The sequence below is a fragment of the Pithys albifrons genome, chromosome 20 (assembly GCF_047495875.1).
Source record: "Pithys albifrons albifrons isolate INPA30051 chromosome 20, PitAlb_v1, whole genome shotgun sequence".
NCBI classification, from domain to species: domain Eukaryota; kingdom Metazoa; phylum Chordata; class Aves; order Passeriformes; family Thamnophilidae; genus Pithys; species Pithys albifrons.
This window is the reverse complement of record NC_092477.1, coordinates 3,945,344-4,087,487: the sequence shown is the minus strand read 5'-3', so window position 1 is coordinate 4,087,487 and position 142,144 is coordinate 3,945,344. Positions and strand designations below refer to the sequence as shown.

At 53.2% G+C, this 142,144-nt stretch overlaps 3 protein-coding genes and 1 long non-coding RNA gene across 15 annotated transcripts in view; all 4 read right to left on the bottom strand.

Annotated features, from left to right (window-relative positions):
• LOC139680991 (histone-lysine N-methyltransferase EHMT1-like) overlaps positions 1–69,230 on the bottom strand; it is a 141,355-nt gene extending 72,125 nt beyond the window's left edge. For 2 of the 12 annotated variants that reach the window (XM_071574067.1, XM_071574069.1), the window contains exons 1-3: positions 41,044–41,209; positions 13,073–13,367; positions 2,734–2,821 (exon numbers count right to left, since the gene is read on the bottom strand). In XM_071574067.1, the coding sequence (XP_071430168.1) occupies positions 2,734–2,821; positions 13,073–13,135 (151 nt within the window). In that variant the 5' untranslated portion in view covers positions 13,136–13,367; positions 41,044–41,209. Of the gene's footprint in view, positions 1–1,899; positions 1,983–2,733; positions 2,822–3,445; positions 3,524–6,323; positions 6,342–9,381; positions 9,552–13,072; positions 13,368–18,980; positions 19,061–41,043; positions 41,210–69,176 lie in introns of those variants that run through there. The other 10 variants (XM_071574059.1, XM_071574058.1, XM_071574061.1 and 7 more) reach the window with 10 other exon arrangements.
• Positions 66,171–66,426, bottom strand: LOC139681315 (uncharacterized). The gene is made up of 3 exons (XR_011699506.1): positions 66,407–66,426; positions 66,269–66,314; positions 66,171–66,205 (listed from the first exon to the last, which is right to left on the bottom strand). It is a non-coding gene; the product is annotated as an uncharacterized lncRNA (long non-coding RNA).
• A 5,704-nt stretch (positions 69,231–74,934) lies between the features above and the next one.
• On the bottom strand, positions 74,935–118,033 carry ARRDC1 (arrestin domain containing 1). The gene is made up of 8 exons (XM_071574480.1): positions 117,834–118,033; positions 97,467–97,577; positions 82,827–82,877; positions 82,149–82,303; positions 81,495–81,677; positions 80,973–81,149; positions 80,393–80,804; positions 74,935–79,479 (listed from the first exon to the last, which is right to left on the bottom strand). The coding sequence occupies exons 1-8, from the start codon at positions 117,949–117,951 to the stop codon at positions 79,415–79,417; spliced, it is 1,272 nt and encodes a 423-aa protein (XP_071430581.1). The 5' UTR covers positions 117,952–118,033; the 3' UTR covers positions 74,935–79,414.
• Positions 118,034–135,341: 17,308 nt separating this feature from the next.
• Positions 135,342–141,408, bottom strand: LOC139681252 (glutamine synthetase). Its single transcript, XM_071574523.1, has 6 exons — positions 141,099–141,408; positions 140,420–140,581; positions 138,577–138,723; positions 137,611–137,738; positions 136,345–136,544; positions 135,342–136,096 (listed from the first exon to the last, which is right to left on the bottom strand). Exons 1-6 carry the CDS (start codon positions 141,262–141,264, stop codon positions 135,775–135,777), a joined length of 1,125 nt encoding a protein of 374 aa, XP_071430624.1. The 5' UTR covers positions 141,265–141,408; the 3' UTR covers positions 135,342–135,774.
• Between the last annotated feature and the right edge of the window lie 736 nt (positions 141,409–142,144).

Sequence of the window (142,144 nt, the reverse complement as noted above, 5' to 3'; positions counted from 1 at the left end):
TCACAGGCACGACTGCAGCAGTGCCAACTGCTGTGCTTGGGGGACAGAGCCCTGAATCTCAGTCAAGGCTTCAAGCTGCCTGAATTTCCTGGCTCATCCTGGACACAGGGAAAGTACAGGTTTGTAGGTAGAGATATAACTGGTAAAAGGCCATTCAGGGAGGGACAAGTGGAGTGGATGTGTGGGAATAAAGAAAGAGTTGAGAAAAAGGGTTTTAGAATTGCAGACAGGTTCTAAGGCCTGCTGGCAGGTGCAGGTTTAGTTCTGTGAGAAAGAGACCAATAACTAAGCAAACACAAAGGAGATAAGAAGGTTTCAAGTCTGTCTGCTCATGGGAAAGGAATCTTGAGAGATAACATGGTCATAGCAATGGTGAACATTTGTCTAGAAGTGTCATCCAATTAAAGCTGTGATGAGTTTTATAGACACTGTAATGCAACCTATAGGATGAAGCTGTGGGTGGGAAAAGGTAAGGGATCTATTCTGTAACTGGAATTTAGAGTTTTAGCTTTTACCTGTTCTTTTCTCTCTCCTTGGAGCATTTTTTAATAAACTGTCTTTGTGTGCCATCTGTAAGGTGTGGCCTGACTGATTTTCTCAGGCAGCCAAGATTTACTACCAACTCACACATTCCAACGTTTCCATGGATGTGCTAACCCAGTTCCAGTGGGGAGCTGACCCTGCACCCTTCTGAGCCAAGAGGGGGTGAAAAGAGGGGAAAACACAGCAACTCACACCAAGTCTTTAGCCCAAACAGCACCTCTGGACAGCCTTTGGGGCTGCACATTCAGGCCTCTGAAGGTTTTAGGTGCTGAGTTCAGTATTGAGGGTTACCTGCCAAGGGAATTACACAATCCAGAGCAGGTTCAGTTGTGTACTGCAGGTTGTGGCTCCCACCAAACACACCACAGCCTAACCCAGCCTGTGCCACATCCTAACCCAGCCTGTGCCACATCCTCCTTGCTAAAGGAAACTTCCAGCAAACTTAGAGAGGGAAAGCTGAGATTTTTTTGCAGTCTATGCATCCCAGCTCCATACACTGCCTGTCCCTGAGCCAGAAAATGGGCTCCAATAAAGGATTTCAAGCCGTCTTGCAAGTCTGCTGGAATGATTTCCTGTTCACACAACACTCAGAAACTGAAACTCTTTGCCAACACTAAACACTGTTATTAACAGGCTTTTGGGACATTAATTAATGCTATGTTGATGATGATCCTCTGACAAACCCAGCTGGGGAACGAAGGGCAGTGAGGAACAATGGGCCCAGCACAGGGACCACACACTGTGGCACACGTGGTGTGCTTGGGAAGGGAAGGACACGTTCTGAACATTCCAGAAGAAGGGACACTATGCAGATCACATTTTAGGACTTTCCTTCTTACAGAACCAGACAATGAGCTGGAGTGGTTGGAATCTGAGCACCTTGTGAAGCCTTGAGATTGTTTGTTCCTGCACTGGGAGGGATCTCAGCTTCCTTTTGACACATGGGATTTGCTTCAAGTCACAACCAGCCAAGACAGACGAGGTGCAGAAATATCTCTTTCCACCCTCCTTCTGGATTTTTTACCCACACCTTGACATTACTTTAAAATCAACCAAGAGCTGAACAAACAAGACTTATCATCCTGAGCCAAGCAGGGCAAGGGATCAAACTGAGTGTCTCCCAGAGCAACATGACCTCCCTCTGACACCTCAGATTTCATCCCTGCTCTGCCCAGAGCAGAGGTCCCTCCACCACCAGCACTGGCAGCAGGACTCACGTGCTCCCAGTTAATAACCAAGCACCTGACACAGCAATTCAGCAGTTTGCCTGTTCTGAGCTTTACTTTCTAACTAGAGCAGCTTGACAAAGTATTACGCTGGACAGAGGAGAAAGAAAAAAAGCAATGCTGTACTCACACACAACTGAGTTAAGTCCAAAATTTTGTTTCTAGATAAGAGCAGGGATTTTGATGGGGCCAGTTCAGTGTTTTCCTAATGCTCTGTTATGGAAAGGAGAACAAAAATACATCAAATCCCTGCAGAGCTGTGAGAAGTAACTAGTCAAGGAATAATAAAGACAGGAGGGAGCTGGGGGAAAGATAAAGAGTGGTGGGTTTTCTTCCCTAATCCCACTGACACATTTATTAAGCCCTTAGATTTGTGTGCATGTAACTCACAGATTTTGTAACTTTTATGTTACTTTTATGTAGCTTTCCTTCAGGAAAGACTTTGTCAAGTGAACATGTGCTGCACCCTGCACAGGGAAAGCAGCACAAGCCACACAGGAGCCTGGAAGAGCCTCCCAACACCACGAGCTGTGGGGTGTCCAACCCCACCAGCCATCCTGCATCCAGAACATCAGGGCCTGCTCCTCAGCAACAGAGAAACCCTCAGCAAAACAGAAAGCCAACTTTCCTGGAGGGAAGAAAAAGTCATCACGGAGAGAGATCAGAGTTCAGCTCAAACCAGTCACGCAGAGGAAGTTTAAAGTAACTCCTTTGCACCTCTCAGCCACACCAAAGCAGAAGTGAAAATTCCATCTCATTCTGTAGGGGAGTGTGAGGGATGGACTGAAGAGCAAATTTGCCTCTTCTGGGAAGAGCCCTGCTGAGAATAACCACAGCAGAAGGGGAGCCACTGATTGTGGGAGCCCACCGAGGTGCTGGGGGAGCACAGCACAGCTCCAAGCCCCCAGGTTTGTTCCCATCAGCTCAGGGGCAAGGGGTGGCCTCACCCCAGGCAGGTGCTCACCTTCCTCTTTGTTGTTGGTGATGTCTTTCAGCAGCTCAGTCTTCATGCAGGCGTCTTTCCTTGGCTCTCCCTTACTCAGCAGTGCTCGCTAAGGAGGGGCAGAAAACACAGAAACACCAGAGTTTAGCTCCATGGTCAGCCACACATTGCACTGAAAAGAAGAGACAATCATGGACACATCCTGTTTACATCACAGGCAAACCTCCCTCTGCAGAAGAAGGTTGCCAGGAAGCTGCCACCAAGGCACAGGTCACAGATAAAACACGGCAGGGCTGGCCCTGGTGACAGCCCGAGGAGCTGAGAGCTGTGCCCAGGGCTCAGACCTCCCAGCCCTCTGCTTGGGATGAGCCAGACAGACTTTCTGAGCACAACGTGCCTGGGAATCCAGCTGAGTCAGTGTGCATGAAAGGCATCTCCAGGAGGTGCCTCTTACTCCCCCAAAACTTCTTAGGCTTTGGTGGGAGAGGCAGATCTATCAGCCTTCTCATTATACCTCATTTATCAACATTTCCAGCCCATGAGCTTTTGGTTGGTTATTTTGTAATTCATTCAAATGTACATACAAAATGCAAACCATCAGTCAGCTCCAGCTAACTCCTCATTCATAACATCCATGTTTATTAAAGTTAATCAGCTCTATTTTTAATTCTATAGAAAGTCATTTTTCTTTTCCCCCCCTTTTTTTAATTTTTTATGTATAAAAAGGGAACACCTGCTCATCTCCTCTGCCTTTCACACGCCTGGATCACGTTGTTACATCAGGTTTGCAGCCTTAATACTTTTTATGTTGAAGTGGCAAGATTGAAAAAAAAGAAAAGCTACCAGGAAAAAAAGAGCAGGAAAAAGGTATTTAAAATAAAAAATAAAATAAAATAAAATAAAATAAAATGAAATGAAATGAAATGAAATAAAATAAAATAAAATAAAATAAAATGGAATGAAATAAAATGAAATAAAATAAAATAAAATAAAATAAAATAAAATAAAAAGAGAAGGGGTCTTTGCCACAGCCCTGTGTTTAAGGAGCTGGGCTGAAGGCAAAGATGGTGCCTGCCCTGCAGAGCTGCCACGTGACCGAGGTCGGGTGAAGGTTCAGCACACGCTGCCGGCACAAGAATAAGCCCAGGTCAAGCCAACCGTTGTAGGGCCAGCACAGGGAGCAGATGGTGCCTCAGCCATGCAAATCACAAGGTTTAAAGCGCACTGAGCAGTGATAAAGCAAGGAAAACAACCTGCCCATCTCCCACAAAGCAAGCCAGAGAGATAAGGCACACGAGATGCACCAGCTCCCAAACCCAGTGTACCAGCCCCAAACCCAGTGCACCAGCTCCAAACCCAGTGCACCAGCTCCCAAACCCAGTGTACCAGCTCCCTAACCCAGTGTACCAGCTCCCTAACCCAGTGCACCAGCTCCCAACCCAGTGTACCAGCTCCCTAACCCAGTGTACCAGCTCCCTAACCCAGTGTACCAGCTCCCTAACCCAGTGTACCAGCTCCCTAACCCAGTGCACCAGCTCCCAAACCCAGTGTACCAGCTCCCTAACCCAGTGTACCAGCTCCCAAACCCAGTGTACCAGCTCCCTAACCCAGTGCACCAGCTCCCAAACCCGGGGTACCAGCTCCCAAAACTGTTGTACCAGCTCCAAACCCAGTGTACCAGCTCCCTAACCCAGTGCACCAGCTCCCTAACCCGGTGAACCAGCTCCCAAACACAGCGAACCAGCTCCCAACCCAGTGTACCAGCTCCCTAACCCAGTGTACCAGCTCCCAACCCAGTGTACCAGCTCCCTAACCCAGTGTACCAGCTCCCTAACCCAGTGTACCAGCTCCCTAACCCAGGGTACCAGCTCCCTAACCCAGTGTACCAGCTCCCAAACCCAGTGTACCAGCTCCCTAACCCAGGGTACCAGCTCCCTAACCCGGTGTACCAGCTCCCAAATCCGGGGTACCAGCTCCCAAAACTGTTGTACCAGCTCCCAAAACTGGTGTACCAGCTCCCCAACCATTCCCAGCAGCAGCCAACCTGTCCCCACATGGGATTCTGTCCAGGAAGGACAGGGGAGATGGGCTTTGGTGCTGCTTTGCTGTCACCAGCCACCCTGACAGGTTTGTGCCCATGTGACCTCAGCAGCAATACCCGGTGCTGGCACGTCCAGCAGCTCCACCAGCCCCAAATCCCTGCAGGATCCCCCTGCCCTGCACCCAAAACCATCATCTGCAAAGCAACACACACTGAGGGGAAGGAGGGAGTGCCAGGGACACAGCTGGGCACAGATTCCTACCACCTGCCAGGCCTGGAGGTGAGGGCACTTCCAGGTGCCCAGCCACACCTCGGTGCTCTCAGCACCAGCTTCAGCTCCCAGCACAGCACCTTCAGATATGCAGTCACAGCCCCCAAAAAAACCAAGATGTGAGCATCTGAAACCTCAGCTCAGACAGCCTGAAGCACAACCTACCTCCAGCAGACACTGGCCAAGAGCTTCCATGGAGAAATGATCACAAAACACAGCCCAAAGTCTCAACACAGAGCAGCTTCTTTCTTTATTTATTTGCTAAGCCAATAATATATATCCTTGCTGCAAACATGAGACTGTACACCCTACCTCTCCTCTAGTCAGACCTCTTGTAAACTGGGAATAACTCCATTTTTCTCTTGGATTACCCTGCAGCAAGACCAGTGCAAGGAGAGCTCAGGGTGCTCGAGGACACCCCTGGCTCCCACCACGGGCACCAACAGCAAATAAAGAGCCTCAGTCAGTCCAACAGGGAGCAGATTGTTTTCCCAACCTTTGTTGCAACAAGGAAAGGTCTTGATATTCCTGCTATTACACTGATTGTTACAAGAAGCCCCAGGATTTCCAGTGGGTCATTCTTAGCCATCTGATTCTAAGTTTTTCTTTATTTTCTAAGCAATACCCCAGTCCTCACATCACCCACACTCTCCTTTCCATGACGCCTGAAGAAAAGCCACTGCAGGAACCTTGGGGTCAGTCAGACCTTGACCACCCTTCCCTCCTCACCACAATCACCAGGAGCTGGGGCTGCCTGGGCCCTGCCCAGCTCTCAGAGCAGAACTTCCATCTCCAAGAGAGAAAGCACCATTTGTTTGCTGTGAGAGCACAAAAGCCGAGTGCCAAGGCAAGGCTGACTGAGGTGGCACCTCACGGGCTCTCCTGGTTCCTGTCTCAGAGACACATCCCTCGCCACCAGCAGCAATGAGGTCACAACTTCCCAACAAAAACTCAGCATCAAGGTAGAAAATAAAATAATAATTTTTTTAAAAAGTCAACTGTGAATTTTGAAGCATTTTCATCAAAGGGAAGCTACAGGAAACCCCTGCAAATGGCTCGAAGCCTCTTCCCCCCAGGCCAGTGCTCTCCCCTCGTTGCTCCATCAGCACCCAGGGGCACCCACCGGGCACCCACCCACCCATTCATTCCCACCAGCCCACGACTCCACCCAGCCAACTTAGCACCAACTCCACGGCAAAGTGTCAATACCTCCATTTTTTTTGTGTGTATGTGTGTGCGTGTTGGGTTTTTTTGCCCTCCCCTCCCTTAAATCCAGAGCAAACTTCCCTTTCTGCTCACCCTCCCCATGCCCCATCCGTCCGCTCCCGATTGGCAGGGAAATCCTATACCCACCCTCCCCGCCGAGAAATGTCTGCTCTTGCAGCAGTCCCAACAAAGCCAACTGCCAAGCACACGCTGCTTCACAATAAAAGTCTCACTCGCTCCATTTATTTTTCTCCTCCTTTCCCCCTTTCCCGCAGCCCTCTGCCTCCATCCCCTCGCCGACCCCAGAGTGATTATTAACCATCCGTGCCTGGAGACCCTCCATAAAGAGCACACCCCACCAGCCACCAAGCGTTATTGCCCCCTCCCCTCCCCAACTCAACCCCTTTATTTTGGGTTTCGAGGGGAAGAAAAAATTAATGCATCTGAAGAAAGACTGATTGGGTCTTTGAAAGGGCTTTAAAAAGCCATGAGGAGCCAAGCAGAGGAGCAACTGCTGGTTTAGTTTTTTCCTCTCTGCCTCTGTTTACAAGAAAACAGCCTTCCTCTCCTCCATGAGGTCTTTGGAGGGGATGGAAGACAGGTCAGACCAGCCAAGGAAAGGCTCTGCGGCATTTCCAAACACATGATGACTTACAAGCTACAGTGGTGCCTTTAAACAAAAAAAAAAAAAAAAAAAAAAAAAAGCCCACCAAAAAAAAAAAAAAAAAGAAAAAAGGAAAAGAAGAGGAAAAAGAACAAAGCTGGGAAACACAGAAAGGGCTTTCTCAGCCTCCTCCATGGCGTTTGCATCAGCCATCCGGGTGCCCTTCGCAAAGGTCCAAACAGGTTTTATAGGCAAAGACAACACATGCACAGCAAAACTCCAACATATTGCAGCTTACCAAGCCCAGGGGACCAGAGTTACATCATGAGCCCGAGCCGTGTCCTCTCCCGGCAGCCCGGGGAGGAGCACAGGCTGAGGTGCCAAGATGTCTACCTTCACCAGGGTCTCTTTTTTTTTTTTTTTAATGTCTTAAAAATCAACGGTGTGGGAACCTGAGGCTTGGCAGCAGAGTTGCTGCGAGCACAGCCCTGCAGCCAAGGCAGGTCGACCTGGAAGAGGGCTGGGAGCAGGAGACCCCTCCAAGTGCCTGTTCCCATCTGGGGCAGCGGATGCACCAACACAGACCTGGTGGGACAGGCAGGACTGACCCTGCCTGGAAGGCTCCAGCAGGGAGGTGACACCAACCCCTCAAAGGTGACACCAACCCCTCCCAGGTGACACCAACCCCTCCGAGGTGACACCAACCCCTCCCAGGTGACACCAACCCCTCAAAGGTGACACCAACCCCTCCAAGGTGACACCAACCCCTCCCAGGTGACACCAACCCCTCCGAGGTGACACCAACCCCTCCCAGGTGACACCAACCCCTCTGAGGTGACACCACCGGGCCCTGCTCCCCACGCACAGTTCGGACACAGCTCCAGGGAAAGCTCCCACCCAGCACAGCAGAGACAAAGCTCTCAACAAATGATGCAACCCCAGCAGCAGATTCTTATTCACTCATTTTAACCTCCTTCTCCTGAAAAAAAAATCAAAATAAATAAAACTAATGCGACCCAAACCAGCCTGCTCATAATAACCTCTGCCTTAAAGAGCAGACAAACATTTTGTAGTTAATTATATAGGAAGCAATGATTAAGAGAATGCTTGTAGAGAGTGTTTCTTTTGTAGGCACGGGAAGGCTGCTTGTTTTGGATCTCAGCACTGCTCAGGTCCTGCTGTGCATGGGCAAGGCCTGGGATCACAACCCATGGGGACACTGACCACGGGCCTGTCATTAGAACCAACAGCAGCATTTGATCTGGAGAAGGAAGGAAACACAACCACCAGCATTCCAGGCCTACAAAGCAGGCACCAGTCTCAAAGCTCCTTTTCATTTTTCAGGTTAAGGCCACTTCCTTATAAGCCTCATGCAATCATGTGAACATGGAATTTTATCTGCAGCTCACAACAAGCACTGCCCTCCGCCTGAAGTCTGTCCCCAACCAAATCAAATTCTTTGCAATTCTTTTGTCTCCTGGACTCCTTTCATCCACACTCTTTCCCATAGAAAAGAAACATTTCTTTCTCAACCCCCATGTCCTCTCTCAACCCCCATGTCCTCTCTCCTATTCCAGCCACACACACACACGTCAACTCCAGAAAAGGGGAAGCGGAGACAGAGGCGCAAGTCCCTGCATGCAACAGCTGGGAACACGGAGACACGTGCATGAAACACAACAGGACTTAAAGGGAGTCCTGCTAAGACAAGGCATTCCACGATGGCGTGCAGGCTCCAGACAAGGGGGGTCTGCAGAGCCCGTGCCCTCCTGGAAAGGGGAGATCAGTTTACACTTCCTCGCTGCTTCCAGGCCGGGAAGCGCCGGTCCCATCTAGCTGCCTCCCAGTAGAGTTAAAGCCAGTGCAACTTGTGTGTGCAGGCAAGTGTAAATCCAGAGCAGACAAAGGCATCCCCTCCTTCCACGGGCTGAGGGGAGCAAGGAGTCCAGCTGCTCCTGCCTTCTCCTGGCACCCGGGAGGGGAGGGGGGGAGGAAAACCCTAAAATGGAAACCAACATTCATCACTATCTCTAGCAGAAGCAAACCAGCCACTTCAGCAACACCCAATCCCCAGGAAGGCTGAGCCAGGACAAAACCATAGCACCAAGAGGAGCCTGGAGCCAGCAGGTTCCAGCAGCCCAGAGCTGAGGAGCTGGAGGGCAGCTCTCCCCCATCCAAGGGGCTCCAGTACCTCTTCATCCTCCTCCACGCTCCTCTTCCTCCCACCCCCAAACCACCACAGCCAGCGGCGCAGCTCCTTCTCCCCCTGCCCATCCTGATGGCACCCCCAGAAAGGGCACATGGGGCAGCAGAGAGGAGGGAAAGCCCCCCATGGCCTTCCCATGGGCTCAAGAGGACCTGGCTGGGCTACCCAAACCACCTCCACCTGGGTCACCTCCAGCCGTCGAGCGGCCACAGCGCCTGCAAGCCAGGAAAGCACACAGAGGAGAAAGGGGGGAAAAGAAGACAAAATAATAATAAAAATAATCATCATCATCAAACTTGCACCCTCGGGCCTGCCCTCTAAGAACTACAGCAAAACCTCACCAAGGCCTTACTCTCCTGGAGGGCGAGAAAGCGACAGAGCGCTGCCCAGCGCCCGAAGTCCTGGAGGTGGGAGATCCTCACACCCTCTCCTCCTCCATGGCCTACGGGCTTCGTCCCCGGCGTGGGGCCTGGTTTTTCTGCTCTGTCATTAAGAGTGGAGCCTGGTCTTTTCCTTCAATCCCAAGAATTGCACGGAATTAGATCATCTTTCTGGCTCGCCTCCCCCTACAGGCAGCTCCCGAGCATGCTCAGCGCGGCCGCGCTGCCATTTCATAACCGCATTGTTTACGGACACACGGCCCTGCCATCTTTTGCCAGGGACACAGGGCCCCCAGCCCTGCCACCGACACCCCCCTGGGGCCAGGCAAGCTGCAAAGGCAGCCAAAGGAGCAGCCTGCGAGGGGTTATGGTGGTGGTTTGGTTGTTTTCCGGTTGGTTTTTGTTTCTATTTTTGCCTTTTTCCTCCTTGATTTAGGTCAAAATGCACCTGCTTTGGAGGGTGAGGTGAAGCCCTTTGGTGGGCTGGGGGGTTGTGGGGAGGAGAGGTCTGGCAGAGCTCGGTGTAAAATGCCAGCCATGATTTTTAGCTTCTTCGAATCACAACTGTGCTTCGATGTCACCTAAAAATATAATAGCCAGCCCAGTCTGCCATCCTCTGCCGAGCCTTCCTCTGTGAGAAAAGGCTGGGAAATATGGTATTTCCCTTAAATAAACAAGTTGGCTTAGTCCCAGCACATACAGTTTTCTCCTTTAAATGCAAACCAGAGTATTTTTGCAGGCACACAGGAAAATGAGGAGAGGAGGAGGGGAAATGTTCCTCATTTAACACCAAGAACTCCATGAAAAGCCTTGCGAGGTTGCTCAGAGCCCTCTCCCCGTCTGTGCTGATCATACTTTACAGGTGAAAGAAGCTCTGACTTATGACAGAGAGAAAATGCCAGAAGAGCTGGAGGTTTCCTCATCCTTGGAACAAGGACAAGTTGTGAAAAGCTTCCTTTGCAAGAGGCTCTGTGCTGCTCCAGCACAGTATGGCAGCGTTGCAGGGAGGACACTGGCACATCAGATCTTCTTAACCCCCACTGCCTCGATCCTTCTCCATGTCCTTCCCCCTCCTGATGGGGACTGAAGGAAAAGGATAAATAAATCACCTGGTTTGGGAGAAGCAAGCTGTCGTGTTGGAGGCCAGAGTGTTTTTTTAAAACCTTGCTCTACATTTTTTCTTTCTTTTTTTAAGGCTATTTTCCAATTAGCTCGTACAGTTTGAGAGCTTCGCTCCTGCTGCTTTCCTGACTACTGTAAATCCTGGCAGGCAGTGATGCCCCACTGCCCATCCTCCTCCTCTGCCCCCCTCCGGGACCAAGACCACCCTACAGCAAAGCCAGAAGGTTCTGTCCACCCAAGAGACCACGGAGCACAGGGAGGGACAGACCCCTCCAAACACAAGGGAACAAAAGGGTCTGCAAAGAAGGGTTGGCACCAAAACTCTGAATTCAGAAGACTCACAAATAACTGGCTGAAAATGCTGGTTAAGGACTGTAAATTCAGGATTCACTTCCAAATCCCTGACATTCCATGTCACTGCAGGAACATATGGTCCCCCAAGCCTCACAAGCAGGGAGCAGTGCCCCGAGCCTTTCGAGTGACCCAAACACATGGTCACCTTCCCACTGTGGCCATTCCTCAACCGCTCTCGGCCCCAGGAGCGGGAAGGTGAGAAGGAAAAACTTCAGGGAAAAGCAGCAAAAGGAAAACAAAGAGGAGCAGCAGGAATCAAGCCAGCCCTCCCCCAGACCAGCTGGCCACGAGAGTGAAGCTCCTTAAAACTCCTTGTTTACCTGAATAAAGCAACTCCCTGCCATGGCATGAGATGCACATGATCCTTCTTCCTTAGGGGATGGCACCACATGGGAGAGATCAGGGGAAAAGGGCTCCCATGCCAGCAAAAAGAGCCCTGGGACAACCAGCCCTGCCCAAGCCCCCAAATCATGGAGCTGCCTCTGCTCCCCTGCCCAGGGCTGGTTTCACAGGGGTTCAGTAGCAGGAATACACCCCATGGTAGCCACAGAGCCCAGCTCTGCCCAAAGCGCTCAAGGATGAGGGGAGAGCTCATGCTGGCACTGAAAAGCACATCAAATACACCAAACAGACCAAACCCAAGACCTGAAGGCCCCACCTTGGCCTCTTAACCCTTGCTGAGAGGCAGTGCCAAGCCCAGACCTCAGCTGCTCTCTTCCCTCCAAAGTAGGTCAGACTTTCCTGCAGCTCTGCAGACGCTTTCAAAGGGCCCCAACGGCAGGGACGGAGCGTTGGGCGCTGTCACATCACTGTCACCGTGTCACCACCACACAGCAGCACACCTTGCACACCTCAGCGGATTTTTGGTTGTCTCCTCAGCCTTCACGGAACGCAAAGCCCATTTTCTCCCTGGGTGGAGCTGCTCAGGCAGCAGCAGGTCAAGGCCTCTGCTCTTCACTGGTTAAAAGAAATCTCATCTCTCTCCTCGTCACTTCTGAGGCCTTTTCATTTCGCTCACATCTTCCAGATGATGAACTATGAGTGCATTTATAGTCCAGTGCAGATATGAGAGATATTCAGATTAGGTATCACAGATTGTCCTGTGAGCTCCCTAATCTTTTAAGTGCCATCTTCACATCTTGCTCCTTGACTGAAAACTCAATATTGTGGCAGCTCCGGGGCTCTCCCTGGGGCACAGCAAGCTCAGGACAGCGTTTTGCAGGGATGTCCAAACTCCCCACAGCTCTGGGACCTTCAGTGTCCATCCCAAATCCCACCGAGGTCGGTGGCAGCCAACAGAGCTGTCTGCAGGTAACACAAACCACACCAAAAAAAAAAAAACAACAAACAAACAAAAAAAAAAAAAAACCAACACCAAAAAAACCCAAAAAGCCCATGGCAGGGCCAGGGGGGCCTGAATTTTAGGCACTTTTAAAATATGTTGCAGACGTGGGCCTCCTGCCATGAAATCAATCACGGATGTTTCATTTTAACCAGCTGTTCCCTTGGATTGCTACAATGAAATTAAAAAAAAATAACAAAGAGGGGAGGAAGTCACCCCAAAATAAAGAGGCCTGTTTCTTGCTGGGAAAATATTGTTGCCTCTTGCATCCATGTGAAGAAAATGAGCCATAGGCAGAAGCTGTCAAAGGGGATCCAGCCATGTGGCCACAGGCCCTCTCCTCCCCTCTGGAAGTTCAGTCTTCAATCAGACACCCCAGGCTTTGTCCTTCTCCTTACAAGAGCTACACAAGCAGGGAGGGCTCCTGAGAGAATTTTCCAGAAACTTCACACTTAAAAAAAACTTTTAAAAGCACAAACCAACCCTAAAAACACACCAAAAAAAAAAAACCCAGCCCCAAAGAAGCCTCCCCACCCCAGAAGACAAACCAAAGGCCACCCCCAGATGGGAGGAAACAAAGCCCGAGGTTTCCCGGAGCGACGTCGGATGCTGAAGCCCCCACAGCCCATGGCACAGCACCTGGAATGCCCGTGCCAGCGGGAAGGAGCCCGGCTGGGCAGCAGGAGGGAGGAATATTGCAACAAATAAATAAATAAATAAAGCAGCCCAGCCATGATTCCCCAAACTCTGTTCCTCCTCTCCAAGGCTTGTCCTTCCCCGGCAGGACGCCAGCCTGTGTGCCAGGGCGCGGGCGCCGGGCGGACCCTGCGGTACCTGCGGGCAGCTGTTGTCTTCTTCTGGTGAAGACTCCAAGAGTTGAATATTCCAGATCCTCATGAGCAGTGATTCAGTTTCTGCTCATGTGATAAAGCTCCCTCTACAGAGTGAGCATGCCCAGAAGAGCCCATTTCACTGCTCCCTCCAAGCTGCAGCCATTTCACAGAGAACCTGCCGGCTCCAGGGCGTCCATTGGAGCGCGATTATCCCGGGCATCCCTGGGACGCACCGGCAGTGCAGATCATCTGTCAACTTTCTGACAGGGTGCCAGGCCTCAAAACTGATCACTTGCCTGAAAAAAAGAGAAAGCTTTTTAAACCATAGGGCGAGGTGTGCTGTCTCATGGCCTTCAAGAGTAGCACTTGTCTGTGGGAAAAGGAGAGGCAGGAGGGATGGAGAGGGATTCTCTGTGTGTTGGGGATGCTCCTGTGCTGATTCTGTCAGCACAAACAAAGCCCCCGACCTCGGAGCACTGGGGTGAAGGCACATGGGTTAAATTGCTGCTGTGAGAAGAGTCCAACTGCAAGTGCATTCAAGATCAGAACTGCTGAGCCAAAAGGGAGCTAATTTTCATTTTGGGGATTAATAAGACAACCTGACCTAGTATAGGTGACCTTAAAAGGGTATCACACAGTCATTGAAAAGGGGAAGGGGGGAATGGAATGAGTGGACATCCTCATGGATCCCTGAAGAAGGGACAGTGCACTACGAGGTGCAGGAGCTCTGAGCCCAGCCTATGTCAAACCCTACGATACAGCTGACCCAGCCAGCAAGATAAAAGAAGAAATTTTAGCTTCAAAATAAAAGTAGTTTGTCTCTGTTCCACTTAACAATTAAGCATAAACTCTTGGCAACCTCCATATCTGCTCAGGCTCCCAGTGAAACTGCCAGAGGAGCTCACAGGAACATCTGTAAGCAGAGATCGGCTGGAAGGGATTCAGGCAAGGCTGGCATTTATGGGAGGCAGGAGCAGGAGGCTGCAGGAGCTGGAGAACCTCCCCCCTGAGCAGGGGGAGGGCGACCAACAACCCGGGACAAGAGGCCAGGAGGAAAAGGAAGCTCTCAAATGGCCTGTGGCACCACCCGCCAGCTCTTGGCCAAAGGGAAAACAGTTTTCCCGAAGAGAAGAGCACAGAGGATCGTTCTCTTTAAGAGCCAGAGTTCTCTTTAAGAGGAGAAATCAAAATGAAGACGAGCAGAGTGTAATGTGGCACAGTGAGCTGGGGAGGGCAGGGAGCAGCCTGTGCTGTAGGGAGGGAAAAGGCCATTCAAATCCACAGGGAGGTTTGGAAGAGCCCAAGGATGATGTTTGCCCTGTCCCAGCACCCAACACAGGCAGGAGAGTTCAGGCCCTCAGCCATGGCCTGCTCTGCCAGGCTGGAAACATCCACGAGCCACGTTTCCTCCAGCCCAAGCAGCTATTTCCAGGCACATCTGCAGAGCTGCAATAATTAAAGCAGCAAAGAGCTGCTATGGATCTGTCTTGGCTACGAGGACGTTGTTCTTCTCTCCACACTCTGGAGAAGTTTCACTACTAAACAGTTAAAACACACAAGGCTAAATCGAGCTGACTGAAATTCATCAGGAAGGAGTATCTGAGGTGACAGGATAAAGCAAGGATCGCTCTTTCACCCACTGGGTTTTTGTTTGATGTGAATCTTGAGTTTTAATATACACAAAATTAGATTTTCCTGCCCTTTCTCTCAGTCACTGAGAGGTGTAGAGGTAACTCACTTAAGATAAATTCAAAAATCCCCAAACAAAAGCAACAACCTCTGACTACGTTGTATTATCCACAGCATCAAAAGATTACTGCAGTTCAAACCAAAGATGGCTTTAAAACAGTTGATGTGCTGCCCTTCCTTGCAGCATGAAATTACCAAGTTTTCATTAAACCCCCAGAAATAGAAACAAAGATATTAACAAAGGCAGTGTCAATGATTCACCACAGTCAACATTCCCTTTCAGAGATAAAATAAGGATGGAGAACAGCCCCAGCCTCCCTGCACAGGCAGAAGGGTAACACTCCAAACTGCAGATCCACACCAGACATGCTTTCACTGCTGGGGTTAAAGATACATTGAGAGCAGATGCTACAGAAGACACTTCCCACATCTCATGGCCATCCTTGAAACACCAAACACTGTTTAGAAACAAAAAGGAAAAAGCAAAGGGTATTGCAAATGCTTCACCAACCAACTTGAGCAAAATGATAGCTGGGCATTGTAGCAGCAGCTCTGCACAATCCCTGTCACAGGGATGGCTGGGGGGTCATCAGCAAGGCCTTTGGTTTCTGTCATCCCAAAGGAGAAGAAGCTTCCAGGGCACAGGACTCCTGTGCCCAAGCAGGGTCTGTCAGCTGTTTGAGAGGTGCCTCCTGCTCAGGACTGCCAGGACCCCCAGCTCCCCTCCTTTGCAGGCAGTCACAGCCCCATCTCCACACTGGCAGTGGCAGGGGTGTTGCTGAGGATGCAGGATGAGAACAAGCCCATGCCCCATGAAGCTGTGCCCTTTATTTCACCCAAGTGCAGTTTTCCCACCATGCCAGTACGAGCCAGCCCCACACCCCCTTTCCAAACATCCTTCCAGGGACCACAGATGACAAGGTATTTTCACTCCGTGGCTCTCTGGCCTCCTTTCTGACTCAAGACTCAAACATCCCTTGCAGAAATCCCCCATTTACAGGAAGGAGGCAGCAGCACAACAACTTCCTTTCACAAAGGACATCGGGTTCCTCGGGGCTTTTGCTTAGTGACACCATTATGTCCAGCATTTTCACAGCTCCCTTGCAGAGGAAGCACAAGTGGGAGGCAAGGGGAGATGTTTCTTGCTATAGGAAGAACAGCATTTAGCTCTGCAAAATACAGAGGGTTTTCCTTATTTCCAGCAGGCTTTTCTTCCTGACTGCTCAGTTGATCTGATGCTTCCTTCAAGACTCTTCAGAAGAGATTCCAAAAACACAACAAGCTGAAGGGAGTTTGGATATAAAATGAAAACTTCTGCTGGAATCTTGATTTAACTCTGCATTGTTATAAACCACTCTCCAGCTCCACTACAAGCTGTTCAAACGCTCCCTTCCCTCCTCAGCCATTATACACATTTCTCAGCCCCAATGTCCCAAGTCACACTGGTGGGCTCAGCATCCTCCAAGGGAGCCCCAGTGTCCACCTCCAGGCCCAGGTAATGGCCTTGAAAGAGCATTAATGCACCCTTCTGGAATCACAGCTTTCCCTGTCTCCCAAAACCTGTTTTCCCCCCACAAAGTTTTCAAGCCATTTTCCCTCCTCCCCTTTTCCCCAGCACAGCTGAAAACTGTTTTTACTTAATAGGAAATGTGAAATGTTCCCTGGGATGCTGCATTGAGTACATCACACACACACCAAGAAGAAAAGGAAAAAAAGGAGAAAAAAAGGAAGAAAGGAAAAGAAAAGAAAATCCACATCCTATTGGGCAGCAATTGAGATGGGAGCTCTCTGGGAGACGTTGCTATGTTTTGATAAGAATCTGTATTGAGTATTTCATTTACAGGGCAATCCTAGAAGTTTATTTAGCAGCATATTGGCCAGACAGCTGTAATTTAGAACATGCTGTATTCCTAACAGTTCCCAATTATAAATTCCTTCAGTTTTAACTTATAGCTCCTTCTATTTTGGAAACCTAAAACCACCATTTCTCAGCTATGGTGTAGCCAGAGCTTCTACTGCACAAACCCAGCCTTGCTGGAGAAGGGTCCTAAATCCAGCAGCCCACCCTGGCACGGAAGGATCCTCACTCCCACCACCCTCCCTGCTCTACAGACCAATGTTTCACTGCTTCCCTTGGGCACCCAGCCCCATGGCAGTGCCAAGGCACCCTGCTCACCCACAGTGCCCTGGGAAATGGCTGTGCACATTCCAGCTCCTCCTGCTGCCACCAGCGCCGGAGCGTGGGCATGGAGGTGCCAAGGAGCCTCATGTGCTCAGCCTGGCCCTGGTCTTTGACCTCACACCTATTTTTTTAAGGATTAAGGCACTGATGTGAAAATAAGCAAGTTGTTCACCGGAATCAGCGCTTCCCGATGCGTGTTCGTCTCTCCCCAGAGCAGGAGCTGCTATGGAATATCACCACTGATGCCTCCATGAGCAGTCCTGCTGACTTTATCCCATTTCCACAAGGAACAGAAGGAGCTGATGAACTCTCTGGAAACAAAGCTCCTGCCTCCATGCAAATATCAGTGGTAAAGAGGAGCGGAGAAACAGAGCATGATGTGTGTACGGAATTGGCTCTACAGAAGCTGCTTCTCAGCAACTGCCATAAGGTGGCAGTGGGTCTTTAAGGCTCCCTTACACCTTCACACAGCACAATAGGAAATTAGCACACCAGTGGGTTTCCAGCATCTTGAAACCGTTTAAGCCAAATTTCCTCATCAAGGGAGCCTGACCATGCTTGAAAACTTAGGGCTGAGATCACCTCAGCACCAGAGTCACACCAGGAGAAAAAGCCACCTGAAAACCCACAAACACAACCCCCATCTCAGCCAAAGAAAATCAAACCCTTTCCCCTCTTGGTGTACAATCACAATGCCGTTTGTTTTCCATAAATGCTTTCCTTTGTGCATTCATCCAGCCATAAATAACTCAGCGACCATTAAGGAGCAAGAGAAGTTCTGTCTGGCCAGCAGGATTTTATGCAGACACCATACAAGCAAACCCAGTAAGCAAACTGGTCACCAGTTCAGCACAGGGCTGACAAAAGCACCAAGGAAGCATTGGGTACACAAGGAAGATGGAACTAGGCAATAAACAGGCAAGTTACTTTAGGTAATGAAGTGACTCTTCATGCAGAATGGGACGCAGCAATAAAATCAAATCTTTGCCAGTCACCCCCTGAATTACACAGTGAAAAGCAGCCAGAGTTGCCCTGAAGGAAGAGTTGATCTACCTGAAAGACAGGCTGTGATCACAGAGATTTCTGTTCATAAATCAAACACAACAACCCTGGAACACCCAAGCATTCCCAAAGCCCCGGGAAGAGCAAACCCCTCTCCTTACCTTCCCCTCCAGCCAGGCCAACACGGGGCTGGGCCCCCCAAACACACCTGCCATGTGCTGGGGCTTGTGGCCAACGTGCCCCCTGCCCCACACCAAGGCAGAGCTGCCCTACACCTCACCAGCACCAACACCCAGAGCCAAGGTCAATGTGTTATTGGCACTTCCCCACACAGAGAGCTGGTACAACTGGAGTCCATCAGCTGGTGCAGCACAAACCTGCTGGTGCTTACACATTCCTTGTAAAAAGCTGGCAAAGTCCAGGTGAAATCCAAGAGCCCAAAAGAGCACAACTCAGAGTCCCCTGCCTTCCCCCAGACCCACTTGCCAACACATCAAACCCCTGCAAGAAGCACAGAAAATCGCTCAGCCAAAGGAATCAACACACACATTCCCTCCTCTCCTTTGCCAGTTTGGAGGCAACTGATGTGGCAAGGTTTGTTTGCCATGACTGGAATGCAAAATAAGCCTGAAAAAGGGAGTTTGAGCTTGACATTCTTTCGCCCTCCCACCATCCCAGACAGATCTAGATCCAAACTGCGGGGCAGGTCCGAGCCCTGCAAGGCCTCCAATTAATAACAATTAGCGCAGCCCATGACGGAGAGGGGCTCACATGGCTTCCCACGTGAAGGCACAGCCCTGCCTGCTGTCACCTCGTGTCACCACGCTGACATTGCCCAGGTCCCCTGTCTCCTGGCAGCCAGCAAAGGTCAGCCCTGCAGAGCCCTCCCCGCGGAGCCGCAGGGAGCGTTTGAAGCCACTCGTGTCAGTGGTTTGACTGCGCTGCTTTTGAATCCATTCCAACAGTTCTTGCTCCATCCGTGCCCTCGCTGCCCCAGCCTGGGGGCACAGCAAGGCACCAGCTGGATGTGCCCTACCTGCATCCCGGCTGCCTCCAGGTCCTGACTCCAGGCCTATCCCTGCTCCAGCCACAAATCCATCTCACTCCATGGGTGCAGCCTCCACCCCGGAGCATGCTCAGTGCGGGCTGATCTTCAGCCATTTCAGAGCTTTAATGAAATGTAAGCATAAGGAAGTGTCATTAGCAAGCAGAAAAAAAAACTTTAAAAAAAAAATACAAATGGTGCAGGATTCATCCCAATCCGGCCAACCTTCCTCTTCCCATCCCCTGTCAAGGAGGTGAAGCTCTGGCTGCCAGGATTGCAGGAGTTTTCAGGCTGCAAGCATCTCGCTTTAGAACAAAAGCAAGGCAAATCCTGGCTCAGGCAAGCCTTGTGCTAAAGGAGCCTTTTTCCCAGTGACACCCAAACCAGGCGATTTGTCACTCTGGGCCTTCCATAAATGACAATATTTCATGAAATGTCATTAATATAATTTTTTTTTAACCCCAACGGGCTTCAACCGAGGCTTTTAGCTGGCAATGCAAATAGGGCTTCCCAGCCATCTTAAAGCTAAACCTATCCCAGCCTACCCTGATCTCCTTGAAGGTTATTTTAACTCTATTTGCAAGAAGGTTAAACAGAAAGAGGGGGAAAGAGACTGCAGTGTAACACACTTCACACTATGTTTTCCCAAGGACCTGAATTTTAAGAGGTTTGTTTTTCACTCCTCAGCCCTGAAATTCCTCCATCAATACCTTGTAGGACTCCTCGATGCAGTAGGACTGTTTCACAGAAGAATTAAGAGGGTTTTCTCTAATCCTTTCCAGCTTTCCAAACAAAAGATGCAAAGACACACAACAGCCCTGTACACTGTGAGTGATCTGCACGTGGTGCTTGACCAGTCCTTAAAACTTTGTATTGCCCAAAATATCCTTTGCTTGTCCCCTACAGATCCCTCCCAGCACTCTGAACTGCTCCAGAAAACAAAGATAGTTGGTGAAGCAGTTCAGCTTCACCAGGGCAAAAACATGGTTATTTAATCCCAACAAAGTTGGAATGTATATATCCTGTTCCTCATGTTGGGCCCAGGCCAAAACCAACTCTGGATGTTCAAATCCGTGAATTGTGTGTGCTCTGCCGAGCGATTTCGCTTCCTGTGCCCTCCTCTGCCATGCACATGCAGTGTCTGCTCCAGGGCTGGAGCTTAAAACTTATTAAAAAACACAACAAGTTAATTTATCAACACAACCTTTCAGAAAAAAAAAAAAAAAGATTTAAAAAAAAATTAGGGTGGTAGATGAACCCCAAACCAACTTCTTTCCTGAACCAAACTCCCAAGGGAATCACAACAGGATGAGCCTGAAGCCAAGTTAAAGCCAAGATTTTCATCAGGCCCCAGCACATCTGTGCCAGATGTACAACCCAAACAACTCCTGACGTTGTTCTCTCGTCCCTGCCCTGATAAATTCAGCCCAGTCCTCACCACCAAGCCACAGCTTTTTAGCAAATGCTTTGGGAGTGTGTTCCCAGCTGCCCCTGGAGCTCCAGGCAGCCTGGCAGCCAAGCTCAAATATTTCTAGAGCACAACACATTTGGTAAAGTGACCCAGGATAAACCATATTAATTCAGCCCAGAGCTCCCCTCAGACCTCTCCTCCTGCTGAAGGATGGCACTGAAGGGGCTGGTTGGCCCCGGGCTGCCCCTTCCCGGGGACCTCCATCAGGATGAATTCCCTGCACGCCACGCTGGGCAATCCCAGCTCCCACCCAGCACTTTCATTAAGCACAGATTGATAAACCCTGCCAACAAATTCTATTCCCATCCTCTCCCCTCACCCTTAAATTGGAGGTAGTTTAAAAATAATATGCAGACCATCAAATCCCGAGGCCTGTCTGCTGAATGGAGTGGTGTTTGCAACTCGCACAGCTCAAGCATGTCAAATTTGTTTCCTTGGAAACAAAGGCCAATTTGCAAGCATTGCTTTCTTCCTTTTCTTGATTTTATGTAACCAAGACATCCATACCTGCAGCTCTTGCTGATACAAAGGAATTAAAGCAGATTCGCTTACCAAAAGGCTTCATAGGAGAATTATTAATGTGTTTCACTAATGAACCATTGGTTTGCTGCACTAAGGGAAAACCACAGTTCATCACTATTTAAAGACTCTGTTTTCCCTCTATGATACACACACTCAAGGCATGGCATTTATATTGTTTCCTTGTGGACAGGTAGAAAAAAAAACCAGCAAAGCCAGAGTGATTTGCTTACCCTGAGCTACACACAGTGGTTCCAGGAGCAACCTACGAGGGAAATCCTGTCCTGCTCCCACCACATCCCTCCCAAGGACACACCAGCACAGCTCAGATGCACCTGCTTCCAACACAGGCTTGAAGACTCAACACAAGCTTAACAAAACACAAAGTGGTGACATCTTGTAGGTGTGTTTTGCCAGTTTTAATCCCAACTTTTTCCCACCGAGGCACACGGGAGGGAAGATGAAGGTGGATTTCTGTGCAGCCATAACTCTTCTCCCAGACCTGCTCCCATCACATCCTCCCTCTGAAGGCAGTAAATCCCGTGGTGATGACACACAACCCCTCTGTGAGGGCAGGAGAGAGGAGGGAGTGCCACAGTGGCAGAGCTGAGTTATCCAGAGGCTCCTTTGCAAAGGGAATCGGTGACTCCCTCCTCCGGAGCCTCCGTCAGGAATTACGAGAGCTCAGCACCTTTCACAGACCTGTCAGATGCAGCATAAAACTGACACTCAGGAGAACAGCACAGCAAATTATGGCTCCTCAAACATGCCCTCAGCACAGAGGTCATTCCCAGGCTGAGAATGGGGTGTCATCCCTCCCTGAGAAGGGTCTCCAAGGGAGCAGAGCCCCAGACATCTCCTGGTCCTGGTTATAGAATCACAGAATCATAGAACTGATTGGGTTGGAAAAGACTTCCAAAATCACCAAGTCCACTGGATTAGAAAAACCCAAGGGAGATGCACAAACAGAAGGTGACAGGAGCAAGAAGAACTTCCTTCCTCCACATGCCCCATTGATTCCCTGCCCCTGGAGAATCCCAGGCATTGCTGGAGACAGTGTCCAGCACTAAACCTGCTGTGAACTTTGGATGCTTCACAGCTCAAAGTCAGGCCTTGCACTGTGTGTCCAACACACCAGATATTCTAAAGAGGTTCCAGGCCTGGCAGTGCCACTCTCCTGACAGAGCAGCCTTGCTCTCCTCTTCCACGTGCTCACAGTAGGACCAATCCCCTGGAGGGCAATCTGTGAACAAAAAGCACCAAAAAAACCCCAAAGCCTGCAAAAATCCAGCAGAACCCTCACAGGGTCTCACCCTTGAGCTTGAATTCTTTTTAGAATGTTGATTTTTCAACATGGCTGAGCAGCACTCAGCATCACTAGAGTTACAGAATCGACTGGGTTGGAAAAGACCTCTGAGATCATCAAGTCCAACCCTTGGTCCAACTCCAGTCCCTTTACCAGATCATGGCACTCAGTGCCACGGCCAAGCTCAGCTGAAAAACCTCCAGGGATGGGGAATCCACCCCCTCTCTGGGCAGCCCATTCCAATCCCTGAGCACTCTCTCTGCAAAGAATTTCTTTCTGCTCTCCAACTTCAATTTTCCCTGGCAGAGCTTGAGCCCATCGTGCCCCCTTGTCCTATTGCTGAGTGCCTGGGAGAAGAGACCAACCCCCACCTGGCCAGAACTTCCCTTCACGAGCTCAGAGTTCCATTCCTGCTGCTGTTAGGGAATCCTGGAAGCAAATCCCCCAGGCTACCAACAATGGGCACCCTTTGCCAAGTGTTGTAATTACTTCATTTTATTCTCACCAATTGTCTCAAGGAGTTTTGGAGACTTCTGAATGAGTTCTGGGAGAAGACCAAGGAAAATCATCTAGTTCTTCCTGGTAAAAAGCAGAGCATATATTGAAAAAAAGCATCTAAACATCACCAGGTTGCAAAGAACTAGGTAGACACATGGTGATTTTATTATATAAATAAAAATAATTAGGACTTATAAAGCAATTTATAAGGTGAGAATAGCAATTAGAGGTGAGAATAGTAGGCAATATTAATGTATCCACTTTTGGGAACATCAAGGCTTGGACAATTGACTGTCAAAACTTTCTGGAGTCTTCCTTCACAGATGTAGGAAGGAGAGGAACATGGTACAGGAGGACTAGATGTGAAATCATGTTCTCCTGCTGATAACCTTGGCTGGCCAAGCTGGGCCAGCAAGGAATGTCTTGGGACAGCCCATTAAGGATGAGTCAAATTTGAATTTCTGTGAAGTTTGAGCACTTCAACCTCCCTTGAAAAAAATCCCACCTCCATTGTTTGGAAACAACCAGAAAACCTCATGCACGTAAGAAACAAAACAGTGTTTTCTCCCTCTAATATTCCCTGTAACAAACATCTTTTTGGAGGGGAGGAGAGAGGATTTATGCAGAACAGTGACCCTGCAATCACTGAGGAGCCCTTTATGCCCCTTGCCAAGTATGAAGGAGGGCAGATGCCACATGGGTGAATCTGTGACACCAGGACACAGGCCAGACCCACAAGGGGAGTCAGACACGTGGGAATCCATCAACAGGAGCAATAAATTCAGAGAAGTTCCTTAGAAATGTTTAGTCAGATAACTGGGCTGCAAGTCAAAGCCCTGGGGCGAGGGCACGAGCTCCGTTACGGGATTTCAGTGCAGATGCATCGAACACCTGGCAAAGGCTGGGCTGGAAAGATTGGCTCAAACACAAGGAAACACCAAAATAGAGGGAGATGACACCACTTCCTAACAGATTTAACTATTGCAGGTATGGGAGGAACAACGAGCCAAGAGATGCTGTGAGCCACAAGGATGTCTGGAGACATCTGAACTCAGGTTTAACGCTGGGATGACAGACATGGGATTTATTGTATTGCCCAGGGCATTAAACCATCTCTGTGCTTGGGTTTCCAGAGCTACATTGCAAGGCCTTGCTGTATTCCAGAGGACAAACATGAGGACAGCACACAGAGCTCAAGGTTAAGGCTGCTGGGCTCATTCTGATGCCTCCCCACACCAACGCTCTGAAACAAAAAAATACATTTTAAATCAAGAGTCACGCACTGAATTTGGGTGGCCAGTTCAGACAGAGGTTTTCAAACCTATTTTTAGTTGGAAAGGACCCACAAGGCCCATCCAGTCCAACTCCTGGCCCTGCACAGACACCCAGCAATCCCACCCTGTCCCTCAGAGCATTGTCCAAACCCTCCTGGAGCTCTGGCAGCCTTGGGGCTGTGCCCACTGCCCTGGGGAGCCTGGTCAGTGCCCACCACCCTCTGGGAGAAGAGCCTTTCCCTGAGATCCAACCTGACCCTGCCCTGGCACAGCTCCAGCCATTCCCTGGGTGCTGTCCCTGCCCTGACACAGCTCCAGCCATTCCCTGGGTGCTGTCCCTGCCCTGGCACAGCTCCAGCCATTCCCTGGGTGCTGTCCCTGCCCTGGCACAGCTCCAGCCATTCCCTGGGTGCTGTCCCTGCCCTGGCACAGCTCCAGCCATTCCCTGGGTGCTGTCCCTGCCCCGGCACAGCTCCAGCCATTCCCTGGGTGCTGTCCCTGCCCTGGCACAGCTCCAGCCATTCCCCTGGGTGCTGTCCCTGGTCCCAGAGCAGAGCTCAGCGCCTGCCCCTCCACGTGCCCTCAGGAGGAGCTGTCAGTCAGACCAAGCTGTCAGTCAGACCAGGAGATCCCAGCTTTGGGATCACTGCCAGGATGGAAATGATCATCCAAACCCTCCTGGAGCTCTGTCAGCCTCGGGGCTGTGTCCACTGCCCTGGGGAGCCTGGTCAGTGCCCACCACCCTCTGGGGGAAGAGCCTTTCCCTGAGATCCAACCCTGGCACAGCTCCAGGCCATTTTTCTAGGAGAACATCTCTAGAGTACAGACACTCCAACAAGATGCAATTGGTCAGTACACTTGAAAATTAAGCACCGGATTTTTCATATCAAAAATCAAACCACTATTACAAAAATAATTTCCCCCAGTTCTCCCCACTTCCCACCCTTCTGTACAATATCCATTCCCTTACCTCAAAGGAGGCACAGAGCTTCATTTTGTTAACATTTAAACAGAGGGACTCAAAACACAGTGAAACACTGGGAAGAAAAAATAACCCAAACAAACCACAAAATGCTGCAATAACAACCAGCCCTCAGAGCCATGAGCCATAGAATGGGGAAAGATGACCCTTGCAGAACATCTGCCCAGCAGCCTCTCTCCTCCTCTGCCCACTCTTGGCCACAGCAACTGAAATCTCTTTGAGAAGCAAAGCAAAGGATTCTCCAGGATTTGACCAGGGAGAAGTTCTGCACACTGAAAAAAGAGCAATTGCATCATTTTTATCATAAAAGGAACAGGAAAAGGCTTCACCTTTTCAGTGCTCCAGATTCTCCCTCCTGGTGCCAATCTCCTGAATCTAAACATGCATCAAAAAGCATCCTGGACCTTTGGAAGCTTCTCCTCTGCTCTCATGCAGCCTCAGCCCAGAGGAAAAACAACCAGAGGTGGTTGGTTCTGGTTCAGGGATAATACCAAAAATAAAGTGAAATAAAAGTAGACAGGCAATAGGAAAAAAAAAAGAAATCCTGAGTATTTTTCTTCTGCAACAGGAAGCCAAATGCCAGCCTTGATCACTCCTGAGCTTCAGCTGAACAAACTCAAGCACTGTTGGAGTCAGCTTTGCCTGCCCCAGCAGTTTTGTGGGACATTTGCTTGGTACTGAAAGCTCTGGAGTTTCACATGAGGGTTATTAGCAGCTGGATCATCCCTGGCACTGTCCTCAACCCCATCCCTGGCACTCTCTCCCCAAACCCAGACCTGGAGCTTCAATCACAACTCCTGCTGCACGTGGGGAATGGAACTGCAGCTTTGTTCTCATGCACAAGCCAAGGAAAAACAGCCAGAGGGGCACAATGTGGCCCTCCAAAAAAGATTTCCAGGATTCCCTGCCAGGCAGCAGCTGAGGATGCACAGCCAGGCCCTGCCAGGGCAGGGAAGGTGCTGTAGAGCATCACCAGGGCACAGGCTGCAGGATGGTCCCTCCCAGATGGCTGAGTGGAGCCCAGAGCTCCTGCAGACCCAGCAAACACCACCCAGCTCCTTCAGTGCCTCCTCAGCACATCCAGCTCTTCCAGGCTGGGGGAGTTGCAGCTCTGGGAGAGCCCCTGGAGCTCCAGGCATGGTCAGGGGTTGGTCCTGAGCATCCTCCAGAACAGACCCCATCAGAACCTGCTGTAAAACAACGTGTCCTTTAGGCTGAGTGACACGGAGCTTCAAAGAAAAACCAGAGAGGAACTCAAAGCCTTTGGAATCTTCTCCCAGGATATGCACCCTGCCCTGTTCTTCTTCCACCCAAAGGGCACAGATCCCAAGCAAGGGCCTGAGGCTGCCAGACAGGGACCTTCCCAGCCAGCCCCGGGACACTGCCCTGCCTTCTCCTCCCCTGATCACGTGTGAGGGATCAGCAGACACCTGATACCAACACAAACGCTTCAAAGCCTTCAGCACAAGCAGACGATATTCCCATCCTAGCAGGAGAATTTCTCCATGGCTTTTTCCCCTCCTTTTTTCTTTTTTTTTATTTTTTCTTTTCTTCCATAGGAGAGGGAAACACCACTCAGACCACGATGATGACATCAGCCCAGGTGGATATAAAGGGAAGATCCCTCAGGCACTGCACCATCACTGTAGGATTTTGGATATTCCCCTTTCCTGATGTTGGTGTGAACATCTTCCAGGGTGGGTATTTCCCCTGTCCTGTGTGTGGGGTGAACTGTTCAACAAATATTAATGCAGCATAAATGTGAACCCAACCCAACAACAACAAAGAGAAACATCTCTTTGTAGTAAAAAATAAGAGTGAAATTGGTGGGTGAAACATCTGGTGGCACTGAGGCCTCCCCTCATACCCCACAGCCCACTGGGGACCTGGCTGTCCTCCTCTATAAAAACAGCTTTACTGCTTCAGCAAACCCCCCAAAGTCCATGGAGTCATTTAGGTTGGAAAAGCCCTCTGAGATCATCCACTCCCACCATCCCCAGGCACTGCCAAGGCCACCACTGACCCATGTCCCCAAGTGCCACATCTACATGGCTTTGAAACCCCTGCAGAGATTGGGACTCCCCCACTGCCCCGGGCAGCTGTGCCAGGGCTGGACAACCCTTTCACAAAGAAATTTTCCCTGATGCCCAACCTGAACCTCTGGCACAGCTTGAGGCCATTTCCTCTTGTTCTGACTCCCTTCTTCTATCAAGGAGTTGCAGAGAGCCAGAAGGTCCCCCCTGAGCCTCCTTTTCTCCAGGCTGAGCCTCCCCAGCTCCCTCCTCACCAGATTTCCCCTCCAAACTCTGCCCCTCTGCCTGCCCTCCCCAACGTGCCCCTTGGCTTTGCAGAGGATGTTTCCAGCAATGCCCTCCACTCCACTCTGCCCTCTCCTTTCACTTGCTTTCTTCCCTCATGAATCACTAACAGTTCCCATTTAGCACCATATAGTTATTCTTTACATTAAAATAATAAAGAAAATTGCATTGAAGCTTCAGGGTTTGGGTTGTTTGGGTTTTTTTTTAAAGGTGCCAAACTCTCCCACAGAAAAGTATGAACTTTATACTAAATAGGAAAAGAAGAAACTCAAACCTGGTTGAATTTTGAGATTCCACAGTGCCCTTTTGATGTCTGACAACAAAGAGGGGTGAGTGCTACAAACAGGTACTGATAAAACCATCCTGCTCTGTGCTTGTTTTGATACCACACAAAGCTGCTGAGCAATACAGAGAGCCCCAAACCCAAAGACTTGAGAAAACTGCTCATTCCAAACCTCAACCAACCAACAAGGCTCTGGGGTAGAGCTGCTTTTGCAACGTGTCCACATTCAAAGCTCACCTCACAAATCTGCCCACAGGGATGTTTTCTATGTCCCTGTAAAATATGTTTTATATATATATATATATATATATTATAAAGGTGTGCCAAGGCAAGGCAGAGTTCCCTGTTCCCTGTGCCACCCATCCAACACTGCCCTTCCTTGGCACAGCTGCATTAAAGCAGAAGAAAAAGGATCTGCCCTCCCATGAGACAGTGAACAGCTCTGGGGAAAAACAGAATAATAAAGAGATACTCAGCAAGCCATAGAGGGATTGCAATCCATGGCCTTCCCTGCTGGAAAAGGAGCTCTCCCACCACAGCCCCCAGCCCAGGGATAAACCAACCAGGAGACAAACCAGTGCCTGGGAAGTTCAGAGGTGTTTTGTCCCAGGAAATCCGCAGGAAACCCCAACAGAGAGAGAAGCATCAGCAGGAGAAACCTCTTAAGGCAAGTGTGGTGTGACACATCCCTCTGGCCACGCCAGATTCCATCCCTCAGATTCCAAGGAAGGATTTTGGAGGCCTACACTGGTGTATCCATGAGCTCCACCCTCAAAGGGAGCATCCTCCTCCTGGCATTCCATGCCTCTGGAATGCTGTGCCACTCCCAGAGCCTGGCACAGGGGAAAAAGTGGATCAAGGAGAGCAGAGACAGCTTTTAAGTGCTCCTGATCACTCCCTTGGAATAAAACACCAAAAAATTGCCATTAAAATGTGCAAACATTTCGCTTGGTGTTCCGACTGCCACATTTAATATTTCAAACAACATCCAGGCCAATATTGTTGCTTAATTTAACATAGCTGGATCCTGAATGCATTTCTAACAGATTAAACCACAGAAATATCCACATGTTTTAATGAGGAATTGGCACTACTCGGAGCCAAACACATTTGAGCAATATTTTTGGCCTACAAATTCTTTCCTAGGGAAAGGAAGCTCTCTGGTAACGGGGCTGCATTCCCTACATTCCAAGCTTTCTTGGATTTATGTGCAAACCGAAAACACGAAATATTTGGTGCCATTCTCATTCAAGCAACATCTGGACAATTTTCTTTGCCTCATCAAAGATCTCAGTCAGCTCAGGCCATGCTGCTCAGCAGAAAGGCTCCTTTCACATTTACAGGCTTCCCTCCCAGCCTGCAGTTTCTATGCCAACAAGCATTTGTAACTCTTTTAAAAGCACATTTGGAACTGGGGGGGAGATGGAAGATTGGAAATGTGATAAGGATTGGTTTGTTTAGGGAGGGGTTTGGTGGTGGTGTTGCCCCAAATCTAATTTTTTTAATTTTTTTTCTTTTTTTTTTTTGAGCCTTAGGAACCTCAAGAAGGCCCAAAAACCATCACTGCAGCTCTTCCACCTCTTCAAAATGCAGCAGTGACTTGGAAAGAGGAAACATTGTTCAGTCAACTTGATGTATAAAATACATAAGCACACACACCCTTGCATAAATACACATAAAGTTCAGCACAGGATCTCAAGATCTGAAGGGAAGTTCTGGCCAGGTGGGGGTTGGTCTCTTCTCCCAGGCACTCAGCAATAGGACCAGGGGGCATGATGGGCTCAAGCTCTGCCAGGGGAAACTGAAGTTGGAGAGCAGAAAAAATATATAAAATATATATGTATTTATATTACTCCAGTTCTCTTTCCAAACCAAAACTCAATAGCAAATGTCACAAATTTATGAGTTCATCTCCTCCTGCAGCATCCAGGCCTTGTGTGACTTCCCAAATCCCAAGGAAAAGCAAACACAGCCAGGCAGCCACGGCTCAGCCATCCCTCACAATCTGCAGTTTGATTTTTAACCAGAGCTCTGGAAGTTGCTCCTCCCCTCCCTCCCCACCCCCAGAGCTCACAGATGGCTCAGATTTTCTCTTTGCCACGTGTGCTGAGAGCTGTGACATTCCAGGTGCAAAGCACCCAGAGGCACAACACAACACCCAGAGCAAACAGAGCTACTGATCTCACAGAACGCAGGAGAAAAAGCTGAATTTTCCACACAGAGGGCACTGAGAACACTCCTCTTCCACCTGAAGTTCAGCACAGGATCTCAAGATCTGAAAGGAAGTTCTGGCCAGGTGGGGGTTGGTCTCTTCTCCCAGGCACTCAGCAATAGGACAAGGGGGCACGATGGGCTCAAGCTCTGCCAGGGGAAATTGAAGTTGGAGAGCAGGAAAAAATTCTTTGCAGAGAGAGTGCTCAGGGATTGGAATGGGCTGCCCAGAGAGGGGGTGGATTCCCCATCCCTGGAGGTTTCTAAACTGAGCTTGGCCGTGGCACTGAGTGCCATGATCTGGTAAAGGGACTGGAGTTGGCCCAAGGGTTGGACTTGATGATCTCGGAGGGCTTTTCCAACCCAATCCATTCTATGACTCTATAATTCTATGCCTTTGGAGCTGCCACCCCAGGATACCAATGGAGGTGCCCAAGGGAAGAACCAGCCAGACCAGGCCACTCCATGGACAGTGGGAACAAGTTGTTCCCACTACAAGGCAGGAGGGGGTTTCCTGAGGGAGCTGCTCAGGCAGAGGAGCATCAACCAGCACCTGCTCCTCAGCCTGGTCACCAGAGCATGGAGAGACAGGACAAGGGGAATGGCTTCCCACTGCCAGAGGGCAGGGCTAGGTGGGATACTGGGAAGGAATCCTTCCTGTGAGGGTGGGCAGGCCCTGGCACAGATTGGGCAGAGAAGCTGTAGCTGCCCCATCCCTGGAAGTGTCCAAGGCCAGGTTGGACAGGGCTTGGAGCACCCTGGGCTGGTGGAAGGTGTCCCTGCCCATGGCAGGGGGTGGACTGAATGAGCTTTAAGGTCTTTTCCAACACATCCTGGGATTCTGTGATTTTTCCACGAGCTCGAGAGGATGAAAGACCAGAACACAGAGTGAGTGATCCTGACATTCATTCACAGCCTCCTCATTTATGATGGAGGTCTATCAGTCCCTTCAATCCACCTCCTGTGCTGGGAGGGGAGAGGAAGGAAGGGCTGGTGATGCTGTGCAATGATCAATCCTGACCACAGGACCAAGAGAAAAATCATAGAATCATGAACCATTAAGGTTCAAACGACCTCTGAGATCATCAAATCCAACCACCACCATGTTCACCATTAAAACCATGTCCCCAAGTGCCACATCCACATGTTTTTTGAACACTTCCAGGGATGGTGACTCCACCACTGTGCTGGGCAGCCTGGGCCAGGGTTTAACACTCAAATATGATGAACTTCACTTCCTTCAGCTGGACAGGGCACACAGAGAATGGAAGGCTGGGTGCCTTTGGCCAAAGCAAAGGTCCCAGCTCTGCCAGGGACCAGTTCCCTCCCTCCCTGCACAGCCACAGATGATGCAGCCCATCACACAACTGGTTCCAGCAGCAGTCTGGCATCAGGATGAGATCCAGGAAGGGGAGAAACTCCCTCGTGGAGCAGGAGACAAAGAGCCAAGATTACCAGTACAGTGATGGTGAGCAGAAAAAAGTTACTAATTTTTGAAAGCTGCATTGTCTCCCGGGAGCAGTGACAGCCCCCAGGGGCAAACAGCTCCTGCTGCACAGAGCCACCAAAGAGCAGGAGCAAAGGCTGCCCCAACAACACTCCTGCCATTCCAAAGAGCCCTACAGGTCACTGCCTGGCACCTGGAATACCTGCAGCATGAGGAAGGTGCCTTGCAAAAACACAGCCATGAATACCCATTTTTCCAGTGCTGGCTGTGCCACAGGAAGGGGCAGCTCCTCCCCTTGCCCAGCTCTGGCCTCTGGTGTTCCCTGCCACGATTGCACAACTTTCCCATTTCAAAAGTCCTTCTGGCAGCCACGACAACAAGCACAGAGCTATTTTACACCCCAGTGAGTGACTGGTGAAGTCAGGCCTCCCTCCCCTCCTCGGGCACACGGAGCTGGCGCTGCCTACGGAGCAGAACTGCTGCACATCAGAGCACCTCCACCTCCCTCACTGAACTGTAGGGTGTGTGTTAGCTGGAAATGCAGCTCCCTCTGTGAGCTGGGAGACTCAGCCCGAAATACTGAAGTCAGCAGGAGCTTTTGACAGACAGGAGTTGGTGACATGGGTGTTCTCACCTGGGTAACTTCTCCCATGTCATGCACGAGCCAAGTGCACTGAGAGCAAGAAACAGCAACTCAGCAGCCACAGAATGAACCAAACTGGGCAGGTTTATGCTGCAGCCTAGGCCTAGGCCTTCCCAGGATGTCTGAATGGGAAGCAGGGAGAGATCTCTCCCATTAAAGGGAGGGAGAGTGATTTGAAATCGATGTTAGGCAAAATCAGAGTCAGTGGGGACTCGTGTTAATGAATTCCCCTGCTGGGTTTATGATGTTTAAAGGAAAACAAAAGATTGCTGTATGCAGAGCAGAGCAGGTGAGACCTGAGGATGGTTTTCTATTCCCTAAGCTCACCCTAACCAGAGCAGCCTCCCTCCCTCCCCTGTGCCCAGGGACATCGGGGCTGTCTCACCTGGGCACGGAGGTCTCCTGGAGCTGGGGGGTGTTGAGATACCCCTGTTGTTCTCCTGCTTGAGGTGGCAGCTCAAAACTCTGGCTGGAAATGCCACAGATGATCTCATGAGCTCCTCAGCTAATGGAAATACCCAGGGGCCACGGGTCCTTTGTGCCCAACCTTCTCCCAGTGGGTCCCTTATGGGATTACGGCGGCGGCCAAGGATGACAAATTACTACGAGCTGCACTAAGTGCTATGGAAAGATCATGAAAATGACTTAACTCCTGCCCTCCTCTCTCCCCTGATGGATTACACTCTTCTCCTTTGGAGCAATTTCACACAGGGGAAGAGGGAAACACAGGACAGATATGAGGAGTTTATTGCCATGTGGCTTCTCGTGTGGAAACACAGCAGGGAAACTGTCCCCGCGCTGCCAGATGAGGAGTGTGGCTCCTTCCTGGCCACATCCAGGTCTGGTGGCATCATCTCTTCCCTGAACACAGTGGAGAGGAGCTCAATCTCTGCTGTCCCTGTGCCTGGGAACCCACACCTGGATGGGCAACACTTCTGGGGACACAAATGTCTGGGCAACAAACCCCACTGGGTACACCAGATTTCTTCTTACCACACTCTGCCTTCTCCCTTCACTCACCCTCAGGGTAAACTCCACTGGAAGCACAACCATCCCCAGCTCCCAATGCCTGCTGGGATAAACCTGGAAAACAAAGCCCTGACACTGGCCTAGACCTGGGGCTGTGCCACTGCTGCCACATCAGCCCCACCAGACCAGCCCCAGCACGAAAAATAAACATGTTGGCTGAAAAAACACAAAACTCCTCCCTCAACCAAAGCCCTCATTTAGCTCTGAGACTCCTCACTGAATGTTGCATCCCTTTGAAGCCTTTTAAGGAAACATTCCAGCTTTTTCCCAAATTAATCAGGTATTTTTCCTTTAGCCAGACAGAGTTAAAAATAGCCAGGAGCCAGGTAGGTGTCAGGGAAAAGCTCCTGCAGGGAAAATCTTGTCCCATCACACCCGTGAGGAGGAAAGTCTTGTCCATGTCCAGTGTCCCTGCAAAGAAACACAAGAAGCCCAAGGACAACACTCCCAATTAAAGCCAGATCATTTCAGGGCTTCAGCTGCAGGCAGTTCATCCTGTTGGCAAAATCCACCTCAGACTTGCACTATCTGCCACAGCAGCCTTGACCCTGTTTTCAGATGCAGAAGCCAAAAAAGCCCCCTCATAATCCTACAGAGCACAGAGCAAACACCACCCTGGGACTGTGTGATACCACCCTATTAAACACAAACATGTTCCTACAGTAGCTCAATGATTTTAAACACTCCCCATCTTTTCATTTCAGGTTTTAAGCACTTTGCCTGGCAACTGTCTGAAGGGCAAACCATTATGGAAATAGGAAGACAATTAATTTTCCTTTATTCTGGAAGAGAGGATTATTGGAATAAATAAAATAATCAGCTTAAACAAGAGCACAATTCACAACTCATGGAAAACAGAGGACAGGTTTTTTTCATTTTGCTTTCCAAAGAAATGCTTTTCTTGGATGAAGTTTGCAAGGGAAGTGCAGAAGTTTTGGAGTTAACCTTGGGCTGTTAACTCACAGCTCTGCCTCCATGGCATCAGCAGGGGCAAGGCTGTCACTTCAGGCACTCTTGGAGCCACTTCATGCATTAATTTGATGTAGCAACTTAGAACAGCCCCCCCAAAAGACACAAAGGCCACTTCCCAATCTCGTTGTGACCAGAGGAAAATCTGAACTTCCAGCAGGAAAGGTGTCCTGGGAGAACAGAGCACTGACAACAGCAGGGCTCTGCTTTTTGGGGTCCTCTCCCCATGTAAGGCTCTGCCCTCAGTAAACCCACACTGAGACTGTGGAGATTAATGACATTTATCTGGATTCCAACTCTGCAGAGCCAGTTCCAAATCAAACAAAGCAAGGGGATATACCTGAAGGGAAGTTCTGGCCAGGTGGGGGGTGGTCTCTTCTCCCAGGCACTCAGCAATAGGACAAGGGGGCACAATGGGCTCAAGCTCTGCCAGGGGAAATTGAAGTTGGAGAGCAGGAAAAAATTCTTTGCAGAGTGCTCAGGCATTGGAATGGGCTGCCCAGAGAGGGGGTGGATTCCCCATCCCTGGAGGTTTTTAAACTGAGCTTGGCCGTGGCACTGAGTGCCATGATCTGGTAAAGGGACTGGAGTTGGACCAAGGGTTGGACTTGATGATCTCGGGGGTCTTTTCCAACCCAATCCATCTGTGATTCTGTGATATGTTAATGCTTGCTGATGGAGGCTGAGTGACTGTCTGATCAATGCCATTGTTGGACACCAGCCTTTGGCAGCAGATGCTCAGCAGCACAATTAACATGGTTCAAGGAGGTCTGACACCCTGGGACACACACGTGCTGCTACACACAGGAATTAAGTTAAAGGGAAGACATTTCACTCCCAAACCCCCGAGGGAGAAGTGAAAAAATGGAAGAGGAGAACTCTCAAGAGATGAAGTTGCTATTTACTGAGAAAAGTTTGGGATGTCTTGGTAAGAACTGCACAGTTATTTCTGGAGGACTCCTCTAATAAGCAGACTGAGTTACAAAAATAGGATGGAAACTGTGGTTCAAGGTTGCTACAGCCTGGAAAGACAGAGATAATTGATGGAGGCCCAGATTCCCAGGAACAGTAAGGGCTGTGGAAGTACTGAGAAATCAAACTGATGATCTGGAAAATAACACAAGATTAAGGATGATCAGGTTGGTGGGGGCTCCTGAAGGAGCAGAAGCAGGAGATAGTTTGCTGTGGATTAGGAGGATGCCGGGGATGAACAATTTCCACTGTCCTTATGGTGTCCAGGTGAGCCATGTCCCCCCACAGGCAGGTACCCAGGTACCACATCCCTCTGGAGAAGGAGCTCCTGCATCCAGGAGCCCACATGTTCATGCCAGCTCATAAATCCAAGCCTGGTTGAGGGTGCAGCACTGTCCCCTCCATGGCTGTGACTCCAGAGGGAAATCCATGGCTCAGACTGCTCCCTGTGCTTCCTCCACAAACTCCAAGTGTCCAGGCACAGCCACATGGCAGAGCTGCAGGAGCACCACGGGAAAGAGCTCCTGCATATCCCAGCACCCTGTGCTTCCCCCAGGGAACAGCCACCTGCTCTGTTTGCTGCTCCAGCTGCACTGCTCTGTGGCACCAAGTAGGTCATGGACTAGATGGCACCTCAAGAATCACCTGCAGTTTGTTTCCTCTTCTTTTATTTTCCTTTTTTTGTTTTTTTTAGGAGCCACCAAGTCACTGCATCACCACCTTCAAACCCAGTCTCTGCCAGCACAGCCCATCCATCCACCCACCAATTCATATACCCATCCATCCATCCCTCCATCCATCCCTCCATCCATCCACCCATCCCTCCATCCATCCATCCATCCATCCATCCATCCATCCATCCATCCATCCATCCCTCCATCCATCCACCCATCCCTCCATCCATCCATCCCTCCCTCCATCCATCCATCCATCCATCCATCCATCCATCCATCCATCCACCCATCCCTCCACCCATCCTTTCATCCATCCCTCCATCCATCCCTCCCTCCATCCACCCATCCCTCCATCCATCCATCCATCCATCCATCCATCCATCCATCCATCCACCCATCCCTCCCTCCATCCCTCCCTCCCTCCCGCCATCCATCCATCCATCCATCCATCCATCCATCCATCCCTCCACCCATCCCTCCATCCCTCCATCCCTCCATCCATCCATCCATCCATCCATCCATCCATCCATCCATCCATCCATCCCTCCCTCCCTCCCTCCACCCATCCCTCCATCCATCCATCCATCCATCCATCCATCCATCCATCCATCCATCCATCCATCCACCCATCCCTCCCTCCATCCACCCATCCCTCCCTCCCTCCCTCCCTCCATCCATCCACCCATCCATCCATCCATCCATCCATCCATCCATCCATCCATCCATCCACCCATCCCTCCACCCATCCCTCCATCCCTCTCTCCATCCCTCCCTCCATCCCTCTCTATCCTCTCCTTACAGCCCTGTCTCCCGCATTTCTGCTCCTTCCTTGCTTCTGTTTCATTCCACTTCTCCCCTGCAGGTGGATGAAAAGTCTTTAAAACGGGATTTTTCTTCCATCTTCCCTTTCCCCATGACCTTATTTTCCAAGCACAGCACACCCCACTGCACTGCTTCTCTCTCACTCAGAACCCACACCATGTCCTTCCTCTGTGCTGATCACTCATTGAGCCTCCCCACCATGTCAATGCAGTTATTCTACTAATTTCACAGCCAGGTTAAAAAATGCAGCTCCTTCCCCCATGCTCACAACTTCCTTTACTAATCCTCAGGGATTAGGGGGGTAGGGTGTTAAGGAAGGCAAAATTCAGCCATAAGTTGGATTTCAAAATGGTCAGGAAGGCCGGAGAGCAGGAGAAAAAACTCCTCTGAAGGTTGAGAAATGCTGCACATCACAGCAAAGCCTTCCCCTCAGCATCTCTGCAGAGAGAGGATTCATCACACAAATAATTATAAGGCTCATATCATAATGTCTGGTATTAAAGGCATTGCCAGTTGACTCCAGGTTGGCTGAAGCAGTGAGAAGGGAGAGAAGCAAAGCCACCAGGCTTTGAAGTGGTCACCATTTGAATATTAAAGATTGGGACTTGGATGCAATTACCAAGCAGTTACTTTCTCCTCCCTGGGACTGCATGAGGGTTTTTGAGATACACCTGTAAGATTCAGTGCTCTTTTGTTCTTTCTGCTTTGAATACAATCCTGGACTGCAAAGAGGTGAGCAAGCCCCAAATTCAGGTTTCAGTTCCTCTGCTGGACAAAGTTCTGCTGGTGGAGAGGGAGGCAAAGCTGGCCCCCCAGGCAGAATTTTTCACAGAAATCTAAAAACAGAAACGTGCAAATTCAAGCAATGAATCCCCCTGAAAAGCCTGAGTCACCCACCTCAGTGGAGGCATCCAGGAGTCTGAGGCATCCCCTGAGCTGCATCCCCTGAGCTGCATCCCTGACCTGCATCCCCTGACCTGCATCCCCTGAGCTGCATCCCCTGAGCTGCATCCACTGAGCTGCATCCCCTGAGCTGCATCCCCTGACCTGCATCCCTGATCTGCATCCCCTGAGCTGCATCCCTGACCTGCATCCCCTGACCTGCATCCCCTGAGCTGCATCCCCTGAGCTGCATCCCCTGACCTGCATCCCCTGACCTGCATCCACTGAGCTGCATCCCCTGACCTGCATCCCCTGACCTGCATCCCCTGACCTGCATCCCTGACCTGCATCCCCTGACCTGCATCCCCTGAGCTGCATCCCCTGACCTGCATCCCTGACCTGCATCCCCTGACCTGCATCCCTGACCTGCATCCCCTGAGCTGCATCCCCTGAGCTGCATCCCCTGACCTGCATCCCTGAGCTGCATCCCCTGAGCTGCATCCACTGAGCTGCATCCCCTGACCTGCATCCCTGAGCTGCATCCCCTGAGCTGCATCCACTGAGCTGCATCCCCTGACCTGCATCCCCTGAGCTGCATCCACTGAGCTGCATCCCCTGACCTGCATCCCCTGACCTGCATCCCCTGAGCTGCATCCACTGAGCTGCATCCCCTGACCTGCATCCCTGACCTGCATCCCTGACCTGCATCCCTGACCTGCAACCCCTGACCTGCATCCACTGAGCTGCATCCCCTGACCTGCATCCCCTGACCTGCATCCCCTGCTCATCCCACAGCCCACACAGACCCACAGCACAGGGGAGCTGAACACCAGGGAATGGTTTTTGGGTGGCTGACACTTCTGCTCTCCCCAGATGACTCCAGACTGAGCACTGGCTGTTGCCTCTCCTTGACATCCCCATTCCCTGTGGGCTGCAGCTCCCACAGCAGGAGCAGAGGTGCCCCATCCCTCCCAGTCTGCCCTGGACACAATTCCATGGGCTGAAAAACCTCCACTCAGCTCAGCCCCACCAGAGCACTGGGGGATTCCCAAGGGAGGAGGTGTCCCCTCCCTGGGAACTGCAGAGTCCCAGAACACACCCACAAACTAAACCAAACAGAAATGAAATTTGGTTGTAGCTGTTTTTTTCCTTCCAGACTTACAAGTTCCTGAGAGCAGCTGAATGTCTCCTTGGAAGAGAAGAGCCCTGTGCAGGAGGGAAGCAGCTCTGGGATGAGGCTCTCACAAAAGCCACAAAGTCCCCAGGCCACCAAAGGCTTGGTAAGGCTCAAGCACAGTGCTCCATGCTGGGGGCTTTCCTCAGCCCCTGGAATCAGCTCATCTTCCACAGTTTGCTCTAAAAGAAGAAGAGGAGGAGGGCTTTGTCCTCTGGCTTTGAGCCAAAAGTCATGGCACAAAGGAAACAGAGTCACCTTTGTCCCCTTGCTGAGCCTTTTCCCTGTTCTCTGGTCAGGGATTCCCACCCTGGTACTGGAGACAGCAGGACAAAGTTTAAAGCTGGTCCAAACCCTTCCAGGGATGAACTTGATCACTTTTCTTAGTGAGGTTGCAGTAAAGAATTGAGATGATGGATCCCAGCTCCCTAAAGTCACCCACTGCAAAAGGAAAAGGTGACCCAGAGACAGCACCTCATTTCAGTGCATGGCCCAGTCCTGTCCTGGTAAAGCAGCCCCCACCTACACACCAGCTCAAAGATTTATTTTTGTTATACCCTGGTCATAGATTTCTAAGGTTACTTTTCACTTTCATGCTTTCAACTTGACTTCTCCAAAAAAAATATTTCCCAGCCCTTCCACCAAAGGTGCTTTCAGCAGAATTTGATCATTTTTTTCTGAACTAAAAACCCCTGTCATGGTGACAGACACGTCACTGGCATTAGATAAAAATCTGAAAGAGCAAACACTCCTCCACCACTGAGAAACTGGTGCAGCACCACTGAATCCCAGCACAACCATGGCCCTCCACAACACAAGGCTTTGTTCTCACAATCATCTCCAAAACAATATTCAGCCAACAACATCCCTCCCTATATAGATTTATATTGCCATGTCTCTTATCATTTCCCTCACACCCATCAAAATAAAGATATAATTAACCCATCCTCGATAGAAATTACAATAATTTTGAAACAGCAAGAAACAATCTATTTGCATTTGGTGGCTAATTATTCCCCCTACGCACACAGCCACCAATGTTCCCTAAAACCAGCCACGGAACAGACAGTCTGTGCTAGCCAGAGCTTCTGGAAAGGAGGGGAAAAGGAGGGACTGAGCAAAAAAACTCAGGATAGGGGTGGCAAAATTTCCTTCCAACCTGCAGCATCTCGAGCTCAGCCACGTCTGTAATAGAACTGCCCTCCTGAACTCACCCAGCAGCATTAGCATCCACCTGGGCATTGCTTGGAAGCTGGCAGGAACCTCAGGACAAACCCAGTGGGAGCCACTCACATTTGTTAAATTATTGAATTATTATTCCCTTCTTCACACCACTCCAAGGAAACACGAAGCCATTTCCCAACAAATGCCGTTGGACATAAATGTCACACCGGGAACCACCCTGAGAGCCCCGAGCACAGGCACTTGCAGTGGCACAGGCACAGTTGCATCCATGATTCTTCCTGCCTCAAAGGAGGAAGGGCAGCCCCTCCTTGCACCCACAGAGCCCTGGGGGATTGCTGAGGGCTGGGCCCCAACCCCTGAGCTCGAGGGCAGCGGTTCATTCCACTCAGGTACAGAACAACACGATGCCCTTCCCCGACCCCCTCCCCAGCCAGACAAGTTCTGCTGACAGATCACCTGCATTTCCTCACCATCCCACAGGACTAACCAGATGTTTTGAAGAGGTAAAGACACAAGCCCTGGTCAGGGAGCCTCTCCCAGCTCAAGCAGCCTGATAAAAATCAAGTCACCCAGATATTTCTGCTTGACATCCTGAGAGCCCCCAGGTTGACCCTCCATGGCTTGTGCTGGATTTGGATGGCAAATCACCTCCTCCTTCACCCATGGGAAGCAAGTAGATAAAACACTCTTTGCTCATTAGGAACTATCAGAGGTTTTCCTTCCTCCAGGATGCCCCCACGAAGCAGGGATTGGGAAGGAAGGAGCTCAGTCCCACCTGGCCTCAATCCATCCCTGCAACACTTACCTGGCTGGCAGGGCATCCCTCCTCAGCACAGGAAAAGTGATCATCCTTCAAAGCAAAGCCAAAAGAGCTCAGCGATTGTTTTCCTTCCCCCATCTGACACAGCATTGCAGCTCCTCAGGCATGGGGGAGGAGGGGCAGCAAAATAATAATAATATTTTTTTAAGAACAAGACATACTATCATTCTCTAGGCAAAGCTAATCCCGTCACACGTTTCCTTTCCAACAGAAGCATGATGGGTCGGGTCCCACTGGGTTCTGCTCCCAACTGCACAGGACGAGGTGTTTGCAGCTCCCTCCTGCCAACACAGCCCAACCAGCAGCAAGGCCTCACCTCCTACAATCCTTTCACTCAACAAGAAGCCACCCTGGTGCTCTACCCCAGCTCTACAGAGTCAGCCCGAGCCTCAGTATGGCCTTGCACGGAAATAGGATTACTTTGGCCTGGAGGAAAAAAAGAAACCACAACATGAAGGTCACCCATACAAATCATTACACGGCTCCCTCTTCCCCGGCTCTTCGAGAGAAACCTTCCTCAAACCCTCAACCTGAAAGGAGAAACACAAAAAGATATGCACATTAATGCCATATACCTCCGTCAATTTTTTTCCTCGTGTCTTTAGAGCAGTTGTTTACTGCAGCCAACTGCAGAGAAATTACAGTAGCTTAACTCTCCAACTCCCTCTAAAGGATTAATCTTCCAGCGAGCATGCTCACGCGGGAGCTTTTTCAGCAGTTGCATCCATTTCATGAGTGAGGGCTGCTGCTGCACACATGAGGAAATGCCATTTCAGGGCTCCAGGCTGAGCTGGGAGCCCCCAAACGAGGGGCTGGAACCCTTCCCGGAGCCCCACGAGGGCTCCCTGCCCAACCCTGCGCCTCCAACGAGGTCGGGAGGTTGCACGTTCACGTCCTGCAGGAAGGAGGGGGGAGGTGGTGGTTTCCCTGCGACGTTTGAAATGTCTGACCTTGGCTTGGACAGCCTGTCCACCGAAACGTGGAGTCAGAAATAGCTTCTTCTCACTAGGCAGGTTTTTCCTTTTGCATCACTTGTTGGCTCATCTTTGCTTTTCCAAAAAATCGGGAAGATCATCTGGGGTGTGGGGAGAGGGGGAGGGGAAGGGGAACATTCCAATAAAAAGGAACAGCTTTAAAAATCTAGTTCTCAACTCAGCATCCCAGTTGGTAACAGATCCTGAGACACATTTAACTCCACAGATTAAGGACCCATGCAAATGAGGATTTGCTGGTAGAACAACAAATCCAGCATCTAAACAAGGCTGTTCAAGTAATCTTGTCCATTCTCTCCTAGACCACTGTAGATAAAAGTGCTGTTTGAGGCATTTCTCCCTCATCCCAAACAGTGCACCTCAAGTCAGAGCTTTCCTGGTGAAAATAAAGCTCTAAAATTAAGGAGAAATTACTGTAGAAATAGTTGCTTCCATTTTCATCTTCTCATATTCCAGGGTTCTGCCCTTCCCCTTCCCATTTATCTATTTTATGTCCTGTTGCTTAATTGCTCTTTGGAGCTGAAAGAGATCCAAACCTCCCCCTCCCCCCAAAAGGCTCTTATTTCAAGTTTTAAACCCAGCTTGAGTCTAGGACATGTAGAGACCAGACTGCAGGCTCTGATCCTGGGGAAAATCCAGAGGGGGCTGCAGCCCGAGGTGTGACATCCAGATCCAGTGCTGGCTTCAGCCCAGCCATCACAACCACCTAGATATTTATTTTTTGAGCAGCCTTGAGTGTCTTGGCTGCCATGAAGGCCCTTTTGCTGCTTTAAGCCCTCCAAGTGAATGCACAAACAGGCAGGATGTCAGGATAGTGTTAAAGAAGGGCTATGGCTGACAATGAGCGCTCACCATGGCGACGTCTCCGCAAGGAACGATCAAACCTATGGTGACACTGGATATTCTGCTCTGTTGTCACCTAAATAGAATCACCCACAGAAAGGAAACCTCTGTTACCATGCATTAAAATAGATGCTCTGTTTTATTTAGAAAGCATCCAAACTGGTTGGTTTGGATGTGTCAGAGCACAGGCTGCTCAGTCACCCCTCCCTGCTCCATCCTTCAGGGACTTGATGACTGATGACTGCACTCATCCTGCCCTCCCTCCCAGGTGCTGCTCCAAGGAAGGTTTGGAGCCAAGGTGGGATCTGACCCTGCAAATCCTTCCAAAGAAAAATCCCAGCCTTCAGAGCAGGCAGATATGACACAGGAAGATCATGTCCTCCTCTTCCTCCTCCACTGCAGCATTAAACCCACGAGTGAAGGTGGGATATCAGACATGGAGTTATCCTGACCTGTCATTCCCAATTTGGAAACCAGTCATGCTCCCTGAGAGCTTTGACTTTGAAGATTGACTGCTATTGATTCTTCTGCAAGCAAAGAGCCCGAGCTGGCAATCAGTCAATAATAAGCAATTACTCGACAGCCTCTTATCTCCAGATGCCAGCCCAGACAGCTCGATTCAGAGAGGCACCAGGTCAATAAATCAAAGCTGTCCTCAAAGTTTAAAATATCATCATTTGAAAACCCACCCAACCTTCAAACTGGCTGGAAGAGCAGCCAGGTCAGAGGGATTCCTGCAGAACAGCAAATTGTAACTGATGTGCTGAAATCCACCCTGACCTGCTCACCTGTCAGGAGCAGCACGAATTACAGCTGGATGAGGATGATGAGAGAGAGAGGAGGAAGGAAAACCCTTCTCCTTCGAACAATGACTTGTAAGGACAAAGCAGAGCAGGGCAGCCTTCCCTAAACACTCACCATTCACCACCTCACTGCCCACCAGGAGCCTCAAACACCAACAAAAGTGGGTTTAACATCACCGTGACTGCGAATCGATGGTGCTGTTCTAATCCCTCTGCTGTGACCTCTGTACCCTGGGTATGCAATTAATCATTTCATCTTAGGAATTGCATTTCTTTGCTTTTTCATGGCCTAACCATGACACAAGCATGTGAGCCAAAGCTCCTCCTGTGCATTTCAGTGGGACCCAGAGGAGATGCTTTAAACCCCAACAGTGGAACAGAGGAGAAAACCAGCCCTGCCAAAGCTCCTGGAGGCATTTTATGGTCTTGGTGAAGATTCTCTTTAGAGACTCATTTATATGAAAAGAGATAAAAATGGCCTCTGTAATTTGCAGGAGGCCACTGGAATGCAAGCCCAGTGCAATGGCAACCTTCCATCTCTGTGTCTATCCTTTATATTCTAACTTCTATCTAATTATCTGTCATTGCAATGGCAATGCAAACCTTCTGTCCAGGACTGCAGACTCCAGAAGCTCTGGCACCTTCACTGTTTATCCATAAGTCACACAAACACCCTAAAAGTACCAAAAGAACAGCAATGCCTGAATAATTCCCCTCCTGCTGCTGGAGGAGGGTGGTGGCCTTCAGGGCACTGGATCCCACACATCAAGTGCCAACCAGAGGCACAGGAGAAGGCAACCAAGGCACAAAAAAGCTGCCCAGCTTGGCAAGTCCCAGCCCCTTGGAGCCCATGGAGCTCTGTTCATGCTGCAGAAACGTCCCAGATTCACCAAGTTTGGGGCAGCTCCACCACCACACTGCAGTGTAGCTGTGACCCCACCTATGGGGGCTCCCAGGGGGCCAAACAAGGCCAGGAGAGAAGCAGAAGGCATGACTTGGGAATGTGCAGCTCCCAAAGAACAGAGCATGGAGGCTTCTTGCTTTGTTTGACAAGCCCCCTGGTCCCAGGAGAAATGTGGTTGTATCTTGATGACTAAATTTGCAGACTGGGCATCTCCAACCACACTGGCTCGAAAAAAAACAGGATTTTGAGATAATATCTAAACAAAAAGGGGTGACCCACTGGAAGCAGCATCAATCCCAGAGCTGGTACTCACTCTCCAGACTCCATTTGCCACAAAACTCAGGCACCTGAGGACACATTCTGAACATCCTCAGCCTTCAACACCTTTCAGAGGCCTGGAAGGTGGGGTGAAAGGCAGGAGATAATGGAATACTTTCATTTTACTTGCCAGTTGGGTCAGACTTCCTGAGGAGGAGCCTACTGAGGTCTTCACCTCCAGCTACACACTCAGGTCTTTGTTCAGCAGTGACTGGGACAGATGGGGAGTTATGCCCAAAATCTGAAAAGGATTTCTTCTCTTCTTCCCCACACAGCCCATCCAGGTGGCTTTTACACTGTCAGTCTGATCTTCCCCACTGTGCCAAAGCCTGGCAGGGCACTCAGGAGAAAAAGAGAAGTGCAAATGAATCTTCCTGCATCTCTCTCACCATTTATAGAAAAGCCACAACACGCCAGAGCAGCTGACAGGATCCCACAAACCACACTGCAGAGCAGCACTGGGCTCCTCACTTTTGCAGCCTAACAGAGTTTTTTCTTACACAATACCTGCAGTTTTCTGGTATAAAGCACAGAACTTTCTCCTTCCCTCTCCAAGGAGCAGATGGAGAGCAGGTCAGTGTCCCCACGCTGTGTAAAGGGCAGTGCAGCTCTGAGGAGGAGCCTGCAAAGCTGCTGGAGCTGCTGAGCACAGAAAATGTTCTTTATTTGGCCCCAGAGGAGCAGCCAGGCTGCCTGCCCTGGGCCTGCCTTCCTGGGATGCACAGCCCTGCTCCAACCTGGGCTGTCACACTCCACACAGGGAAAATAACACAGCAACCTTACAAACCACAAAGGTGGCAGCGACACAAGACTATTTCTCACCTTTTAGGACAAAAACAATGGCAACAAGACATCACAACCTGCCACTCATGTTCCCATCTCAAGGCACAGCCATTTCATACAAAAGCTGGAGATCACCTGTCGTGCTCTGCTTCCTCCTTTCAAATGCACCATTGTGTTAGCACCAGGGTCCTGCTGCTCTGGGGCTGCAAGTGTTGCTAGAGCAACAAAAATGCCAGAAACTAGAGCAGAGAACAAAAGGACTCCAAGGCCCCAACGAGGATGTGAGCAAGGAGACAGCAAGAATGTAAAATGGGACCAAGAGACCCCCCTGAGAGCAGGGAACTGCCATCTCCAATCCTTTTGGTGGGCAGAATGATAATTTAGCAAGTAGATCATGTCAGTAAGAAATTACAGCAGCTCAGCCCCATGTCTGCTTCTGATCAGGAGCCCCAGGACTGAGCAGGGCACTGCTCCTCTCTCTCCATGATCTGTGAGTTCATGCCCAGCTCACACATGACGTTCCCAGCTGATTTTGCTGCAGAGAGGCAGGAATTAGGGACAGATTTTCTGTCAGGGCACAGTAAATCCCTGCTTGCATGTCCAGCTGGTTGTCTTTGCAGCAGGAGATGTGGGCAGAGTTCCTCTCACTGGACAAATCCAATTTAGGTAAAATTCCAGACCTTCACTGGGCTGGGTAGAAAGGATCAGTCTCTTAATGGGATCCCTCTGCACCTTGCAGGGTTATCAGAGTGGCTCTGGTGGCTGCAGGGAACATGATGCTTGAGGAAACAATCCTCAAAGCAGACTGATCCAGGGACTCCTCTTTGTCCCTTCTGGCACCTTCAGCACAGAGACACTGCACCAAAGAGGAGTGGCCAGTGCTCTGAGTGGAACTGTCACCCACTGGAGGTGGGGAGGGGACAGCCAGCAAACACCAGGCTGGTGTGTGACCTCAACCCACTGCCAAAATCAAGCCATGGAGCTCTGTGGTAGCTGCACCAGCCTGTCTGCAGCACAGGCCCAATCCTGGAGAAGTTTGGAAGAGCTCAGGAGATCTCATATTTACATTGATGAGGGAGGGGAAGGGGGAGCCTTGACTTTACTTAAGGCTTATGATGCTTATTTTGTTTATGCTTATTCTGCTTATGCTCATTTTGTTTATGCCTATTTTTTATGCTTATTTACTTAGGACTAATGATAATACTTATTTTCTTATTTTACTTATGCTTTTATACTTATCATGGAATTTGCTTAGTGAGATGAAGTTCACTGTGTAACATGTAGCAAAACTCACCCACTGTCCTTGAAGGTGTCACACCAAGGGGTCCAGACCAATTAAAACAGCCAGGATACCCCAGGATAAATCAGAAAACATGTCAAAAGAACAAGATAAATCAATTAGAGCAGCTAAAGATGCCAACAAGGCTGGTTTGAACCAGTTCTGAGCAAAAGGTAAGAAGCTCACAGGAGGAAGATGATTTACTTCATCCCTAAAGACCCCAAAGACACCACCCTGAATTACCAGGAGGAACAGCACAAGTGCAAGAAGGAGTGACATAAGGCAGAGAAAATGGAAACCAGTTCTTGAGACTCATTATAATAACCCTGCCTTGTCCAAGAAAATAATGTTTATGCATGAAAGAAAAAGAAATATGCATAACTTATTGCATATAAACCCTTTGTTAGCTCAACCAGGGGCACCTGTTTTTGGAGGAGTTACCCCCATGTGTCCTGGGCTCAGATTAAACAAACCTCTCTATAACCTCACTGGATTGTAGGGGGTTTATTCCACAACACAACATATACATGGATTTGTTTTCCCCTGCACTGGTCCCAAGGATCTGATAATTCTGACTTGTCTCTCCAGATAAAGAATCCTTTCCTTGTAACAAAAACTGTCCTGCTGCACCTGGTCTTCCTATCCCCTCCACCAGTGGCCTTAACCTTGGGTTAACTCTGCCAACAACTTGCAGAAGGCTCTGAGAGAAAAGTGAGCCCCTTGCAGGAGTCCCATTTGCCACACAGACATTTCCACCTTCCTGGCACAGGATTACAAACCACTCAGACAAATTAAGCAGCAGTATCAGAGCAGTCCTGGGGGCATCTGATTTGAAGCATAAAAGCAAAAGAAAAATAAAATTCTTTTTTCAAAGTTTATGCAAATGCTTTAGTGAAACTCATGAAGACAAAAATTCTCAGGGTGGCTCATGAAGTAGATGGTTAACAAGGACTGGACCAGCTTCAGGCAGGTCAGGCTCAAAGCCTGGCTCAGAGATGGCATCACCTTCTTGGAACCACCTGCACAGGCTACAGAGCAAGCAGGGAAGAGGATGAACAGGATTTATCCACCCCCTGGATTAAAATTCAAAGGTGCAGAAGTCACATGAAGAGCTGAGGCTTCCAGCCCCGAGAGGCTCTGGGGACAGATGGCCAAGCCCTGAGTGCTCAGCCCTGCCCAGAATGCACAGGCAGAATCCAGACCTCGGGAAAACTGAAGGCTTTTGCTGCTGCAACTTGATCCTGATGGCACATGACTGTGAGTGTGACCTTCCAAAGCAGCCCAGGGTCAATGCTCAGATGCCTCCTCTGTGCCTGCTCACAGCTCTGGCAGAGTCATTGTCCCCTCCATGCCCTGAGCCTCCCTCTGCTTTGCTCACCAGTGGCCCTTTCCCATGGCAGGCAGAGCAAGGGAGCAGTGGGAAATGGTCCAGCCTCACCTACAGTCCAGCTTTTCAATTCCAAAACTGCTTGTTCCCATTTGACCCAATTAAAAAAAACACCCAGAGAAATACAATAACTACAAACACAGAATGACAAACACTGAAACTGTATAATAGTAAATTATACAGTGAAACTCTACAAATTGTACAATGAAACTGTTAAAAAGTAAATTAATTCAAGGATCTAAAGATTGGTCTATCCACAATTTTTGCACCTTTATAATCATTCCTGATAAAGTCACCTTTATATATGATAGTTCTGCTGAGACAATTCAAAGTTAGGCCAACAGCAATGCCCTCCAACCAAAGGGACTTTGGTCACCACACTTGTGAGATGTAAATGCACAGTGTTCTCATGCAAAGAGGTTCAGCCTGTACACAATTATTATACAAATCTTCATTAGCACTCATTGCTTTCAACATAGAATCATAGAATCATAGAATGGATTGGGTTGGAAAAGACCTCCAAGATCACCAAGTCCAACCCTTGGTCCAACTCCAGTCCCTTTACCAGATCATGGCACTCAGTGCCACGGCCAAGCTCAGCTGAAAAACCTCCAGGGATGGGGAATCCACCCCCTCTCTGGGCAGCCCATTCCAATCCCTGAGCACTCTCTCTGCAAAGAATTTCTTTCTGCTCTCCAACTTCAATTTCCCCTGGCAGAGCTTGAGCCCATCGTGCCCCCTTGTCCTATTGCTGAGTGCCTGGGAGAAGAGACCAACCCCCACCTGGCCAGAACTTCCCTTCAGGCAGTTCCAGACAGTGCTGAGGTCACCTCTGAGCCTCCTCTTCTCCAGGCTGAACACCCCCAGCTCCCTCAGCCTCTCCCCACAGCACTTGTGCTCCAGTCCCTTCTCCAGCCTCGTTGCTCTTCTCTTCTCACTTGGGTTGGAAGAGATCTCTGAGATCACCAACCCTTGATCCAACCCCACTGTGATCATCAGCCCAGGGCACAGAGTGCCCTGGGCTGGTGATCACAGTAGGGTTGGATCAAGACATGGTGGATTCTCTGTCCCTGGAGGTGTTTAAGAGGACACTCAGTGCCACATCCAGTCCCTTCTCCAGCCTCGTTGCTCTTCTCTGGCCCCACTCCAGCCCCTCAATCTCTTGCCTCAACTGAGGGGCCCAGAACTGAACACAACACTCAAGGTGTGGCCTCCCCAAGGCAGAGTCCAGGGGAAGGATCACTGCCCTGGTCCTGCTGGTCACGCTATTTTTGATACATGACAGGATCCCATTAGAACTGCCATGATCATCCTGTCAGTGGTTCTTTGTACAGATCCAACCATGGATGTTGAAACAGGCCCCATCTCCTGCTCTGCTGAGGAGGGCTGGGAGGAACCCGGCCCATCCAAAGGCTCTTTAAGCTGTGGGAGCAGCTCACTGCCCTCAGGAGGGCTGATTCTGCCAGCAGAACTGCACCCACACTCAGCCCACACAGGCACCCACAGAGCCTTCCAAGGCACATTCCTGGAGGCAGGAATGGAGGGAGGGATGGCTCACACCCACCCACACAGCCAGGCCTTGGATGTGCATCCCTGTTCCCAACAGCTGAGCTGACAAACAGCTCTCCCCGCAACGCCGAATGCTCTGGAATATCAGTAATTCTGACTGTGATGTGTTAATGGTTGCAAGATCCAACCCACCTGTCTGGCTGTGTTAGGTGATTCCAGAGCAGAGCACTCAGCAGCACAGCTGTGATCCTCTTCCACTGGCTTTGGGTCTGCCCTGGACCACAGGCTCACTCCCCATCCATTTGTGTTCACAGAGACAACCCCATGCCACAGGTCGGTCCCTCAGCCCACTCCTGGGGGCTGCCAGGGCAGAAAAGGGATTTTAAACTGATTTAAGCTCCTCTTCCACTTACTTTGGCTCTGCCCTGGACCATGGGCTCATTCCCAAACCAGTTGTGTTCACAGAGACAACCCCATGCCACAGGCAGGTCCCTCAGCACATTCCTGGCGGCTGCCAGGGCAGGACTGGAGTTTAATCTGATTTAAGCTCCTCTTCCACTTACTTTGGCTCTGCCCTGGACCACAGGCTCATTCCCCAACCAGTTATATTCACAGCAACAACCCCATGCCACAGGCGGGTGCCTCAGCACATTCCTGGGTGTTGCCAGGGCAGGAGAGAGGCTTTAATCTGATTTTTAAGCTCTTCTTCCACTGGCTTTGGGTCTGCCCTGGACCACGGGCTCCTTCCCCATCCATCTGTGTTCACAGCAACAATCCCATGCCACAGGTCGGTCCCTCAGCCCACTCCTGGGGGCTGCCAGGGCAGAAAAGGGATTTTAAACTGATTTAAGCTCCTCTTCCACTTACTTTGGCTCTGCCCTGGACCATGGGCTCATTCCCAAACCAGTTGTGTTCACAGCAACAACCCCATGCCACAGGCAGGTCCCTCAGCACACTCCTGGGTGTTGCCAGGGCAGGAAAGGGGCTTTAATCTGATTTTTAAGCTCTTCTTCCACTTACTTTGGGTCTGCCATTCCCGAACCAGTTGTGTTCACAGCAACAACCCCATGCCACAGGTCGGTTCCTCAGGACACTCCTGGGGGCTGCCAGGGCAGGACAGGGGGTTTAATAATTTAAGCTCTTCTTCCACTTGATTTGGGTCTGCCCTGGACCACGGGCTCATTTCCCAACCCAAGCTGTGTTCACAGAAACAACCCCATGCCACAGGCAGGTCCCTCAGCACACTCCTGGGGGCTGCCAGGGCAGGACAGGGAGTTTAATCTGTTTTAAGCTCCTCTTCCACTGGCTTTGGGTCTGCCCTGGACCACGGGCTCACTCCCCATCCATTTGTGTTCACAGCAACAACCCCATCCACAGGCAGGTCCCCCAGGACACTCCTGGGGGCTGCCAGGGCAGAAAACGGATTTTAAACTGATTTAAGCTCCTCTTCCACTTACTTTGGCTCTGCCCTGGACCATGGGCTCATTCCCAAACCAGTTGTGTTCACAGCAACAACCCCCTGCCACAGGTCGGTCCCTCAGGACACTCTTGGGGGCTGCCAGGGAAGGACAGGGGGTTTAATAATTTAAGCTCCTCTTCCACTTGATTTGGGTCTGCCCTGGACCATGGGCTCATTTCCCAACCCAAGCTGTGTTCACAGAAACAACCCCATGCCACAGGCAGGTCCCTCAGCACACTCCTGGGTGTTGCCAGGGCAGAAAAGGGGCTTTAATCTGATTTTTAAGCTCTTCTTCCACTTACTTTGGCTCTGCCGTGGACCACGGGCTCATTCCCCAACCCAATCTGTGTTCACAGCAACAACCCCATGCCACAGGCAGGTCCCTCAGCACACTCCTGGGGGCTGCCAGGGCACGAAAGGGGCTTTGAATCTGATTTTTAAGCTCTTCTTCCACTTACTTTGGGTCTGCCATTCCTGAACCAGTTGTGTTCACAGCAACAATCTCATGCCACAGGCAGGTCCCTCAGCACACTCCTGGGGACTGCCAGGGCAGGACAGGAGGTTTAATCTGTTTTAAGCTCCTCTTCCACTGGCTTTGGGTCTGCCCTGGACCGCGGGCTCACTCCCCATCCATTTGTGTTCACAGAGACAACCCCATGCCACAGGCAGGTCCCTCAACACACTCCTGGGGGCTGCCAGGACAGGAAAGGGGCTTTAATCTGATTTTTAAGCTCTTCTTCCACTTACTTTGGGTCTGCCATTCCCGAACCAGTTGTGTTCACAGCAACAACCCCCTGCCACAGGTCGGTCCCTCAGGACGCTCCTGGGGGCTGCCAGGGCAGGACAGGGGTTTAATCTGTTTCAAGCTCCTCTTCCACTTACTTTGGCTCTGCCCTGGACCATGGGCTCACTCCCCATCCATTTGTGTTCACAGAAACAACCCCATCCACAGGCAGGTCCCTCAGGACACTCCTGGGGGCTGCCAGGGCAGAAAACGGATTTTAAACTGATTTAAGCTCCTCTTCCACTTACTTTGGCTCTGCCGTGGACCATGGGCTCATTCCCCAACCCAAGTTGTGTTCACAGCAACAACCCCATGCCACAGGTCGGTCCCTCAACACACTCCTGGGGGCTGCCAGGACAGGAAAGGGGCTTTAACCTGACTTCTAAGCTCTTCTTCCACTGGCTTTGGGTCTGCCCTGGACCACGGGCTCATTCCCCATCCATTTGTGTTCACAGAGACAACCCCATGTCACAAGTCAGTCCCTGATCACACTCCTGGGGGCTGCCAGGGCAGGAAAGGGGCTTTAATCTGATTTTTAAGCTCTTCTTCCACTTGATTTGGCTTTGCCCTGGACCATGGGCTCATTCCCCAACCCAAGTTGTGTTTACAGCAACAACCCCATGCCACAGGTCAGTCCCTCAGCACACTCCTGGGGGCTGCCAGGGCAGGACAGGGGCTTTAATCTGATTTTGGGCATCACATCCCTGGAGAAGCTGCTGCCTGTCACATCAGCAGCTCAGAGGACCCAGCAGACAAGCCAGAGGTGTTAACTGTCCCTCCCAGATGCTGCCCAGCCCAGAAGGCAGTGATGTGATACAGCCTCTCCTACGGGGACAGCCAGATGTGCTCCTGCCCCAGCACAGCTGGGCAGCTCAGGGGAGGAGGCACAGCCCCCATAGAATGCCAGTGGCTGTGGGGAGATTAGCTCAGCAACTAAACTTGGCAGAGCAGCCCCTGAATTCACGTGGAGATTAAGAAAAATCCTGATTCAAGTATTCCTGGAGAAAGGACTGGGGGAATGAGTGTGTGCTTGGGAATTCACATGCAGAGGTGCCTGTGTCTGTCAGTCCCCACACAAGGATGGGAGAACAACCTGCTGAGACACGTGGCTGAAAAGCAAGGAACAGGTTAATGTCTGGCAGAGGTAGGAAACCCTTTCCTTCCTCCTGCCTTTCCTCCCCTGGTGACGACACACAGGGATAATTCCAGTTAACACAATCCTTGGCCTACACTGGCCAAACCTTCACACAGCTCCAACCACGCAGGGAAAAAACAAGCCTGGCTGATTTGCTGATTTTCCTTCCCTGCAATTTAACTTCCAGTATTCAATGTAACACACTCCTTCCCACTCCTGTGCCCAGAGCCAAACAAAGCCCATCTGCTGGAGAGGGAGGGTTAAGCTGGATTTAAGATCTGCCCACGGTGGAGTGGATCCTGCCCAGGCTGAGCAAGAGACTGCAACCATATGGGTTTGTCACGCAGGGAATAAAAGAAAGCAGTGAGAATTCATGCCTAAATATTAAGATCTTTTCCTCATTCAAAAAAAAATACTAAATCAGCTGAACCAACTAAAAGGGTAGAGTTTTTCCCAGGGGTTCTGCAAGGTCAGATGTAGCCACAACCAGGCAGGATCCTGCACTGGGACACAGCCCAGGGGATGCTGGTGGGGGGATTCAGCCCTTGTAATCCCCTCCCTGCCTTCCTCCACTCCCCTGCCCCATGAAACCAGGCCTGAACCTACAGCTGCAACTGCAATGCTTTGGCAAAACCACCTTTAAAAAAAAAAGTAAAGAAAAAGAAAGGTCACTTAGGTGACACTTTCAATTTTGCTTTAGAAAAGTCCTTGTCAGGTTGTCAAAGTGGAATTGTTCATAAAAAGTGGGTTTTTCCTAGCAAGGAGCACAGAATGTCTGTACAACAGATGCCATAATTGCACAGGTTTGTTGGTAATTGCCTCGGCTGGAACAGGATGCATTAGGCTAATTTAAGAATGGAGTAAGAAAGTATGAGAGATTACAGATCCCATTTCCAAGGTGAAGTCAGATGCTGCTATCACAGGCCTAAAGAAGCTGTGCTGGACATTCAGAGTCACACTGGCTTTGATCTCAAATAGTTCAGATGTCACAAAGTGCTTCTAGAAGAAGGTTTCTGTTCTCTTTAGCAGGCCTAGCCCTGGTCTCAAGGAGTGAAGGCAGAAACCAGAGCATATAAAACAGTGAGCATTATGTAACTCACCATCCCTTCCCCAGGCAGGATAATCTGTACATTCAAAAATTGACATTTGGCATTTCTTCAACATTCCTAGTTAAAGGCTCCAAATACCACATCAGGCCTTAGAACTTTGTAAAAATACAGATGGGAAAAGCATCACAGGCAGCAAAACATCACCCAGCCCTGCCTGGACACTGCTTTAAGTTCTTTTGTTTAAGCTGCTGAGTGCCCCTTTGCCTGGGTACACTGCAGAGAGGCTGCTCTCCCTGCAAACCCCTCCTTCATTTCTGTGGGTTTGGATCAGGTCCCAAAACTCTTTTTAATATGATGTTTCAGTCTGTGTAATCTTCTCTCTCATGGAGGGTCAATGCCACGAACTCTCCCCGCACTCAAGTCCTGTTATCTGACTGCACTGATTCTGCATGGAGGGCATTTCCTCAGCACTCTGCTCATACAGACCCACCTGCTGCTCAGTAAAAGGGTAAAAAGCACAGAAAACCCTGAGATTTACCTTCCTTCAACACTCCCAGTCAGTTTTTCCAATTCTCATTTTGCACATGGCTCAACACTCACTTCAGAGACCGTGGGACACACTCAGGTTTATGTTCTGTGCTTTCAAAGCACCACCCACACTTACAGGGCAATAAAAATTAGTTTAATTAATAATACATCAGCAAGAAAAATGTTAATGAGCACCCAGCAGGGGAGAAAAGGCCTGTTGTCTGATCTCCTTGTGTGGACTGCTGGCTTTGGCAGAGCTCAGCAACTACATCAGCATCTCCATCCCGGGCAGGAGGCTCTGACTCATCAGGGACAGGCAGAAAGCACTTACAGCTCTCTTTAAAAGCAGACACTGTTGCATCAGGAGTTACTCTTGGCAGCTCCACACCAGCTTCCACTTGTGGAGTTTTGGTCATTTGTTTAAAGAGGAATTTCGACTATCCCTGGGCATCCAGTGGATAAATACACAGACACGGGGCCTCCTCCAGCTGCTCTTTGGCCATGTCTGCAAATTCTACAGCTCTGCCCACAGAGCCACATCAGCTTTGAGGTCACAAACACATGGAAGGGGATGGTATCAAAGCTCCCTGCTCCTGGAGAGCCCTGGGAATATCCAATCCCTTTCCTCAGGGCTTGCTGAGCAGAGGCACCGGGGCTCACACCGCTGTGCCGAGGCACATCTCCAGCAGACAATGGAAATCTCCCTCCCAGGGTTTCTCCTGCTGCCTCCACACTGCAGGAGGCTCTGGCACCCCAGGAGTGCCAGCCCAGGGCCCCAAGGCAGCCCTGCCACTGGAGCTCACCCACAGGGCTGTGCCACGTGGGGAGGAGCTGCCGGTCCTGCCTTTCATCGGTCCTGCCTTTTGTCGTCCTGCCTTTCATCGGAGTGTGGATGGAAACAAAGGCCCAGGGGAGAAAGGCAAGTTGGCTGGAAAAACTTTCCAGCACGAGTCAGGCCTCAAACCTGGAAAATCAGGCCCATTCCTCATCATCTCCTGCCCTCCTCCCCAGCCAGGATCACACTGGGTTGGTATTTTAATCTACACATTGGGTGGGGATGGGGATGGGGATGGGGATGGGGATGGGGGTGGGGATGGCATGGGATGGGATGGGATGGGGATGGCATGGGATGGGATGGGATGGCATGGCATGGGATGGGATGGGATGGGATGGGATGGGATGGGATGGGATGGGATGGGATGGGATGGGATGGGATGGGATGGGGGTGGGGGATGGGATGGGGGTGGGGGTGGGGGTGGGGGTGGGGGTGGGGATGGGATGGGGATGGGGATGGGGATGGGGATGGGGATGGGGATGGGGATGGGGATGGGGATGGGGATGGGGATGGCATGGGATGGCATGGCATGGCATGGCATGGGATGGGATGGGATGGGATGGGATGGGATGGGATGGGATGGGATGGGATGGGATGGGATGGGGGTGGGGGTGGGGATGGGGATGGGGATGGGGATGGGGTGGGGTGGGGTGGGGTGGGATGGGGTGGGGTGGGATGGGATGGGATGGGGATGGGGATGGGGATTGGGATGGGGATTGGCATGGGGATGGGCATGGGATGGGATGGGGATGGGCATGGGCATGGGGGTGGGGATGGCATGGGATGGGATGGGATGGGGATGGCATGGGATGGGATGGGATGGGATGGCATGGCATGGGATGGGATGGGATGGGATGCGATGGGATGGGATGGGATGGGATGGGATGGGGATGGCATGGGATGGGATGGGGATGGGATGGGATGGGATGGGATGGGATGGGATGGGATGGGATGGGATGGGATGGGGATGGCATGCCATGGCATGCCATGGCATGGCACAGGGAGGGTCTGTGTGCCCTGTGCCACTGCTGACACAGCCTCCACCCACAGCTGCAGGCCAGGCAGCAGCTACAGCCACACAACCTGCACCTCCTCCCTGCAAAGAGCACCAGCATCTGCAGCAGGAGGTGAAATTTGGTTCTGCAGTCACACAGGGACAGAGGATTAATGATGGCTGTAAAACAGCCTCGGTGAGGGTAGTCTAGAGGTTTGAGGAGACATCAGAGCAATAAGGTTTTAATAAAAGCTATAAATGATTAAGACCAATGTGCTACTATCAAGCTAGAGCTGCATGAGAAAAGGTGCTGAACTCCTGGAAACACAAGGGCATAAACAGATCACCAGCACAACAGGGACATTCTGTAGGGAAGGAGATCACAAAACTCACAAAGAAAACCCCCCAAAAAGTAAGAGTTAGGCACAGAGTACACTGTGTGTGACAGAAACCTGGCCTGAATCTCAAAAGAGCCAGGAGAAACACAACCTGCAGAGGCTGGAAAACAGCATGGAAATAAAAGGCAGAATATGATCCCCCCTCGCTGGCCTTTCCCAACGCTGCAAATTCCCAAATTCCAGACAAGATTCTTCAGCAAATGTGCTCAGAGCAGTTTGTTTGCTCACTGGTGGCATCTCCCCGGGGCAGGGGATGTTGATTAGAAGACAGCAAGGCCCTTCACCTCAGCTCTCCACACACAGGAGCTGGCACCACAGCAAGAGGAAACATCCCACCTCATCCCAGGGCCATCTGTAAAGAACAGTCATTGTTTCTCCTCACAGTGTGGCAAAACATATTAAACATTCCAGACTTCACCTCCAGGCCCTACAGGACACTTTATAAACAATCACCTTTGCATATTAAGAAGGCATTAAAGCACCAATTTGAAACCAAACTAAGTAAGGGTGAAAAATACCCTTCCTAATCCAAAGAACAAAAGGATTTCTAATATATGGGATTCATGGATCTTTAACATTTAAAGCACAGGGCTGATAAAAGCTATTACAAACAACTTTGCAATTAAAAGCACACAATGTCTTGGTTACCAGTTCAGCAGTGGCACTTTCTGCAGAGCCTTCTGGCTGTTGATTTAATCTATCAAATATTAATAATGCTCTTCAATTAATAAAATATTCAGACTCATGCTTTATATCCTCATAATCTGGAGGTTTATGTGCAAATGGACAGGCAAACAGGATCCTGTGTGGACTCTCACAAACCACCTCGCAGCCCATTGTTGATGCTTTCATCTCCCAAACACAAACATTCTCTTCCTTGCACTGACAAACCCACACTGGATAAGGTGGAAATTTGCTGCCAACCCCCTTGGACACTGGAAATGCACCAAAAAAATAAGTTGATTTCTCAGGTCCCACAAAATGCAAGTGACTTAAAGACCCATCTATTTAGTGCAGGTCCTGATGGCCTCCAGGCTGGAGGTGCTGCTCCTCTAGCCCCAAATCCTCCATTCCCAGGGAATGTGGAGCCACAGGAGCCACCAGAACCTTCCATGAGTCCCTTCCAGCTGCCTAAAGCAAAACTCACACACAGGGACTCAAACGTGAGTCAAGGGCAGCCTAAAAACATGCCCTGGGTGACACCCAAGGAACCAAGATCATCCAAAGAGGACAAATTAAACTACAGGGAAGAAACACAGAATCACAGAATCATAGAATGGATTGGGTTGGAAAAGACCTCTGAGATCAGCAAGTCCAACCCTTGATCCAACCCCACTGTGATCACCAGCCCAGGGCACTCCGTGCCCTGGGCTGGTGATCACAGTGGGGTTGGATCAAGACATGGTGGATTCTCCCTCAGTGCCACATCCATAAAATCACAGAATCACAGAATGGATTGGGTTGGAAAAGCCCTCTGAGATCATCAAGTCCAACCCTTGGTCCAACTCCAGTCCCTTTACCAGATCATGGCACTCAGTGCCACGGCCAAGCTCAGCTGAAAATCCTCCAGGGATGGGGAATCCACCCCCTCTCTGGGCAGCCCATTCCAATCCCTGAGCACTCTCTCTGCAAAGAATTTCTTTCTGATCTCCAACCTAAACCTCCCCTGGCAGAGCTCAAGCCCCCCTTGTTCTCCTACTGGTTGCCTGGGAGAAGAGACCAACCCCCACCTGGCCAGAACTTCCCTTCAGGCAGTTCCAGACAGTGCTGAGGTCACCTCTGAGCCTCCTCTTCTCCAGGCTGAACACCCCCAGCTCCCTCAGCCTCTCCCCACAGCACTTGTGCTCCAGTCCCTTCACCAAAACAGTAAATTTATCCAGGGCTTTTCCACCCAGCTGCTCCCACCTGGGCTGAGCTCACGCAGCATCAAACCTGGAGTCAGCCTGGAGGTTGGGCTTGGCTTTGCAGTCACAGATTTGGGACATTTGCATTCACCAGACACCAACAAACCCCACGTTTCAGTAACTGCCTCCCAATCCTGCACCAGGCACACTTTCAATTCCCAAATCAACAGCTGGATGAAGGGTGTAATTTTGAAACCCATTAATCCTTTCTGAGTCTTCTACCATGTGCATGTTTAATTTCCCACTTCTTGAAACAATATTATGGTTTTTGAGAGAAGCAGAACTTCTGAATGCTCTGGGTCAGCAACATGAAACATCCCCAATTCCCACGGAGGTTGGATGAAACATGGGGGTAATTTGCCTTCTGGCTTTGAGCCTGGGGGAGAAATTACCTATTAAAACTTCCTCTGAAACTGCAAGGCCTACCAATGTGTGGCTGGAAAGGGAGAAGCAGCTCAGAGTCTCGAGAAAACAGGAGCACATGCTTAGAAATGAAAAAAAAAGGAGGGGAAAATGGGAAAATGCATTCAGGGCTGTACTCAAATGCACCAGCAAGTCATGGCCAAGGGTCCCAGGGAGACCAGGGCTCCCTTTTGCAAGTGAACATGCTCAGATCCTTCTATGCACATCTCCACTTGGGTTCCAAATGAGTTAAAAGTCTGAAATAGCACTTGGAACAACCTCTAATATAACCCAGGCCCAAGCACAGCCTGTTGCAATTGGGACACCTGGGCTGCCATTCCCTCTCAGAGCTCAGAATGTCCAGAATCTCCATCAGAACTCTCAGAATCTCCATCAGAACTCTCAGAATCTCCAACCAAACTCTCAGAATCTCCATCAGAACTCTCAGAATCTCCAACCAAACTCTCAGAATCTTTATCAAAACTCTCAGAATCTCCACATTGCTCAGAATCTCCATCAGATGTCTCAGAATCTTCATCCGAACTCTCGGAATCTTTATCAGAACTCTCAGATCAGAACTCTCAGAATCTTCATCAGATTTCACAGAATCTCCATCAGATCTCTCAGAATCTCCATCAGATCTCTCAGAATCTTTATCAGAACTCTCAGAATCTCCATCACATTGCTCAGAATCTCCATCCAAACTCTCAGAATCTCCATCAGATCTCTCAGAATCTCCATCAGAACTCTCAGAATCTCCATCAGATGTCTCAGAATCTCCATCAGATCTCTCAGAATCTCCATCAGAACTCTCAGAATCTCCACCAGAACTCTCAGAATCTCCATCAGATCTCTCAGAATCTCCATCAGATTGCTCAGAATCTCCACCAGATCTCTCAGAATCTCCATCAGAACTCTCAGAATCTCCATCAGAACTCTCAGAATCTCCATCAGATGTCTCAGAATCTCCACCAGATCTCTCAGAATCTCCACCAGATCTCTCAGAATCTCCATCAGAACTCTCAGAATCTCCACCAGATCTCTCAGAATCTCCATCAGATCCATCCTGGCTGCCCTCCTTCCTCAGAAGCAACAAGCACCACCATCCTCTCCTTTCAGCAATGAGAGCAGCAGGGGCAGGCACACTTTGCTGCAGCATCCCAAGGCTGCTGGACTGGATCTCACCCTCTGCCCCACACCACAGGGAATGAGCCTGTTGTGCCATCTCTGAGCACCCCTGACCCACTCTCAGCTCAGCCCCCCAGTCTCTGCTGGGGCTGTGAATGCTGTACAAGCTCACAACCCTCTCCTGGGGCAGGTACTGGCCCAGCTGACCCAAGGACACACAATCACCAGCATTATTTTTATCCCCCTTCACATAATTTTACATTTCCCTGTCACAAACGGGCTCAGTCACTCACCTGGCTTTATTCTGAGTTCATCCATGCCAGCCTGGCTATCTTGCTCCATATTTCCTTCCTCCCCAGCTGCACCACCTGCAGATTCCCTGCCTGTCTGTGTGCTGGCTCTGCAGGATGATGAGCAAACAGAAGTGGACCTGAATTTTCTGCTCTACCACTCACCGCCTCCCTGTCCTGAACTGACACTGCCAGAGCTTTCCCTCGAGGAGGAGACACTGCAAAGGATGGATTTAATATTTAATAGCCCACCTCCACACCAAAGCCAGTCCTTGGTGCAGCCACACAGCTCAGTCCTACACCAGGTGGGCCCACCTGGCTCAGGATCTGCCTGCAGTGTGTGTCAGGCAGTGGATTGGAGCAGTGGAACTGAATGATCCCAAATGCAACCTCAGGGACAACGAGCCAGGATGGAAGCAGCCAGCCAGACAACAGTGGGGGTCAGGCTGGGCATTAAGGAAACAGGAATCCTCTTGGAAGAGCATTTCCTGCTTCAAAAGAGGATACACTGAATGTCCCTGATACTTTGCCTATGCTAGAAAGTTTTCATTAAAAGCAGGAAAGCCTTTCTATTTTTTGAGGCAGCGATTCCACGTCGAGAGCTTTCACAGGGCAGTTTAGTTTGGGTTTATGCACTTCCCAGGGCCACAGCAAACTCAGCCATTCCCTGCTGCATTTACTTTACCACTTCAGCCACTCACCAGCCATCACCAACAGGATGTTCCTGCTCACAGACAAAGGGAGGACACTCACAGGACAGTCCCTGATCCACACACAGCTGGGGGAGCCTTTCAGTGGCAACTTGTAGCTTTCAGGACAGTCAGGAAGAAGGAAATCCCCAGCAAAACATGTCTTGAAGCACCCAAACAGAGCCCTTGAAACTCTCACAGTCCTGCACAAAATATAACCCCCCATCAGCTCCTCCTTTTCTGGGACACACAGCACAGGTCCCAGCACTTTTCCAGGGAAAAGCAAGAGCAATACAGCCTCCTGCCACCCCCTTCTGGGGCAGAGAGGGGAAGAGACAGACCACAAAGTGCCAGGCAAGATGATTAAGAGCAAGGCCACAGACTGGCATCCCTCACCATGCCAGTATCAGCTGCCCCCATGCACCCCTGGAATTGGGACACCCTGGGGTACCAGCACATCGCCCTCACCCAGGGATGCTCGTGGCTCCATCCCTTGGCCCTGCTGCTCCAGGGGGAGGGATCCAGCTCCACCTCCCAGCACAGCTCCAGTGGGTTCCCTCCATGCAACAGCTGTTTGGTTTCCTTCTTGCTGTTAGGGGTTTTTTGCATCTCTACCAGGGTTTGTGCTGACACAGCCACAGTGGAGGGGAGAGCAACTGCTTTGCATTCACAGACAGAGAAATAAGTTGGCAAAACTTCACAAATGTACACCAAGGCTCTGCTTTGGAAAGCAAAAAATAAGCTACCTTGGTCCCAATCACCTCTAAACTAATAAAGCCACATCCACAGCAAGGACTTTTATTACTATTTCAGCAAAGAAAAATGAAAACTCATCCTCTCTAGGCAGCATAATTATATTGGAAGAGGTTTTTTAAAGTATAAGCCAGGCCTTTGATTTTGCCTCAGCTGACAAAACGTTCTTCAGATGTTTCCTTTCATCACATTGGCTCAGTCACATCAGCTTAACACAACTGAAGGGCACTTCTCAGGCTTCCTTAAAGCTTCACAACTGTTATTATTTAAAGTTTCTCTATCTGGAAGAAAAGGGTGAGTTCCCAAGGGGTCTTTGCTAGCCCATAGCATGTGAGAATTCATGGAGAAAGTAAAGTTTAGGAGGCATTTGACACAAGGTAAAACTTTCTCTGGGGAAGGGCAGAGTGTAATAAAAAATGTTTATAAACCTCCGTTGACAGGCCACTGATTGGGCAAAGATACAAAGTCTCCTTGTGAGGAGTTAAGTATCAGAGCAGTCAAAAACTTTCCTTTCTTTGTACAAAGTCACAGATAAAATGGAATAACCAGGTCCCTCAGGAGAAATGTAACACAAGTGAAACACAGGTGTGCTGTCTGTGTTCAGTGTGGTCTGAACACACCTCACAGCTCTCCTGCAGGACACAGACTGAAACAGGACCCTGAGATCAGCTCAATTGGTTAAAACTTGGTTGTAATAATGCCAAGGTCATGAGTTCAATTCCCTGTAAGGGCCACTGACTTGAGTTGGACTTGATGATCCTTGTGGGTCCCTTCCAACTCAGAATAGTCTGTAAGTCTGTAAACTCTGTAAGGACCTGAAGGAAAAGCCACAGCCCTGGAAAGCAAAGCCCTCTCCTCACTCCCAGGAGTGACTGAGGGAGGACAGACAGGGCAGGGCTGAAGCACCCCTGGCTGGTGAGACACCTGCCCAACGTGGAGTGGGCACTGCAGCAGTGCCCCCCGTGCTGCTGCTCCAGGGCAGTGCCCAGCAGCTCCTGCTTCTCCCGTGATGCTCCTGCACTCACCAGCCTGGCACAGCAACCTCCCTCCAGGCAGGGAAAGGGAAATGCTTGGATGTGGCTCAGTGTTGCCTCTTGATGGAGTGGGGAGTTCCAGCACGGAGCACCGGCTGGTGGACAGGATGAGAACTGGGATCAGAGCTGGGATCAAAGTCAGGGCAAAGCCTCTGAGAACTGTCAGCCCCAGAGTCCCCACCCCAGCCTGGGGTGCTGCTGGGAGCTGATCTCTCCACGATGCAGCCTCACCCAGGGTGCTGAGCAGCCAGATCTGTCCCCTCTGTGGCTCACACGCCGGCTCGTCGCTGTAAAGATCAAAGCAGCATCTCCAGCAAAACCGTGTTACGGATCCAAACAGTCAGGAGGAAAAAGTGATGAAAAATGCAGCGTGACTTCTGAAGAGAACCACTTCATGCAAAGCCACACACACCTCTCTGCCTGCACCAGCCTCCCTGAGGTTACCACAAGCCCCAGGGAAAAGCCCCTTTTCAAGCTCACACCAAACAAGCATTTTGGGAAACGCACACACAAGGGCAGCTGATTCTTTTCTCCAAACTGATGCAAACTGGAGGAGCAGCATCAAACCCACTGAACCTGCACAGCCACAGAACTGGCTGAGGCTCCTTAAAATTCCATTCCTTAAACTTTAGCACAGCAGGTATAAAACAGGCAAAAGCCCCAAACTGGACTGGATATAAGACACCTGCTAAAGAAAACCAAAAGACTTCTCAGAAGCCTCAAGGTTACAGCACCCAAGGACTGCAGGACAACCATTCCCCAAACACAGAGATCACCTGGGACAGGTAACCAGAACTACCTCCAGAGTTCACAGCTCAGGACTCAGGAAGAACTTGGTGCTCAGAGAGATTCTCCCTCACCCATCAACACTAAAACTTGGCAAGAAGCTGGTCTAGACTGGAAGTTTTTGTCTGGAGTAAAGAGACTGCCAACAGGGTGTGGGCACTTCCTGCAGACACACACACACCTTTCCAACCTGCCCACTCCCTCCCAGCTGTCTGCTGGGACCAAGTATCATCTCCCAAAAACACACCCCTGCCCTTCTCTTGACCAAGTGAAATAAATCCATCGTGCACATCAGGACACCACAGATGTGGGAGGTTGGCCCTTGCTCTCCCACACCAGCACAGGGAAAGCAAAAAGCTTCTCCTCCAATCCCACATTCCAGCCTGTTTTATACCAACTTCCTCCCCTCTGGCCTCACAGGGGTATAAGCAAAGGCAGATCTGGCCTCAGATCTGGGGGGAGGGGAGGAATTAAACTCCAAATGAGTCACTGTTCCCTCCCCGTAATCCACAGCAACATCTGTGGATAGTGTGCCTGATTCTAAGAGCAGTGGTTCCTAATGCTGGGCACACAGGGCAGAGCCCGCCAGGACTCCCAGGAGGTGCTTCCCAAAATAAAAGGTGTGTGACAGGAGTGCTAACACTGACCTGTGCATTAGGAGTTGATGAGTTATGAGCCAGCTGCTGTCCCAGTTACAGCCATGCCATTCTCCTGGAAGCAAACATGGACTGTGGAGTCCCAGAAGCCCCTGAGGGCTGATTCCTCCATCACACAGCAGAATTAACACCTGATCCTCTTCAAAAGCACAAAGGAAAGGCCAATTCTGACAGAACAGAAGCATAAGGGAAGTCTTGGACTAACTTCCCACCAACTATGACAGGATGGTTGACTGAGTATAAATTCCAGCTGTCTGCAGCACCCCCAAAGAACTGCTGTGTCACCTGTGTGGCTGTGCCACAAACTTCACCCCACACAGTTCCCTGAACACAGCACTGCACAGAGAGAGAGCTGGGAAAGGCAGCAGCCAACCTGCCACACCTGACCAGGTGGAGATGCTGATCAGGGACTGCACCTGGCTGTGGTCACCGAGCAGTCAGCTCTGCTTAGTCTGTGCACAAGACTACACCTGTGTCTGTGTATGTGCACACCTGTATTGTGGTCTGTGTTATGTGCACACCTGTATTGTGGTCTGTGTTTGTGCACACCTGTATTGTGGTGTCTGTCCACACCTGTATTGTGGTCTGTGTCTGTCCACACCTGTATTACAGTCTGTGTATGTGCACACCTGTATTGTGGTCTGTGTATGTGCACACCTGTACTACAGTCTGTGTATGTGCACACCTGTATTACAGTATGTGTCTGTGCACACCTGTATTACAGTCTGTGTCTGTGCACACCTGTATTGTAGTCTGTGTGTGTGCACACCTGTATTGTGGTCTGTGTTTGTGCACACCTGTATTGTGGTCTGTGTATGTGCACACCTGTACTACAGTCTGTGTATGTGCACACCTGTATTACAGTATGTGTCTGTGCACACCTGTATTACAGTCTGTGTCTGTGCACACCTGTATTGTAGTCTGTGTTTGTGCACACCTGTATTGTGGTGTCTGTCCACACCTGTATTGTGGTCTGTGTCGTGCACACCTGTACTACGGTCTGTGTATGTGCACACCTGTATTACAGTCTGTGTATATGCACACCTGTATTGTGGTCTGTGTCTGTGCACACCTGTATTACAGTCTGTGTCTGTGCACACCTGTATTGTGGTCTGTGTTTGTGCACACCTGTATTGTGATGTCTGTCCACACCTGTATTGTGGTCTGTGTCGTGCACACCTGTACTACGGTCTGTGTATGTGCACACCTGTATTACAGTCTGTGTATGTGCACACCTGTATTGTGGTGTCTGTGCACACCTGTATTACGGTCTGTGTATGTGCACACCTGTATTGTGGTGTCTGTGCACACCTGTATTACGGTCTGTGTATGTGCACACCTGTATTATAGTCTTTGTATGATGTACATCTGTACCACAGTCTATAATGCACACCTGTATCACAGTCTGTGTATGTTCACCTGTATCACAGTCTATAATGCACACCTGTATCACAGTCTATGTGTGATGTACAACCACATCACAGTCTGTGCATGATGTACACCTGTGTTAGTCTGTATATGAGTGCACACCTGTACTATAATGCACACCTGCAGCATAATCTTTGTAAGATGCACACCTGTATTAGAGTCTGTACACAAATGTACACCTAGTCTGTGTATGATACACACCTGTATCACAGTCCGTGTATGAAGCACACCTGTGTATGAGGCACACCTGTGTATGAGGCATACCTGTATCACAGTCTGTGTATGAAGCACACCTGTACCTGAGCCACACCTGTGTATGAAGCACACCTGTACCTGAGCCACACCTGTGTATGAAGCACATCTGTACCTGAGGCACACCTGTATCACAGTCTGTGTATGAAGCACACCTGTATCATCATCAATGTATAATGCACACCTGTATCATGGTCTGTGTATAAGGCACACCTGTACCTGAGGCACACCTCTATCACAGTCTGTGTGTGAGGCACACCTGCATCTGAAGCACACCTGTATCATCATCTGTGTATAAGGCACACACCTGTATCACAGTCTGTGTATGCAGCACACCTATATCTGAAACACACCTGTATCACAGTCTGTGTATAAGACACACCTGGGTATGAAGCACACCTGGGTATGAGCACACCTGTATCACAGCCTGTGTATAAGGCACACCTGTGTCTGAAGCACACCTGTGTAAGAGGCACACCTGTATCACAGTCTGTGTATGAAGCACACCTGTGTATGAGGCACACCTGTATCACAGTCTGTGCATGAAGCACACCTGTGTATGAAGCACACCTGTGTATGAGGCACACCTGTATCACAGTCTGTGTATGAAGCACACCTGTGTATGAGGCACACCCGTATCGCGGTCTGTGTATGAAGCACACCTGTGTATGAAGCACACCTGTATCACAGTCTGTGTATGAAGCACACCTGTGTATGAGGCACACCTGTATCACAGTCTGTGTATGAAGCACACCTGTGTATGAGGCACACCTGTATCACAGTCTGTGTATGAAGCACACCTGTGTATGAGGCACACCCGTATCACGGTCTGTGTATGAAGCACACCTGTATCACAGTGTGTGTATGAAGCACACCTGTGTATAAGGCACACCTGTATCTGAAGCACACCTGTGTATGAAGCACACCTGTGTATGAAGTACACCTGTGTATAAGGCACACCTGTATCTGAAACACACCTGTGTATGAAGCACACCTGTGTATGAGGCACACCTGTGTATGAGGCACACCTGTATCACAGTCTGTGTATGAGGCACACCTGTGTATAAGGCACACCCATACCTGAAGCACACCTGTATCACGGTCTGTGCATGAAGCACACCTGTGTACAAAGCACACCTGCATCATCACCTTGTCTCTCCCTGTGCACGAAGGCTCAGCAGCCAGCACGCTGCAATCCAGTGCACACCTGAGGGCAGGGACTTACAAGAAGTTTATATTCCCTGACAAACCCAGGCAGGAGCTGATCCTGGCACAAAGCAGCTGGTGCTGCCACCCTGCGAGTCCTCACATCCCCTCGGGGGCTGAGCCATGTCCCTGTCGAGGGAGAACAGCTGTGGCTGCCCCATCCTGGAAGTGTCCGAGGCCAGGCTTGGAGCAATCTGAGCTGGTGGAAGGTGTCCCTGCCCATGGCAGGGGTGGCACTGGATGATCTTAACTCCCTCCCACCCCATTCCATAACTCTGTGACTCGGTGTGCGGAGCTGCGGGGCAGCCCCGGCCCCGCCGGGAGCGCCTGGCGGCTGTTCCCGGCTCAGCAGAGACCCAGAATGCCGGTTGTGTTCCCCGCGGGTGCCGGAGCACAGATTCCAGTCCCTCCTGTCCGGGATGAGCAGCTCCCGGTCCCTTCTCTCCGGGATGAGCAGCTCCCGGTCCCGGTTCCCCGGGATAAGCAGCTCCCGGTCCCGGTTCCCCGGAATAAGCAGCTCCCGGTCCCCTCTCCCAGGGATCAGCAGCTCCCGGTCTCTCCGAGGGATGAGAAGCTCCCGGTCCCCTCTCTCCGGGATAAGCAGCTCCCGGTCTCGGTTCCCTGGGATGAGCAGATCCCGATTCCTCCTCTCCGGGATAAGCAGCTCCCTGTCTCTCCTGTTCGGGATGAGCAGCTCCCGGTCCCCTCTCCGGACTGTGCAGCTCCCGGTCCCCTCTCCCAGAGATGAGCAGCTCCCGATCCCTCCTCTCCGGGATGAGCAGCGCCCGGTCCCGGTTCCCCGGGATCAGCAGCTCCCGGTCCCCTCTCTCCGGGATCAGCAGCTCCCGGTCCCCTCTCTCCGGGATCAGCAGCTTCCAGTCCCCGCTCCCAGTCCCCTCTCCCAGAGATAAGCAGTTCCCGGTCCCCTCTCCCCGGGATCAGCAGCTCCCGCTCCCTCCTGTCCGGGATGAACAGCTCCCGGTCCCCTCTCCCAGGGATCGGCAGCTCCCGGTCCCCTCTTCCCGGGATCAGCAGCTCCCGGTCCCCTCTCCCAGGGATCGGCAGCTCCCGGTCCCCTCTTCCCGGGATCAGCAGCTCCCGGTCCCCTCTCCCACGGATCAGCAGCTCCCGGTCCCCTCTCCCACGGATCAGCAGCTCCCGGTCCACTCTCCCACGGATCAGCAGCTCCCGGTCCCCTCTTCCCGGGATCAGCAGCTCCCGGTCCCCTCTCCCACGGATCAGCAGCTCCCGGTCCCCTCTCCCACGGATCAGCAGCTCCCGGTCCCCTCTTCCCGGGATCAGCAGCTCCCGGTCACTCCTGTCCGGGATCAGCAGCTCCCGGTCCCCTCTCCCAAGGATCAGCAGCTCCCGGTCCCCTCTCCCCGGGATCGGCAGCTCCCGGTCCCCTCTCCCAGGGATCAGCAGCTCCCGGTCCCTCCTGTCCGGGATCAGCAGCTCCCGGTCCCCTCTCCCCGGGATCAGCAGCTCCCGGTCCCCTCTCCCAGGGATCAGCAGCTCCAGGTCCCCTCTCCCAGGGATCAGCAGCTCCCGGTCCCCTCTCCCCGGGATCGGCAGCTCCCGGTCCCCTCTCCCACGGATCAGCAGCTCCCGGTCCCCTCTCCCCGGGATCAGCAGCTCCCGGTCCCCTCTCCCACGGATCAGCAGCTCCAGGTCCCTCCTCGGCGCTGCCCCCGCCCCGAGGGCCCGGGACCCTGCATGGCTCACGCCCGCCGCTGCCCCGGACCCTGCATGGCTCATAGCGCCGGCCCGCCCGCCGCCGCGCCCGGCGGGGCCCCGGACTCTGGATGGAGCCGCGCCAGGGCAGCCCCGCCGCATGGAGCGGCCCCGGAACATGGATGGCGGCCCCGCCGCGCCCCCCTCCCGCCTCCGCCGCACGCACCCGCTCCCATTGGGGGGAGCCCCGGAATCTGTATGGCACACACCACTGACTCACCGCGGAGGGGTGTAACTTATACAGAGTCCCGGGCCCCCCTACACACAATGGCAGCAGCTCCCACATTCTTCCCCTCAGAGGAGTTGGACTGAACCATGGGGCGGCGGGGGCACGGCCCCCCTCGCGGCCCCCGGCAGAACCCGCCTGGCCCCGGGCGATACCACTGCGCGTTCCCCCATGTTCCTTCCCCCCGCGCGGGCAGATGGACGCGGCCGCTCTCGCTCACCTCGGCATCCACAGTGGCCATGGCCGGAGCCCCGGAGCGCAGCCCCGCCCCCCCGCCGGCTCCGCGCGTGGCCCCGCCCCCTGCCCCTCATTCAGCTCAATGGAGCCGCGGGCCCCGCTCTGCGCACGCGCAGGCACCATGGCGGCGCCCAGTGCCGTACGGCATCATGGCGGCGCCCGCAGGGAGGGGCCGTACGGCCCGGGAGGTGACACGGGGACAGCGGCGACACCGGCACGGGCCCCCCCGCGCCAATTCGGCACTGCTCGTACCGGGACACCCCGAGACGCGGTGCTGCGGGGAGGGCGAGCAGCTGAGCGCAGAGGGAACTCCCCCAGCACCAAAACCCCGCACCAAACCCGCGCACCATCCCTGTCGGAGCCCAGCAGCACTTCAAAGGTTTCCTGCCAAAAAGCTGACCTTTGAAAGTCATCTTTTGTAACTTCTCCCATTCTGGGGTCTTTTTCCCACTTTGGGTTATTTTCAGCCCAGCTCACACAAGATCTTTGGTGTTTCTCACCTAAAGACCCAATATTTGGGTTATTGCCCCACTTTGGGTTATTGCCCCACTTTGGGTTATTGCCCCACTTTGGGTTATTTCCAGCCCAGCTCATGGAAGATCCTTGGTGTCTGTCTCACCTAAAGATACAATATTTGGGTTATTTCCTCACTTTGGGTTATTGTCCCATTTCGGGTTATTTTCCCACTTTGAGTTATTTTCCCACTTTGGGTTATTTTCCCACTTTGGGCTATTTCCAGCCCAGCTCATGGAAGATCCTTGGTGTCTGTCTCACCTAAAGACACAATATTTGGGTTATTTCCCTACTTTGGGTTATTTCCTCACTTTTTGGGTTTATTTTTCCTGCTTTGGGGTTTTTTTCCCACTTTGGGTTATTTCCAGCCCAGCTCAGGGAGGATCCTTGGTGTCTGTCTCACCTAAAGACACAATATTTGGGTTATTTCCTCACTTTTTGGGTTTATTTTCCCTACTTTGGGTTATTTTCCCACTTTGGGTTATTTTCCCACTTTGGGTTTTTTTCCCACTTTGGGTTATTTCCAGCCCAGCTCGAGGAGGATTTTGGTCTCTGTCTCACCCTAAGGCAGGGCTGGGGCAGAGGGAGGATCTTCCCCTGGTCCTGCCCCGTGGAGGGGTCATTTCCAGCCCATTCCTTCCCTTTCTCACTCCCTGAACACCCACAAGAGCCTCAACCCTCCCAAACCTCTCAGGGCCCTCCTAATGGCCAGGCCCTAAATCCAGGACTGTAAAACAATTATGCCTTTTACAGCTCTCCAGTAAAGCAGAAAATCGAGGGGAGATAAACACTTCCAAAGGCTCCTCAGCCCAATGACTTCATCAGAAGCCACCCAGGGAAGCCACATCAGCCCCAGGGGGACACAGGGATGGGCAGGTAGTGCTGGACCAGCCTTCTGGATAGAGGAGTCCTTGTTTCTTGGAAGGAAACAGGAGCCTTTGCATGCCCTGACATGAATTCGGACATTTATTATCAGCTCTCTGGAGGAACACACTCCCTGCCTTGGTCCTCAGGCTGCTTTGTGGCAGCCCCAGCCAACACCTCACTCCTCTCAGTGGGCAGAGGCCATTATAGCTTCCTGTTGTCTCTGCTCTGTGTGACAGGGACAGCACCCAGGGAATGGCTGGAGCTGTGCCAGGGCAGGGACAGCACCCAGGGAATGGCTGGAGCTGTGCCAGGGCAGGGACAGCACCCAGGGAATGGCTGGAGCTGTGCCAGGGCAGGGACAGCCCCCAGGGAATGGCTGGAGCTGTGTCAGGGCAGGGACAGCACCCAGGGAATGGCTGGAGCTGTGCCAGGGCAGGGACAGCACCCAGGGAATGGCTGGAGCTGTGCCAGGGCAGGGACAGCACCCAGGGAATGGCTGGAGCTGTGCCAGGGCAGGGACAGCACCCAGGGAATGGCTGGAGCTGTGCCAGGGCAGGGACAGCACCCAGGGAATGGCTGGAGCTGTGCCAGGGCAGGGACAGCACCCAGGGAATGGCTGGAGCTGTGCCAGGGCAGGGACAGCACCCAGGGAATGGCTGGAGCTGTGCCAGGGCAGGGTCAGGTTGGATCTCAGGGAAAGGCTCTTCCCCCAGAGGGTGGTGGGCACTGACCAGGCTCCCCAGGGCAGTGGGCACAGCCCCAAGGCTGCCAGAGCTCCAGGAGGGTTTGGATGATGCTCTGGGGCACAGGGTGGGATTGTTGGGGTATCTGTGCAGGGCCAGGGGTTGGACTGGATGGTCCTGGTGGGTCCTTTCCAACGAGAGATAGAATTATTTTGCTTTGCCCTCACCCTGCAGTGTTTCAGGTCAGGAGGACCCTGGGCATGATCTGCATTAGGGGGCACTCTCCAGAACCCCGGGGAGGTGCCGGGGTCACAGCGGGGCTTATCCTGCTCCCATCCCAACCTGCTGTCCTGTCCTGGCTGGGCCATCCTCGGGGCTGTCGCTGTATCAGACGATGCAGTGACTGACACGGGGGGAGGACTGTGCTGGGGGAGCTCCGGGGGAAGCAGAGATGGCAGAGATGCCACCGGTGCCCGCACAGAGCGCGGTGACCGGGCCTTTGGGACAAGTTCCGACAGCAAAGTGCCCGCCGCGCTGCCAGAGCATCCCCAGCGGGGACCAGTACGGTGTCCCCATCGCTCCCCCCAGCCCGGGATCCCCAGATCCCCCAGCAGCCCGCGGTTGTTGAGGTACCCGGGGGTCGGTGTGAGACACCCCGAGACGCTCCAGAAGCCCCTCAGTGCCTCGGGTGAGCGCCAGGACACGGCGAGCGGCGCCGGGGCAGGAGCCGCCGGGGCAGGAGCGCGGCCCGACAGCAGCGGCTGCTCCCGCCCGGCAGCGCCCCGGTCAAAATAAGAGTCCCCGGGCCTGGGGACCCGCCCCCCGCCCGCTCCATCCCCTCCGGGCAGTCTCTCTCCCAGTCTGGCAGCGAAAGCTAATTAATTAATGAATTAACTAACCCCTCCGCCGGAGAATCCCCCGCTCACCGGCAGCCCCGGCGCCCTGCGGTGTGTGGGGGCACAGAGGGGCCCGCAGGGGCTCATCCTGGCGGGCTCAGGCGGGGGGTGAGCTGAGCCACGGAGGAGGGCGGCGGCAGCGTGGGTGTCCCTCCCTTGGGATCGCCCGGGATGGGGTGACTGCTGCCTGCACAGAGAACGGCCAGCTCCCCGGAATGGTGTGGCTGGAAACCCTCGGGTCCAGGGAGAGCCTGTGCCACCCTGGACACCATCACTGTCCTGTACTGGGGGTGCTCAGCATCAGCAACATCCTGCATAGGGGTGCTCAGCATCACCAATATCCTGCATTGGGGGGTGCTCAGCATCACCAATATCCTGCATTGGGGTGCTCAGCATCACCAACATCCTGCATTGGGGGTGCTCAGCATCACCATTATCCTGCATTAGGGGTGCTCAGCATCACCCCATCCTACACTGGGGGTGCTCAGCATCACCAATATCCTGCATTGGGGGTGCTCAGCATCACCAATATCCTGCATTAGGGGTGCTCAGCATCACCCCATCCTACACTGGGGGTGCTCAGCATCACCAATATCCTGCATTAGGAGTGCTCAGCATCACCCCATCCCACACTAGGGGTGCTCAGCATCACCAACATCCTGCATTGGGGGTGCTCAGCATCACCAATATCCTGCATTAGGAGTGCTCAGCATCACCTCATGCCGCACTGGGGGTGCTCAGCATCACCAACATCCTGCATTAGGGGTGCTCAGCATCACCCCATCCCGCACTGAGGATGTTTGGCATGGGATGCAGGGAATTCTCTGCTCCTACAGAGCACCCCGCAGCAGGTCCCAAAGCCCCAGGGACCCCGTGCCAACCCCGGGACAGAGGGAGGGCAGTGGGTGAGGCCGGACAACCCACGGGACGGGCTCTGGTGGCTCCTCTCCCATCGCATCTGCTGGAGTTCCCTCTGTCAGATGGAGATGCTGCAGCCACCGGGACAAACCTCCCTGGGCCGACAGGGAAGGGAGAGGCTCCCGCAAGACGCAGAACTACCCGGGAACACACGGAGCCCTCGCTGCCCATCGCCACCTGCCGCGGCTCCTGTTCGCCTCAAACACCTGCGGGATGTGCTTGGCCACGGACTCTTGTTTTACTGGAGCAGCTGCTGCGAGCACGGGCGGAGCGGCAGAGCCCGGGATAGAGCTCAGGGTGGGACACGGCTCAAGGTAGGACAGGGCTCGGGGTGGGTCAGGACTCAGGGTGGGACAGGACTCAGGGTGGGACAGTTCTCGGGGCTCAGCCTGGCACAGGGCTCAGGGCTCAGCCCCGGGACAGGGCTCAGGGCTCAGCCCGGGACACAGCTCAGAGCTCAGCCCGGGACATGGCTCAGAGCTCAGCCCGGGACAGGGCTCAGAGCTCAGCCTGGGACAGGGCTCAGAGCTCAGCCTGGAACAGGGCTCGGGGCTCAGGGCTCAGCCTGGTACAGGGCTCGGGGCTCAGGGCTCAGCCTGGTACAGGGCTTGGGGCTCAGGGCTCAGCCTGGCACAGGGCTCAGGGTTCAGCCTGGGACAGGGCTTGGGGCTCAGGGCTCAGCCTGGGACAGGGCTCGGGGCTCAGGGCTCAGCCTGGGAGAGGGCTCGGGGCTCAGGGCTCAGCCTGGGACAGGGCTCAGGGCTCAGGGTTCAGCCTGGGACAGGGCTCAGGGCTCAGGGCTCAGCCTGGGACAGGGCTCGGGGCTCAGGGCTAAGCCTGGGACAGGGCTCGGGGCTCAGGGCTCAGCCTGGGACAGGGCTTGGGGCTCAGGGCTCAGCCTGACACAGGGCTCGGGGCTCAGGGCTCAGGGTTCAGCCTGGGACAGGGCTCAGAGCTCAGCCTGGGACAGGGCTCGGGGCTCAGGGCTCAGCCTGGGACAGGACTCAGGGCTCAGCCTGGGACAGGCTCAGGGCTCAGGGCTCAGGGCTCAGAGCTCAGTCTGGGAAAGGGCTCAGAGCTCAGCCTGCACAGGACTTAGGGCTCAGTCTGGGACAGAGCTCAGAGCTCAGCCTGGGACAGGGCTCAGGGCTCGGGTCTCAGGACTCAGGACTCAGGGCTCAGGTCTCAGGGCTCGGCTGGGCAGTCAGATCCGCCTCGCAGCCTCTCCGTGGCCGCTCCGAGCTCCAGCCTGGCTGACATCGCCCTCTCCCGCCCGAGCCGGGCGAGCGGAGCCGGAGCTGCACACCCTGGGCTTGCTGCCAGCAGGAAGAGCACAACCCACCCGCCCCAGCGCTTCCTCCGGCCGGCCGTGCATCCTGCCAGAGGGATCTGCCTGAAGAGAAGCATCCCGGGGAGCTGTGCCAGAGCAGGGTTGGGCTGAAGATCAGGAAAAGGCTCTTCCCCCGGAGGGTGGTGGGCACTGACCAGGCTCCCCAGGGCAGTGGGCACGACCCCAAAGCTGCCAGAGCTCCAGGAGGGTTTGGATGATCCTCTGGGGCACAGGGTGGGATTGTTGGGGTGTCTGCAGGGCCAGGGGTTGGACTGGATGGTCCTGGTGGGTCCCTTCCAGTTCAGGATACTCTGTGATTCTGTAATTCACCATGGGATTGAGCAACAGTTACTTCAACCCATTGGGTTCTTCCCAGCCCAGCAGTTGCCCCACTGAATTTGTTTTAGTCTTTGCTATAAGCCACCTTCCAAGCTCCAGCTCCAGCCTGGATGCCCCCACTGACAGCCCCGAGCCACTTCTCACCCCCAGGTCTGAGCACACTCATCACATACCCCGAGCAAAACACCCACAGTCTTAAAAAAGATCATCTTTATTTACATTTTCCAGTTCTTTACATTTAGGGGTTTAAAACCTAGGACAAAAATATTCCCCAGAAGCCGTGGTAAACATGGAAAACTGCAAGTTTACATTTGAAAACCCAGTAATAAATTGCACAGAAGTCTTAGGTTGTAAAGAGCCAACACAAATTGTTGTATAAAACCCCAAAATCTGTAAAGAGAACCACAGGAATAAAGAATTATAGCCACGAGTAGTGGTACAAGAAAGGGCACAAATTTTGAGGGTTCTACCCCACCAATCTCTCCTGGGGAGGAGGGATGGGACAGTCTTGTAGCAGATAGTTGGAAATATTTTAAAATACAGAATAAAACCCAAACGGAGCCCAGAACACCCTGTATCTCCTCTCTTGTGCTGGCTCAACAGGAAAACTTCCTAGCAGAAAATATTTACTTTTACAAAACTCCTGAAAGTTCAGTGGAAAGCTAAAAAAAAATCATTGTCCAAGAGAAAGAAGAGTCTTCATGTCCTCTGTCTCCCATTTCCCCAACTCCTGCAAGCAGCAGGACAGCAGGTGCCACAGCAGGGTTTGGTAGGACACAAACAACACTGAAAAAGCCAAATATATGGAGGTGGAACACATGGAGAGCAAGACAAGAACAGAACCATGAAGGACAAAAAGAAGCACAGGGGAAAATAAGAGGACTAGTGATATTTTTGGTAATTTCCATTGAATGCTGATTTGGGGAATAATTAACTCAGAAGCTTCTCTCGAGCCCCACTGCTCCCTCTCCCCATTTCCAACAAACCCAGAAACAATTGCTTGGATAATCTGAGCCAGGAATTTGAATGAATTCCTCCTGATAAATTTTTCACCCAGAGTTGGTGTCAGAAAAAGAGGCTCTTTTACTCTTTGTGCCAGAGTTCAGGAAGAGGAGAGAGGGATGACCAAGGGCCTAAAGGAGCTCCCCAGGACTTCAGGAGGTGGAAGCCAGAGAGGCTGCAGAGAAGGGACACAGCAGGGAGGTAGAGACAAGAGTTGATCCCCCCTGGGTTGGATGAGTGGACAAACCCAAACCCAAACATTGGGATTTGCCCCACTGTGCTCATCCAAAGCTCTCCTATGTCCAAGGACTTCCTGGGGAAACAGGTGGGTTCAAGGAGGAACTCCTCCATCCTCCAATGCTGGCCCATCTGAAAGGACTCCACAAACCATGGACAAGGCTCTTTGTGTCAGGCTTCCCTGCCCTGTGTGGTGCCAGGATGGGCAAGGCTGGGCAGCAGCGTTGGAAACTACAACGTCTCACCCGTTATGGCTGTTCACTTACACAACACCAAGGCTGCTCTGAGGCAAACTCGGGCTGATAACCTGCTGCTCACTGCCCAGAGCCACCTCACGGGGCTGGGACAGGGCCCTCTCTGCAGGATCTGTGCTGTGCAGCAGCCCTGGCATCCAAAAGGATGGGGACCACCATGAGGTGTAGCTCCAACCCCTTCCTGCTCCCTCCACAGCAGCGGGTGGTGATGGACACTCCTCATCAGTGAAGAAGAGTGTTCCCACTTGCCCCTTGCTTTGCAAAGTGGACTCTGTGTGCAGCAAGAGGTGTCCAAGGACCATTTGTAGCACATATAATTTGGGAGAGCACGTTGGGTGCACAGGAGCACTGCAGAGATGGGAGTGGGTGAGGCAGAGCCAGACTCTCCACAGCCTCCACCATGGATGGTGCATTCCCAGTGAAAAGGTAAAACAAGGACAGACACTGGCTGGGGGTCTGGCCACAGTAACCAAACATCATTCCCATTCTCCAGCCAAGGAACACGGGCTGGACAAATCACCAGCAGCTCAGCTCCAGAGCTGGAGAACAAGGAGCAGCCTGGCCCTGGCTGCCTCTCCCAGAGCCTGGCTGGGTCAGGACCCTGCAGCCCAACCCAACAGGTCCAGAAACACTGACAGCTCACAGGAGGGAGGTGTGGAAAGGATTTGGGTTGAGACCTGAAAGGAGAGATAATTACAGCCAAGAGCAAGGAAGGCCACAGGAGCTGCAGGCTGAGCCAGGCAAAACAGTTCAACTAAGTGGGAGGAAGAGGAAGAGCACCAGGGAAGAGCTGTACCTGCCTTTGACCCCCTGTGGTCCAAGAATGCTGCTCAAGGCAGGCAGGACCACCAGGCAAAGGAGTCTTAAGTCATGGAAACTGGGCAGAAGCATAAGCTGAGCAGAGAGTGAAGAAGGATCTGTGTATCTGAGACACAGATCCCACCCCAGGCTACCTGCGATGACAACATTTAGGCAACACCTACATGCTTCAGACATGGCATCACCAAAGGGTGGGTGTGAGGAGGAGCCTTCTTCCATTTTCTAAGTTTACTCCAAATAGCTCTTTAGGCTGATGGTCTCCAGCCCTTCCACACAGCCCTTGGCTGTGCCATCTCCATCCTGCTGATGGGAGAGTCTGCTCTCCCCTTCCTCCCTGCCAGCCCAGCCCTGTCAGACAGCAGCAGGCACTGCCCCAGGCCCCCAGGCCCCTTGGGCAAACCCTGGCTTTGGGTACAGGGCTGGGGAAGCAGCAGGGCAGTGGCTGCTCTCTCCAGAGCCAAGCCCACATGGTGCCAAACTCCCTCCAGCCATCTGGAACTATGAGCCTGGCACTGCAGCCAGGACACACCATGTTTGTTTTCCCCGAGTGCCTTGGCAAATGTCACTGTCCTTCCTGGGGAGAGCAAAAAACACTCACTTCATTTAGTAAGAAATCAGCAAGGTGCATTCCTGAATTTGGCATGAACAGGCACATGGAAAAGCATCAGAAATGGATGAAAAAGCACAGCATTTCTCTCAGAATAATTTATTAAATACAGCATTAAAATTTGTATTTATGAATTCAATCATTAAAAACAAAACTTCCTCTCATATATATATATATCTATTTTTTTTCAGGGACAATGACAATCACTCTCTCAGCATCGGTGCATGTTGTGCCAGCACTGCTCAGAATGGCACCATTGCTACGCTACCCTTAAAGCAGTTCAACACTTAAAAAAGAAACAAAATCAAACAAAAAGCATTTGCAAAGAAAGAGTGCAAAGCAGGCCCTGACCCAGCTGCCTGTAGGGTGTGCAGAGGTGGGCTGAAGCAAGGAGGCAGTGGCTGTAAATGCTCCTAAGGGTCTGTTAGGTACTGCCTGCCCAGCCTGGGGCTGTGTGGGGACCAGCTCTGAGGTGCCAAAGGTCTGGAGGCCACAATCCCAGCCAGGGCTGGGTGCCTGTGGTTTCCTCAGCTTGGGCAGTCAATACTAAACAAGCTAAACAGGAGGGGTATAAAAGCACAAAATAAAAATGAAAATAAAAACCAGCTTCTTCCCCCGACCTGTCGAGTCCAGCAGAGGCTGTGAGTGAGTCACAGCAGTTTGTGTTCCCACACACTCCTTTTCCTCATTGTCACGCTCTGCTGTGGCTCAGGGGACACACAGCAAAGCAGTACCAGAACAGGCCCCTGGGCCAGCACCCTTGTGTGCTGCCCTGGCAGTGCCAACCACTCCTGGAGAGACCCTACGGATGGTGGTCCCAGAGGGAACAGCTCCACAGGCTCAGAGGTAGCATCAGACAGGCTCTTGGAACTTGATCATCACATAATTCTGGCCTGGGAGGAGAGGGCACCCTGCAGGGCACATGGCATGTGGATCCCCCACATGCAGAGTGACCAGCACTGTTATCCCAGGGGTGAGCAGGAGCAAGGAGGGGCTGGGGCTGGCAGGACCTTTTCCATCCGGGAAAAGGGCAGCAGGGGCTGCTGGGCACCCCATGGAACACCAGGCTCACCCCCACAACCCACCAGGGCCTCCTGGGTTATGAGCAAGTGCCCCCATGAGCTCCCTGATGCCACAGGGCCAAGGGCTGCCAGTCATTCACCCCACAACACAGATACAGTGAGGGCTTGTGCTTTTGGCTTTCTAGGAGTCCCTGACCTTCCAAACCTGCTTATTCTAAGAAACCCCCTGCCACCCCTTAGGACCTACGAGGACAAGGAGAAAGGGCTGTCAAAACCATTCCTGGAGAGCACATGGCCCCTAAAAGAGAAGAGTCCACACAGCCCAGCCTTCACCTACAGCGGGGACTGCCAAGTCAGGAGCGTTTCAGATAAGGCATCGCAGGTGCTTTGATAGTAAAGCAGTTAGTGTTGACTACAGTACTGGACAGGCTGCTGCCAAGGGCATCCCGGGGGCAAATCCAGCTCTCCAGCACTTGGTGCAGCAGCAGGAGATGGGTCAGTCTCCCAGACCTCTCCTACACACATGTAGGGCTGCTCTGGCTGCCCTTTTTGTTTTTTTTACCCCCTTCCCTAGAAAGAGACTTAAAAAGCCCAGGCTGGGATGTGCCAGTTCCCTCCCCCCCAAGCAGCCAGAGAGACAAAAAGATGCCTTGTGCTGTACCAGACTTTGCCATAGGCAGGGGCCCCATGGCACCAGGGTGGGCAGCGCCAGCAGGACTCGGAGCAGGGGAGGGCTAGTTGCCATTGCTGATGCTGGAGTTGGCACTGCTGCAGCTCTGCTCATAGGATGGAGGTGCCTCTGTGGGGAAAGCAAAAATGAGAGTAGTTATGGTGGGTATTTGGAAGGTTCCTTCACCCCAGTCTCTGTAACCCAGTGCAGAGTGAAGCGAGCCACTGGCACACACGTGTCACACACACTGGCACACACGTGTCACACACACTGGCACCCCCTGCCAGGACCCCACAACCCACCCTGCTGAGATACATGGGATTTGTGTGTGCACACACAGGACTTGAGCCAGCCAGTGCCACCCCTGCCCTGGTGACTACAGGGGTTGAAATCACCACCTCACAGTCCTGTTCCATTCCCTCACTTCTTTCACAAGCTTCCCCCTTACTCCAGGTGCTCCGTGTGCCCCAACCCAAGGCTGAGGTGACACACAGAGTGTCCCACTACCCCAGTGCCAACAGAAGGGCTGATTTAGGTGCTGACAGACACTGCTGGCCTCTGCCACCCCAGCATGGCTCCAGGACTCCAGTACACTGGGATTTCCCCAGGCTTTTCCACCCTGGCCAGTCTCTCAGCTCCCACCCCCACAGCCTGTGTGTTCAGACCAGCTGCAGGCCCACTCCAAGGCAAACAGAAGATTTCAGTGACATCATTTTCCTGGCTCTGCTCCCACCAGCCTCACCACAAGCCAAGGAGTTTTTCTATCAGTGGGAGGCTGCAAGCTCATTTTAAGAACAGGGAGATCCTCTCAGTAGAAGCCCAGGGGCAGGCACGGGTGCAGATATGGGAAGGACAGCCAGGTTTAACAGCTGGAAGAGGGGACTCCTCCCGAGGCTAAAGGAGGCAGAGAGCTCTCACAATCCCCTCTGACCCCAGCCTCTGGCACACTGACATTCCCAGATTCCCACCCAGTTCACAGCTGGCAGAGACTGGTGGTAGGAGCCCTTTCCAGCCCTGTGCAGCCCCCAGGAGTGCTGCTCACCGTAGGGGTATCCCCATGTGCTGTACTCTGGAGGCAGGATGAGGGAGCTGGCCGTGGGCACGGGCACCACGTTGCCCTCAGCATAGTAGGGGACAGTGGCTCCCGTGGACAGGCAGAGCGTGGGGTGGTTTGGGGAGCCCGTCTGCTCCGAGTCCGCCCTGATCTCCTGGAAGCTCAGTCCTGGGGCGTAGCTGAACGGCTGCTGCTGGGAGTGGCTTTTGGTGGGGATGGAGACATTGTCCATGGGGTGATATCCACTGGCAGCCTCCTCTTCCTCCGGGGGGGCACTGGGCACCACCGCAGACGGGATGTGCTGGATGGAGTGGGAGGGACTCAGTGGGAGCCTGTTCACAGCAATGTTTCCAATGTAAATGGGGAGAGTGACCGACACCTCTGGGGACTTGAGGGAAACCTGGAGGCACAGGAAAAACAGCAGCATCTTCATTATAAGTGGCAATGGGAAGGTTCACCTGCTGTCAGGACCACCCACACCACACACAGCTACAGAGCTCAGCCCAGGAGGGATTGCAGACCCACAGCCCAGCCCAGGGACACTCCCCAGGAGCACTGATGAACTCACCTGGATGTAGTAGTCGATGTGTATGAGGCTGCAGCCCTGCAGGATGGACTGGGGCAGTGCTGGAACCAGGATCTGCTCCTTCCATTCCGCGTGTTTCCAGGCTTTCACTCCCGAGCCTTCCACCTCCGCGATGGTCCTCAGGTCGTAAATCCAGCGCCTGGATTTATAAGCCACTTTCTGTACAGAGGGAAAAACACAGGTAGCAGAGAGGCTGCAGATGGTCTTTTGTCTCCCACAAACATAAGCCAGGACACAAACCCCCCCAATTGCTTTGCCAAATCAGCACAAATCTGTTACAGAACAGGAATACCCATCGTTACATGATAGACTGAGTAGGTGTAAGCAAGACAAGTTCTACCTCCTCTTTCCCCAGGAAGGTGAAGAGGAACAGTGTTAGAGATTTGGTCTTCTCACTGCCACCTCCCAGCCACATGCAGCAGAGATGAACAGTGTTGAGAACTGCCCCAGCTTCACAGGTTGAGCACCAACACAAGCCAGAGAGTCACCCTTTGGGATGCTCACCTGGAGCAGACTGGCAACCACAGTGCCGGTGTCCCGGCCGGACTTGTTCTCTATGTCCGTGCGCAGCTGGATCGCCTGTCCCACGATGTACCCCCTCAGATCCGACGTGGCTGTCAGGATGATGTTGCCACTTTTCACAAGCTTGTAGTTGAACTTCTTGGTGATGGACATGGTGTTGGGCTGCTGCAGGACAGCACAGACAGAGATGTTGGCTCAAGAGAGTCAGAGCAGCTCCTGGAAAACACTCAGAGGTTCAAAACAAGCGAGCAGAAATATCTGGTCTAAGAGGATATAAAGAACCAGCACATGGCAATGCCACACACAACAGGTCTCTTTTCCATCCCCCCAGTTCTCCAGTCCTATTAGCTGCTCTTTCCCTCCAAAGCAAGTTCCCCAAACCCAAGTCTCTCCAAGCACCTCAAGCTATTGGCCAGCTCTGCATGTTGAAAATTCACACAAATCTTTCAAAGCAACAGACATAAGAGTAAAACTCATTTGGAGTAGGGGCTGATGGCAAAGCAGGACAGACCAGGAGTCCATAGTCAGAGCATGCAGGCAGAGAGTTGTCCAACCACACAGTGACTCCTCAGACAGCAGAACAAGGCCAAGTGCTGAAGTGTTGGCATTCCCAGCCATGCCCCATCTTGTTCCTACCTCGATGTCAGGGATGTCATTCAAGTTGAGAGGGCAGAGAACATAGAAGATCTTGTTGCATTTGTAGTCCTTGGAGAAGCGAGGTGTGTCTATCACAGCTTTCACCTGATGCAGGACCTTGCCAAAAGGGCCTTCAAATGATGTAGGAGCAGTGGCTGGAGTGGAGAGAAAGAAAAGGATCGCAAGGCTGTGATGACCCACCCCTAAGGGGAAGGAAGCATCCAAAGCCGAGTCAGGCCAGTTTCTGAACTGAAGTACAGTCCCTTTAAACAGCTTTCCTCTTACCCTGAGGAATTCTGCAAGTACCCAACAGACAGAGCACGTGGGGATTCCCCCAGAAAAGACCTTGGCTTGGACACTTCAGTCTTTTGGAGACCTTGCTGCAACCTTCTTACAGAAGGGATCCCCTGCAACCACAGGTGCAAGAGCAGAGATCCTCTCTCTGAGCACACCCAGAGCTCTCAGGGTCACACTCAGAGAGGCACCAGTGACAGTTCATATCCAGCTTTGCCCCACTGCAGAGGCTCCTGTCTCTCTGAGCCCAACCTTATGCTTCTCTTCTGTCCCCAGGCCCAGCAGTCACCCTGCCTCTGTCACCCAAGTCCTTCTCAGCACACCTCAAGAGGCTGCAGTCAAGGCTTAAAGGAAAGGGCCTTCAGCCACTTCTCAGCATCTTACCTGGCAGCAGGAACTGGAAGGGAAAGCTGTGCTCTCCAGGTGCCAGGATCCCTGTGGAAAAAAGAGTGAAAAGGTAAGTGGGACAGGCTGACAGGCCTTGTATGTGTGATCTTCTGGAGAGAGAGGCCACCACCCAGGGAATCACACACAACCTGGCCAGCTGCCTACAGCCACTGGACAACTCCAGATCCAAAGAGCAGTGTTTGAGTCAACAGGAGAAGTTCCTGCCATCCTCCTCTCCTTGGGACAGGAGATGTTCTACACTAAGATACCCTGGAAATAAGGGGGTGGGGGGCAGGGTTTAAGGGATCTCAGTGCCATGGCAAGTGGTTATCCCCAGACTACTGACATGGGACACAGAGCAGGGCTGCTGTGTGTTTATTTTTCCACAAGTCTTCCTCCTCACAGGCAGTCAGGGTGAAGGGGAGAAAGCACAGGCACTGTCTGAGTGTGGTAGGGAGGTCTGATGGGCATCAAGCCCCTCACAGGGTTCAGGAGCTGGAACTACAGGTCCATCCACCCCTGGTCCCAAGAAGGGACCTGCAATAACCTCAGCCTGGCTGCTTAGACCACAGGAGCTGAAAAAAATACTTCTACAATATTAAAACCTCAGCACTTGTTTTCTTCAATGATTGCTCTGCAACAGAAGCCTCGAGGGCACAGAGCAGAGCCAAGAGCCAGTGCACAGCTAAAACAACAGCTACAGACTCCAACACCCCAGTCCCATCCATCCTCCAGCACTCCCTCTCCAATCCCAGATTGCCTCCTAGGGCAGTGGGATGGCTGAACTGGACCCACAGAGTGATCCAGTAACACCAGTCAAGCTCCCAAAGTTGCCTCCAGTAAGAAAAGCCCTAAGGTTGATCCACAGTTGTTAAATCCGTGTACAAACAAGAGGTTTTGTTTCCAAAGAAGCGGTGCTGAGAGGAGACCTGGATGTCTGCTTTACTCGAGCCCTGTTTGTTGTGCTTTGCAGGATCACTGCTGGAGGCAGCAAGCCCCCAGATTTGGCTGGTTCCTTTGTTGGAGGAGACAGCTTGCCCGTTCGCAACGCTGGCTCTGCAGAGCTGACAGCAATAGAGTCCTGTCGTCAGGGGATTAAGTGGATTACATGCAAGGGGGAGGTGGGGAAGAGGAGGGTAAAACCTCCCCACTGACACTGCAGTCCAGGCAGGAGGCTTGACTTGTGCATCGTTGCTGTTATGGAAAGCTGGACTTTCTCTTCTCACTCAGCCACGCCACGGGGACCCGAGCACAGCCCAGCGAGTGCCTGTCCCTCCCACAGCGCTGAGACAGGCGGAATAAATAACCCAACCCGCGCCTCGGCACGGATCGCTCCGAAGGCAAGGCGGGAGAGAACCAGGGATGTCTATTTATATACACTTTGTCCTCACAGAGAGGAGCAGGATTCGCTCATTCCCATCACCTCCCTGCTGCTTCCCCTCCCGTCCCCCAAACCAACGCCAACTATGTAGGCTAAAATGCAGCACTCGCTGCTGTCACCAGGTGGAGGCACAAAGCCAGGCTCTGCACAAAGCCAGGCTCTGCCAGGCCTGATGCTCCAGAGCTGGCCAGGCACGGAGGCAGGGGTGGGACAGCCTCTCCTCTCCCCTTTTGGGAAGCCTTGCCCAGGGAAAGGTGACAGGTGAGATGCACCTGGTTTTACTTGGGTCCAGGACAAAGTCTGGCTAATATGAATGTCTAGACTAACCCAGGGCTTGTCTGCTGCTCCAAGGGTTTCTGCCTTTTAATGGGCATCATTCAACATTGATCTTATACCCATTACCCTTATTTTTGGAAAGTGGATCAATAACTGGAATACATCGACTCTCCTGTTCAGCTTTGCAGTAAAGGGACTCACTCCATCTAGAAGGGAGGGGGAGCAAGTCCTGCTCCTGCACTATGGAAGGGAGGGAGATGGGAGTTCCAGAGGGGAGTGGTCACTGAATTTCCACCAAGCACCCTTACAGTGGGAGGGGAGGAGAAACTCCTTTTGAACTACTTGGCAGCTTTTCTCCCAAAGGCTGAGCTTCCATTTCCACATGCTGACTAATCTGGCTATGATAGGGAAAATCTGCCATTTCCCTTGTCCTGGCCACCCCTGTGAGCACAGGCAGGACACAGACTGACCATGAGCCAATTCTGAGGTACTTCTCACACGGAAAACAGCAGCAAAAGCCACCTCAGCTCCCTGCAAAGGATTCTTGCAGTGTCAGTCCCACACAGGGCAATGTGTGCCCCATCAGCCATGCCCATTCCTTGAACAGACCCCCAGCTCACAGCAGGGGAGGTGCAGAACCATCTGCTGTGCAACTCCAGAATCCAAGCAGCAAGTGGAACACAAAGCCCATGGGAAGCCACTCATTGCCCCCGTCCCTCCAGCCCTGAGAGCTTCAAGTAACAACTCAGGGCATTTACTGTGCTAATTTCACTTGCAGCTTGACTTCTGCAACAGGGACAGTTGTTGGCAGCAGGCAGAGGTGAGCTGGTTTCCCACCACGGGGGCATACACAACCACCCCAACATGCAGACACCTGGGAAGAACAGCCCTTTCCAAGCTGCTCTGCAACTGAAGGTTTTGCCAAACCACCTGGGCACGGGCACAGCAGGTGAGCAGGAGTTCAGCCCTGCTCAAGGGGTCTTGAGACCCCCTCACAGCAGGGCTCGTGGGCTGCAGTGCTGCTGGGCAGCTCACACACTCACTGTGGGGGGAAAGGGCTGTGCCAGCCACCACAGCCACGCTGAGCTGGTCCCTCCCTCCCCATTCCCAGCAACTGGAACAAAGGCCACACTGTGCTGGGCTGTTAAAAGGCTTTTCCTGAAGTTTACGTGCAGCTAAAAATACCTTGGGAAAGTCACCAGGCAGCAGAGGCAGCTGGCTGAGCAGAGCTCTGCTGTGGGGCCATACCTGCAACAGCCTTTGCTCCTGATGGGAACCAGCCCAGCAGAGATCAGCCACCCCCACATGGCCTTGGGAAACATCCTCCCTAAAAATTCCTGGAGGGAAAGAAGCTGCTATCCCAGACAGGCTAGATAAAAACCAAACCCAGACAAAGAGCAGCAACAACACCAGAAGAGGCACCTTACAGTGCAAAGCAGAGATTTCCCTGAATCCAGAGCAGGTTTGTCTGGTCTCTCCCATTCATGGCTCAGCTGCTTCCCTCCATTCCACACTGGGACTGGGGTTGTTTTCTTGTACCAGTGCACAGGGAGGAGTCTTGGAACGACTCATCCTTTGCAGAAAGGAAATGCCTTGATCCAGAGGGTTGGCACCAAGCCTTCTGCTGTGTCCCCTGGTGACGCTGCATTGCCACCCAGAGAGACCTTGCCAGGCTGGAGCAGCTGGACCTGTGAGAACTTTCTGAAGTTTGACAAGGCCAAGTACGAGGTCCTGCCCCTGGGTCAGGGCAATTCCAAGCACAAATACAGGCTGGGTAGGGAATGGATTGAGAGAAAGCCCTGGGGAGAAGGACCTGGGGTGCTCAACATGCCCCAGCTGTGTGCACTGGCACCTAGAAACCCTCTGTGTGTTGGGCTGATCCCAGGGGAGGGCAGGGGGATTCTGCCCCTCTGCCCCACTCTGATGAGACTCCACCTGCAGAGCTGCCTCCACCTCTGGGATTCTCAGCACAGGAAGGACATGAAGCTGCTGGAGTGAGTCGAGAGGAGGCCACAAAGATGCTCAAAGAGCTGGAGTCTCTTCACACTGGAGACAGGCTGAAAGAGCTGGGGGTGTTCACCTGGAGAAGAGGAAGCTCCAGGGAGATCTGAGAGTCCCTTCCAGTGCCTAAAGGGGCTTCAAGAGAGCTGGAGAGTGACAAGGACACAGAGTGACAGGACAACAGGGAATGGCTTCACACTGCCAGAGGGTAGATTTAGGTGAGAGATTAAGGAAAAAGTTCTTCACTATGAGAGTGGTGAGGCCCTGGCATGAGTTGCCCAGAGAAGCTGTGGTTACCCCATTCCTGGATGTGTTGAAGGCCAGGTTGGACAGGGCTTGGAGCAACCTGGGCTGGTGGAAGGTGTCCCTGCCCATGGCAGGGGGTGGAACTGGATGACCTTTAACATTCCTTCCAATGCAAACAAAGGTTTCCCTGCACTCACTGCAAACCAGCACAGGAGAAATGACGTCCCTGTGGGGGTGAAATGACCTCATGTCTGTATTTACACTGTTAAACAAATGAGCCAAGTCGAGCTGCCTCCACCACAGCTGCTGAAAGGGTTTGGGCTCTTGTCCGAGCAGTGCTGCCAGGGCCCTGCCAGGGCAGAGCTGGCAGCCAGAGGAAATCACCAGCCCTTCTAAGCCATCATCCCTTCAGAGCGAGGGGAAGCTCCTTGCCCACACCCTGCCCTGCCAGCAGCCAGCCAAGGGCTGGGAAAGATCCTCTGGCAGCCTCTGCCTGGCACCACCCTGGCTGGGGTTTGGGAGGAACCAACCACATAGCAACAAGGACACTGAGCCCTACCTGCTGCAGCCTCCCTGGGTTCCCAGGGCTGTTCTGCAGCTTTCTGGGTTAGTGGCCCAGTGCAAACAGGCCAGTCTGACAGCACTGGTGGGGCCAGATCTGCCTGGGCTGCATGTTCAAACCAGGGACATCTGCCAAATCCTTCTCCCAGGCTGGCTCCCCCAGCCCCAGCATCTCCATCCCTGGGGAGCTGGAAGTCACATGTGGTCACAGCCACCATGGCAAAGCCAGGACATCCAGGGTGGTGCCAGCAGGGAATGGCACTGTGGGGAAGCCAGAAGGGGGTTGGGAGATGCCTTGGGCACTCATGCACAAACACGACAGACTCAGCCAGTCATTTCTTACTCACCCCTGTGTGAAACCTCACACTCTGGGGCACTGGGACAGCCAGCCGAGGTCTGAGCACACAGAAGGCTCAGGCCAGGAGCCACAGAGTGTGGCACAGCACAGCCCTCTGCCCCGACACAGCACAGCCTCCTGTCCTGACACAGCCCAGCCCCCTCCCCCCGACACAGCACAGCCCTCTGCCCCGACACACCACACCCCTCTGCCTCGACACAGCCCAGCCCCCTGCCCCGGCACAGCACACCCCTCTGCCCCGACACAGCACACCCCTCTGCCCCGACACAGCCCACCCTTCTGTCCCGACACAGCTCGGCCCCCTGCCCCGACACAGCCCAGCACACTGCCCCGACACAGCGCAGCCCCCTGTCCCGACACAGCGCAGCCCCCTGTCCCGACACAGCGCAGCCCCCTGCCCCGACACAGCGCAGCCCCCTGCCCCGACACAGCGCAGCCCCCTGCCCCGACACAGCGCAGCCCCCTGCCCCGACACAGCGCAGCCCCCTGTCCCGACACAGCCCAGCCCCCTGCCCCGACACAGCCCAGTCCCCTGCCCCGACACCCCCCTCTGCCCCGACACAGCCCAGCCCCCTGTCCCGACACAGCGCAGCCCCCTGCCCCGACACAGCCCTCTGCCCCGACACAGCCCAGCCCCCTGTCCCGACACAGCGCAGCCCCCTGCCCCGACACACCCCTCTGCCCCGACACAGCCCAGCCCCCTGTCCCGACACAGCGCAGCCCCCTGCCCCGACACACCCCTCTGCCCCGACACAGCACAGCCCCCTGTCCCGACACAGCACAGCCCACTGCCCCGACACAGCCCAGCCCCCTGCCCCGACACAGCACATCCCTCTGTCTCTCCAGGCCGCACCCACAGCAGCAAAAGAGATGAACAACAGCAGCCGGGCGAGGGAGGGGATTGTGCCACTGTTCAATATTGGAGCAGTTTGGGGGGACACAATGGAAGGAAGAGATGGAACCATTGGAGAGTGTCCAAAGGAGGGACATGGAGATGGGGAAGGGCCTGGAGGGGCAGCGTGTGAGGGCACTGAGGGCACTTGGTGTGTTCAGCTGGAGAAGAGGAGACTGAGGGGAGACCTCAGTGCAGGGACAACTTCCTGGGCAGGGGCAGAGGAGGGGCAGGCACTGAGCTCTGCTCTGCTCTGTGGGGACCAGGGACAGCACCCAGGGAATGGCTGGAGCTGTGCCAGGGCAGGGACAGCACCCAGGGAATGGCTGGAGCTGTGCCAGGGCAGGGACAGCACCCAGGGAATGGCTGGAGCTGTGCCAGGGCAGGGACAGCACCCAGGGAATGGCTGGAGCTGTGTCAGGGCAGGGACAGTACCCAGGGAATGGCTGGAGCTCTGCCAGGGCAGGGTCAGGTTGGATCTCAGGGAAAGGCTCTTCCCCCAGAGGGTGATGGGCACTGACCAGGCTCCCCAGGGCAGTGGGCACGGCCCCAAGGCTGCCAGAGCTCCAGGAGGGTTTGGATGATGCTCTGGGGCACAGAGTGTGTGACTCTTGGGGATGTTCCTGTGCAGGACTAGGAGTTGGACTCCATGATCCTGGTGGGTCCCTTCCAACATGGCATATATTGTGATTCTGGGAATATTCTGTGTATCGCTCCCTCCATCCCCCAAAGAGGAGGATGATACTTTCTCTGCACCCATAACCAGGAGCCTGGTAGGTGCCCTGCACCCCAGGAGCAGCTGAAACTGAGCTCCTGCTCTGTCTGTCCCCACCAGTACCTGCCAAGCAGACAGCTGTGGCTCTGCTCCCTCCTGCTACACACAGGGTGGCAGAGCAGGAACAGGCTGCGCCTTTGGAGTGCACATGTTTTTTTTTGGTTCTTCTAGTAGAGGAACAGCAGGCTGGGCCATATGGCAGTTTCTCTCTGGCTACTTAGAGAGTGGTGTATTAATTGTGTTGGCCAAATCAAGTATTATGGAAAGGTACCTGGTGCCTGCTGGTCCCCATGCCATGGCTTGTTGCAATGTAGTCTTCCTGCTGCCTAAAATCAGCCCTCCCTCTTCCCTGGGAAAGGTGAGCTCCTCCAGAGGTGCTGGGTTAGGCTGATACTGGTGTGGCTGATGCACAGCTTGGGTATTCTCCTCTTGAGGCTGTCCAGGCAGAGAGCAGGAAAGCAGCAGGTTTGTGTTTTCCACTTTGTGCTGGACAAAGGGGCAGCCCTCCCTCTGCACTGTGCCGTGTGACACTGACTCCCCAGAGCCATCCCTCTGCTCTGCCCTGCCCTCCTCTGTCTCCTCAGCCACCTTTGCAGCCCAGAAAAGTGAATATGAGATACAGAATCGTAGAATAGATTGGGTTGGAAAAGACCTCCAAGATCATCAAGTCCAACCCTTGATCCAACCCCACTGTGATCACCAGCCCAGGGCACTCTGTGCCCTGGGCTGGTGATCACAGTAGGGTTAGATCAAGACATGGTGGATTCTCACTCAGTGCCATGTCCATAGATTACAGTGGGGTTGGATCAAGACATGGTGGATTCTCACTCAGTGCCATGTCCATAGATCACAGTGGGGTTGGATCAAGACATGGTGGATTCTCACTCAGTGCCATATCCATAGAATCACAGAATCATAGAATGGATTGGGCTGGAAAAGCCCTCTGAGATCATCAAGTCCAACCCTTGGGCCAACTCCAGTCCCTTTACCAGATCATGGCACTCAGTGCCACGGCCAAGCTCAGCTGAAAAACCTCCAGGGATGGGGAATCCACCCCCTCACTGGGCAGCCCATTCCAATGCCTGAGCACTCTCTCTGCAAAGAATTTCTTTCTGCTCTCCAACTTCAATTTCCCCTGGCAGAGCTTGAGCCCATCGTGCCCCCTTGTCCTATTGCTGAGTGCCTGGGAGAAGAGACCAACACCCACCTGGCCAGAACTTCCCTTCAGGGAGTTGTATATAACACATTTTGATAGTGATGTATCAAGCAAGAGGTCAGAGCTCTTTTGCACACAGGAGTCTGTGTCAGAGCTGTCAGATGGGAAGCATTAATTTTGCCAGGGCACTTGAGGTGATGCTGAGCCATGGCAGCTTTAGCTCAACTCAGCCTCTGGTGAATGGAGCTCATACACAGGATTACAAACTGCAGCAAATGAGGGGAAATGCACACACTGGCTCATGCCATGCCTGCAGCAGGCACAGGTGCCACAGAGGGAGCAGCCAAAAGCCAGAAGAGCAAGCACAGCCAAACCTGCCAGGAAAGCCTCAGTGTTCAGCCCAAACAAGGGCTCTCCTGCTCTGTAAGGCAGTGAGGGAGCAGTGAGGGAGCATGGCCCCAGCACCTCTGTGATCCCATTCACAGCATCGTCTCACTCCCACCAGCTTTGCATACACACAAACACACTGCAGGAACCACCTCCAGCACTCCAACATGGGTAATGACAAACCTTTCTGTAACACAGGCAGTGCACCAGAGAGCCCAGCACTGAGGCAAGGGCTCCACTGATCTCTGTGTCAGCAGTTTTCAGGGGAATTCTCAGTGAATTAGCAGGATCTGGCAGTATGGCAATGCTGCAAAAAAACCCAGAGGATTAACTGATCTACTGAAGCAAGAAATTGGGAAGTGCTGAGGAAGCAGCTGTGACCCAAGGCAACTGCAGATCCCTCCATGTAGTTTTCCTGGGCTGAACATGCAGTTTCTGCTCCTGAACCTGGCAGCAGAGTGTGGACAAGAGCTGGAAGCAGCACATCCTTCCTGGCTCCCCACTGCCCACAGGCACCCTTCTGCTTTCACGTGGGCAAGGGCTGTCCAGGGGCATCACCTGCTGCTTTGCAACCTCCTGCTCACACAGCAATTCCTGAGCACAGAAGAAGAGACACAAATCTCACAATCCTGCTTAGTCAGGTCACCAAGTCTTTCATATTCAGCTGAAAGCCAGGACAGTTACCCTTTGCCAGCCTCTGGCCATGAAGGTGTCATGCCAGGCCAGCAGAGAACCACCCTAGGGAAGAGGTGATGCACAGCTGCCCCTTTTTAGCTCTTTGTGCAAGAAATCTGCCAGCAGAGGAAGCGTGTGGAGCTGCCAGGAAATCCCTGCAGTGCTTCGAGCTAACTAACAAGCTGCCAGAAGAAAGGTCAGCTGGAAATTACAGCCAGCTCCCTGCACGGGTTCAACTCAGGTACAAGCAGGATTTAAAAGGGGTGAAAAAACCAAATGGCTACATTTGCATGCACAACCCATCCAAAGGTAAGGGCTGTGTGTGCATCTGGAGATCCAGGGAAGAAGCAGCCCCATGTGGGTGCAGGCATGAGATGGACCTGCTCCTCTAAGGGCAGAGGGAGGGGGAGAGGAGCAGGAGGCTCCACGGAGCTGAATCACTCCATTATATTGGATCAAGAGAAGCATCTCTGTGTCTGAGAGCGGTGGGTACAAGTACTGCTATTCTGTACTCACTGCCACTCCATCTCCTGTACTGCTGACACCTACAGAAACAAACAGCCCCCACCCCTCTTTGCAAACAGACCCCAAGAGAAAAAAAAAAAAAACATCACCAGGGAGCAATCAAAGTCCAAGTGGCAAAAGCAAATCCTCACCTCAGCCTCCCCTCGAGGAGGCAAATAAGGAGCCCCACTGAGGGCTGAGTGACCTCGGTGGCACTGCAGTGTGCTCTTCAGCAAACAGAGCAGTGAGAGGCTCCAGAGCAGCTGGCACGCTCTGCACTTCCCAGCAGCTTTTATGTAAAGAGCCCGAGTTCATTAAACCATGTTGGCCTGTGTGTGATTGCCAAGGCTACAGCACAATCCATGGCTACAGCACAATCCCCAGCTCCCTGCGGGTGCCTGTGCCCTCCAGCTCCTGCTCAGGCCCACCACAGGCTGTCCTGGAGCTCAGAGATGTGCTGCTCAGGAGGGGATGATTGGGGGGACTTATGTTTATTAATTGATAGTGTTATTAATCGATATACCTATCATAGAATTTGCTTAGTAGTTATCATGAAAATCACTGTATAGCATATGGCAAAAATCACAAGGTACAGACCTGTCCTTGAAGATGCCAGACCAAGAGGTCCCAGAGCCTCTTGGACTAATTAAAACAGCCCAGATACCCTTTGAAACGAAGATGAATCAGAAGATATGTCAAAAGAACAGGACAAGTGGAGAAATTTGCCAGTTAGACCAGTTACAGTTGCCAACAGGTCCGGTTTGAAGCAGTTTTGAGCAAAAGGTGAAAAGTTCATGGGAGGAAGACCATTAACTTCATCCCCAAAGACCACCAGAGACCCCTGCCCTGAATCACCAGGAGGAAAAGTGCAGGCACAAGGAGTGGCACAAGGCAGAGAAAATGGAAATCAGTTCTTGAAACGCATTATAATAACCCTGCCCTCTCTTAGAAAATGTTTATGCATGAAGAAATAATGAATATGTATAACTTACTTGCATAAAAACCAGTTGTTAAGTCGACCAGGTGTTTCTGGAGGAGCACCTGGGCCTGGAATAAACGTCCCTCTCTATAACCTGACTGGATAGAGAGTCTGCTTTCCACAAACCACTGCAGCCAAAACAGTGGCCACCAACCTGCAGATGCTCCAGTGGCACGGCCGAGTCCTGCCCACCTTGGGTGCTGCTCCAAGGCAGGGGAGAGATGGGAAAGAGCCTTAAATAAGTGCCTTACATTGCAGAGTGGCATCTGGGTTATTTCAGGGACTGTGTCCTTTCTCATGCAATGTACAGCCTTAAAAAAACCCCAAACCACTGCGTGGTACAAGCCACGGCTGATGCTGCTTAGGACAAGCTGCCCCCTCACTTATTTCAGTGCAAAGGTGTGTGGGAGGAGGAGCGTGGAGTGGCTCTTAGAGACATAAAGAGCAATCAAAGCCTCAAACCTGCTCTCCCCTTCCCCCGCCGTGTCCTCAAAGAGCACCGAGCATCGCTGTTTTTCAAACCCCCTGCTCAGGATGTGGGAAGGCAGAGCTGGGGCGGGTTGTTTTTCAGGCTGAGCCTGCCTCCCTGCGCCACCTCCCTGCGCCACCTCCCTGTGCCACCTCCCTCTCCAGCACTGCGGTGGCACCACTGCAGAGCCAGCCACTCACCAGGCACGGGCAGGACAGAGCCCCGTTGTCTCTGTGGCCTTGGGGACATCTGGGATCCATTCCCAAGCCGAGCCAAAGCTATCAGGCTGGATGAACCCTCTGCAAGATCGCTAGGGGTGGTGCCACCTGAGAGTCTGGCATCACCCCCTGCCCCAGGGCACAGCCTGGCTGCCAGTTCCCTCTCCCAGCAGGGACACTCTGCTCCTCCCTGCCTTCTTTTTTTTAAATGCACTTGTTCATAAAGAAGAGGTAGTGGGGGAAAGGGAGGAACAGAAGAGTTCTCTGAGACAGAAACAAATTCCTCCCCTTCCTTCATTCCTTTTCCATCTGAGCTTCTGGGCAGGAAGGGGCCTCCCATGGTCCTGCCCTCCCTTGGGCATTCTGCTTTTCATGGCAGGAGCCAGAGGGGTGGGCACTGCCAGCCCTCACCTGGAGGAACAGCCACGGATTCACCCTGAGGGGGGTGTGTGTGGGTCTGTGTGATTTTACACTCATGGCAGGGCCATACCCGATGCCACTGCAGTGACCTCTGCTCGTGGTGCTCTGTCACTGCTGGCTCTCAATGGTGGCCAGGGAAAAAATCATGTACTGGCAGTGAGGGCCAGCAGCCAGGCTGGCCCATGCTCCTTTGGGAGTGTGTTGGAAACGCTCCTGACTGCCTGAATTCACCCATCCCTGGCTCCTGCCATCACCCATCAGTGAGCTCACCACTCCAGGAGTCCAGCCTGCCTCAGTTTCCCCTCCCAGCCGGGTGCCAGCCCTGCAAGGAGGCACCCAGGGAACACCCATGAGGGACACTCTGTGTGTCTGAAGCTCCTTCATGCTCTCTTCAGGAAAGGCCAGGACAGCTGAGAGCTATTCCTGGAAAACCTAAAAACTCCATGGCTGAGTCATCCCTGAGGCGCTGCCTGCACAGGGCCATCACAGGGCTCCCCCAGCAAACCCACTGCCAGGAGGACACAGACAGACAGACAGGCACGCTCAGAGGCAGGGACATGGAGAGGCAGCCCAGCTTCCCTGTGCTCTGCCAGCCCAGACATGCCTCAGTGTCACAGTGAGGGCTGTGACAGCACAGTTATCTGTCCCTGCGCTGCAGGCTGGAGCCGTGCCAGCCCCACAGCTTTTGTTCCCACATCCCCATGAGCCAGCACAGCAATGCCAAGGGGCAGCTTCAAAGCCAGCCCTGCTGGTGGACTCGGGCTCAAAGGCAGCATCACCACTGCCCCCTCCCATCCTCATGCCATCCGGTCCCCACAAGGGCACAGCTGTCCTGCCTGAATGCAGACATGGCACCAACACTGTCCAGGACAACAAATCCTGAGCATGAAGGGCAGACCCCCATGAGCATTGCCCTTGGCTGCATTCCCACACACAGCCTGACCTCTCCCTGTCTGCTTCCCTGCAGCTGGGAATCAGGGCCTGAGAGCTCCCAGGGATTGTGTCCACTGGAACACAAAGAGCTGAAGGGCAGAGGTCAGTGACTGTGAGCACCCAGGATGCTGTTCCAGACCAACTGCTGACACCCAGGGCTGGGATTTGCCCATAATCACATTGCAGCTCTGCAAGGCAGGACAGCAATGACACCACAACAGTGCCAGAACAAAGTTCTGAGTGCAGGACTCTACAGGGACAGATTTTCCCTTCAGTTCATTACACCACAGGTAAGTCACACACTGCCAGCAGCCCAGCTCTGCCACCCAGCCCTGGGCACCCACTCAAGGCTGGCAGAGTCTGTGACACCAGCAGGTGACAGGCAACAGCACTGCACTGGGCAATACACAAGAACCATAGAATCAGTTGGGTTGGAAGAGACCTCTGAATCCAACCCTTAATCCAACCCCACTTTGATCACCAGATCATGGCACTCAGTGCCATGCCCAGTCTCACCCTAAAAACCTCCAGGGATGGGGAATCCACCCCCTCTCTGGGCAGCCCATTCCAATGCCTGAGCACTCTCTCTGTAAAGAATTTCTTTCTGATATCCCACTTAAACCTCCCTGGCAGAGCTTAAGCCCCTCTTGTCCTACTGTTGGTTGCCTGAGAGAAGAGACCAACCCCCACCTGGGTACAACCTCCTGTCAGGTAATTCTGGGCAGTGATAAGGTTCCCCCTTAGTCTCCTCTTCTCCAGACTGAACACCCCCAGCTCCCTCAGCCTCTCCCCACAGCACTTGTGCTCCAGTCCCTTCTCCAGCCTCATTGCTCTTCTCTGGCCCTGCTCCAGCCCCTCAATCTCTTTCCTGAACTGAGGGGCCCAGAACTGAACACAACACTCTGGGTCCCAGGGTCTATGTCCCAGAAAATCAACAGCCAAATGACTAGGGTTTCCCATGAACAGTTTGAGAACTGGGAATATCAAATTTTGGCTGTCTCTGGAATTTAGGCCTTTCAAGTTGATGCTTCAGATCATACATTTTCCTCCCATCCTTCCCAGTCCACACTGTTCTCAGCTGTCAAGGGGATGGCTCTCAAGGGCAGCCTCACAAGAACTGTCTGCCAAAGTCCCTACAAACCCAACAAACAGCACACCTATCTCTTTCCACTCCAGCCTCCTGCCTGGCTTTTGCCACTGCTCAGCTTGACCAGGACAGAACTGATCCCAACATCACAGCTCTGCCTTGAATCGTTACATACTAGAAACAGAAGGTGCATTTTTCAGTGTGCTGCAGGTTTAAACCTCCCCACAAGCCCACACTCATTCCCAGCCTCCAGTTCCCAACTCATCTAAGCTCAATGGTCTGCAGCACCTCATAAACCCTCTGAGATTCTGTCACCCTGACATTCATAGCTGGGCAGGAACGTTTCCCACTGCCCTCCAGGCAGTTTATCTCCCCCTGCAGCCCCAGGCCACAAGCCAAGAGGTGAGCCAGCCAGCTGTCTCCCTTCCCAGGGACTGGAGCAAGCAGCACTCTCCAGTTGCTGAGAGGATGAGCTCAGTCTCCCCTCGATGCTAAAAGCTCTGCTTGCAAAATTGCTGAGTGAGCAGAAACTGCCACTTCGGTTCTACCCATTTCCTGTTATTAGATAAAACAGTATCAGAGGGCTGAGCTCCTGCTACCCTGGGCTTTTGCCATGTTGCTGTTACAGCCACTGCCTTCAGCAGGTAAATACTGGCATGGCTTGATTTCAGCAGGAGCCAGGGCACAGCATGAATTATTTGTGCTAAGGCTGACCTATTTAACAGCAGAAAGACAGCATTCATTCAGGCCCAGATCCCCAAGGGGCTGCTGGTGTCACTTTACCCCACAGGATAATACAACCCTGTCACCATCTCTGGGCATCTCACTTGTGGGTGGTGCAGGGCTAACTGTTCCAGGCTGATCCTGCTGTGCTTCCAACACTTCTCTTGGAGCAGAGGTGATACCTCCACATCCCTTTGAGGGCAAACTACTCCTGGCTTCCTCTGCCCAGCTCTGAGCAGTGTTTTGTGACCACCACAGTCAGCACATGCAGGAGGTGGGGCAGAGTGAACCCACAGGGCCCTGAGACAGTGGAGCAGTCCCTGCTGACAGCTCTGCTTCAGGCAGACCAGGCCCAGAGGATGCCAGCAGTGTTTGCAGGGTGGCTGCCAAGCTCTGCAGCTATTCAGGGTGCTTCTCTGCACAGCTTCTCCTAAGCTCTTGTAGTCTCTTATACTGGCTCCAATCCCCTGTGCCCAGGCCAAGGCAGCCTGTGAAGGGGTATTTCATGTCAGGAGGATGCTGAAGTCTTGGTGATACATCTCTGAAACCATCTCAGAACCACAGATCTCCCTCCACCAGGTCCTTGTGGGCCATACCTTTGTCTGCCAGGGACAGAGTGCTGTTGAAGTACTGCTCCTCCACGGTCCATGCTGTCTCGTTGATCTTGTTGGACACCCCACAGGATCCAATGCAGCTCACCTTGATGGCTGTGGAGAGACAGGACACACCTAAGCACTGGGAGAGAGCAAAACCTCAGGTTCAGACATGCCTCAGGTACTGCACATGGCCCTGTGCAGGAGCAGTGCCTTGTGGAAACACACAAGGTGTGAAGATGGAGAGAAGGAATTGGGTCACATTTTCATTTCCAAAGCATGTGTTCCCCTTAATCCCAGCACTCCTGCACACTTCTTGCTACCCCAGTGCCATTCCCAGACATTATCACCTTTGAAGCCTTCAAGCTGGCTTCCTTACAATGTGGAAGCCTTTCCAGCAGTGATTCCAACTCCCTGAGAGGTAAATCTCTCTCTGGCTTTCCCCCCAAAGCAGCAGTATCCCCTCCCAGTTCAGGGAACAGCCTCAGTGCTCTGGCTGACAGCAGAGACCTTGGTGACAGAGGCTGTTCCTCGACCTTGATGCTCCCCTATATGCTGGGGTGTTCCTGTCCAGACAGGGATGAGCAGCAGACAGCTCTGCTGCCCCCCCAGCCCACAAGGAGCCTGGTGTCCCACTGTCCCTGGGAGGAGGGACATGTTCTGCACAAGGCCATTAACCAGCTAAACGAGGTGTCCAGCCCTGTTTGAAGCAGCAGCAGAGAGACAAACCCCTCAGTGCAGTGTGAACAAGCTCTCTGCTGCTTGAGTTCATTCACATCCCTGCCAACCTCAGAGGGCATCTCCATCACTGGGAGCCTGCTCCCATGTCCCAGGGTCAGCATCAGCTTTAAATGATTGCAGCAAAAGCACTTTGCCCATTAACACTTGTCCTGCATCAGGACCTCCAAAATGTTGATATGCATGATGCTTCCCAGCACCCAGACACCACTCCTCCTCTCTTAGAGACACAGAGCTCAGCAAGGTCTGGAGGCACCAGAGATGCCATCTGACCCTCCCAAAGCAAGGACAGTAACTTGAGCTCTGTTCATGCCTTGCCTGGAGAAAGTCACCCCTGAGCTCAGCCCACAGTGTGGCTCAGAAGAGCCACGTGGCTCTCAGAAAGGCTCCCCACAGACATTGTCAGTTAGTCTTGGCCAATACTCAGCAGGCTGAAATTAAACTCTGATGTCGCCACTGGACCACAGAGACAGACAAACGTGACAGACTGGCTGTGCTGCACAGCAGGAGAAGATCTGCAGTGCTACCTCCACACGGGGAGGACACAGGCACACCTGCAGTGGCACAAACACAGTCTCCAGGGCTTACCCAGCCTCAACATCTCCCATCCCCAATTCCACCACATTCTGAAAGAGCTTTAATGGACCCACAGAAGTCCCTCATCCCATTTGCCAGCTGAATAGTTGGCTGGCAGGAAGGTGGCAGGAACCACCAGACAGACTCCTGCCCATTTCACCCATCTGCTCCCTGTATTCAAACCATGGCCACAGGAAGCATCTCCCTGGGAAGCAGGTGGCCAGTTTGCCTTGGTTTAAGAGCTCTTCCCCTCCCCTCCACAGGCATTCTCAACCCTGCCAACATCACCACCTCCACCCACCCACCCAAACACCAAGTGATGCTACTTGCTACCACCTCAACCAGCTCTCCAGAGCACATGCCTTGCCAGTATGACCTTGTCTTCCACTGTCCACTTCAGGACAGTGTGGAAAGAAATCCAAATCCAGCTCCTTCTGCAGGGAGAATGCAGAGTCCTTACCCCAGTCCTGCTAAGGGTGGGTACTTTGCCATGTGCAGTCAGGTGGAATGAGCTCCTGAGGGCTTAAAGTCTCTAATCCCACAAGGAAGAACAGCCTCCCCCCATCACACCTCCCGCCATACCCTCACAGCAGATCACGACTGAGATGAAGAGCCCATTGCAGTGCAAGTGTTGTTCTATACTCAAGGACAAAGGATAAGCAGCTCCAGATGCCAACTCTCATTAACCAAACATCAACACAGCACTGAGGCTGACACACCTCTCACTTATTTTTGTCCATGATGCACACTGGAATTTCCAAGGCAGGGGGAGAACAGGAGAGCTCAGCCTGCAACAGGAACTGCCCTCAGCACAGCACACACCACACCTGGACTGGGCAGGCACAGGTGCCCTCCCGAGGTGAACCACCACAGCCAACCCCGGGCACACCTCCAGGTGATATCCAATTTTCTCTTTTGCCAGATGGAAGAGCCAAAAAGCACAAGGGGATCTCAGCATCAGGAATCACAGAATCACAGAACATGCCGAGTTGGAAGGGGCCTACAAGGATCATGGAGTCCAACCCTCAGCCCTGCACAGACACCCCAAGAGTCACCCCCTGTGCCCCAGAGCATCATCCAAACCCTCCTGGAGCTCTGGCAGCCTTGGGGCTGTGCCCACTGCCCTGGGGAGCCTGGTCAGTGCCCACCACCCTCTGGGGGAAGAGCCTTTCCCTGAGATCCAACCTGACCCTGCCCTGGCACAGCTCCAGCCATTCCCTGGGTGCTGTCCCTGCCCTGGCACAGCTCCAACCATTCCCTGGGTGCTGACCCTCCCCTGGCACAGCTCCAGCCATTCCCTGGGTGCTGTCCCTGCCCTGGCACAGCTCCAGCCATTCCCTGGGTGCTGTCCCTGCCCTGGCACAGCTCCAGCCATTCCCTGGGTGCTGACCCTGCCCTGGCACAGCTCCAGCCATTCCCTGGGTGCTGACCCTGCCCTGGCACAGCTCCAGCCATTCCCTGGGTGCTGTCCCTGCCCTGACACAGCTCCAGCCATTCCCTGGGTGCTGACCCTGCCCTGACACAGCTCCAGCCATTCCCTGGGTGCTGTCCCTGCCCTGGCACAGCTCCAACCATTCCCTGGGTGCTGTCCCTGCCCTGGCACAGCTCCAACCATTCCCTGGGTGCTGTCCCTGGTCCCCACAGAGCAGAGCTCAGTGCCTGCCCCTCCTCTGCCCCTGCCAAGGGAGTTGTCCCTGTACTGAGGTCTCCCCTCAGTCTCCTCTTCTCCAGCTGAACACACCAAGTGCTCTCAGTGCCCTCACACGCTGCCCCTCCAGGCCCTTCCCCATCTCCATGTCCCTCCTTTGGACACTCTCCAATGGGCAGCAATGCTGGGCCTGATGCCCCCCATGAGCCAGGAGTGATTTTAGCAGGGTGGCATCCTGTGTACCCACACTCTCTTGCTCCCACCTCGGACACACCACCACATCTCTGGGCTCATGACAAGCCTGTCCCACTCTGAGCACTGAGTTAGCCCAGACAACACAGATGGATCCAGTCAAATCCAGCCCAGACTCAACCACTCCACTCCCACATCTTCACACAGAAGATGCAAGAAAAGAAAGCCCAACCAAGAACTGAAGAACACTCACATCCTTCAGGAGCAAGAGCCCCTGGGCAGGCTCCCCCTCAGCCACAGGAGTTTATAGATCCCCACCATCTGGTGTGATGCCCAGTTAAGGGGATGCCAGGCTGTAACTCCAGCCCGCTGGCCGTGCTGCTGTTCCTGGGAGCCAGGTGGGTGGGAATGCTCAGCCACACACACAGCCCAGCCCAGCTCCCTTCCCACAGCAGACAGACTCAGCAACCAAAGGCAGTGGGTTTGCAGTCTGACATTCAGGGTCAGCCCTTGGCTGGTGGGCTCTGCTGCCGTGGTTAAAGTCAGCCCAGGTCCCAAAGTCTGCCTGCAGCCAGCTAGGGAGTTCTGCAGCTCAGCCACAGGAGCTGTCAGCTCCAAGGCTTCTCAATTAACCACTGACATCCCAAACTGGCTGGTTGCAGGAGGACAGTCCCTTGAGGGAGAGCTTTGGGGTTCTCAGGAGTCTCAGTGCTGCATCCCACCAAGAGCAGCCCTCTCCAGACACATTCCTGGCCATCACACTCCCTAGGGCTGCCATTCCAGGTGTGTGAGGTCAGCCAAAAGGGCCAAAAGAAACATTCCAAGCTGAAAAGTTTGAAGGGAATTTTGCAGCAATGAAATTCTCCCCATTCTTCTACACTTCCCAAAGCTCCCAGCCTACCATCACCAGGCACACCAGCTTAGGACAGGCCTTGGAACAGTTCAGGGAGCAGAGATTTGTTATGGAGCATCTTCTCCAACCTGCTCCAGAAACATGAGCTCCTCCACCTCACTGGGGGAGAATTGGGGTGGCCAACAGCTCTGAGCACAGGCAATGCCCTGTGGCTGACAGTGGGAATGCGGCTGGATATGGGGATCTCATGTCCCAGCTCATCCCCCAGGCTCCTGGAGGAGCCAGCAGGCCCTCACAGGGTGGGCAATGCCAGGGGCAGCAGGTCCAGGACAGCCAGAGAGACCTCAGATTTCATTCCCAGAGCCCAGGAAATCCTGGCAGCTACAGGTCTTTTGTTGTCCCCAGGTTACCTGGGAGCTTTCCCAGAGCCCAGTTCAAGAAGTCAAACCACTTATCTCATTCCTGACCAGATTTTGGAGCAACTAACCATGAAATCAGCCCCTCCATGAGCATCCCATGGGCAGAGGGAAATACCAGGGACTTGAACAGGCTCCTTCCCACAAGCAGGAGGGACAGGGGTGTGTGACAGCCACAACTCAAGCACACGGCTCTAGGGGCAGCTGCCACCCAAAAATCTGTCATTGGGACAGGTCTGGCAGACTGGCACCATTGGAGCTGCCACCTGAGGCACAGAGCTTGTCAGCCTGACTCCCAGAAAGAAAAATGCTCAACCTGAGCCTTTCCAAGAAAATATCTGTACCAAACTGCATATAGAGCAAATAAGTACTAATTGACAGGAAGCTCAACATGAGCCAACAGTGTGCCCAGGTGGCCAAGAAGGCCAATGGGATCCTGGCCTGGATCCAAACTAGCGTGGCCAGCAGGCCCAGGGCAGTGACCCTTCCCCTGGACTCTGCCTTGGGGAGGCCACACCTTGAGTGTTGTGTTCAGTTCTGGGCCCCTCAGTTGAGGAAAGAGATTGAGGGGCTGGAGCGGGGCCAGAGAAGAGCAACGAGGCTGGAGAAGGGACTGGATGTGGCACTGAGTGTCCTCTGAAACACCTCCAGGGACAGAGAATCCAACATGTCTTGATCCAACTCCACTGTGATCACCAGCCCAGGGCACAGAGTGCCCTGGGCTGGTGATCACAGTAGGGTTGGATCAAGGATTGATGATCTCCGAGGTCTCTTCCAACCCAAGTGAGAAGAGCAACGAGGCTGGAGAAGGGACTGGAGCACAAGTGCTGTGGGGAGAGGCTGAGGGAGCTGGGGGTGTTCAACCTGGAGAAGAGGAGGCTCAGAGGTGACCTCAGCACTGTCTGGAACTGCCTGAAGGGAAGTTCTGGCCAGGTGGGGGTTGGTCTCTTCTCCCAGGCACTCAGCAATAGGACAAGGGGGCACGATGGGCTCAAGCTCTGCCAGGGGAAATTGAAGTTGGAGAGCAGAAAGAAATTCTTTGCAGAGAGAGTGCTCAGGCATTGGAATGGGCTGCCCAGAGAGGGGGTGGATTCCCCATCCCTGGAGGTTTTTAAACTGAGATTGGCCGTGGCACTGAGTGCCATGATCTGGTAAAGGGACTGGAGTTGGACCAAGGGTTGGACTTGATGATCTTGGAGGTCTTTTCCAACCCAATTGATTCTATGATTCTAAGAAAAGATTCTGGATCAGAACAGGTCTGCTCCAGTAATTAGGAACCCACTAAAAATGCCTCTGGAATGCAGTGGTACCAGTGGCCCCAGGTCACCATGCTCCTGCTCCCTGTTTGCCCAGGCTGATTTGAATAAATACAGGAACAAACCAAAGTCCAAAAAGCGTAAGGGAAGTGGAAGGGGGAGGCAAAGAGCAGCAAGTAGGGAAGAAATGACTTCTGAAGCCATGCAGAAGAAAAGCCCTTGTCCCCCACACTCCCTCAGGGACTCAGGGACATGGGCAGCTCTGCATCCAGCCACACACATCTTTAGCAACCCGCTGCAGCACGCACCAAGTGCTGCAAATAAAAGGAGACAGCTCAGCCACATCCATCCCTGCACTCAGTAAAAATAGAGATGCCAGGAGCTGGGCACGTCTGCCTGCTTTTCCAAGGTGGTTTAAAGAGAGCAGCAGCAGACTTCAAATCACTTCTGCTCGTGACTCAGTGAGATGCCCTTGTTGGGAGGTGTTTCATCCCAGGCAAGAGGAAAGCACAGGACACACATCCCCTCCCCTGCCAGGGGCAGGCTGCATGTGCACATCCCTGATGCCAAAATCCAGTCACATGTTGAGCAAGCAGAGACTCACTGGACACCCTGCACTCAGACCCAGTCCCAGGTGAACTCTTCTGGCTTCAAGTCCCATCTATGTCACGCATCTGCCACAATAGGTATGGGCAGAGGTAAAGGGAAGGAGATGTTGATATCTCAGTTGGTTTGGGTTTTCTGGGGTGAGCAGGGGAAGCAGAAAAACCAGTTCATAGAGTCACAGAATACCCTGAGTTGGAAGGATTTATATTTCATATAGATCATCAATTCCAACTCCTGGTCCTGCCCAGGATACCCCAACAATCCCACTCAAATCCTGAGAGCATTGTCCAAACACTCCTGGAGCTCTGGCAGCCTTGGGGCTGTGCCCACTGCCCTGGGGAGCCTGGTCAGTGCCCACCACCCTCTGGGGGAAGAACATTTTCCTGAGATCCAACCTGACCCTGCCCTGGCACAGCCTGGCACAGTCGGGGGTGGTGGCTGTTGCATCTGGCAGCATTTTACACAGGACAAATGGACTGCCCCATCCTTCCCTCTGCAAGGATGGATGAAGAGCTGGTGACCAAGGTCTGCAACACCACTTACAAACAGCCCTGGGGCTCTGCCAGCTGAAAAGCCCCCACTCACCACGTGGCCTCAGCCCAGTCTGCTGGACCCAGAAGCTCCAGCCATCTCTGCTGCAGGGAAGGGGGAGCCCAGCTCTGTACACATGGGATGAGATGGAAGGCAGAGCCACCCTGTACATCTGCAGTGACCTCACCCAGGCAAAGGGACCAGTGCACACATTTGTAATGGGCTCAGGGGGTATCTGGGGACTGAGACACCCTTTGGAAAACTTGAGTGCACCTGAGTGCAGATAACAGAGGAGGAGAGGAGCAGAAAGTACTCTGGGAGTCATGGGAGTCAAGCAAGTCTGTATCAGACAAGTCTTCACTTCATGGCAAGCAGCCACGGGAAGCCAGAGCCCCCTCTCCTCATCCCTCTCCATCAGAGCCACGGCAGACACTGATCACATTTTAATCAGATTCCCTCAAGCTGCCGTCTGAGTGCCCAGAGCTGCAGGGACTGAGAGCATCCCATGAGCTGAGAACGAGCCATTTTTCAACCCAACGGCCAGAAATAGGCCTGGAAGAAAAGGGTGGTGGATCCCCCTGAGCCCCAAGCCCTTCCCAAATCACAGCAGCAGGGACCTGTCCTTGACAGAAGGATGGGCTGTCACAGTGACAGGTCATCTCCACATAGCACTGTAGTTCCACCTTGGAGTGACACCTCTGAGTTCAATAAAAATCACAAATTTTGGTACTCCCTGAGATCTTCCAGCCCTGTAGAGTCCCTGGCCTGTATTTGTATGAAGATGAAGGGTTTAGGGTTACCCACACTGCCTGCAAAGCAGGACAAGATGGTGCTGAGAAAATGAAAGCCTGGGAGAGAACAAGACCCACAGGCAGAGCAAGTTACTCTCAGTCCATAGAGATTGGGTAATTCCTAGAAAAGTTCCATGAAAAGTGGGCACCAAGGAAACTGAAACCCCAAAAAGGAGCAGGATGAGGCTTTTGTACTGCTGATGGCCTTTACACAGAAACACACCCCTACAACATCAGACAAAAAGGGCTCATGTCTGCTGAGCAGGAGGGCTGGGAGCTCACAAGATACACAACTCCCTCGTGCATGAATATATTAAGACACTACTAATTAAAACAACAGCTCCTAATTAATTCTCAGATGTCCCCATCCTTCTGGGTCCATCCTGTCAGTTCTGGAGACACAAATAGTCTGAGCATTTCACAAGTCAGTGAGGCAAGAGCAGAGCTTACACCAAATGCTGCAGGCAGTGGTGGCTTTGGCACAAGGTTAAGGATTGTCTGGGGAGGTTTTCAGCTTCTTCCTTCCCAAGAGTCCAGCAGAAGGGCAGGAAAGGGATTTGGCCTTTAATGTGGAAGGAGAGGAGTTGTCTAGAAAAGTAGTCTACGCTTTCCATCTCAGCTCAAATCCAAGCCTGTAGCCAGGCCCCAGGAGGTGACTTGTCTGGAGCTGACACTCCTGGAACAGCATCTCCCACACCACCAGCAGCCTCCAGCACACAGAGGACTTGGCTGCTGCTTCCTGTGACCCACGGGGACATCCCACCTCCCACAGCCTGCCAGTCCATCACACAACTCACCCCCAACTCAGTTCCCTGCTCCAAGGCTGCAGACAGGCTCAGGGAAATACTGAGTTGTTGCTACAGCTTGACCCATCTCTGTCCCTGTGCTGCTGCCCATGGCAATGTTTCTGCCACACACGAGCCAAGCTGGGGCTCAGGACACCCCTGCAGCCCCCTCTGCACAGGCTTTAGCATCATTTAGCCTCAAGGAACAAGCTCTGCTGCTCAGCTATTTCTTCCCCAGGCTGGCACTTGCCCTCTGCACCCTGTAAGAGGCTGGACCAGTCAAACCCCTCACAGCAGTGAAGGGGACAGTCCCCCCCTTCCTGGCCCTGACCTTTCACTGAGCTGCTTTCTAGGTCAGCACAGCCAGCCCTGCAAGCCCAAGCTCAGCAAATCCATCCTAAGAGCCAGCAATGCCAGTTCTCCCTGGCTGTGGCAACAGAGCTGTATGTGCCCACTGCCAGACTAAGGCAGCAGGATCCACCTGGATGTCCCCCACAACCTGCAGGAAGCAGAGCCCCAAGCAGGAAGGCTGGAGCAGCTCCTCAACACAGCCTGGAAAAACCCCTCCTGTACCAGCCCCAGCTCTGCCACATGGGCACATTGACCCACAGCCCTCCTTTGGCTCCACATGAGTTATTTTAGCCAGAGTCCAGCCCAGCAGGGGAAGGGGCAGGGAGTGTGGACACACACAGGGGGTCCTCGATCTGACAATGCAGAAGTCTCCAAAGGGAGGCTGGGCAGGTGTGTGCCTGTAGAAAACCAGGAGAACAAATCTTGTCTGAGTTCTTTCCCAGGCAGGTCTATCCTTCCCCCTCTCTTCCAGCACTTTCTTCCATCACACTGAGAGCAACAGGCAAACCTACATTTTCGTGCTCCTCCCCAAAATCAGGGGTCAATGTACACCCTGAGAGAAGAAAGCAAACTCCTGGGTTCCTGTTTAGAACAAACTCCTGTTCAAACCAAAGGCTCTTCTCCCTTGTGGAGCCATCAGGTTTATTTATAGCATCACAGTGTTTTATCAGCACGCTGGCTGCCCTCGGAGGGAGGGGGTCATCTCAAACATCTGGAATTCAATCCTCAGCTGAGCACATTTAACAAGCCTGTCTCTGCACATGTTGGGCTGTGGGGGGAACAAGGCCACCAGTGACCAAGGCCACGGGAGGGGGACAACCACATGCCACAAAGTCTGTGCCCTGGATCTGCCACAGGCAGCTCCTTGGCAACAGGCATGAAAACACTGCACCACTTGCATGCAGGGCCTGAGGGGCTGCACCCTGGCCAGCCCTTCACCCTTGGACACTCTTTCACCCTTGGGCAGCCCCCGCCCCTGGACAGCCCTCCACCCTTGGACAGCCCCTCGCCCCTGGACAGCCCCTCTACCTTGGACAGCCCTCCGCCCCTGGACAGCCCTCCGCCCTTGGACAGCCCCTCGCCCTTGGACAGCCCTCCGCCCCTGGACAGCCCCTCCGCCCCTGGACAGCCCCTCCGCCCCTGGACAGCCCCTCCGCCCCTGGACAGCCCTCCAGCCCTGGACAGCCCTCCACCCTTGGACAGCCCTCCACCCTTGGACAGCCCTCCAGCCCTGGACAGCCCCCCGCCCCTGGACAGCCCCCCGCCCCTGGACAGCCCCCCGCCCCTGGACAGCCCCCCGCCCCTGGACAGCCCCCCGCCCTTGGACAGCCCCCCGCCCCTGGACAGCCCTTCGCCCCTGGACAGCCCTTCGCCCCTGGACAGCCCTTCAGCCCTGGACAGCCCTTCACCCCTGGACAGCCCTTCAGCCCTGGACAGCCCTCCACCCCTGGACAGCCCTCCACCCCTGGACAGCCCTTCACCCTGATCCCCACCATGTTACTGCGGCCATGACCACCTCGCTGCTCCCCAGACATGCTCCAGAAAGGGGATGTTGGGGGAGTCACTTCTCCAAAACTGCCTCTTGCAAAACCAAGACAAGTTTGGGGTTTTTTAAGCTTCAGGCCGATGTAGTTGCCAGTGTTGTGCCATATAGAAAAGATGGGAAGAAGGGGGAGGAATGGGCTTGCTCTGCCTTGAGAGCCCACAAAGGCAGAGGAGGCTGTACCATAACAGGCAGGCAGAGCGGAGTTGGTGGACATGGCCTGGCAGTCGCTACAGAGGAAAGAGGGAAGGAGAAAGTTGTACATCAGACCAGTTTTGGGAGGCCAAAGTCTCACCCCATCCTCAATAGCTGGCATGGTCCAGCAGAGCTGCTCCATGGAGTGGCTGCTGCCAGACACAGGGCAGGGGTCAGCAATGCCACCCCTCAGGTCCTCCTGCAAGGACAGCACTTGTGCACCACCCCAGCACACCAAGGCACTGTCCCCTTCCTCCCAAGCCAGGATGGTAGGCACAGGTATCCCTGTGTGCTGGGAACAGCCAGATCAGAGCAGCAGAGGAGGCACTGCAAGAAAGTATCTGGCAGAGAGAGAGGCAGATCTCACAGCTCCCTACGAACATCTCCATGCCAGCCACCCACCTCAGCCACACTGCCAGCACTCACAGCCTCCTCTCCCAACATCCATCCCTCTGAGAACTGGAGGGGAAATGCAGAGAGGCTGCAGAAGAGCAGAAGGCTGGAGGAGATAACAGCAGCGTTTCATGTGGATCTGCAACCACTCTGGGGTGTGAAGCCAACTTTCAGTCTCAAGAAACTTCTTTGCTTCCTGCTGCTCTAGACAGAAATTCAGAGGGTGAAGCTGTGACCTGTTTGGAGAGTGGAGTGCCTGCCCTCCTTCTAGATCCTCACTTCTGTTCATCCCATCCATGAGAGCTGAGTATATGGTGCTCTCGGATGGGATGGACTGGGATGGCACCAAGCTCCAGGCAGGGCCTGCAGTTGCCAGCCTGGTACAGGAATATCTCATATTTAGGATCTCAGCAAAGTCCAGAAGAATTCTACTTATGATCCCCTGCACAAGACAAGTCCTAATTTACTCCATCCTCCTCAGGGGATCTGGGCAACCTGGACTGAGCCCTGAATGTAAGCAAGCTGTGCTCTTCAAAGCAGAACAAGGCTGTACATACATAAGTAGTCAGGGCATCTTAATCTTCAGCATTTGGCCCCTGGAACAAGCCTGTGGGAAGGGAATGCAATCCCAGATGCCCAACGTGCAGCCAGACGAGTGGAGCAGAGTCAGCAGCTCACCCCAGCTCACAGGAATGCTGATGGATGCCAAGACCTGCCAGCACTCAACACTTCAGCCAGTCAGGGACCACAGCCACCCTCCCCTGGGCTGAGCAGCACTGAAACAGAAGCAAGGAACCTCTTTTTTTACAGCTTGCCCAAAGTGAAATAGGTTTCCACCCAGCACTTAGCACCACTTTAGGGCAGAGCAGTTAAGATATTCCAGTACATTTGACTTGGCTGTCTAAAAAAGGAAGAACCGGGCAAGGAGCCCCACCACAACCCACCACACAGCACTGCAGGTCCCAGGAGGCACGTCCTGGGTGCTTTAAGAACAGTCAGGTCCACGGTGTAACAAACTACCCCTTCAAACTCATTAACTCAACTGTTCTTTCCCAGCAAATGCAAAGCCTGGCACCTTTTCCCACCTTTTTGGAGGTTCACCCAGCACAAGGAGCAGCCAGGGAGGCTGAACCCCTGATGTCCTAGGAACACACCTCTGTGTGTGACCACCACCAGCTCCACTCTGCTCTTCCCACGTTCCCAAGCAGGTTCGACCTGCTCTTTATGCCAGGCAGCCCCTCAGCCCCCGCTGCAGGAGCATCATCCCTCCACAATGGGTGGAAAAGCCACTGCAGAAGATAAACAGCCGACTGATCAGGTTTCCCTACTCACCACAAAGAGGTTGATTCACCAGAGCCTACTCCCTTTTCAGACTCTTTCTAAATAAAGGCTTCAAAGAGTTCTGGAAATTCATGCTTAACAGGCTTACTGTAATACCAGAGCACAAGGGCTCCTCTGGGCCAGACTCTGCTGCGGGACTGAGTCACGCTCATTTTCTTCTGAGACTCTCAGATACCCTTTTCTAGGAGTTAAGGCTAGAACAAGCTCTGCTCATTTTGGCAGACCCTTACTGTCATCCACGACAAGCCAGACACCACTCTCCTGATCTCAGCAACACACAGCCCTGCAGATGGAATGCAGAAGCCCAGGAGAGGAGATCACACTCCTTCATCCCTTCCTGGGGCTCAAGGGATGCTCCTGGGCACAAACTCCCCAGAACCCACTTTCCATTCTCAGAGAGGAGCATGTGCAAAGTCAGCTCAGCACCTGATGGGACAGGAAAGGCCTGGTACAGGCTGGACACCTCCCACCTGTACCTGGGGCTGGAAGGACTCAGCACAGACAATATTGCCATAACTTGGTATCCTGAGTAACTCTCTGCCTCCACAGCAGGGAAAGAATAAAACAGCACGTTCAGGAATGCTCAGCCATCCTGGGAACAAGAATCTCAACGTGAGGGATGGGAGCCCACACGTAGGGAGAGGAGGCAAGAGCATGGAGAGAAGGAACAACAAGGAATTGCACTGAGGTCTGTCCACCCTGCTCCAGGCGCTGAACTCACAACTCAGCAGACAGAACTGCTGAGACACCTCCAAATGATTTAGTGCTGCTGCAGCTCCCAGGCACGAGCCCGGAGCCAGCTCCCCTCCTCCCAGCAGGGAAGGTTGCAAGTGCTTTTTCCTGAAGAGCCTTATTTACAAGCAGTAAAGCAACCCTGTATTTAGCGTTCCCTCATTCTGCCCGGGTACCAGCACAGGCAGGTTCTCCGGTGGGGAAGGCACAGCGTGGGACAGGAGATCCCAGCCCCACCCGCTCCCCATGAGCACTTCACACACCACACTGAGCTCTGAGCACTGCTTTCACATATCTTGGTTGTCAGGCAATCCCCCAATCCCCGCATCTTCAGAGAAAACAGCCAGAATCCACTTCACTCCACATAAGAGCTGCTCCTATGATTTTCTTTGATGCCATTCAACACAAGCAGCTGGATTCTCTATTTATAGCAAGATCATCAGTTCGGAAAGATGACTTATGTTCTTGTTATTACCAGAGCACCAGATACATAACAAATCCTTGCTGTGCTGGGAGTGCTGCAAGGTGGTAAAACAGTAATCACAGTCAGGCTAGGACCAAGCAGACCTGAGCTGAACCCCTGGTCCTGACACTCAGTCCCCACACCCTGAGCTTTCCTCCCTGGAGATGTTGCCTCCCAAGCCAGTTTTATCCCGTTCTTATGGCAGGGAGCATTTGGGATTCAGGTGGGTGTGTTTGGAAGGGCTGAGCAGGGAATTGCTCCAGCAGTGTCACCTCTGGCCTGAGCTGCTGGAGCCAGAATGACCAAGAACACAGTGCCATCCACGAGAACAAAGGAGTGGAAGTCATAAGCATTAGTGCTCCAGAAATGATTCATGCTTCTTGGAAACTGCTTTTTGCTACGGATATCTGATAAGATCCACTTTTTAATGAAGATTAAGGTGCTCAGAGATCAGGGTGTTTTCAAACTAGTCCCCATATTATTCCAGGTTGGCACATCCTGTCGAAGGGGTCGAAAGCAGCATCCATTCTTACCTCCAGACACTACCATATCCTCTCCACTGCCATCATCCAGCATCTCAAGGTCCTGATACACCTCTGGGAGTTTGCTCAAGCCATGCAATTCAACCACATGGCACTGAATCAGCACTTCATGCTGGACAAAACAATACACAGCCACTGGTACCCATTTTCTGGTGAAGGGCCTCTAACCACAAACTCCCCCACACAACTGACACTGGCACCCCATCGGCTGGTTTTCATTTGCCATCAGGGAGGGTTGGGGCATGTGGGCTTGCTGTTCAAAAGCCATCACAAGCAGACAGAAGCCTGAATATCTTCGTGGTCTGAGTCCATTTCACCTCCATTTCAGATGCTGGACACCAACTCAGGGACACTGAGCAGACTCAAGCACCACAGGGCACAGGCAGAAATCAGCTGACTGGCAGCAGTGTGGTCCTTTGCTCATTCTCCTCTCCTAAGCAGTTTGCATTTCTACACCAGAGATTTGAAGAGTGACAGATTTTAAGAGCAGCACAAAGACACAATTAACTTCCATAGCAATTCCTGTTGCCAGACTCCAGAGGTCACACCAGTAGCCTAAAGGCTGTACGTTGGATATCTCAACAATCAGCCCTCAAGAAAAGAGGCACCAAACCAAAGCCCAGCCCCTGGCAGGCTTGCCAGGCTTTCAGGAGTGGCTGCCCTGAGCAGGAGGAGGAAAAGATTCACCCCAATGCCTGGCAGAGCACCTTTCCCTATATGTTGGCACAGGTCAGGTCTGCAGCAGCCTCCCAGCACAACCCAACCACCCCACTGCCCTTCTTCTCTTGGAAGAGTCTGAGCATCCCCTCTCCAGACAGCAGAGGATGGACCACATGTCACAGAATCACAGCATATTGTGAGTTGGAAAGGATCCATACGGATCATCAAGTCCAACTCTTGAGCCCACATGGGGATCAAACCCACAATCCTGGCAAAATTAACACCACGGTGTAATCAACTGAGCTAATCTCAGGGTCCTGGTAAGAGTCAGGAAAGTCAAGAGACAGCTCTGTGTCTTCCACAGACCTACTTCTTCCCCAGGGGATGACTTTCAGCACAAGATATTCCACAACAGGCTCTGAGCAGAGCACACCCATCCCTGCACCCACATCTCCCTTGGCAGGGGGGCTGGCCCAAACCAGCACCCTCCCTGGCTGCTCCTCCTCGCCCAACCCTGGCAGGGATGGAGACCTGCCTCAGGAGGAGAGGGGTGGAAACCCAGAGGCTTCTTTGTCCCAGGCAGGGAGCCTCCCCTGCCGCCTACCTGACTGCAGCCCTGAAAGACAAGCTCCATCTCTGACAGCTCTGCACTGCTCCAGGGAAGGAATAAGCACTCACACCCCGTTTGTCACACTTGGAAGCAAATCAGACAGACAGAACTCCACTCCACTTGTCCTCCCATTCTGTTAAACAAGAGATGGGAGGCCGTGGCATGTCACCTCAGCAAGGAAAGCAGCAAACAGTTTTTCAGCTGAGCACAAGTGCCGGTGGAGCAGCAGAGAGGGTCACACTGCAGTGACAAGAGACACAAACCCACCTCGTGATTAGTTATTGACTCCAGAGGAGCTGCAGCTCTCTCAGCAAGCCAGCCAGGAGAGCAAAAATCCCTCTTTTGTTCCCCAGCCTCAGACAGACTTGGCCACACAGCTCCCTGCTGTCTCACTCCACACAATGAGAAAGAAAGTTAATCCACGTCCCCTACAACAGGAGCCATCCAGGCTGCTGGAGCGATCCACGAGCATTCCTGCATGGCAGTGCCAGCCTCGCCTCGTCCTGGCACCCACCACTGCTGGCGGACACCAGATGGCTCAAGGACCTCACTGGGCACTGCCAGAATTGTCAGGCAGAGCGGCAGCTCTGGAGCTGCTCTTGATTTCCAACCCTCCCCCAGACCCTCCCTGAGCAATGTGGGCACCCCGGTCACTGCCCACACCACACCCCACAGCAGGGACCAGCCGTGGAATCCCTCCTGTCCTGAGGGTGTGCAGGTCACCTGTGCTGCCAGCACAGAGATTTCAAATCCACCTTTAGAGACAAACTTCTGACTTGGGATAGAGCCAAGTTCAGCCTGCCAAGAAGGGACTCAATCCATCCTTTCCCCAACACTTTCACAAGCAGCCCAAGCCACGGCCCTTCTGCAGGAACAATGTTTTCCACTGGATCAGAGGTCAAGCACAACTGTGGCCAACAGAGTCCTCTGGTGTCACCCCTTCCCCTCAGGAAGGGCACAGGCTACAAACGTCAGAACCACCTTGCATGTCAGCCAAACCCAAACTTCTTCCTACTGCCCTTCTAAGCAACAGAAGTCTTCTAGTTTGGGTACATGACTCAGGATTCGAGTGACCTGCCCTCCATCCCCCTTCACCACCAGCTTTCTCTGTTCCCCATATGAGAAGTGAAAATATTTACTACATTTAAGATCAGAGAAGGAAATTACGATTCCTGGGCTCTGCTCTGCAGAAATGGGAATGATGTATCTGTATTTCTAGAGCATGAACAGACATGGGTACTTGTGTCTGGAGCTTTGTAGTTCAAGGGAGTGATTTTAAAGTCAAGTCATCCCTGCATAAACCTGGACAGCTAAATAACAGAGCAGAGAATAGCAAAGTGCTGAAATCTGTTCCGGAAAGCACTTGCTGTTTCTTTGCTCTCAGTGACCTGGCAGAGAGGGCTGTTATTTTAACATTACACTTGTGCTGGTGAGAAGCCTCACTGAACAGCAGGCAGAAAGGGACCACAGCAGGCAGAAATAATCCACACAGCCCCCTGGAAGCCACAGAGTTGAGAGGAAAGTGCTCCAGCATCGCAGAGCAGCACAAGCCTTTGTTCCCATGCGCTCCTGCCAGCAACAGGGACTTTCTGCCCTGCTCTGAACAAACTTATTTCCCTCCTCCCTCCCCTCAAATTAACTCCATCTCCAGCTGTCCCTGTGCAAGCTTCCTGTAAGATTAATTATTCTTTGTACACCCGTGTTTGATGATTTACCCAGCAAGCCAGGCACAGTCATTAGGAATTCTCTGTTTCCATCAGTGCTCTCCCCTGAGGCTCAGAACTTTTCTGGGAGGGTCACGGCCAGAGAGAGAAGTGTGCCTTCCTAGAAGGTCCACGTGGGCCACCAAGGACCAGTGACGTTGTTACAAGGTCAGCTGAAGATGATGTGCTGCTGAACAACCTTCATTGCTCATCAGCAGGGCTGGCATGGCCGCCAGCCTAAGTGGGAGCATTTATGATCCCGAAAGGTGTGTCTCCAGCTACGCTGTCCTATGACCCAAGATTTCTAGTGTGTTTAGCAAGGCACAACGAGCTCTGTTTGTTTGCATTGCCACCATTCAGAAGGTGCAATTTTCAAGAGCCAGAAGTTACTGTGTGAAGAGTCAACTGCGGGCTTGTTCTGTCTGTGATCTCACACCCCACAACCCTGAGAACTCACCGCACCGGGCTCGTCTGGCTCAGGAAATGGAAAGCACCAAACCTCGGTGCTGTGGGTGTGGGGTGATAGCCCTGATAATACTTTAAAGGGAACACCTCAGCCCCTGGAGAGATTCTTGCAGGAACCATTGGCAGGGGACAGAGACTCCAGTGTCTCCCTGAAAGTGCTCAAGTCATATTGATGGGGTTATGGAGTGCTGTGGAAATGACATGGCCCTTCTTCACTGCACCCTGTGACACCCTGTGGAGGACCAAGGAGCCAGCCCTCAGGCATCTGTCTGTCACCCCCAAAATATTGACTATCATTACTCAACCTACCTAAAGAAAAGAAAAGGTATAAAAAGAGATTGGATATGAACAAAAACAGGGGAGAAAATGTCATTCTCTGCAGGGGTAGCTGAGAGCAGCTGCCCTGTCTCCTCCTACCTCTTTGGACAATGTAGGGGTGAGAAACCATGTGCTCTCTATATTTTATATCTTATACTTTACTCTCAGGAGGGCTGAATACTCCCTTTAAGATCTCCTTCCAGCAGGTTAACTGCTGTTAAAGGATACTTCAGCAGCTACATAAGCCTCTTCCTCTGAGACATTTCCTTCATTCAGAAGGAAGGAGAGGAATCCAAGAGACTCCCCAGTCCCAGTGTGAAGGGTTTAAACACCATAGACCAGAAGAACAGAGTAGGGGGGAGAACACACAGCAAAGAGCCACGCTGCACTTGGCAGAGGTTGGTTTCATAACCCAATGTGGCTTAACTGGGTGAGTTAAGACACCACTTATGGAAAGTTTCTGCCCCAGCTCATGAAGCCAATGTACAGCAAACTAAGCCTAAAAGAGCCACTTGGTCACTTCTGCACAGCAGAAGCAACAACCACATGGAGGCCACCTCAGATTTTGGCCAGCTTTTCTAGAGCCCTGCTCAGCTGCCCCAGCTCTTACCAAAATCCCTCACTAGCACCAAACACCAGATGCCACAGCAAAACCCCTCCTGGGTTCAGGATCAGTACTTACACCAGACTCTGATGTGTCACAGAATCAAAGCAATAAGGAAGCAGAAAGAAGGTCTAGAACAAAAAACCACCTTCTTCCTTCCCCACAACAACTGGGAAACAGAGCAGGAAGCAAAGGAGAGCTGGTGTAGAGCAGAACCTTGCAGGTCCTTTCCAAGATGGGAGCTGTAGAGAGAGCAGCAAGGTGTAACCGTGGCCAGCTGGCAGCACCAGGGGCCAGCACAACCAAACCCTCTAAAGGCCAAACACTCTTGTCTCTCCCAAGAAGCACCTCCAGGAACAGAGGTGGAAGTCAGTGGGATGGGCCGAGGATGGAATTCAGCCAGACTTCGTTAAGAACATCTTTGCTGGAATAAGTACATCTGGGAGTACTCTCCAAGGAGATAAACGCTGGATCTGCAACTGTTTTGCTCTGACAGGAATTAAACAGGCTACAAGTTTGCACTTGTCCTAGATAGTTTTTTCCACCAGAAGCTTTAAAAAAGCTATTGCAGAGAACTGAGAGAGGTGCTCGCAAAAGCAAGCGTAGGCACCATCATCCAGGCTGACATCTCTGTTCAAGAGACTCTGCATTTTACATTATTTGGTCTTTTCCCCCCCCTCTAATAATTTGTTACAAAGGAAGAAGCATGTACACATGAGAAGCAAGCAAGACCTCAGGGAAAACAGCAAATTGGTGCACATTTCCACAGCACTGAGCACAAAGCTGACTTGCAAATGCAATGACTTCTCTAAGGCGGGGGAGGAAGCTCCCAGTCTGGAAGATCTGAGCCCAGCAGCTCATTTCCCTGCAGTCCTTCCCATCCCTCTGTCCTGATGGACAGAACCAGACACGAGTAGGGCCTGGGTCTCACTTGGAGCAACAGCCACCCCACCCCACGATACCAGGAATACAGCCCAGACCACTGTGCCTGGCGGGCACTCTCTCCTCTGGCACACAGGACCTTGTACACAGCCTGGACATCTCCCAGACTAGTACAGCCACAACTCCAACGGCCAAGTTCATCCGAGATGTTAACAACACGGCTCACGGTGCCTGCGAGCGTGAGGGTGGGTGGGCACCCCTCCCATCAGGACACAGCATCGCTCACCCCCTCCATCCTGCCAGGGCACAGCTTCGCCCACCCCCTCCGTCCCGCCAGGGCACAGCTTCGCCCACCCCCTCCGTCCCGCCAGGGCACAGCTTCGCCCACCCCCTCCGTCCCGCCAGGGCACAGCATCGCCCACCCCCTCCGTCCTGCCAGGACACAGCATCGCCCACCTCACCCCTCCAGCCAGGACACAGCATCGCCCCTTCCCCCAGGACACAGCATTACCCACCTACCCCCTCCCCCCAGGACACAGCATCACCCACATCCTCCCTCCCCCCAGGACACAGCATTACCCATCCCCTCCGTCCTGCCAGGACACAGCATCGCCCCTTCCCCCAGGACACAGCATTACCCACCTCCCCCCTCCTGCCAGGACACAGCATCGCCCACCTCCTCCCACTGATCTGCCCCAACACATTTCGCGTGTCGGGCTCCGTCCAGCCCAGGCACACCGGGCACCGGGCTCCGAGCGGTGCCGGCAGCCCAGGGAAGCCGCAGGGCTCCGGGAAGGCTGGGCACCGGGGCCGGGCTCCTCCACCACCTCCCGCTGCCACTCTGGGCACCCATCAGCTCCGGCGGCTGCTGTGGCACAGGCTGGGTTGTTTCGCGGCGGCGGAGGGGACGGAATTTGCTTATTTATGGGACGGGAGCAAAAAGTGAGAGGAAGCGGAGGAGGAAATAATTCAGCAGGTTGCTCCCATTAGCCCCTCCCGGGCCGTCGCATGGCATGGCAGGAGAGGCGGCAGCGCCGTGCCAGCCCCGGTGCCCACGGCGAGGACGGGGGAACGCGGCTCCTCCCCGGCCCCGGCCCCACGGCAGCCCGCGCCCCGCTGCGTGTCTGCAGCCCCGGACACGGCACGGCACGGCACGGCACGGCAGGCCCGGCTCACCTCGGTACTGCAGCGAGCCCGAGAGCCGCACGGTGACGGTGCCGGCCAGCGGCTCGCCGGGGCTGTACACGACGCGGCCCTCGCCCAGGCGGATCTCGAAGAGCTGCACCTTCCCCATGGCCGCGCCGGCCCGGCCGCTGCTCCGCTCGCTCCGCCGGCAGCCTCGGCACCTGCGGCCCCCGCGCTGGCCCTGCCCCGCCGGGCGGGACCCGCCCCCGAGCCCGCACCGCCCCGCGCCCGCCCCCGAGTCCGCACCGCCCCTGAGCCCGCACTGCCCCCGAGCCCGCACTGCCCCCGAGCCCGAGCCCGCACCGCCCCCGAGCCCGCACCGCCCGTGAACCCGCACCGCCCCTGCCCCCGAGTCCGCACCGCCCGTGAACCCGCACCGCCCCTGAGCCCGCACTGCCCCCGAGCCCGAGCCCGCACCGCCCCCGAGCCCGCACTGCCCCCGAGTCCGCACCGACCCTGAGTCCACACCGCCCTCAAACCCGCACCGCCCCTGAGCCAGCACCGCCCCGGAGCCCAAGCCCGCACCGCCCCTACCCCTGCCCCCGAGCCCGCACCGCCCCCGAGCCCGCACCGTCCCTGCCCCCGAGCCCGCGCCCGCACTGCCCCTGACTCCGCACTGCCCCTGAGCCCGCACCGCCCCTGAGCCTGAGCCCGCACTGCCCCTGTCCCCGAGCCCGCACCGCCCCCGCCCCTGCCCCCGTCCCCGAGTCCGCACTGCCCCTGAGCCCCCGTCGTCCCTGCCCCCGAGCCCGCACTGCCCCTGAGCCCGCACCGCTCCTCAGCCCGCGCCGCCTCCGGCCTCCGCGCCCGCCCCGCCCCTGAGCCCGCACCACCCCGAGCCCCGAGTGACCGGGCCGGTCTGCGAGGGGCGGCTGAGGGATCCCTGAGTAATGAGACGGACAAGGAGACGGGTGTGGGACTGGGCTGGGAGGGAAGGAACAACCGATGGATACCTGACTTCTGTGAGGGGAAGGAGCTGGAAATGGAGCCAGGCTGTGAAGAACGAACAGCTGATGGATCCCTGAGTGCTGGGAGGGAAGGAGCTGGTTATGGAGCCAAGCTTGAGGGAAGGAGCCGGGTGTGGGACTGAGCTGTGAGGGAAGGGGTAGTTGATGGATCCCTGAATTATATGAGGGTAAGGAGCCAGCTTGAGGGGTCAGGCTTCGAGGGAAGGGGCAGCTGAGGGATCCCTGACTGCTGTGAGGGAAAGGGGCCAGTTATGGGGCCAGGCTGTGAGGGAAGGGGCTGGCTGTGGGGTCAGGCTGGTTGTGGGGTCAGGCTGAGAGGGAAGAAGCCAGTTGTGGAATCAGACTATGAGGGAATGAACAACTGATGGATCACTGATTTCTGTGGGGAAAGGAGTTGGTTATGGAGCCAGGATGTGAGGGAAGGAACAGCTGATGGATCCCTCACTGTTAAGAGGGAAGGGGCCAGTTATGGGGCCAAACTGTGAAGGAAGGAGCTGGTTGTGGGACTGGGCTGTCAGGGCAAGGGCAGCTGATGGATCCCCCCTGACTGCATGAGGGAAGGAGCCAGTTGTGGGGTCAGGCTGTGACGGAAGGAGCCAGTTGTGGGGTCAGGCTGTGACGGAAGGACCTGGCTACCCTGCATGGGGCCATCTTGCCTCCTGGTGATCCCTGCTCTCTCTAATCTCATTTCCTCCCTGTAATTCTCCCAGCCCAGCTGTCACCTCTCCCCCCTCTTGTTTTTACAACCCCAGTCGCTTTAAGTGTCCAGCAAGAGGCGAGTACAAGGGACCCAATGGACAACTGGGGCTGAGTCAGTGATGGCTCCACACTCCCTGTGGATCAGCTGGTGAAGGTGTCCCAGGAAGCCAGGGGTGAGCAGCACACTCCATCACACTTGCCATGTCCCCCCCTTAGTGCTGCCTGATTGAATAAAAACCATCTGTAAAACCCACAGCAAAGGCAGTGCTGGGGAAAGGCACCTCCCGGCCGCTGGCGAGCAGGCTGTGTACACAGGCAGAATGAATAAGTGTAAAAGGAGCTGTTTATCTGCAGAGCACACCCAGCCCAGACCTGGCTGGACAGACAGACACCCTCCCACGGACCTGCAGTGACGCCAGCCTGGGCACACAGGGCTGTGGGACCCTCCGAGCTGCCTCGTGGTGGGTGCCACAACATAAAACCCCTCATAAAGCACCGAAGGAGTTTGTGTGCTCCTGCTGGGAAGCCCTTTCAGGCCCTCTCTCCGGTGTTTAAGAGCCTTGTTTCTATCCTACATGTAGTCATGGGCTACACACACCCAACAGACTTGTGCCAAGGCTTTCTGCAGCTCATCTCCTCCCGCAGGGTGTACCCTGGGATCTATCCACACTCCACTCTCCTTGTGCTGCCCTTAGCTTTTGTTTTCCCAGGCTGTGCACGCCAATTTGCTCCAGTCTCTTTTTTTTTTCAGTAAGATGAGCCTGCAGCCTCTTTCATCAGTCTCTGCAGCCCCTATTTAGCTCCGCCAGAAAAACCAAACAAATTAGGAGAAGGGTTGAAAGCACTGTGAGCCACAGCAGATTTTAGTGAAACCCCTTCCCCCATGGAAAGCAGGGAAAGGCTCAGGGTTTGGTGCACAGCTGGGGCCACCCCATCCTTGGGGCTGCACTCCAAAGGGACACCACACGTGTGACACCTTGGGGTGAAAAAACCCCTTCACCCAAACCGAGCCCCTCGTGCTGTGCCACAGCTTCTCCTGACACTGAGATTTATGTGCCCTCTTTGCAGACAAGTTAATTTTAAGCACGGCAAAGTTGCTCGCCCAAGGTCACAACGTGAGTAAAAAAGATTCCTGCACCAGGAGCTGAACAAAAGCACCCAGGCCTGGCTGTGCACGCTGTGGCACAGCTACGGTACTTCGAGAGAGGTGATGTGTGCTTAGATATGCAGGGGGACCCCTGTCGTGACAGCGCCAGCAGTGATGCCACAGCACTGATCCACGCCCTAGACCTTGGCTACAATGTGTGGAACAGGTGTAAGATGTACCTAGATGGATATAATTGGAGCATGGAGAAGAGAAGGCTTCAGGGAGACCCCATTACAGCCTTAAAGCACCTTTAGGGGGCTTATAAAAAGGAGGGAGAGGGACATTTTATACAGTGACAGGACAAGGACGAATGGTTTTAAACTGACAGAGGGTTAGATTAGATGTTGGGAAGAAATTCTTAACTTACAGAGTGGTGAGGGCCTGGCACGGGTTGCCTAGAGAAGCTGTGGCTGCCCCATCCCTGGAAGTATCCAAAGCCAGGCTGGACAGGGCTCAGAGCAACTTGGGATAGGTGGAAGGTGTCCCTGCCCATGGCAGGGGGTTGGAACAAGCTGATCTTTAAGGTCCCTTCCAACCCAAACCAGTCTGGGATTCCATGATTCTGTAATTCAATGTGTTCAGTGCCTGCAGTGCCAGGGCACCCCCTGTTCCCTGTATGGGCCTGGTGATGTCAGGTTCAGGAGGATTTTACTCATTGAAGTCAAATTGTGCATTTGCATTCCTGCCTTGCTGCTCACCTGCCCGTGCCCCAGGGTCACTCCTCTTGTCTACACTGTGTGGAGTCACTGGAGCTGAAATCAGAAAATCAAAAAATGCTTAGGATGTTTAGTAAACTGCAATGATTTTCTTTCTGGTATTCTGGACTACTGTTTTGCTTTAAAAAAATTGTTTTGAATAATTTTGTTGATAGGGTGGGAAATCTCACTTCCTCTGCCTTCTGTCTACTCTCCCTTCCTCCTTTTTCTCTTATTAAAAGGGAAATTTAAAAAGAGAGAAGAAAAACAAATGTCGAGCTGAGCATTAGCACAAAATTTTCCTTTCAGATGTCACCACATTCCCTTAACTTCAAGGAACATGAAATTTCTTGGCAAAGAACACTGTAGTTATTAAAAAGAAAAGAATTATCAATAGAACTCCCCCAGCAGCACCTGAGCTGAGCTCTGCCTGCAGCACAGACAAGCTTCAACCATGGGCACTGGGAGAGCTGTGGGTGCTCTCACATGTGGGCAAAATGTGCCTAAGAAGGACTCAGCTGTGGCTGCAAATGTTGGACTATCAATATCTGCAGTGTTAGATATACACGAGACTCCACTGTTGCATTGTGACTTCAATTTGTTCCTCTCTTGGCTTTCCTGATGTTTCCAGCTGTGCCTGGTGACACAGGGGAGGCACAGCCCCACCTGACCGTGCCTCAGTTTCCCTTTCCCGTGTTCCGGGGCTGAGCTGAGCAAGGGCCACAGGACTGCCCGGGGGAGGCACCGAGGAAATGCCTGAGCATTCCTGGGCGGTGAGTGATCCCGGCTTTAATGATGCGAGCGCTCCTGGGTGAGGCAGCAGCGCTTTACCCCGGGGCAATTTGTATCCTGCAAGGTCATTTCCACCTGCCTTGGGCTCTGTGGCTGCAGGGCAGAGGGGTGAGCCTGGCAACGACACCCAGAGCCTCCTGTTACAAGATGACAAATCTTTCTCTCAGCCCTCAGATTTTCTTGGTTTTGCTTTTCCAACTTCTCCCCATCCTGCTGGGGGGAGTGAGGGAGTGACTGGGGTGAGCCCACCACACCCTGTAAGGGCTGGCATTGGAGCAGCTGTGATGGAAGAGGAAATAAAGCAGCAGAGCAGCACAGCCAAGGAAGTTGGCCATTAGGTTTAGGCTTCCCTTGGACTAAAATATACCATGTGAACAGCAAGCCCACGGGGCTCGTTACTGCTGTACCTGTGCTATACACACCACTGATGGCTGTTCTGTATTCCTGTGTCTGCATGTAAAATCCATAACACTGATATTTTATATTACACTTAGGTTTATTACCTCCCCAAATAATTCCCCTGCTTTGCTCAGTGCCTCAACTACATCATCTGATACCAACAGCAACAACAATTACTCATTTGAGTCAGGCTGACACCTTTCAGCAGGCCAAGCAGACCTGGTCCCGTTCAGCCACACCTTCCCACATTCCTGCCCTTTCCTCACAGCCAAGACCCCCCATGTCCCTTCTCTGGGCTCACAGGCACAGCTTTGTGCCAGTGAGGAAGCTCACAGGCAGCTTCCCCAAGGGCACAGGCTGGCACTGGAGCTGGATGTTCCACCACTGGTGCATGAAGCTTTGGGAACTCCATGTGATAGAATTCTGAACTGGTTTGGGTTGGAAGGGACATTAAAGCTCATCTTGTTCCAATCCCCTGCCATGGGCAGGGGCACCTTTCACTAGCCCAGGTTGCTCTGAGCCCTGTCTAACCTGACCTTGGACACTTCCAGACACAGCTTCTCTGGGCAACTCTGGCACAATGTTCCAGGTCTCTGCAGCAGCTCCTCACTGCTCCTGGAACTTCATCTGCCTGAATCACCCCATGGTCTCACCAAGCCTAACAGATGTGAGAGCCACTACCCCACCACAGGATGAGAGAGGAGCTGCAAGTGGCCAGAAACAACCCACAGAACAGAGCTGGGGGCACCACTGCTCAGGGGCTCTGTGAGGGGGCCAGGCAGCAGCTTTGGCCTTCATCCTATGGGTGATGCTTCATTACCCTGTACCCTGGGACAGTGTCCCAGGCCTCATTCAAGGAGAAAAAAGCCCTGAACTCTAAGGGGCTCTAACAGCATAATAAATATCATTGACTTACCCTCATAGTCTGTGTCTTATTATGGAATAATTTGGCTGAGACATCACCAGAGGGATGAGACTGCCCTTCACTGAGCAAGACAAACCCTGACATGTCCCCTGGCACTTTGTTTTCACTGCTCATTCTCTCTGTGCCAACATGCACGTCTGCTTTTCACTTGGACTTTGGCAGCTTCAGCCACTGCTGCTTCTTCTGCCTTTCTCTGACATTAACGAGTCCTTTGGTGTCAAAGCATTTCTCCTGGTGATGGTGCTTACACACCAGAATTGACACACCCCTCAATTTGTGTGATGAACTGAGCGGGTTGAGCTCCTCAAGCCTCTCCCTCTAAGGAATTTTCTCCAGCCTCTGTGTTATTGTGCAAGCCCATGGACTGGCATTTGTGTGTGCATGGAAATCCATGTGCAGGAGCTGCCTCCCACCTACAGACACGTGCACAGGCAGGAGTGGATGCATTAGAGCTCATTTATCTCCCTGCTCACAGAGGGACACACAAAACCCTTTCACTCACATCTCTGGGGACCAGATGAGCACCCATGGGTAACACAGAGTGCTCCTGAACTCCTCTTCTCCCCCATACAATATCCCTCATTCCTGGGACTCCTAAGGCAGCTTCTCCCTACTAATTTTTCCTCCCCAAACCATGGAGAAAAATGAGGGCAGGGAGAGCAAGCCCTCAGCTGAGCCACTGTGGTCCCATGGCCCAACTGGCATCCATCCCCTTCACGTGGGTGCTGTGGTTTTGATTATTAATGCCCAGCCAGCACCTGGCAAGCCTCACTTAAAATCCCTAGAGAGAGGCAAGGCATTAATTACTATTATTACAATTCTAATTGCGCTGCCTGGATTTCTGATCTTCCCTGGAAGGGTTCCCGTTGCTCAGTGTGAGCCTGGGAAGGAGGATTGGATCCTGAGGCTCCTGTCCTCCCTTCCCCATGGGGTTCAGCATCTGTGGGGACAGCAGTTTGTGGCACTCCCCACAGGCTCAGGGAACAGAAGGATTCACTCCCAGTGGGAGCTCACCTGAGAAAAGGGCCATGCTGAAACTACAGGCTGGACTCACACACACCCCCTCACCTCACCACACAGGATTTTGCATTTCTCCCTCACTGTAAAACAACATTTCACAGAATCCTGGAATATTCTGAGGTGGAAGGGACCCACGAGGATTGGTGAAGTCCAACTCCTGGCCCTACACAGGATCACATCATGTTTGTTGGGGCTCAGATTCCACAATGCCAGTTGGTGTTTAACATGTACGAGCAGACTGAGGCCAAGGCTCCTGGTATTCCCTCAGGAAATGCTGTGCTGTGGGAGCAGGGCAGCCCCACACCTCCTGCAGCACTTTCACTTAAATCCACTGGATTTCCCCCAGAAATTACTAAGGAACACACCCACATTGTAGGCTGTGGGGGAAACAACAATGATATCCAAGTCCACCACAGCTGCCAACCAAAGGAGTGGATCTCTATGAGGCTCAGCAGTCTCCTGCTAGGATTAATTTGCTCACCCAGCCCAGATATCCCAATTCCAGCTGATAAAAATCTGTAGGATGGAGCCTGCCCTGCATGCCAGGGACAAAAGCACCAATAAATCCCCCCAGAAAGCCCCCAACCCAACACACAGCCCAGGAAGATGTGTCTGGGAAGAGGAGATTGTGCTCCAAGGGTCACATAGCCCTGGGGTGGGGACAATCCCAACACCCTCCTCCTCTCTCACACCTGGTTGTCTATGACAGCTCACAGAGAATCCCCCTCCTTCTCTCAGCTCACATCCCCACCCTGCTGCTGAGAAAAACACTTCATTTTCCTGCCCATCATCAGTCACTCCATGTGTCCAGAACAAGATATATCAATCCCCAGCATGGAGAAACATGTTCCAGCAGCTGCTCCTGCAGGAAAGCAGAGAACAACCCTCTCAGCACATGCTGGAACAGGATGTTTGAGCCAAACCCTGGCTTGGTGCAGGAACAGATGCATCCAGAAGACCAAGGCTCTATCCCTGACCCCTCCATCTGCTGCTGCAAGCAGCTCCAGTGGAGTGAACAGCCCAACACCTGCTGACACTGCTCAGAGTCCCCTTCTGAATAAATCCACCCCACTGTAACTCCAGGTTTAACCTACTTACAGAGCCCTTCCCCATCACCCAGTGCCAGGGGAAGGGACAGGATGGCACCCCAGCAGTGCTGACCCAGGGACACCCCTTGTGATGGGCCAAAAAGCCACCCCAAGCCAGGCATGCAGGGGAAGGAGTTAATCTCTCAGCCCAGGCTGCTGTTGAGGCAGAGCTCTGCCCGAGGGCACCTCAGCCCCTGCACATTTTCCTCTGTGAAGTAATGCTTTCCAAAGGAGTTGGCTGGCTGGCTGCATCGGGCTGGGTGGAAAAGGTGGGGGAGCACCAGTGTCCCCTCCCACCACACCTTTGCTTTTCCCACCCCTGCTCATCCCGACTCCTCTGTGGGGCTGTCCCGGGGTTGTCCTTCACCAGGTATTTCCCTTTCCCCGAGTCATTATTTGGGTTTCCATGAGCTAATGCACAGGACTCAAAGGTCACGGGTCACCTGTCACACAGCAGGTGAGTCACCTCTGCCAAGGCTGCCTGGCCAGAGCAAGAGGTGGCACTGAAACCTCCTCCACTGCCACAGCAGGAGCAGTGCCAGTCCCAGGCACACACGGGCACAGGGCTGCTCACACCAGGGGTTGGTGAGGCCCTTGGCACACACGGGCACAGGGCTGCTCACACCAGGGGCTGGTGAGGCCCTTGGCACACACGGGCACAGAGCTGCTCACACCAGGGGTTGGTGAGGCCCCTGGCACACACGGGCACAGGGCTGCTCACACCAGGGGCTGGTGAGTCCCAGGCACACACGGACACAGGGCTGCTCACACCAGGGGCTGGTGAGTCCCAGGCACACATGGGCACAGGGCTGCTCACACCAGGGGCTGGTGAGGCCCTTGGCACACACGGGCACAGGGCTGCTCACACCAGGGGCTGGTGAGGCCCTTGGCACACACGGGCACAGGGCTGCACACACCAGGGGCTGGTGAGGCCCCTGGTACACACGGGCACAGACCTGCTCACACCAGGGGCTGGTGAGGCCCTTGGCACACACGGGCACAGGGCTGCACACACCAGGGGCTGGTGAGGCCCCTGGTACACACGGGCACAGGGCTGCTCACACCAGGGGCTGGTGAGTCCCAGGCACACACGGGCACAGGGCTGCTCACACCAGGGGCTGGTGAGGCCCAGGCACACACGGGCACAGGGCTGCTCACACCAGGGGCTGGTGAGGCCCTTGGCACACACGGGCACAGGGCTGCTCACACCAGGGGCTGGTGAGGCCCCTGGCACACACGGGCACAGGGCTGCTCTCATCAGGGGCTGGTGAGTCCCAGGCACACACGGACACAGGGCTGCTCACACCAGGGGCTGGTGAGTCCCAGGCACACACGGGCACAGGGCTGCTCACACCAGGGGTTGGTGAGGCCCTTGGCACACACAGGCACAGGGCTGCTCACACCAGGGGCTGGTGAGTCCCAGGCACACACGGGCACAGGGCTGCTCACACCAGGGGCTGGTGAGGCCCTTGGGACACACGGGCACAGAGCTGCTCACACCAGGGGCTGGTGAGGCCCTGCCCATGCTAGAACTAAGTGCTGGAAACTTCCCCCAGCCTGTGCCACTGCCAGCTGAGCTGGTGGCAGGGACAGAGGTTCTCACCAAGTGACCAGGCAGCAACAATGCTTGTGCAGTGGTTTGTGGTCATTCTGTCGAGGCAGTTGGCAAAATCAACCCCAGTGTCCCCAGGGGGACACAAGCAAAGGATGGAGCAGCTTCTGGGTCACTGCTCCTGCCAGCAGCCCCAGCTCTCTGCACCGAGGATAGCTGCTCATCCCACCTGCACAGGTCCATGGAGGGGGCAGAGTGGTGACAAAAAAAAAAGACATGATTTTGGTGTGACCCAGGGCTGGACCTGGTTGCAAATCTGCCCTGGGGAGGCATCCAGCACCTGCCACCATGGGGGCAAGGGATGGAAAAAGCCATCAGTGCATCTACACTGCTCTGCCTGCCCCCACTGGTGGGAGCTGAGTGTGATGAGTTTCTGCACATCCCTGTCCACTCCCCCCACACTGTCTCTGTGAGAAAACCTGCCAAGGTACTGCCACCCAGTTTTCCCACTGGGACAGTGGGAGCTGAAGTCACAGGTCACCCCAGGGACCTGTCCCAGCACAGGAGCCCAAAGCAGCACATCAGAGGCAACAGCAAGAGCCTCCAGCACCCAGGGGAGGTACGAGGGTGCAGCCTGGCAGAAGGAGGCAGAGAAACACCCAGTGGGTGCAGCCAGGAGGGCAGAGCATGTGCCTTGAAGAGCCACATACAGAGATCCAAGAGTTTCATCCATTAAAGAGCAGATCAGCATGTTCCAACAGCACGAGTCAGAGAGCCCAGGGAGGCAGCTGAGGGCAGAGCAGCAGTGAGAGAAGTACAAGGCCCAATAGCCTTTCCCTTCCCCTAAAGCTGGGGCAGTGAGGGAACACATGCTGAGCACTGAAGATCTGGTTGACAAGCCTTGGGACCCTTGTCAGAGGACAAGGAGGGAAAAGACAAGGAATGGCTGGTTTAATACAGCCAGAATAACTGTAAACAGGATGCTTCAGCTCCCTGAGAATATGTGGGTGAAGTAGGAACATCCCAGGAACAATGTGGGTCCCTCTCCATGGAGCTTCCTCCAGACAAGGCACAGTCATCCCAGTTAATCTGCCCAGACTGATTTTATTCCTTTGGGCTGGAGTCTGCCTTATAGATCAGCTGCTGCCAAATCTGTCAAAACTTTGACTTTCCCTGAACCACAAGATCATAGTTGTATTTCCCCACCCTCCCTGTATCCTGTGAGCTGGAGACAGTTCAGAATAAAACCAGGTTTTTTATTAGCAGCATTGTTTTCCAACAGCACCCATCCCCTTTTTACACTCCCATGGGCAAATATCCCAAGCCCAGCCTGGCCTACAGCTCTTTTTATAGAGCCCTTCTAAAACCTGCCTTGCATTGACATTTCAGTCAGTGAAAACACCTTATGGAAATCAAGGCCAACAAATGCATTTGATTTGTGTTATCACAGTTATCAGGCTGGAGCAGCACCAGGAGAAATTGCTTCATTTGGGTTTGGATCATCTTTCCACCAGACACCTGCCTGGCTGAAGCTACAGCTCAACCTCTCCCTCCTCTGCTGGCATAATTTCACCACTGGCCTTCCTTGCTGCAACCCAAACACCTGCAGGAGCTGCAAAAGCTTCAGTGAGATGGGCTTGACAAAGAGAGAGACTCTCTGGCAACTGCATCTCATCATCCTCTGCAGATCCATTCTTGCTCATGGCCTCCTGTCACTGCCATCGCTTCTCAGCAGCTGCAGGAAGTAAGGATTGAGGAAGAAATTAAATTCCCCACACATCCAGCACTATTTTTTCCTGTAGCCCTTTTTATAACCACACCCACCACTACCATCAGGGTACAGCAAGGGCCAGGGGCTCCCAAACATCCAGGGAGGCAGAAGAGACACCTCAGCTCCAGGGCAGAGTCTCACCAGCAAAGGCCTGTCCCTCTCTTCTCATCTAGAGGTGGCAGAAACATTTTTTCCAGGAGTCCAGATCATCAGAAATAAGGCAGGCCTGAAATAAAGCCAGAAAAATCAACCTGCAGTTCAGGATGAGGCTTGGTGAGGGTAGTCAGCATGAGATGATGATCCACCCCACCCAGCAGGTCTGCAGTCCATAGGTTAAGGTCTGGATGACCAACATTGGAGGCCAACACTCCTCAGTACAACTCAGGAAAGGATTGGTGGTCCTGGCAGACCCTCAGGGCCCCTGGGCTGGGGTTCCATGTGAGGCTGGTCAGGGCCATTAAAGCCCTTTGGTGCCCTGACATCCCGTGTAGGTCCTGCCTGGTGGGTGCTTGTGGTGGCTCACCTGGCCCTGTTCTCCCAGCACTGGGACTGGGGGCTCAGGAGGGGTGCTGTGTGAGCAGAGGAAGCTGCTGCAGGTCATCAGGGACTCATTTTGAGGAGGCTGTTCAGGGACACCTGGGAGAAATGGATTCTTTGCAGACCTTTCTCAAGCCAACCTGCTGTGCCCCTCACAGGGACTCTGCCCATCCCAGTGTGGCTGAGAGAGGCAGGGACTGTGGTAGGGATGTGGGGCTGATCTGCTCTGCTCTCCACAGTCTGTGCTGCCTTCTCTCCCAGGAGCAGGAGGGCAGACCCAATGGCTCCTCTTAGACCCAGCTTACCCTAAACCCAAACTTGCCCCTACAAACACCCCACAGACTGTGGGTGCTGCCACAGGGCATCACATTGCTCAGCTTTGCTCAGCTTTGCACCATCTAGAAGCTTTTTGTATCTTTTTTTTTCCCCTATTTGCAGCTACTGGGCCCTGCCAGGGTTAACAGGCTCCCCTGGAAGGTCTGATCACTGTATTTTCCCAGCAGGGAGGGCAGTGAGGGAGGGCAGGTCTCAGGCAGTGTGACCCCTTCCCCTGTGCCATGCTCAGATGTGGAGAGGAGTTGTAGCAGCAGCAACACCACGTGGGTTGGTCATATAGAAGAGAAAAGGGGGCTTTCATAGAATCATAGAATGGATTGGGTTGGAAAAGACCTCTGAGATCAACAAGTCCAACCCTTGGTCCAACTCCAGTCCCTTTACCAGATCATGGCACTCAGTGCCACGGCCAAGCTCAGCTGAAAAACCTCCAGGGATGGGGAATCCACCCCCTCTCTGGGCAGGCCATCTTTGCCAGCTGCCTGGACACATTACCCTCTCAGCAAGACACTCCTGTCACCCAGGATGTCCCCAAGAACTCCCTGAACAGCCCACCTGGGGTCTTTCCTCCCACATTTTTGGGGACCAAATACAGCTGGAAGCTGCAAACCTAGCCCCAGGCTGGGAGTCAGGCTCAGCCCAGGAGAGCCACACAGGGCTAGAGGGGGCCAGGGCCAAGCACCCCATGGCCAAACCTCTCCATGGCTCTTCTCCTGACATGTGGGGTCTCACTCCACAGTGCCTGTCCCCCCACGCCCAAATACATTTCAACACCTGGTAATGAGCCATCTCTCCCTGTGAGCTGAGAGCCTTTGAGATTAAAGATGCTCTTACAGAAAACCAAAATATGATCAGTGGCCTTTAAAGGCCAGACTAAGCTTCTGAGGGGAAAAAAAATCAATTCTCTGCAGATCTAATTTGAAACCCTTTTAATGCTCATTAAGATAGAGAAACCCAAGCAAATTGTGCAGGCTGGAAGAGAGGGAGGGAAAAAGATTTATTATTGGCATTTTAGTTTAGGTCTTTATTCTACCCAGACCTCTCCACTTCTGGGCAGTGGCTTTGAGTAATGTTAGCACTGGAATTGTAATTCCAATGTCCTTTTTACAAAAACTTAATCCCAAAGGCCTTGACTGGATTCAAAGTAGTGGAATTTATACTGGTAGAAAGAGATCTGAAGATGGAAAAAAGTGCAAACCCCTGTGCGGTCCTTCCCTGTCATGGGGTGGCCACAGTGTTCACCCAGCCTGGGTGGTCCCTCTGCAGCACCTTCTGAGGTGCTCAGTGGTGGGGAGTGAAGGAAGGACCCCCGAGGACACCTGGAGGAGGATGTATCCCAGCCTGGCCCCTCTCTGGAGCCATATCCCAGAGCCACTTATCCTTGTGCTGGGTCACAGCCCTTTGGACAACTGTCCCAAGGGGAAATGTCCCCCCTCAGCAGCACTGAGCTCTGTGCCCCAAGCCAAGGGCTGGGATGGGGACTGGAACAGCCCAAGGGGCATTTATTTATTTTACTTCTATATTTATTTCACTCTCTGTGAGTGCTTGTGTGGAAATACAAATTTAGTAAAGGTGGGGGCATCTGCCCAGTGGGTCCAGGGTGATCCTGGGGCCGGGTGGGCACAGTTAGAGCTTAAACCAAAGGAGTTTGATGCTTTGGTTTGCTGTGGTGCTCCTCTCCCTGACAGTGTTGTCGAGACCTTTGGTTGATGCAGGTAAAGGTTCTGCTTTGATTTCCTCCCAAACTTCTTTGAATTTTGCTTTACATGAAATAGAGTGTGTTAAGATTTGCTCTCCTTCACCTCCTGCTATTTAATTATGCTTTTGGAAGGGTGTAAAAAGCAAGCTGGGATCAAGCTGTCTGCTAGTTATAGTCACTTCTCTTGCATCCAGCAGCTGCTGGATTTCTGGATCTCAAATATCCTAATTAGAGAGTAGAAAATATGTGAGACAGGAATCAATACCTTCCTTACATAATGACTTTTACATCTACCTGAAAGGAGGTTGGAGCCAGGTGGGGAAGTCTCTTCTCCCAGGTAACAAGTGATAGGATTAGAGGAAACAGCTTCAAATTGCACCAGGGGAGGTTTTAGTTGGATATCAGGAAAAATGGCCTCACTGCAAGGGTTGTCCAGCCCTGGCACAGGCTGCCCAGGGCGGTGGTGGAGTCACCATCCACGGAGGGATCTAATAGATCTGACACCTGGGGACATGGGTTAGTGTCGAGTTAATGCTGGGGCTCGATGATCCCAGAGGAGGATTATCCCGGTAAACCGGGGTGCTGCTCCCTGCGCTTCGTGTCGGTGCCTGCAGAGGGCAGCAACCCCCCAAAATGTCCCTCCCGCTCCCCGGACACCTCGGGATGCTCCTTTGGGAAAGCCCCGGTTGACACTGACCCATCCCTTCCCCACAGCCTCGTGGATTCCAGCTGCTCCCACCCATGCGCATCTCCTGCCGAACTCCTGGATGGGGATGGGATCACTGTATCCCTCACTACCTTCTCCCAGCACTGTCCCAACCCCGGGATGGGATCACTGTATCCCTCGCTGTCCCCTCCCAGCACTGTCCCAACCCCTGGATGGGATCACTGTATCCCTCGCTATCCCCTCCCAGTGCTGCCCAACCCTTGGATGGGATCACTGTATCCCTCACTACCTCCTCCCAGCACTGTCCCAACCCCTGGATGGGATCACTGTATCCCTCGGTGTCCCCTCTCAGTGCTGCCCAACCCTTGGATGGAATCACTGCATCCCTCGCTATCCTCTCCCAGGGATCTCTGTATCCCTCACTACCTCCTCCCAGCGCTGTCCCAACCCCTGGATGGAATCACTGTATCCCTCGCTATGCCCTCCCAGTGCTGCCTAACCCTTGGATGGGATCACTGTATCCCTCGCTATGCCCTCCCAGTGCTGCCCAACCCTTGGATGGGATCACTGTATCCCTCGCTATGCCCTCCCAGTGCTGCCCAACCCTTGGATGGGATCACTGTATCCCTCACTACCTCCTCCCAACACTGTCCCAACCCCTGGATGGGGTCACTGTATCCCTCGCTATCCCCTCCCAGCGCTGCCCAACCCTTGGATGGGAATGGGATCTCTGTATCCCGCACTACCTCCTCCCAGCACTGTCCCAACCCCGGGACTGGATCACTGTATCCGTCGCTGTCCCCTCCCAGCGCTGTCCCACCCTTCGATGGGGACGGGATCACTGTACCTACCTCCTTCCAGCACTGTCCCACCCTTGGATGGGGATGGAATCACTGTACCCACCTCCTCCCAGTGCAGCCCAACCCTTGGATGGGGATGGGATCACTGTATCCCTCGCTATCCCCTCCCAGCACTGTCCCAGCCTTGGATGGGGATGGGATCACTGTACCTACCTCCTCCCAGTGCAGCCCAGCCCTTGGATGGGGATGGGATCACTGCACCTACCTCCTCCCAGCACTGTCCCACCCTTGGATGGGGATGGAATCACTGCACCCATCTCCTCCCAGCACTGTCCCACCCTTGGATGGGGATGGGATCGCTGTACCCACCTCCTCCCAGTGCAGCCCAACCCTTGGATGGGGATGGGATCACTGTATCCCTCGCTATCCCCTCCCAGCACTGTCCCAGTCTTGGGTGGGGATGGGATCACCATACCCCCCGCCATGCCCTCAAGCCTCAGCCCACGGGTTGACTCCATCCCCAGCTCCTGCTCCACTCATTGAACCCAACTTTGAACAGCAGCAAACACAGGGAAAACTATGAGAAAAAGTCTTGTGGGAACGTGCTGTTGTCCTTGAATCACTTTGGCTTTAGGAAAAAAACCCCCTTGACATGTGGTTTCTGGACCATTTTGACCTCAAAAAGCACAAGCAGGAAGATCTGTGTTTTGGCAAAGGATAGAGTGAAATTGTCCAAGCATACAGTGGCTCCAGACATGTGGGGACAGGACAAATCCCAGCTCAGGGAAAAACCCCAGCAGTGGCTTCAGGAGAATCCCTGGATCCCTATTGTCCTCCCCTGGAGAGGATAGTCCTCTGTTGCAGGGGAATCACAGGGTGAGAACCTGGAGCAGGTACAAAGTGTTTGGAAGCACCACAGTGCTGTGTCTGGCCACAGGTGTTTGCATGTTGGCCATGGGAATTCACCTAATTCCCAAATTTCCCAGGGGCTGTACAGCACGGTATGATGAAAGCCACTGGTACAGCCAGAGGAACAAACACGAGTCTTCCCACTCCAGATTTAGCTCTTTATTGATTTTCCAGCTGCATCCATCAGTCACTGCCCCAGTGCTCAAATTACCCATTAAAGGCATCATAGGAATGAGAGAAAAACAAGACAGAGTTGTGGTTTTGATGAAAAACATTGAACAGGAATTTCTGGAAGGAAAGTTTGTCCTTTATAATGGTAGGACAGGGTTACATTTATTCTTGAACAACTCAGAGGCACCAAGAGCTCCTGGTTGCTTGTGGTTTGGGGCTTGGCCACCTCCAGCTCCCTGAGCCACTGAAGTGCTGTGACCTGCAGGAGGGACTTGGGAGCCTCCGTTCCACCTTGTCCCCTGTGTCACACTCGAGGATAAACATAAAACCAGTTTCAAAATCCGCATGACTGCACTGCAGTGGACGTGCTGTCCCCTGCCTGTTCCTGCTGCTGCTTCCCCTCATCCACAGGCAACGCTGCTGACTGGAGATGGGTCACATCCTGCAGGTCTGTCCCAGGGAGTCCCCTCTGCTCTGGAGCCAGGCTGGGAGACCTGGGGGAGCTCACCTGGAGTAGAAAAGGCTCCAGGGAGACCTGAGAGCCCCTGCCAGTGCCTAAAGGGACTCTGAGAGAGCTGGAGAGGGACTTTGAACAAGGCCACAGAGTGACAGGACAACAGGGAATAGCTTCACACTGCCAGAGGGTAGATTTTGGTTAGATGTAAGGAAAAAACTCCTCACTAGGAGAGTGTTGAGGCCCTGACAGAGAAGCTGTGGCTGCCCCATCACTGCAAGTGTCCAAGGTCAGGTTGGACAGGGCTTGGAGCAAGCTGGGCTGGTGGAAGGTGTCCCTGCCCATGGCACGGGTTGAAATGAGATGGTCTTTAAGAACCCTTGCAACCCAAATCCTTCTGTGATTCCATGACTAAAATCTGTAGCCTTCCCCTTGTAAAGCAATTCCAACCCAAGGAGCCGCACCATGTCCCTACAGCTCAGCAGAATGTGTCCCAGAGGTGCAGGGGACACGTCTCCAGGCTCCCCTCCTGCTCCCAAGGCATCCCCAGAGGGGAGGGCTGTGCTCCCTGTGCCCAGTGCTGGGCTGGTTTGCTGACTCAGCAGCACACACCCTGTGTAAACGCCCGCCAGCTGCTGCCCCAGCCACTGTTTGCTCAGCCCACATTGCTCTGTTTGCCTTTCAGGATCACGATGGAAGGAGATGGCCTTTGGGCCACCAGAAAATGAAGCAAGGCAGCTCCAGGCACCTGCCTCAAGGATCCTCCAGCATCCCCAGCCCCTGCCCAGGGCCAGAGCAGGCTGTAATCCATCAGCAACACCCAAACTCAAACCTGCACGGAGCCCTAGGAGCCACAGAAAAATGCACCCACCGCAGCATAACCCGGCTGCCACGCAGCCTGGAAAATCATTTATTATCATTTCCTTGCAAGAGAGATATGGAAAAAAAGCACCCACCCTCCCCAGGTGCAAACAGCAGCAGCTGCAGCATCCACGTAGGGATCTATGTACATCACAGTGTAAAGTCCAGTGGGCAAAAAAACCAAACCCAAGTTTAAAAAAAAAAACAAAAAACAAACCGATCTCATGACCTAAAACCAGGAACCAGAAACAAAACAGTGGTTGAGAAAATAGGTTGGGCCCTTCCCTTTTACTATAAAATATATATATATTTCTAAGGCGACGTTTCACAAGACCAGAAGCGAGGTTCCTACAGAGTCTGAGCTTGCAGCCGAGAACACCACACAGGCACAAAGCCCATGGGACAAGCTAGTGTAGACACGACAACCTCCACCCACCCCCCGGCCTCAGTGGGCAGCATAGTCCTTGGTCTCCACCCCAGTCTCGTTGAGCACCGTTGTCCTCATGATGGCCTCGGTGACAGCATAGGGGTCGCAGTTGGCCGCCGGCCGCCGGTCCTCGAAGTAGCCACAGCCATCCTGGCCCACCTGGCGCGGGATGCGGATGCTGGCGCCGCGGTTGGCCACGCCGGCGGAGAACTCGAAGATGTTGGAGGTCTCGTGGTGGCCCGTGAGCCGCCGGGAGTTGTCCCTGCCGCCCCGTGGGTCGTACACGCAGATGTGGTAGTCGTGCCGCTTGCTCAGCTTCTCGATGGCGGCTTCGATGTGCCTGGGGGAGAAGAGGTGGAGTTTGTCTGGAGGTCCATCTGGGGGGTGTTCCCATGGTGAGGAAGGTTGTCACCCCCTCCTCTCGTGCAGGGACAAGGACAGCCCAGGGGACACTCTCGTATGACAAGCTGTGTTTAAAATAACAAGCTGGGACAGCCCCAACCCAGGTGCAGCCACCCTGGTAGGTAGACACACATTTCCACGTGGCCAAGGACACTCCAACCTCCCAGGGGACCCTCCAGGACTCACTTGAGACCCCCTTCTCTCCGCATCTCCTCCGTGCTGTAGTTGGTGTGACACCCGGCACCGTTCCAGTTGCCAGTCATGGGTTTGGGATCCAGTGTAGCCACAACCCCAAAGTCCTCACAGACACGGTGGAGGATGAACCGAGCCATCCACAGGTGATCCCCCATCTCGATGCCTTCACATGGGCCCACCTGGAATTCCCACTGGAAGGAGGGAAGGGAGCAGAGGCACAGGTAAGGATGGGCAGGTTGGTGCCTCCCCAGCCACCCCAGGTTATGGCTGATTGTTACCCCTCAGGAATCAGCAACAAGGATGGGGAGCACTGAATTAAGCAACAGAACAGCTTTGGCAGGCAAAATAACAGGACTAAACTTCTCATGACTATATAGAGCAAATCAGAGGTTTTTAATCAAATCAGAGGTAAATAAGCACCACACCTGACTGAGGCTGGTGCTGGAGCTACTGGTGTGCAGGACCCCCAGCCCACACTGCAGGCAGTGCAGAGGACTAAAGAGGAACCTGCTACTCCTTCCCAGGGCTGCTCCCTGCCTGGCTGGAGCTGGGGTTGCACCACCCATGGTGACTAAGCAAAGGGTGATGTATTTACAGCTGCTGGCATGGCCTGAGCCTGAGCCCAGGGTGGGGAAAGCAGCCAAGAAGGACCCTGAGGAAGTGAAGGCAAACAGCAGGGTGGTTAAAAGTCCTGCCTCAGCTCCGCTCAGATAAGCCCCCGCTTATCTCCGCCACATCAGCAGCAGGAGTCAGCGATTCGGTCAGTCTGGCCACCTGCCTAATGCAATCAGGGTCTCCCTCCTGCTAACCCCTAAACAAACCAGATCCCTCCCAGCCGCTTCCCAAGGCCATGTCCCATCCAGGCTTCCCAGTTCCCACTCAGACTTCCCAGTTCCTGGGTAACGGAACAGGACTCGGACACCCAGCACTCCACATGGTGCTCCTGCAGCCCCTCCCAACTTCCACCATCCCCTTCATCCCTGCTCCACAGGGGAAGGGAGGCACACGGGAGCTCCCAGCTCCACACTGGCTGCCAGAGCTCAGGCTGAGCTGTGCAAGGAGCTCAGGGTGAGCTGGGAGAAAATCAAACACACATTTTCATCCTGGCTGTGCTACTGCTCCCATGCAGGCAAAACTCATGTGAGGAGTCACTGGGTTCAGCATTCCAGAGGAGCTGGGACTTGTTGGGTTATTCCAGCCTCACAATAACCCATATCCATCACTGGAAATGGGCTCCATGGGGCCATCCATACATACCTGGGAGGGCATCACCTCTGCATTGGTGCCACAGATCTTCACCCCCGCATAGAGACAGGCCTTGTAGTGGGACTCGACAATATCACGCCCGTACACCTTGTCTGCTCCAACCCCACAGTAGTAGGGCCCTGGAAAGGGACAAGGAATCACCACCCAAGGAAAGTTTTAAGGAACAACAATAGCACTGTAGCATAATCCCACACTCCCAGGTACCTGCTGACATGGGCAAAGGATTTATGGGAATTAAGACGCTGTTGCACTCCATGGGATATCAACCCACCAACCCCAGCTCCAGGGCCAGCAGCTGAGCAGTTCATCTGTGCAGCTCCAGCCTTATCTGGGCACCTAAACAGGACTTGTAATGCATCAACCCGAAGGTGACCAGGAGGTAAGGAAAGCTTGGCTTAATGAGCCCCATGGCACCTCACTGACCCTCTGAGCACATCAAACATCTGAGATTGTGACAACAGCCAACATTGCTCATGGCTAGAAAACTCAGCTTGCCAGTGATTGAAATACAGCTCTTCCTCATCAAGCAGGTCAGGAGAAGATCTTCTCCCCACCTGAGGGGATAAGGATGTTGCAACCAGTCGGTCCAAAAAAACCCTCAGGTTGGGAAACCCCTGCCCCCCATCCCTCTCCCAGGAGCTGCCTCGCTGCTGCAGGAGGGCACAATGTGCCATGCCAAGGTCTTTCCCCAACAGCCACGGGGAGGAGGCTTTTCCAACCCAGTTCTCCAGCCCTTGCCAAACAAGTCGTGCAGCTGAGCTGTTTGTGCAACTGGGGTCCAGCAGGAGTGGCACAATAAGCTCACGTGAGCCACAGGGCAAACTGCTGCCAACCCCATCCCAGATCCTGCTCTGTGTCAGCTCCAATGGGAAAGCTGCTACCCCTGGCAGTAACCCCCAAGCAGCAGGGTGGGAGCTGAGGGCAGCTCTGGGGTCAGGGCAGGGAGGGGGCACTTACCCTGCGGGCCGGGGAAGCCGTTGTCAGGCCAGCCATAGGGGTGGCCATTGATACCCAGCAGTGTGTACTCCTGCTCCATCCCAAACCAGGGGTGGCTGTCCTTCACCAGGTCCATGACTTTCTTGCATGTGTGTCTCAGGTTGGTCTCTAGGAGCAGAGAGGTCCAGGTTAGACCCAGCTGTGAGTAGGTGTCCACCACCCTCTGCTCCATCCCACTCAGGGATTGAGGCTTCACCACTGCCCAGCACTTCCCACAGAAGCCTCAAGAAAACCAGTGAGTAAACCCTCCTTCCTGAACACCAATTTCCTCCAAGGAGTTACTCCTGCATCAGGACACAGGCCAAGGGAGTTTAATTAGCCCATTCTTCAAACCACTGTTGATGGTCTATGAACCTCCTCCTCCTTCTCTTATCCTCCCTCTCTGAGAGAGCAGAGCCATATCCCAGTCCTGTCCTACAGGCATCCAGCAGACCTGGGAATAGGGACCATTTATCTTCATCACTAGCTCATCCCCATCCTCATCCTACCAGCCTCATCTTAATTATCCCTATCTCTCTGCAGCTCCATGGTTTTGGTTGGCATCCAAGCTGGCTGGCCCTGCCTTGGCCCTTCGAGGTGCTCGGGGAAATGGGACTTTGCCAGGAAAACACAGATAGCAGAGAACCATCCAGGCAAGTGGAATGAGAGCTTGGACAGCAACAGCAGGGGAAAGGAGGTTGAAAAACTGCTGTCACATGGAGGCTGCACATTCTGCCCTAACTTGTAATCAAGGCCCCAGAGCAGCTACAAATATGCCATGAGTGTGGGGCTGGGGGGAAGCACTGGCATCTCCCTTGCACTAATGGGAGGAGGGGGAAAGGCCTTCTCCCCCTTTCTCTCCCCACCTCGAGCTCACACAGTGCTTGATATCCACAGAAACTCATCCTGGCAGAGCCTGGGGGTGCACCCACTATCCACAGAAACTCATCCTGGCAGAGCCTGGGGGTGCACCCACTATCCACAGAAAAACTCCTCCTGGCAGAGCCTGGGGCGTGCACCCACTATCCACAGAAACTCATCCTGGCAGAGTCTGGGGGGTGCACCCACTCGCCCATGGGGCTCTGGGCTGAGCTCTCCGCCCCAGTTTCAACTCCGGGGCTTTACAAATTGCTCCAGCAGAGGAGCTGCCAGGCAGGAAATCCCCCGTGGCCGACAGGCAGGACGGTCTAAGGAGGAACCAGCCCCCGCTGCCCGCAGGATCCTTCTCCGGCAGATGTGGGCGCAGCGCCCCGCAGTGCCCCCTCTCTCCCTCCCTCTCACACCGAGCGAGGCCACAGCGCTGCTCGACTGCCAAACAACGGGTTATTTGCGGGCAAACAACCCCTCCGGGAGCCCCTCAGCGTGTCCTGCAAACCGGTTCCCCTTCCTGTGTCTGCGGCTTTATCAGAGGGACGGGACGGACGCGGCACTGCAGACTCCTGCCCGCCGTGATAAGCTTGCAAAAGGTCACTCCGAGCCAGCTCGGCACCTTCTCCCTCCTTTTCTGCAGCCTCCCACCAAGGAGAAGAGCAACCAGGAACCCGGCCCCTAAAAACAAACCCCTGTGCTGGCAGCTCCTGCTCCCCCGGGGTAACCCCCACCCCGGGCTGGGTGTGCTCAGGATCAGTACCCGGTGACGCCTTTGGTGAGTTCCACGTCTCACTGCTCTTCTCCTGCCACTAAAACAGGTTCCTGCAAACCTCCACCGCCAACACTTGGATTTCGGAGCCTCGGGCCAAGTGCTCGGCGCTGAGCTGTGCCCCAGGGCAAACACCCCCTCGGGGAGTTGGCACCCTAAATAATAAATAATGCTGGGGGGGCTCACCTGCAGGTTTCCTGTTGTATTTCAGCACTTCACAGAGCACCAGCTTGTTGGGGTCCAGGCAAAAAGGGTCCCTGAACATGCAGACAGGCACCAGGAACATGTCGCTGTTGGAGCCCTCTGCCTGTGCCGTGCTGGAGCCATCGAAATTCCACTCAGGGACATCTGCGAGGCAGGAAGGGAACAGAGAGGGGAGCAGGATTGGGAAAGGTTCATCACATACGGATTGTACCAAGCGTTGGTGGCTCAGACCCGGGATGGAGCACCCAAAAGGGCACTGAGTGCCACGGGACCAGCCACAAAGGTTTCCTTGCACAGCCCCAGAGCCCATCGGTCCTCCCTGAGCATCACCGTGTTCATCGCCCCAGCACCATCAGGCAGGATGAGTCTCAGCCACTTCACCTCCCTCTGCCAAACCCCATCCAGATGCCAACAGGTCTCCGTGCCTGCTTGTCTGGCGGGAAGGGGCGAGGAGCTCATCCCTCCCCTTCATTAACGGATTAAGAAAACCGCAGCGACGCAGGTTGGATGAGTCCCCTGCCACTTGGGGGAACCCCAGGGGACAACTGCAACAGGTGCCACCAGTGCCACGCAAGCAGGCAGAGCAACAACCAACTCCCAGAACTTCTCCCAGGCGATGCTCAGGGGCCTCCACCACACCACCCACCACCTGCAGGGTTACCTTCGATGCTCTTGGGCTCCTTATCGAGGGTCCTGCTCTTGCAGCGCACGCCCTCGCCGCTGCCGTCGATCCAGACGTAGGTGACCTGCACCCTCCCATCCTGGGGCAGCCTCATGTACTGCTCCCGCACCAGCTTGTTCAGCCTGGAGCTGTGCGACACCGACATGGCGACAGCCCTGCGAGGGCACACAGGTCAGAGCCACAGCACCACGGCCCGTTTCCTCCAGCCCTTCAGCCCAAAAGAAGCCACCCCAACACTCCTCTCTTCCGCCCCCCACGGGATTCGAACCCGCAGCCCGACTCACCGACCCCACCGTTGCCTGCGCTCCTTCCGCCCGCGCTTTATACGCGCCCGCGGTCGGGGCGGGGGCAGAGGCGGCTCCGCCCCGGGGCGCGGCCCCACCCCGGGGACACCCACCCAACACACTTAGTATTGTTTTCTTATTGAAATAATACTTATTAAAAGCAATAGTTATCGTACGGCTAAAACATCGCTTTGTTTAAAACAATAGCAAGTTATCGGCTAAATAACTTGATATTTATTTAAAAATAATGAGTATTACTCATTGAAAATATTGTTTTCCACCTCTGCCCCCTTGCTGCGTGTGTGCTCTGCTCCCCCTTGGCCTTTTGTTTATGTAGGGTTGCCCCCCTACACGCGTGCAGGTGTTTTTCCCCCAGCCCTGCCACGGTGCTGTGGGGTGGGAAGTTGGGGAGGCTGGTGCTCCCCTCAGCACCCCAAAACCTTGCTGGGACCGTGCCCTGTGGAAGTGGGATGGCCAGGAATGGATCTGGGTGCCTGGGTGGTCCTGGGCATACCAGGGCCAGCCAGATCCCTGGGGACAGGGGCAGGCACATCCCTGGGGAGAGCAGCAGGCACATCCCTGGGGATACCAGGACCAGCCACATCACTGGGGACAGGGGCAGGCACATCCCTGGGGAGAGCAGCAGGCACATCCCTGGGGATACCAGGGCCGGCCAGATCCCTGGGGACAGGGGCAGGCACATCCCTGGGGATACCAGGACCAGCCACATCCCTGGGGACA

Coding starts and splice junctions, on each gene's coding strand:
- ARRDC1 (XM_071574480.1), bottom strand. CDS start 117,951: ATGGGGAAGGTGCAGCTCTTCGAGATCCGCCTGGGCGAGGGCCGCGTC. Junction 82,878..97,466: donor TCTGTCCCTGGCAGACAAAG/GTATGGCCCACA, acceptor TTTTTTCCACAG/GGATCCTGGCACCTGGAGAG. Junction 82,304..82,826: donor CTTCCAGTTCCTGCTGCCAG/GTAAGATGCTGA, acceptor TCTCCACTCCAG/CCACTGCTCCTACATCATTT.
- LOC139681252 (XM_071574523.1), bottom strand. CDS start 141,264: ATGTCGGTGTCGCACAGCTCCAGGCTGAACAAGCTGGTGCGGGAGCAG. Junction 138,724..140,419: donor ATACAACAGGAAACCTGCAG/GTGAGCCCCCCC, acceptor CTCTGCTCCTAG/AGACCAACCTGAGACACACA. Junction 137,739..138,576: donor CGGCTTCCCCGGCCCGCAGG/GTAAGTGCCCCC, acceptor GTCCCTTTCCAG/GGCCCTACTACTGTGGGGTT.